The sequence below is a fragment of the Notamacropus eugenii genome, chromosome 4 (assembly GCF_028372415.1).
Source record: "Notamacropus eugenii isolate mMacEug1 chromosome 4, mMacEug1.pri_v2, whole genome shotgun sequence".
NCBI classification, from domain to species: Eukaryota; Metazoa; Chordata; class Mammalia; order Diprotodontia; family Macropodidae; genus Notamacropus; species Notamacropus eugenii.
Genome location: NC_092875.1, coordinates 7,382,548 through 7,526,726, shown reverse-complemented (window position 1 = coordinate 7,526,726; position 144,179 = coordinate 7,382,548). Strand labels below are relative to the sequence as shown.

At 42.3% G+C, this 144,179-nt stretch overlaps 2 long non-coding RNA genes, 2 pseudogenes and 4 gene segments (V, D, J or C); 3 read left to right on the top strand and 5 right to left on the bottom strand.

Annotated features, from left to right (window-relative positions):
- Positions 1–23,222: 23,222 nt before the first annotated feature.
- Positions 23,223–24,152, bottom strand: LOC140498889 (immunoglobulin lambda variable 3-25-like). The segment is given in 2 exon segments: positions 23,223–23,769; positions 23,934–24,152. Coding segments are annotated over 2 exon segments (363 nt in total).
- A 4,499-nt stretch (positions 24,153–28,651) lies between these two features.
- On the top strand, positions 28,652–37,138 carry LOC140498882 (uncharacterized). The gene is made up of 2 exons (XR_011965209.1): positions 28,652–30,074; positions 34,905–37,138. It is a non-coding gene; the product is annotated as an uncharacterized lncRNA (long non-coding RNA).
- An 11,484-nt stretch (positions 37,139–48,622) lies between these two features.
- On the bottom strand, positions 48,623–49,211 carry LOC140498881 (immunoglobulin lambda variable 3-25-like). The segment is given in 2 exon segments: positions 48,623–48,954; positions 49,118–49,211. Coding segments are annotated over 2 exon segments (363 nt in total).
- An 8,239-nt stretch (positions 49,212–57,450) lies between these two features.
- On the bottom strand, positions 57,451–58,287 carry LOC140498045 (histamine N-methyltransferase pseudogene; annotated as a pseudogene).
- Positions 58,288–88,843: 30,556 nt separating this feature from the next.
- Positions 88,844–89,394, bottom strand: LOC140502144 (immunoglobulin lambda variable 3-9-like). The segment is given in 2 exon segments: positions 88,844–89,160; positions 89,325–89,394. Coding segments are annotated over 2 exon segments (363 nt in total).
- A 2,811-nt stretch (positions 89,395–92,205) lies between these two features.
- Positions 92,206–129,688, top strand: LOC140498894 (uncharacterized). Of its 4 annotated transcripts, XR_011965211.1 has the most exons (6): positions 92,206–92,613; positions 121,537–121,961; positions 124,187–124,323; positions 124,703–124,803; positions 127,614–127,709; positions 129,120–129,688. It is a non-coding gene; the product is annotated as an uncharacterized lncRNA (long non-coding RNA). The 4 variants fall into 4 exon arrangements; XR_011965213.1 differs by lacking the exons at positions 92,206–92,613; positions 121,537–121,961 and adding an exon at positions 117,589–118,719; XR_011965212.1 differs by lacking the exons at positions 92,206–92,613; positions 121,537–121,961 and adding an exon at positions 117,589–118,719 and having other exon boundaries at positions 124,184–124,323.
- LOC140498891 (immunoglobulin lambda variable 3-9-like) lies at positions 121,287–121,848 on the bottom strand. The segment is given in 2 exon segments: positions 121,287–121,609; positions 121,762–121,848. Coding segments are annotated over 2 exon segments (363 nt in total).
- Positions 129,689–140,693: 11,005 nt separating the features above from the next.
- LOC140498883 (elongation factor 1-alpha 1-like) lies at positions 140,694–142,319 on the top strand (annotated as a pseudogene).
- Positions 142,320–144,179: the final 1,860 nt, after the last annotated feature.

The following is a 144,179-nucleotide window of genomic DNA, read 5'->3' as shown; positions in this document are numbered from 1 at the left end:
AAAGAATGAAAAAATGGAAGATAATGTGAAATATCTCACTGGAAAAACAACTGACCTGGAAAATAGATCCAGGAAAGACAATTTAAAAATTATGGGACTACCTGAAAGCCATGATCAAAAAAAGAGCCTAGACATCATCTTCCATGAAATTATCAAGGAAACCTGCCCTGATATTCTAGAATCAGAGGACAAAATAATCCACCAATCACCGCTTGAAAGAGATCCAAAAAGAGAAACTCCTAGGAACGTTGTAGCCAAATTCTGGAGTTACCAGATCAAGGAGAAAATATTGTAAGCAGCTAGAAAGAAACAATTCGAGTATTGTGGAAATACAATCAGGATAACACAAGATTTAGCATCTTCTACACCAGGGGATTGAAGGGAGTGGAATACGATATTCCAGAAGTCAAAGGAATTAGGACTAAAACCAAGAATCACCTACTCAAAAAAACTGAGTATTTTCAGGGGAAAAATTGTCTTTCAATGAAACAGAAGACTTTCAAGCATTCTTGATGAAAAGACCAGAGCTGAAAAGAAATTTTGATTTTCAAACACAAGAATCCAGAGAAGCATGAAAAGGTAAACAGGAAAGATAAATCATAAGGGACTTACTAAAGTTGAACTGTTTACATTCCTACATGGAAAGACAATATTTGTAACTCTTGAAACTCTTCTCAGTGTCTGGGTAGTTGGTGGGATTATACACACACACACACACACACACACACACACACACACACATAGACAGAGAGCATAGGGTGAGTTGAATAGGAAGGGATCATATCTAGAAAAATAAAGTTAAGGAGTGAGAGAAGAATATATTGAGAAGAGAAAAGGAGGAATGGAATGGGGCAAATTATCTCTCATAAAAGAGGCAAGAAAAAGACTTTCCAATATCAATTTCAAAGGAAGAAACGGGAAGGTGAGAGGGAAAACGAGAAGCTTACTTTCATTACATTTGGCTCAAGGAAGGAATAAATTGCACACTCACTTTGGTATAAAAACCTATCTTACAATATAAGAAAGTGGGGGAGAAAGGGATAAGCAAGTTGGGGGGGGATGGTGGAAGGGAGGGCAACTGGAGGAAGGAGCAATTAGAAGTTAGCACTGTTAGGGAGGGACAAAGTCAGAAGAGAGAATAGAAGAAATGGGGGGCAAGATAGGGTGGGGGTAAAATAGTTAGTCTTACACAACAAGACTGTTGTGGAAGTCACTTGCAAAACTACACATATATAGCCTATATTGAATTTCTTGCCTTCTCAATGGGGATGGGAGGGGAGGGAAGAAGGTAGAGAAGTTGAAACTCAAAGTTTTAGGAACAGTTGTTGAGTATTGTTCTTGCATGCAAGTGGCAAATATGAAATACAGGTAATGGGGTATAGAAATTTATCTTGCCCTATAGGACAAAACAGCAGATGGGGATAAGGGAAGGGAGGGATGTTAGAAGGGAGGGCAGATTGGTGGTAGGGGTAATTAGAATGCTTGGTGTTTGGGGGTGGGAGGAGTGGAGAGATGGGGAGAAAATTTGGAACCCAGAATTTTATGGAAATGAATGTTGAAAACTTAAAACAAATAAACAAATTAAAAAAAAATTTTCAAAAAAAAATAGTTTACCTGTCAGATCTCTAGAAAAGGGAAGAATTTATGACCAAACAAGAGACAGAAGACATTATGGAATGCAAAATGGATAGTTTTAATTACATGAAATTAGGTTTTGCACAAACAACACCATTGCAACCAAGATTAGAAGGAAAGCAGAAAACTAGGAAACAATTTTTACAGCTAGTGTTTCTGATAAAGGCCTCATTTCTAAAATATATAGAGAATGCATCAAATTTATAAGAATTCAAGTTATTTCCCAACTGATAATTGGTCAAAGGAATTGAACAGGCAATTTTCAGATTAGTAAATTATAGCTATATATAGTCATGAAAAAATGCTCTAAATCACTACCGATTAGTGATATGCAAATTAAAGCAACTCTGAGATAGCATCTCATGCCTATCAAATTGGCTAATATGATACAAAAGGAAAATGAAAAATGTTGGAGAAGCTGTGGGAAATTTGGAACACTAATGCATCGTTAGTGGAGTTGTGAACTGAGGCAACCTTTCTGGAGAATGATTTGGAACTATGCCCAAATGGTTATCAAATTGTGCATACCCTTTGATCAAGCCACTGATTGGATCAATCCAGCAATGCCACTGCTGGGTCTGTATCCCAAAGAGGTCATTAAAAAGGAAAAAGAACCATATGTACAAAGATATCTATAGCAGCTCTTTTTTGGTGGCCAAGATGTGGAAATTGAGGGGAAGCTCATCAGTCGGGTAATGACTGAACATGTTGTGTTATATGAATGTAAGGGAATACTATTGTTTCTAAGAAATGAGAAGCAGGCAGATTTCAGTTAAACCTGGAATGACTTATATGAACTGATGCTGAGTGAAGTGAGTAGAACCTGGGGAATAGTGTACAAAGCAATAGCAACATGTTGCCTTGATGAACTATGAGAGATTTAGCTCTTCTCAGCAATGCAACGATCTAAGACAATTCCAAAAGCTTCACAGGGCAAAATACTGCCGACATACAGAAAAGCAACTATGGATTCTGAATGCCGATGGAAGAATAATCTTTTCACTTTTCTTGTTTCTTTCTGTTGTTTTTTACCTTTTGTTCTGATCCTTTTAAAAAAAAATATTTATTTAATTCTTAATTTATAAAATAAAACAAGTTTTTCCATAGCAGTACATCACAATAAAAAGATGATTGCATAGAAATTGTAAATCTACCATGTAGAGCTCGCTATTCCTTTTAAATATTTAATAAAGTATGTGAACTCTTTTTTCCCTTTTTGCCCTCCTCCCATCTTAGAGATGGCTACCATTAGACACACGTATGCATGCATACATGTATGTATGTATGTATATATATATTATGTAAAACCACTTTATATCTATTTTTATCACTTCTTTTTCTGAATGCAGATAGTATCTTCCTTCTTAGGTCCTTTGTAGTTAATTTGCATGTTTATAGTAGTTAAAAAGTCTTTCTTAAAAAACATTGTTGTTACTGTACACAATATTCTCTTGGTTCTGCTCATTTTAGTCTTCATCATTTTGTGCATGTCTATAAACTTTTTCTTAAGGTTATTGGGCTCATCATTTCTTTTTCATATATATATGCATATATATATATATATACATATGTAATTTATTTATTTTTCAGTTTTCAATAATCACTTCTGCAAGGAGCCCAAGAGGGTGCAAGTCCTGTGACCAAGGCTATAGCAGAGGCAAAGCCTGTTCCCGTGGGACTTGTGCTTACTCAAACCCTGGCAGAAGCTCTGTATGACCCTGGAACCTGATGTTCCTGCAGATACTGATGTTCCATGCAGTAAAGTTATAAGTGGGCCTGGGAACCCAGGAACTAGCTTCAGGAACAAGATAAGCTTCGTTGCTTACTTTGGATGTAAGGACATGGAATAGTCATGAGGTGATAAAGTAATGGTCATGAGATGGTGAAGTAATGGGATGAGCTCAGCCTGTATGTGATTGGTGGTGACAGCCTTTATAAACCCTAACTTTCAGCTGAATAAACAGAGTTGCTTGGAGTTACAAATCATCTTGTCTCCAGTCTCCTTCCTTCAAAGCTCACAGATCGCTCAACCCAGACTGACAGGCACTGCTGGTCAGAGACCTTTTGGTCATGGGGACCCCGGGGGGCTCGGGCCCTGACCTCAAAGTACCCCGAGCACACTTCCACAAGAATTTGAATTCCAAATTTTCTCCCTATCTCTCTGCACCCCCACAGGACAATGTGCACCTCATCCATCCCTCCCTCCAGGCTTTTGTCCCTTCTATTACCCCACTTCTTCCATCTCTTTCCCCTCCATTTTCCTGTAGGCCAAATTAGATTTCTATACTCCATTTTCTGTGCGTCTCATTTCCCAATTGCATGAAAAAAACAATTTTTAACTTTCATTTTTAAAACTTTGAATTCCGTATCCTCTCCCTTCCTTCTGCCTCACCCACCCTCATTGAGAAAGCAAGCAATTCAATATAGGTCATACATGTGTAGCCATGCAAAACATTTCCATAACAGTTACGTTGTGAAAGACTAGCCATATTTCCCTCTATCCTGTCCTGCCCTCCATTTATTCCATCCTCTCCTTTGATCTCTCCCCCCACTATAGTGTTTGCTTTTGATTATCCCTTTCCCAAATTTGCTATCCCTTCTATTATCTTTCTTCTCCTATCCTCTTCCCCCTTTATTTCTTGCAGGGTAAAATAGATTTCCATACCCAATTGAGTGTGTGCTATTCCCTCCTTAAGCCAAATCCCATTAGAGTAAGACTCACATAGTCCCTTTCATCTCTCACCTCGGCCCTCCATTGTAAAATCTTGTTCTTGCCTCTTTTATGTGAGATGTTTTGCTGCATTCTACCTCTCCCTTTCTCTTACTCTTAGTACATTCCTCTCAACATTAAATTTTATTTTTTAGGTATTCTCTCTTCATAACCCAGGTCTTAGCACCAAGTGATTTTCACATGGGCTGAATTGACCTTAACTGGATGTTGAGCTATTTCCCTCAGGCTTAGTGGAGTGTGACATCTCCCCAACACTCTTCTCAAACCTATATCCATCTCCATGGCACTGGGAGGAGGGCTAATGAGAGCACAGGACATGCATTTGTTACAAGCTCTTATGTAGGGTCCTTCAGTCAACTAGTGCACCTTGCTGCTGGTAGAATGATGGGTGGAGGGGAAGGGACAGAGCTCAGGATAAATATCAGTTCAAAGTTTTTCTGTTATTATGTTTTTGATTCTAGATACCTAGACCATGTTGTTTTTTTTCTTTTTATTAATTAATTAATTTTTATTTTTCAATATCCACAAAATTTTGAGTTCTGAATTTTCTTCCTGTCTTTTCCCTCCTTCATCCCAAGATGGCATGGTTACTGATTACCCTTTCACCCAATATGCCTTCCCTTCTATCACTCCCCCAACACACTTCTCTTATTCCCTTTCCATCTATTTTCCTGTAGGGCAAGATAGATTTCTAGACACCATTATCTATATATCTTATTTCATTATGACTTTCCTGTAGACCAATAATTCTTTGATTTTCTCTCCTAGATCTATTTTCCAGGTCATTTGTTTTTCCAGTGATGTATTTTACATTTTCTTTTCTTTTCTTTTTTTTAATTTAACTTTCAACATTTATTTTCACAACATTTTGGGTTACAAATTTTCTCCCCTTTTATCCCCTCCCCCCCCCCAAACCCAAGCATTCTAATTGCCCCTGTGACCAATCTGCTCTCTCTTCTATCCTCCCTCTCTGCCCTTGTCTCCATCTTCTCTTTTGTCCTGTAGGGCCAGATAGCTTTCTTGACCCCTTAACCTGTATTTCTTATTTCCCAGTGGTAAGAACATTACATTTGATCCTAACACTTTGAGTTCCAACTTCTTTAGCTCCCTCCCTCCCCACCCCTTCCCTTTGGAAGGCAAGCAATTCAATATAGGCCAAATCTGTGTAGTTTTGCAAATGATTTCCATACTAGTTGTGCTGAATAGGACTAATTATATTTCCCTCCATCCTATCCTGACCCCCATTACTTCTATTCTCTTATGATCCTTTCCCTCCCCATGAGTGTCGACCTCAGATTGCATTCTCCTCCCCATGCCCTCCCCTCCATCCTCCCCCCCACCCTGCTTGTGCCCCTGTCCCCCACTCTCCTGTGTTATGAGATAGGTTTTCCTATCAAAATGAGTGTGCATTTTATTCTTTCCTTTAGTGGAATGTGATGAGAGTAGACCTCATGTTTTTCTCTTGCCTCCCCTCTTTATCCCTCCACTAATAAGTCTTTTGCTTGCCTCTTTTATGAGAGATAATTTGCCCCATTCAACTTCTCCCTTTCTCCTCCCAATATTTCTCTCTCACTGCTTGATTTCATTTTTTTTTAAAGATATGATCCCATCCTCTTCAATTCACTCTGTGCACTCTGTCTCTATGTATGTGTGCATGTGTGCATGTGTGTGTGTGTGTACTCCCACCCAGTACCCAGATACTGAAATGTTTCAAGAGTTACAAATATTGTCTTTCCATGTAGGAATGTAAACAGTTCAACTTTAGTAAGTCCCTTGTGACTTCTCTTTGCTGTTCACCTTTTCATGGTTCTCTTCATTCTTGTGTTAGAAAGTCAAATTTTCTTTTCAGCTCTGGTCTTTTCATCAAGAAAATTTGAAAATCCTCTATTTCATTGAAAGACCATTTTTTCTCCTGAAGTATTATACTCAGTTTTGCTAGGTAGGTGATTCTTGGTTTTAGTCCTAGTTCCTTTGACTTCTGGAATATCCTATTCCATTCCCTTCGATCCCTTAATGTAGAGGGTGCTAGATCTTGTGTTATCCTGATTGTATTTCCACAATACTTGAATTGTTTCTTTCTAGCTGCTTGCAATATTTTCTCTTTCACCTGGGAGTTCTGGAATTTGGCCACAATGTTCCTAGGAGTTTCTCTTTTTGGATCTCTTTCATGCGGTGTTCTGCGGATTCCTTGAATATTTATTTTGCCCTCTGGTTCTAGAATCTCAGGGCAGTTTTCCTTGATAATTTCATGGAAGATGATGTCTAGGCTCTTCTCTTGATCATGGTTTTCAGGTAGTCCCAGAATTTTTACATTGTCTCTCCTGGATCTATTTTCCAGGTCAGTTGCTTTTCCAATAAGATATTTCACATTATCTTCCATTTTTCGAATCTTCACGCTATGTTCTGAGATATCTGTCTTTCTCATAAAGTCCTTAGCGTCCATCTGTACCATTCCAGTTTTGAAAGATCTATTTTATTCAGTGAGCTTTTGAATCTCCTTTTCCATTTGGCTAATTCTTCTTTTGAAAGCATTCTTCTCCTCACTGGCCTTTTGAACCTCTTTTGCCAATTGAGTTAGGCTAGTTTTCAAGGTGTTAATTTCTTCAACATTTTTTTGGTTCTCCTTTAGCAGGGAGCTGATCTGCCTTTCATGCTTCTCTTTCATCCCTCTCATTTCTCTTCCCAGTTTTTCCTCCACCTCTCCAACTTGACTTTCAAAATTCTTTTTGAGTTCTTCCATGGCCTGAGCCCATTGGGTGGGCTGGGACACAGAATCCTTGATTTCTGTGTCTTTGCCTGATGGTAAGCATTGTTCTTCCTCATCAGAAAGGAAGGGACGAGGTGTCTTTTCTCCGAGAAAGTACCCTTCAATAGTTTTATTTCTTTTCCCTTTTCTGGGCATTCTCCCCAGCCAGTGGCTTGACCTCTGAATATTCTCCTCACACCCACCTCGCCTCCTGGTCCTCCCAGCCAGCGTTTGGGGACTGAGATTCAAATGCTGCTTCCTGCCTTAGGGCTTTTGGGGGGGCAAGGCTGCTATTCAGTGCGAGAATTAAGTTCAGGTGGTCAGGTCGGGGCAGGGCCGCCTCTCAGGCCCAGTTCCCTCAGGGGGTTTATGCACAGACCTTCCACAATGGATCCAGGCTCCCGCTCGTTTGGGGAGCCCCTGTCTGCAGCCGCCTCTCAGCTTCTATCTCCCGGGGGGGCCCAAGCCATGGGGGCACCCCACTCCCCTCTCGACCCGCCAAAGAGACTCTCTCACTGACCCTCGTCACCTGTGGGTGGGGGGCTTGTGCCGCCACTGGAGATCCCATCCCTAAAGCCTGCTCGGATCTGTACCTCTCGGAGCCACGGCCGCTGCAGGTCTGGGCTGGGCTCCGCGTCTGCAGCGCGAGGGACCTTTTGAGAGAGGTTTGCAGGTCCCTCTGTGGGTGGAGGGACCCTCGTGGCCGCAGGATATCTCGTCCCTGTAGCCCGTTCGGATCTTTTCCTCACGGTGTTGTGGCCACTGCAGGGCTGCACTCAGCTCCCAGTCCCGGCACCCAGTCCACAGTGCGAAGGACCCCCCGCGAGAGGTTTGCAGGTCTCTCCGGAACAGAAATCTCCCTCGCTCCAATATTCCGTGGCGTCTGGGTGCAGAATTCACCGTGGGTTGGTCCCCTCTAGCCGTTCTGTGGGTTGTGAGTTCGGAGCTATGTGTATGTGCGTCTTTCTACTCCGCCATCTTGGCTCCGCCCCCCCCTGTATTTTACATTTTCTTCTACATTTTCATTTTTAAGATTTTGTTTGACTGTTCTTGATGCTTTGCAGAGTTATTAACTTCTACTTGCCCAATTCCAATTTTTAGTCAGTTGTTTTCTTCACTTAGCTTTTGTACCTCCTTTTCCCTTTGGCCAATTTAGGTTTTTAAGGTATTATTTTCTCCAGTTAGGTTTTATACCTTTTTTAATTCAAGCTTTGTCCCTTAAGTCCAAAATTTATATTAAATATTATCAGTAACCACTGACTGCTTTTTCTTATCCTCCTCTTTTCTTCTACTCTTACATCTCCAGTTTCTGACCTGGGTTTTCACTTGAGCAAAGTAGAATGACTCAACCTCTTCCAACAAGTTGGGAAGTTCTGCTGATTCAGAATAACCCAAGTGGAGGCTTCTCTTGAGTATGAGATTATCACCCTGATTATTCCTCTGCAGGCATGACATTGGGATAGAAATTGGACCTGTGACTCTGCTCTGCATTCAGGATATGAACCAAAATGTTGCTGTTTGTTGAAACTGCTCCTCTCCTAGTACTTTACATAGAGCCTGAGAGACCCAGAAGGTCACCCATGGGTACACAACTCCTTTCAGTTCAGCTTGGATCTGTTTCCCCAAAGCAGATATGAGGGACAATGCTACTAGAGGACCTGTTCCCATCAAGGAGCTCTGGTATGAATGTAGGATCTCCTCTCGCCCAGGTGTTGGTCTTATATGACATTATCCTAGCCATAACCTTTGTCTGGTGTCTCTTTGGAACCCTGTGTCTAACCGTCCATGGCAACCTGGTCTGGAAGAAATAACTGACTTACTTTGGATTTCTCCATGATAATTTGTTCTGATGCATTTCTAGATTTATTTGAGGAGCTAACATGTACAGCTCTACTGTTTTCTGCTCTTCAGCCATCTTGGTTCTGATAGTAATATATAGTTTCTTAATATATTCAATGCTATCTCCAACACCAGCCCTTTTACTTGTTCTACTTCTTTTGAATGAAGTATACTTACCTGGAAGTCTTTATAGTTGCTTTGCTACCTTGCCTTCACCACTCCAAGATTCCATTTGAACAAGGTCTTTTGACTCCGAAGTCATTGTCTTTTCCTAAGTAACAGACAAACTTACTTCTCTTTTCTCCTTTCTTCTTTAACAAATTTCTTACTGAAAAGGCACAGCAAACTTAGGAAAGATATTCTAATGCTCTTCTAATTACAAGTATAATTTTAACTTTATTAAGTGTGTTCTACGTGACACATACTTATGAATTGAAAGTAACCAGTAGATGCTTTTTTAAAAAAATACATTTTTTCAACATTTACTTCCATAAATATTGAATTTTCTCTACCTCCCTTCCCTTACCCATCCCAAAAATGGCATGCAATGAGATATAGGTTCTATATATACATTCTTATTAAACATTTTCAAATTAATCATATTGTATAGAAGAATCAGAATGAATGAGAGGAACCATGAGAAAGAACAAAGCGAGCAAGAGAGAGAGAAAGAGAGAGAGAGAGAGAGAGAGAGAGAGCAAATAGTACGCTTCTATTTGCATTGATTCCATATTTCTTTCTCTGGATGTGGATGGTCTTTTCCATCATGAGTATGTTGGAGTTGTTTTCGGTCCTTGCGTTGCTGTGAAGAGCCAAGTCTATCAAAGTCAGGCATCACACAATGTGTCTATTGCTGTGTACAATTTTCTACAGGTTCTGCTCACTTCACTCAGCATCAGTTCATAAAAGTCATTCCAGGTTTTTCTGAAGTCCACCTGCTCATCATTTCTCATAGCACAATAGTGTTCCATTACATTCATATACCAGAACTTGTTCAGCCATTCCCTAATTGATGGGTATCCTCTCAATTTCCAGTTCTTGGTCACCACAAAAAGAGCTGTTATAAATACTTTGGTACATATGCATCCTTTTCTCATTTGTATGATCTCTTTGGGATACAGACTTAAAAGATTTGTTGGGTAAAAGGGTATGCACATTTTTATAGCCCTTTGGGCCTCATTTCAAATTGCTCTCCAGAATGTTTGCATCAGTTCACAACTCTACCAACAATGAATAAGTGTTCCAATTTTCCCACATCTTCTTCAATATTTATCATTTTTATATTTTGTCATTTTAGCCAGTTTGATAGGTGGGATGTGGTACCTCAGAGTTGTTTTGATTTACATTTCTCTAATGAATAGTGATTTAGAGCATTTTTATATGACTAGATAGCTTTAACTTCTTTCTCTAAAAACTGCCTGTTTATATTTTTGACTATTTATCAAATGAGAAATGACTTGTATTCTCAAAAATTCAACTCAGTTCTCTTTATATTTTAGAAATAAGGCCTTTATCAGAGAAACTGATTGAAAAAATTCTTTCCCTATTTTCTGCATCCTGCTTAATTTTGATTGCATTGGCTTTGTACAAAAATTTTTCAAATTTGCATTTGATAATGTTTTCTAACTCGTTTTTGGTCATAAATTCTTCCATTTGTCATAAATTTGACAAGTAAACTATTCCTTCCTCTCTTAATTTGCCTATAATACCAGCCTTTATATCTAAATCATGTACCTGTACCCATTTTGGATTATCTTGGTATATAGTGTGAGATGTTGGTCTATGCCTAATTTCTCTTATATTATTTTCCAATTTTCCCAGAAGTTTTTGATAAATAATGAGTTCTAATGCCCAAAACAGAAATCTCTGGATTTATCAAACAGTTGGTTATGACAGTGATTGATTACTGTGTCTTTTGCACCTAATCTATTCCACTGATCCACCATTGCATTTTTTAACCAGTGCCAAATAGTTTTGAAGATTGCTACTTTATAATACAATTTAACATAGGTATGGCTAGGCCTCCTCTCCTAGAATTTATTTATTTCCTTGATATTCTGAACTTTTTTTCTTCTAGATGAATTTTAGCATTTTTTCAGCTCAATAAAGTCATTTTTCATAGTTTGGTATGGCACTGAATAAGTAAATTAATTTAGGTAGAGTTGTCATTTTTATTATATTAGTTCAGCCTACTCATGAGCAACTGAAGTTTTTCCAATTATTTAGATATAACTTTATTTGTGTGAAAAGTGTTTCATAATTGTGTTCATGTAGTTCCTGCATTTGTTCTGGTAGGTAGACTCCCGCATATTTTGCAATGTCTGCTACAACTTTAAATGGAATTTCTCTCCCTATCTCTTGTTGTTAGCTTTCTTAGTAATTTATGGAAATGCTGATGATTTATATGGGTTTATTTTATATCCTGCAGCTTTGCTAAAGTTGTTAATTATTTCAAGTCATTTTTACTTGATTCTCTAAGATTCTCTAAATGTATCATCATATCATCTGCAAAGAGTGATAGCTTAATTTTTTCTTTGCCTATTAAGATTCCTTCAATTTTTTCTTCTCTTATTCTTAAAGCTAATGTTTCTAATACCATATTGAATAACAGGGGTGGTAATAGAATCCTTGTTTCACCCCCAATATGATTGGAAATACTAGTAGCTTATTCTCATTACATATAATCCTTGGTGATGGTTTTGGGTAGATGCTACTTATCATTTTAAGAAAGGCTCTATGTATTCTTGTGCTCACTAGTGTTTTTAATAGCAATTGGGGTTGTATTTTGTTAAAAGTTTTCTTCTGAATCTATTGAGATAATCATATGGTTTCCATCCATTTTGTTGTTCATGTGATCATTTATGCAGACAGCTTTCCTAATATTGAATCATTCGTGGAGTAAATCCTCTCTGATCATAGTGTATTATTCTTGTGATAAGTTGCTGTAATCTTTTTGTCAATATTTTATTTTAAATTTTTGCATCTACATTCATTAGGAAAACTGATCTATCATTTTCTTTCTCTGTTTTGACTCTTCCTGGTTTAGGCATCAGTACCATATTTGTATCATAAAATGAATTTGATCAGACTCCTTCTTTGCCTAATATCTCAAATAGCCTATGCAGTATGGGAATTAATTGTTCTTTAAATGTTTTATAGAATTCTCCCATAAATTCATCATGCCCTGGAGTTCATTAATAGCTTGTTCAATTTCTTTTCCTGAGATGTGGCTATTAAGTATCTTCCTTCCTCTTCTGTTAATTTGGGACATATATATATTATATATGTGTGTGTATGTGTGTGTGTGTATTTGAAAATATGCATTCATTTCACTGATTTTGGAATTTATTAGCACAGAGTTGGGCAAAATAGTTCCTCATTATTGTTTTAACTTCCTCTTCATTGGTTGTGAATTCACCCTTTTCATTTTTGATACTGGTATTTTTTGTCTTTCTTTTTTTAATCAAATTGAACAAAAGTTTATCTATTTTATTATTTCCCCACAAAACCGCTCTTAGTTTTATTTATTAGTTCAATAGTTTTCTTAATTTCAGCTTTATTAATCTCTTCTTTGTTTTTCAGTACTTGTAATGTGGTATTTATTGGAGATTTTTATTTTTTCTTTTTCTAGGTTTTTCAGCTGCATTTCCAATTCATTTGTCTATTGCATTCATGTAAATATTCAGGGATATAAAACTTCCCCTAAAAACCATTTTCTCTTATGTGTCCCATAAGTTTTGGTATATAGTCTCATTAATGTCATTTTCTTGGATGAAGTTATTGATTGTTTTTCTTGTTTTTCTTTTTGATTTGTTGTTTGAGCCAGTGATTCTTTAGGATTAGATTACTTTGTTTCTGATAAAATTTAGCCTATATTTCCATGACCCTTTATGACATATAATTTTATTGCATTATGATCTGAAAAGGAAACATTTAATATTTCTGCCTTTCTACACTGAACTGTGAAATTATTATGCTCTAGTACATACCCAATTTTGTGTAGGTATCATGTACTGCTGAGAAAAAAGCTGTATTCTTTTCTATCTCCATTCAGTTTTCTCCAGAGGTCTACTGTATCTAACTTTTCTAAAATCCTACTACCTCCTTAATTTCTTTCTTGCTTATTTTGAGGTTAGATTTATCTAGTTCAAAGAGGGAGAGTTTGAGATCCCTGACTAGTATAGTTTAGCTCTCTGTTTCTTCCTGTAATTCCCTTAACTTCTCCTCCAAGAATCTGGATGCTATACCATGTGGTGCATATGTATTTAGTAATGATCTTACCGAATTGTCTGTGGTGCCTCTTACGTGATTAGTTTCCTTCCTTATCTCTTTTAATTAGATCTATTTTTGCTTTTGCTTTGTCTGACATTAGAATTGTTACCACTGCCTTTTTTTTAATTCAGCAGAGGCAAAATATATTCTGTGCCTGCCTTTTACCTTTACAGTATATGTATTTCCTTGTTTCAAATGTATTTCTTGTAAACAGCATATTGTAGGATTATGGTTTTTAATTCATTCTGCTATCTGTTTCCATTTTATGGGAGAGTTCATCCCATTTCATTCACAGTTATGATTGCTATTTGTTACTTTCCCTTCATTTTATACTCCCCTCGTTTAAGCTTTCATTTCTTCCTTCTCCCTTTTCCCCTCAAAAGAGTTTTGCTTTTGACCACTGCCTCCCTGAATCTTTCCTCCCTTCTATCAGCCTTCTCATTTTTGTTTACCTTTCCCCTCACTACTGCCTGTAGGACAAGTTAGATAGTTATATCTGAGTATATTATTCCCTCCTTGAACCAAATCCTATGAGAGTAAATTTCAAACAATGCACATCTCCCTCCCTTCTTTCCCTCTACTGTAGTCTGTTTTTGTCCTTCTTCATGTAATATAATTTACCCTTTTCTGCCTCCTCCTTTCCTCTTCTCCCACTACAATCCCCCCCCTTTTTTTTTTTTTTTACAAATTTTACAAATCCTTAATTTATTTTTATTTATCATCACATCAGTTAATTTGTACCCATGCCTTCTGTCTAGTTATATCCATTTTAAAGGTCATAATATAGATAAAATTCTCATGATTTGCAAGTGTCATCTTCCCATGTAGGGATGGAAACAGTTTGCCCTTATGGAATAACATGCTTTCCTATTTATCTTTTTATGCCTCTCTTGAGTTTTATGTTTGAAGATCAAATTTTCCATTAAGCTCTGATCTTTTCATCAGAAAGATCTAGAGATCCCTATGGAATTCATTGTCCCTCACCTTGTCTAAAAGATTATATTCAATTTTGCTACAGAGTAGATCCTTTGATGTAATCCAAGCTCCTTTTGCCTTATGGAACACCATATTTCAAGACCTCTGATCTTTTAATGTGGAAGCTTCAATGTCCTCTATGTTCCTGACTATAGTTCCATCATATTTGTATTGTTTGTTTCTGGTTGCTTGCAGTATTTTTTCCCTAACCTGATAATTCTGGAATTTGGCTGCAATAGTTCCTGGAATTTTGAATTTGGGATCTCTTACAGAAGGTGATCAGTGAATTCTTTCAACAACTATTTTTCCCTCTACTCCTAGTACCTCAGGGCAGTTTTCCTTGATTTCTTGAAAAATATTGCTCAGCTTCTTTTTGCCTCATCGTGGCTTGCAGTTAAACCAATAATTATTAAATTATCTCTACTGGATCTATTTTCCAGATCAGTTATTTTTCCAATGAAGAATTTTACATTTTCTTCTATTTTTTCATGCTTTTGATTTTGTTTGACTGATTTTGGATGTTTCCTAGAGTTATTAGCTTGAGGACAGCCAGGCTTCCTCCCTTCCAGGTATGCCTGTGACTCTGGAGGATTCAGAAACTCCATGGATGGGGCCTTCTCTCCCCCATCACTGTGGGTCTCTTTCAGGGGGTGTCTTCCCCATTAGGTTGTGAGCTCCATCAGCACAGGGACTGTTCATTTTTCTGCATTGGAATCCCCAGCACTGAGGCTAGTGCCTGGCACACAGGAAGGGATTAAAAAATGCTTGTTGCCTTGCCTGGCCTCCAATCCAGAGCTGTGTCAGGACCATCCACAGGAACAATTATATCAGTGAGTGGGCGCAGTGTCTTCCCCAAATCCCTGGAGCTCCTGCTGCTCAGGTCTCCCAAGAGGCTGCAGAGGAAGAAATCCAGGCACATGCTGCCTCTGGACCTCCCTTCTCCATGGGTAAAATGAGGGGAGGGTTGTACCAAGGGTCTCTAACCTCCCTTCCAGCTCTGGTCTCCAATGATGAAGACCAAAGGTCCATTTGCATTTGTGATTCTAAGAAGATTCTCCAAACACTGAGGCCTTTATAGAGTTAAAGTTAGGGGTAAAGTTTAAGAAAATTAAATTTCTTGATTTACTTTTTAGGATTTATTTAAGATTTAAGTAAATTGATATTGGCAGGTGAGAACTTTGTCTGTATTCAGGGTATCCTCTTCAGTTATTTTATTCCCTAGTGTCTGGGAGTGATGCTTCAGGTCATATAGAGAATGGGAGTTCTCTGTAGACCCCCAAAACCCCAGCATCAGAGTGGGGGAGTCCACCTGGATCACAGACTGAGGATACAGTTGAGCAGGACAGGGCCTGGGCAAGTCCTGCCAGCTTCCGCTCTTTCTGGGCTCAGCCCTTCTGATATCATCCTCCCTGGGCTGGACTTCCCTTTTCTTTCAATTTGAATGAGGGAAGCTTTGAAATATATGTGGATGGAGAAGAAACTGCACATGGAGGTCACCACAGGCCTTTGAAGCAAGTGTTAGTTTTTGGCGGTTGGTTCAGAAGGAGAAAGAAAGTTCTGGCTTAGCCTCCTCTCTGAGGTCAGAGTTCATCCTTCCTACCTGAACCCTGATCCTCTCCCTGTTTTAGTCTGTGTTTTTTTTCCTTTCCCTTGTCCTTTGGTTTCCTCCCCAACCTCAGATCATTTTGGGCCTTAGTCCCTCTGACATTATCTCAACCATTCCAGTCCTCACTGAGAACCAAGCAGGGATCTCAGGGCACCTGGGGGTAATGCCATCCATCAATCCCCAAGGGACATGCCCCAATCCCTAATGGACTCAGACAGCACCATTACTGGTGGTGATAGGTCCAGTGCTAGAGTCACAGGTCATTGAAACTGACCCATCTGGGGACACAGACAGTGATGCCTGCTGATCCATCACAGGCTAAGAACTGACCCCTGAAATCAAAAGGAGGACACACACCAGAAACATTGCTCTGAAGGCTTCCTCTTCTGCTCCACAATAAGCCCAGAGGATTTGCCCTGACCCATACCCAGACTGAGCAGCAGAATGAGAGAGGGCACTCAGGTCATGGTGGAGATGTGCCTGTGAGTTCTTCCAAGGACCACACAGCTGGGCTGGTACCCACAGGCTCTCTGATCCTTCATGGTCCACAGGCATGCAAATATTCCCTTTCCTCCATCTGTCTTTGGTGCTTGTGGGTTGTTCTTTGCCTTCTAGCAGGGCAGAGGCTGAAAGGACTCTGGGACATTAGCTCCTTGCTCAGCTGGGAAAGACCCCAGCTTGTCCAACAGGGCTATCTACTGGGAAAAAAACAATAAATGCTACTTCTTCAGAGAAGTACATTCCTGTAATCTTCATCTTCCTATGGGAGTATAACACCAGGTAATATTACTTAAGGAAAAAAAGTAACAGCCAAAAAGAAACCACGAGCCTGGGGTTCAAGGCTGAGACAGCTAAAGGTTCCTGGAGGAGGTCAAATGAGCTTGGATTTCATCTCCTAGAAGACCATGGAGAATCTTAACACAATTTTGACTCAGACCTTGGGAGCCAATGAGCTTGGTGAATGACTCAGAAAGACTTTCATGGCTAAAATAAAAAAATTATTAAAGCTCAATAGTAAGGGTGTAGTTGAATGAGTTTTCAGGAGACCTCACTGGCATGGTTTGTGGTTTCCCTTTAGGCAATTCAAGATTGGAATTAAGAAGAAAGAAAGATCAGAGGAAGGACTACAAAAGCATGTGTATTAGTGGAGTAAGAAGTGGGAAGTTCAAATGTCTTTAGAATCCATGACCTCTAGTCACTTGTTGAAAGACTTAATTTCAGAAGAACCTGTGCTCCAAGAGAGATATGTTATTCAAGAAATCAGAGGAGAACTGAGAACATAGAGTGTAAAGCAAGGCTCTCACAGTAGCTGGAAAGGATTGTTCCTCTCTGCAAGAGAGAGAGGCAGGTTTGTGTGCTGCCAATCACACTGGGAAAGACACACCCCCTCCCCCCATCAATTTCAGGCTGCCAGGCTGATCCAGAGCCTGAGGCTTGGCCCCATCAACAGATATGGAATTAAGAGGGCATCGGTGCCTATATCTGAGGCCTAAGCAAAAGTCCAAACTCCCTCAGATATGGATCTCCGAAAAACTGAACTAAAGTGTGAGGGGTAATGCATCTCAAACTGCCTAATGATAATCGGAAAACAAAAGAAACAATAGTCCCCTCCAGCCTTTGGTGGATCCTTAAATTATTAGAAAATTTGAGAATCTGCTTTGAGCACTCACAATGTAGCCCATACCCTTAACTGTGGATGGGGAAACTCTGGCCTCAAGGCAACATGTGGCCTTTTAGGTCCTTGGGTGAGGACTTTTACCTGAGCCCACATTGTACAAAACATATCCTTTTATGAAAGAGATTTGTTCTGTGAAGTTTGGATGCAGTAAAGGGCCACACTCTGGGACCTAGAAGGCCACATGTGGCCTCGAGGCTGCAGGTTCCCCAACCCTGCTCTGAACCAATCTCCTCCAATTCTCATTTGGTCCTCTTCATTTCCAAGCTTAAGTCTCACCCTGCTGTAAAAGCAAGCACCCTGACATACACCATAGGGACTACTGTCACAGGTTCTTTGATTTGCTTTTCTAAAAGGAAAGCAACTTTTGAGCAGTCAACAACCATTTTAATCAAGAACATGTAGCATTCATTTAGTTCAGGGGACAAAGTCAGCATCCTGAACTTAGAGAATTAACAGAGAAATCAAAATCCACAGTTTGCAACTCTCTGACATAAGCAGTACAGACAGCACAGATAAACAGAGAGATCCAACTGTCTGAACATTAAGTACATAATTACCAGAGGGAGAAGTACTAACATCTGGGTTATCAAAGCTGGTGGTGGGGGTAGGGGGGGCTCTTTAGCAGATGTCTCTTCTGGCAAACAAACACTTCCAGTGAGTAAGGCCCAAAGTACAACCTCACCCCGGGGTATTTATACATTTTTAGAACCAGAGGGCATCGTGACCCTTGAGAAACAATGCTTCATTAACAAAAGGTGTGGGCTTTCCTAAAAATCTTTTTGTTTAATTTTAATTAATTAATTAATTAATCAGTTTATAGTTTTCAACAGACACTTCCACAAGATTTTGAGTTCCAGACTTTCTCCCCATCTCTCCCCACCACCCACTCCGAGAAAACATGTTCTGATTACCATTTCCCTCAATCTGTTCTTCCTTTTATCCCACCCCTCCCTTATCTTATCCTCAACCCCTCTATTTTCTTGTAGGGCAAGATAGATTTTGTTACCCCATTGCCTGTATATCTTGTTTCCCAGTTTCATGTCAAAACAATTTTTGACACATAATGTAGCAGATCATGTTTGTGTATGTGTATCTGTTTGTGTATCATGTTCTGATTTGTTATACGGATTCTTTCATTTATCTTAGTCTGACTACATAGCATGACGATAGTGAAAATATACTCAATAGGAAAGTATATGTAGAATCTATACAGAATTGTATGCAGTCGTGGGGAGGGAGGGAGGTAGTGGGGGGTGGGTGGGGAGGGATAAAATCGCAATTGTATGGCAGTGATTGTTAAACATTAAAAAAAATAAAAAAATTAATAAAAAAAAAAAACAAAAAAAACAATTTTTGACATTCGTTTTTAAAACTTTGAGTTCCAATTACTCTCCCTTCCTCCCTTCCCACCCTTCCCCACTGAGAAGGCAAGCTATTCAATATAGATTATACATGTATAGTTATGCAAAAGACTTCCATAAAAGTCATGTTGTGAAAGACTAACTATATTTCCCTCCATCCTATCCTGCCCCTCACTTACTCTGTTCTCTCTTTTGACCCTGTCCTTTCTCCCATCTGCCTTCCATTCTATCATCCCCCTAACCCTGTTTATCCCCTTTCCACTGTAGTGTAAGGTGGATTTTCATAGCAAATTTATTGTACATGTTATTCTCTCCTTAAGCCAAGTGTAATGAGGATAAAGTTCATGCTTTACTTCTCACCTTCCCCCTCTTCTCCTCCACTGAAAAAGCTTTCTCTTGCCTCTTTTGTGTGAGATAGTTTGCCCCATTCTATTTCTGCCATTCTCCTCCCATTATATTCCTCTATCATCCCTTAATTTTTTCAGATATTAGCCCTACCCTCTGTCTGTATGTATCTAATCCTTCCAACTACCCTAATACTAAGAAAAGTCTCAAGTATTACAAAGATGATCTTTCTATGTAGGAATATAAACAGTTCGACTTTACTAAGTCCCTTATGATTTCTCTCTCCTGTTTCCCTTTTCATGCTTCTTGTGTTTGAAAGTAAAATTTTTTATTCAGCTCTGGTTGTTTCAACAAGAATGATTGAAAGCTTTCTATATCATGGAATGACCATTTTATCCCCTGAAGAATTGTACTCGGTTTTGTTGGGTACGTGATTCTTGGTTCTGATCATACCTGTTTTGACTTCTGGAATATCATATTCTAAGTCCTTCCATTCCTTAATGTAGAAGCTGCTAGATCTTGTGTTATCTTCATTGTATTTCCACAACACTGGAATTGTTTCTTTCTGGCTGCTTGCAATATTTTCTCCTTGACCTGGGAACTCTGGGATTTGGCCACAATGTTCCTAGGAGTTTCTCCTTTTGAAATCTCTTTCAGGAGGCAACTGGTGGATTCTTTATATACCTATTTTGCCCTCTGGTTCTAGAATATCAGGGCAGTTTTCCTTGACAATTTCTTGAAAGATGATGTCGAGGCTCTTTTTTTGATCATGGCTTTCAGGTAGTCCAGTAATTTTAAAACTGTCCCTTCTTGATCTATTTTCCAAGTCAGTTGTTTTTCCAATGACATAGTTCACATTGTCTGCTATTTTTTCATTCCTTTGGCTTTGTTTCATGATATTTTTGATTTTTTCATGAAGTTATTAGCTTCAATCTGCCCCATTGTAATCTTTAAGGAATTATTTTCTTCAATGAGCTTTTGGACCTCCTTTTACATCTGGCCAATTCCCTTTTTAGGGCATTTTTCTCCTCATTGCCTTTTTGGATCTCGTTTGCCATTTGGCTTACTCTTATTTTTTAAAGGGTTATTTTCTTCAGCAATTTTTGGGGGAGTCTCCTTTAGCAGGCAGTTAATTCGTTTTTCATGATTATCTTGCATCACTCTCATTTGTTTTCCCAATTTTTGCTCTTCTGATTTCATTTGATTTTCAAAATCCTTTTTGAGCTCTTCCATGGCCTGACACCAGTTTGTATTTTTCTTGGAGACTTTGGATGGAGAAGCTTTGACTCTGTTTTCTTCTGTTTGCATGCTTTGGTCTTCCTTGTCACCAAAGTAAGATTCTATAGTCTGATCCTTTCTCCAATTTTTGCTAATTTTCCAAGCTATTTACTTGACTATTGAGCTCTTTGTTAAGGTAGTTCTCTGCTTGGGAATGACTGTCCCCTGCAGTGCTAATGTGTATTGGCTTCTTGGTTACTATGATGCATTTGGCTTTCTGGCGTCTGAAAAAATGTTCTTCTTCTGCCTTCTATATGGAGAGTCTATTATACTTTGCAATTCAGACCTGTGCTGGCATATTCAGAGTGACTGTTGGTGCTGTCAATATTGCCTTGTCCATACAGCATATTCCATATTTTGGTGCATCTTATCTCTTCCAGTCAAAGGAAAGGTCCTTTTGAGAAGAGACTGCTTTACTTTTGTTATTGTAGCTTCAGCACCTGGTACTTAGTAGCAGGTCCTTAAGAAATGGTTATTGTTTGGTTGTTGTCCTTATTCTTTAGTATATTTTTAGCTTATATGTTAGGCAATTTGAAGTCATCAAGAGCAGCTTACTCTCTGCTTAATTTTCTAGATTATTAACTCTCTGTGGACTATTTTGTATTCAGATATTTTCAGGCCAATGATCTTTATTCTGGGCAGAGAAAACAGAAGCCAAAGAATCTTTGAGCAGACCAGCCTTCTCTTTGTCTCAGACACCTGCCTCCCACCCCCCTTCAGCAAGCATCTTTTGCCTTCAGTGTTCTCATTCTTTCCCTCAACATCGACAGAAACCTCTGTGGTCTGGAACACTCCTCACCAACCTCAGCTGTGTCTGGGAATTATTCCTGGCCCCACTGAGATTGCCCTCCTAGTGCTGACCCTTCCTTTTATGTTTTTCCTGCAGCCAGGGAATTTTTTAGATTATCAGAGATTCAGGGAATGATGTTGGACTATGTAGCTTAATGAGGGAAGAGGCTGTTTTGAGGATTCTGTAAACTTTTATAGAGAATTTTCATTTTCCTTCATAGGATTCTATTATTCAGGACTTATATTCATTCCCCCTACCATTTAGATTAACTGAAGCATGTCTTCTATTAATGTTAGCCTCATCTGACTAAAATTTGATGCACGAAATCATAATTTTAGGAGATGACTATTTTACATTCCTCAGCTAAGAAACCAAGAAGAATTCTGAGCTTCCCAAAGAGATTTCACTATTTGTGGAAAGGGTCATAATACCTAAAAATATGAATAAAGATTTCCCTAACCCAGCTTTTTGTTTTTCTTTGGGACATAACTTATTTTCCCCCTATTAATCTGTTACAACTTCTTTAAAATGAAAATTCAGTTCTGTGAAAGGAGGATTCTGCAAATACAGTGTTTAAATCTCTAACTTTCCCTAGAAAGTTTATGGAACTCAGGACTGGCTGGCTCTTTAGGAATTCATCAGTTAATCAGTAACCTTGACCAAGCACCTACTATGTTCTAGTTTCTGGGCCAGGTACTGGAGATACTGAGATGAGTCTCTCTTTCAATCCCTGCCTAAAAACACCCCTGTTTCTCCAGCCCCAGTGTCCCTCATTCTACCCTTGGTGACCCCAGATTTCTTTAGTGAGGCTCAAACTAGAGATCACCAAGTTCAGCACAGACCAGAGCTTCATTCACAGAATGTCTTATACAGCAATTAGTCATCATTTATTAAATTCTAATTTTTAAAGATGATTTTCTTCAGCAAGCTTTTGTACTTCCTTTCCCATTTTTCCAGTCCTATTGTTTTTTTTGGGAATTCTTTTGGTCTGCAAATTTTTGTGTATCTTATGCCATGTAATGGACTCTTTTACTCACGATTTTCTTCTACTACTCTCCTTTATTTCCCCAATATTTCTTCTAATTCTCTAATTTGTTAAATCCATTCTAAGCTCTTCTAGGAATTCCTTTTGGACCCGAGACCAAATTAGATTTTTCTTTGAATCCTTGCATATAGCCATTTTGATGCTATTGTCCTCATCCAAGTTGATGCCTTGACCCTTCCTATTACAAGGATCACTTTCTATAGTCAAGCTTTTTTGGTTGTTTGCTCATATTTTCTGCCTGTTTTGGGACATGATGTTTTTAAGGGAGAGTTGGGCTCTGGTTGTGCCCTGCCCTAAGCTTTTAGTGTTGGGGCTTTGGGTCTTGCTGCTGGCTTTCACTGGGGGTGTCTCTGGAGGGCCGATTTCCCTTATGGTTTGGCAGTGGGACCTCCCTGTGGGGCTCATCTGGGTCTGGGCTTAGCTATTTACCTGCAAGAGTTACAGTGGAAACACAGGCTGATTTGGCCAGTCCCACTTCACTGCTGGTGATCAGTGGGGTCAAGGCCTCCCTGGTGGCTTCTGGTAGGGCTAGGCTCATTGGGGTGTGGCCTTGTGAGCTGCACAGATTGCTCCCTTTACTGGGAGACTGCTGAACTGCAGGGGGGTGGAACCTTGTTGGTGGATTGCCTCAGACTTGGAGCCTTGCTGCAGGCCCCCTGCTGTAGCTGCTGCTGCATCTGCTCTTAGATCCTGTTTTTCCACCAGCCCAGTGTGATAAACCTTTTCTGCCTGGCTGCTAAGCTGCTTCCCTGTTCCTAGATCAGACGGAGTCAGTTTTCTATTTCTTTTAGAGGGAATTGGGTGAGGGCTTCAGAAGGGTTCCTCTTATCCATCCTGGCTCCCAAACAGCCTCCAAAGCTTGGGAGAGGCTGAAAGAGCCTTTCAGGGGGGCAGCAGAACTCAAAGGGTGAGAGGGGAGCATGTGGAGGCAGGGAAGGAGGGAGCAGATGGGGGTCTGAGGAAGGAGAGACTTAGAGGGAGAGGGTCATTGGGGGAGGGTCTCCCAGGAAGAAGAGCAGGGAGGGAGAAGGGGAGGAAGGGGCAAGACAGTGAAGTTGTTTCTGTCCTACGCTCATCAGGCACCTCTCTAGAGCCCAGAGGAGAGGGTACAAGGGGAGCAGGCCTGGCAGGGTTTTTGTCTCACTTCCCCCTCAGTCTTTGTCACTGTGTATAGCACCACTACTACTCCACTGCCCACAGTAATAGTCAGCCTCATCCTCAGCCTGCAAACCAGAGATGCTCAGGGTGGCTGTGTTCCCTGACTTGGCACCAGAGAATCTGTCAGGGATTCCCGAGGGCCTGCTGTTATCATAATATATCACCAGCTTAGGGGCCTGACCAGGTTTCTGCTGGTACCAGCTTACATAGTAGGTACTAGTTCCAACCCCAGCACAGGAGATGGAGGCTGTCTGTCCCAGGCTCTTGGACACTGATGGAGGCTGAGTCAGCACATTGGAGGCCCCAGAACCTGCAAGGGAATAAAAGAAGAGATTGGTCACAAGCAGAGGTCTATCTCCCCAGAGGGGATGCTGACCCCTGAAGCAGCTTCAGGATGAGCTCAAGTCAGTAGTATGCCTGACCTCAGACACTGTGGGGCCTGAGCCACAGGGAGGAGTCCTTGGGCAGCCTCACCTGTGTAGACAGTCAGGAGGGAGAACAGCAGAGAAATCCAAGCCATGGTTAAGGTTCCTCCCAGAGCTTCGGTGTCCTAAGGATCCCCAAATGGGGCTGGGCTCCCTCAGGGCTCTCTTAAGACCAGCCCAGGCCCTGCTGGGAGGAGGCCCCCACATGCAAATCTGCTCCTGCTCTGGACACCTGAAAGAGGGGCCTCAGGTGGTGACTGACTGACTCTGTGGGTTCCTGAGGCAGAGGGGGTTGGTCCTTTCTCTGGCAGGGGAGGATAATAAAAGCCCCTGAGGTCATTTCCTCCTCTGAGATTCTGGGATTCTTGGAGTCAAGTTCCTTCCTCCCTGGGGCTATGTATGATGCTGCAGGACCTTGTCACTGTAACTGAACTGCTTTGTCCTCCTAGACCTTCCCTGTGCCCTGGGGCCTTTTCCCCATGGACCCTCCCCCATGCTGCCCCCTCCTCCATTGGTGAGTTCCCCCAGGCCCTGCTTGGGGACAGCCAGACTTCCTCCCCTCCAGCTGTGTCTGGGACTCTGGAGGATTCAGGAGCACAGGGAATGGGGCCCTCTCTCCCCCATCACTATTGGCTCCTTTCAGCAGGTGTTTTCCAATTAGGATGTGAGCTCCATCAAGGGAGGGACTCTATTTATCTGCACTGGAGTCCCCAGCCCTAAGCACAGGGCCTGACACATGAAGGGATTAAGAAATACCTATTGCTTTGCCTGGCATTTAATCCAGAGCTGCCTCATGACCATCCAAAGGAAGAGCTATAACAGTCAGTGGACCCAGCTTCTGGCCCAATATCCTCGGGGTTTCTGCTGCTCAGGCCTCCGAAGAGGAGGAAGGAAGTCAGGCACATCCTCACTCTGGGGCCCACTTCTTCATTGGTAAAATGAGGGGAATTGGACCAAAGGGTCTCTAACTTCCCTAACATCTCTGGTCTTAAATGATCAAGCCCAAAAGTCCTGTTTTCATCTGGAATTCACCACAGACTCCAAATACTAAGGCCCTTGGGGAGTCAAAATAAAGGGCCTAAGGGATTTGGGAAGTGTCCTCTAAAAATGTGGGGCATTGGGAGGGGTAGATATGCATCTGCCCTCAACTCAAGAGGAGAGACTGGGACCGCAGAGCCAGGGGAGCCTCCCCAGGACACAGGGCAGGAGACCAGGAGCGCAGGGGCCAAGAACCCCAGGTGACATTGACAGCCCAACTCACAGCTTCCAAGGACCACACAGCTGGGGCTGGTACCCACAGGCTCTCTTATCCTTCACGGGCCACAGGCATGCAAAATTTCCCCTACCTCAATCTCTCCTGAGTGCCTGTGGGCTGGTCTTTGGCTTCCACCAGAGCACAGGCTGAAGAGACTCTGGGGCACAAGCTCCTGGCTCAGTTGGGAAAAACTCCATATTATCCAACAGTGCCCTCCTCAGGCAAAGGCCAGGAAGTACTGCTTCTTCAGAGAAGTACATTCCTGTAATCTTCAACCTCCTATGGGAGTGTAACACCAGGTAATATTACTTTGGAAAAAAAATATGACAGCATAGAAGAATCCAGCAGCCTGGGGTTTTCAAGGCTTTGACAGCTGGAGGTTCCCGGAGGACTTCAAATGAGCTAGGATTTCACCTCCTAGAAGACTGTGGAGAATCTTTACACCTTTTTGACAAAGATATTGGGAACCAATGAGCCTGGTGAATGACTCAAAAAGACTCTCAGGGCTAAAAAACAACCAACATTGGGGTCCAGTGGTAAGGACGAAGTTGAATGAATTTTCAGGAGATCTCATTGATGTGGTTTGTGGTTTCCAGTTAGACAATACAGATTAGGATTATCAGAGGAGAGAGGACAGAAGCATGTGCGTTAGTGGAGTAACAACAGTGGAAAGTGCAAATGTCTTTAGAATCCAGGGTTCCCAGTCCCTGAGACTATTGTTGTGGTGGAGGAAATGAGGAATTTGTCGACTTGTAAAAATGTGGAAAAGCTAAGACTTATGAAAGAAGATGTTATTCGCCTTCACAGAAACAGAGGGTTAATAAGTACAGTGCAGTCTTACACAGATGCACTTGAATGCAAACATGTATACATGAGTATGATTATTGATATCTGAGTACATGTATGCGTAAGTATATGTATGTGCACAGGTGCCTGTGTTTATGTGTATTTGTATGTCTTTCTGTGTATGTGTCTGTATGTGTATATGTAAGCACATATGTATGTATGTTTATGTATACGTACATATATACTTGTCTGCATTTAATTATGCCTTCTGGGGTGGGAGGGTGAAAAGAACAAATTAAAAAGCTCAAAGCTGAGAAGAAAAGAAAACTTACAAGGGAACAAAGAAAAGATGGACAGCTCTCAGTGCAGTGCATAGCATTTATTATACAGGCTTTCTTGAAATGGAAATTTCTTGCTGCATATTTAGAATCCTCTCCCACATTCTGCTGTGCACATTACAATTTTTTTTCTTTCCTCATTTTTTATTGTTTTCACTTTGGCTTTTAAGTTTGTTTCTTTCTCTTTGCTTAGTTCATATTTAAGAAAATTACAAACGTTAAGTTGCTGCTGCTCTCAATGAAACCTTCTTCAATCAGCTGCTTCCGTGTTTGTTTCTATCTGATATTCTGCCCTTTTTTTCTGAAAGAACTCTTTTTGGGGGATATTTACAAGCATCATGTCATTTTATCTTCATAACTACCATGAGAGGGAAATGTACGTGTTGGGAATAGGATTTGAACCTGGATCTTCCTGGATCCAGGCCAGTTACTTTATTCACTACATCACCTAAGTACAATGTGACATTCACAGAGCCTACCTCAGCCCTGAATATCCTGGCACAGTTCTGAATAGCGCAATACCACAGACGCTCCACATGGAATGCAGAACCAAAGTATTTATTCAAACACCAGAAAGACAAATCCATTGCAGAGACAAAAATCTATACACAATAACAATGCAGAGAACAACACCATTCCCAAACCTCCCCCTGCCAGGGAGAGCTTCCCAAAACTAGGTCCATTGAACAAATCATAAGCAGGGTCTCTTAAACAAAATCACAGTGTCACACTTACACTAGCCAGAAACCTGATCACCTGCATCCTTCCTAGCTCTGACAGCTCTCATGTGTGTAATGGCAATTTAAATGGAAAGATCTTTGTCATTCATTAATGGGCCCATATGACCTGTTTGAATCACCTAGAGGCCTGAGACACATGTGGTGGGAGGAGCTTCCTGAACAAGTGGAACAGAAAAGTTGGAGCAGAACTAGGAAGAAGTGAATGAACAAGGTGAAGGCAGAGAAGAGGGGACGCAGGTAGGCAGGCAGATATGGCAAGACTCTGTCTCTTAAGTGTTTACTGGTAAGAAGGCCCTCGCAGAAGGTTGGTGGAGGCTTGGGAATGGCTTTGCCTCCAGTGGAGATCATGTTCTTCTTGTAACTTCTTGGTCACCATGACAGATTTTGCTTTCTGGTTCTGGAATTTGGCTTCCTAGTGTCTAAATAAATATTTTTCTTCTGCTTTCTGTATGGAGTGTCTTTATACATTATGATTGAGAACTGTGCCAGCATATTCATAGTCACCATCAGCGCTGTGCATATTGCCTTGGTGATATATTTGGTGTCATGAACAGGATCTTAGAGTATAAAATCTCTATTTGGAGGCAGAAAAAAATTAGAGAAAGAAACTAGCATCCCAGGTTGGGATGACTGAAAGTATTTTTCACTCACTAGGGAATGGGTTAAAAGTATTGGACCATGTGAAAACTGGGAAGCAAGGACAGAGCAGAGGGACCCTGGGGACTTGAAAAGGTGTTTGCAAGGAATTCCAAGTAGCCCAGGGAAGGAGTGGTAGGAGGAGAGGATGAATTTTATTAACAGGTTACAGTATTATGTGTAAAAACAGAGAGGAGCTACTGAAGGAAAGCATTCAGATAGAAAAAGAGTTATCCACTTTGCATGGAATTCTCAGTCTCCAGGCTCTCCTTTAAAAAATTAGGCTGGGTAAGGGGGGGGTCTCAAATGGAAGATAAGACTGTTCATTTAGCTCAGAAGAAGCTGAAGGCTGACAAAAGAAGTGCACATTCTGACCTTCCTACAGACGCAGTCTAGTTGCCACTGTGTCATAAGGAAGTCAGAGCAAGGAAGTGAAATAGTGTTAGAAGGAAAAGTTTCTCAGGCAGAAGCATGCCCAATAGTGAGGCAGAAACAGGAGAACCAAGGAGGTAGCACAGTGTTTAGGGAAGTAATTGAGTATTTAACTCAGCAGGAGGTCACAGATATTTTGAGTCAGTTCTCCCAGTGGATGGGAGAATCATTAATATCTTGGATGATGAGTATCAGTGATGAAGGGGCCAGAGGAGTATTTATAGATAGTGTTGATAGCTTGAAATTTATAGCTATGAGAATCCTTTTGTACAGAAAACTTTTACAGATTACAATATGCAAGGAGGTAAAAACACAATTAGTCTGTTAGCTTTGGCTGCAGAACGCTCCAGTAGCCAGTATCCTGCTGACTGCATGTGGCCTAGGGGAGACAGACTCTGGCATTCACTTGGGGACTGTATAAGAAAGTTAAAGGAGAAGTCATTCCCCAATGAATAAATGGTCAAAGGATATGAACAGGGAATTTTCAGAGCAAGAAATTAAAGCTGTCTATAATCACATGAAAATCACTATTGATTAGAGAGATGCAAAGCAAAACAACTCTGAGGTGTCACATCACTCCTATCAGATTGACAAACATGATAAAACAAGAAGATGATAAATGTTGAAGAAGAGGTGGGAGAGTTGGAACACTAATCCATTGTTGGTGGAGCTGTGAGCTGATCCAACCATTCTGGAGAGCAATTTGGAACTATGCCCAAAGAGTTACAAAAATGGACATACCCTTTGACCCAGCAATACATTTCTGGGACTCTATCCCAAGGAGATCATAGAAATGGGAAAGGGTGCCACATGTACAAAAACATTTATAGCAGCTCTCTTTGTGTTGGCCAAAACGTGGAAATCAAGGGGATGCCCATCAAATGGGGAATGGCTGAACAAGTTGTGCTATATGAATGTAATGTAATACTATTGTGCTATGAGAAATGATGGGCAGGAAGACTTCAGAGAAGCCTGGAAAGACTTATATGAACTGATGCTGTGTGAAAGCAGCAGCACCAGGAGAAATTTGTTCACAGCAACAACCACAGTGTTTGAGGAATTTTTCTGGTAGACTTGGTACTTCACTGACATGCATGGACTTCAATAATTTTCAATGGACTCTTGAGGTAAAACACCTTCCACCTTCAGAGAAAGCACTATGGAATTGGATCTCAGACAGAAACAGACCATTTTCTTTTGTATTATTTTATGTTTTGTCTTGTTTTATGGTTTCCCCCATTCAGTTTAATTCTTCTGTGCAACATGCATTTAATAGGAATGTACATGTCAGACCTATATACGATTGTATACTGTAAGGGAATTGCCAACCCTCAGCTCTCTTGGACGGCGTACACCAATCACGGCTCAGGTAATCTGAGGGGAGATTGGTAAGGCATGAACAAGATGGCGCTGGGAGGAAGGGTTCTGGCTCTGGGAGGAAGGGTTCCGCCCCTGTTCACCACCAGATACTTCCTGAAACGTGGCTGGAAAGCAGTAGCAAAACCTGCTTAAACTAGTTTAATCTTGCTTGTGCTGCTTACGTAACTAAGGCGTACATGATACTATCTAAGTGCCTGAGCTAGTTGGAATAAACGGAGTTGCCTTACATCTTTGCCTCCCGCCTCATCCGTTACTCACAGCGAGCTCCTTCAGGGTCGACAGGCCCTGCTGGTCAGGTAAACCTGTCGGCTTGGGGTGAATGGCCCCGATAAATCCTGTTCAAGTGGCGCCCAGACTTGGGGCGGTAGATAAGAATTCTCAGCGACCCTAGGAGGTGGAAAGTAGTTGGTAATGGTCATAGGTTATCAGAGACTCGAAGGGCAGAATACTTGAGGGTCTCAAGATAGCAACAGGACCGGACAGTGCAGGGGCAAAAGCGTGACCTCGTAGCTCGAGAAAAGACATAGCCCGCATTCCTCGGACGGTGCCTCACGATAAGGGTGGGATGTGGGACGACGCGCGCTTCAGCTGTCCGGGAGACAAAGAAAAAAGAATTTGAGACTGTGAGTAACCTGCTTATATATATATACAAATATATATAGGTAGGGAGCTAGGTTTTTAGCATTAATGAGGCTAACAACATCAGCAGAAAAGCTAGATAAGAAAGCTAAGAGCCAGGGAGTTACAGTGCAGTGAAAATTAATTAGAAAATTTTTAAAACAAGTCCAAGACTCAGAACAGTCCCTGGGTGGAGGAGCGACCCTCCTTATCTACACATACTTGGCAGATGGTGGAAAAACAGTTAACTGCTTATGACCAGGAAAGTCCTGGAGTTATATCACCACATACTTTTTATCTGTATAATTTGTAAAATATTCTTTTCAAGTAGAAGAAGGAGGTTGTGATAAACAAGTCAGACAATTTGCCACCTCAACACAGACCACTCCTTCAAGCTCTTCAGAGAGCTCAAGAGAGCATAGCCCAGAAAGAATGTATCCTGATTTGCAGAAGGAGCTATCAGAGCGGAAAGAAAAAGAAAAAATTAATAATTTGGAGACTGAGCTTCTAAAGATAAGTAAAAAATTGAAGCAATTAGAGTTTAGAAAGAATGTGTCATTTAAGGAGGACATTATAGAGTCTCATGCTGAATATATGGAGCCAACGAGTTTAAAATTATGTTTGGAACTAAGTAAAAGAAATCAAGCCATAGGTCTAATTTGTGCAGAGGATTTCTGACAATCTTTTCTCAGTTTTTGAAATTTTTTATTGTCTGTATATGTGTTCAGTCTTTACATGTTCTGTGTGCATGTGTTTGTGAGTTATTACAGCCAGCTCCATTGTAGCTGGAATTCAGAGTGTTATCTCTTTCCCTCCCCCTCATCCCTTCTCTCTGATGGCTGCAGCATCAGGGAGGAGAATGGGAGAGAGAAAGAGAGGAACTAATCTTATATTATTTAGTTTATATGACTGCTAAATGCAGTTTTACATAAGAAATACAAGGAAATAATGTATGTGTAGTTTTAAAGGGGCTTTAATCAAAGCCCACTAGGAGTACAACATGGGTATGAAGTTCAAGGAAAGCATAAAAGTTTTGGAATTTATTGTTAAGTAGTTGGTAAAATTCTCTCTCTCTCTTTACCCTCTGACCCTGGCCAGGTTGTGAAGGTGGAGAGAAAGACAAGAAGAAATTGGGGAAATTTTCCCCTCCTATCACAAAGGCAGATTGAATAGCATTTTAATTATCTCATGCCTCACCTAAGAGAAAAATTTTTATGTATGGGATACAACTAAAAGGTAGTTATTCTGGTCATATTTTAAGTGAAACATGTCACTCCTAATTGGATGTTAAAGACAGGTCAGAATTTATTGTATTATTTGGCATTAAGGCAAATTGAGAATATGCATAAAACTAAAAATGAAAAAAGACACCTCAGAGATGAAGATGTGAACTTCCAAGTGGAGAGGAGGAGGACTGGCGCCACTGGACTTTGTTCCAGAGTCTCCCTCACTTCCACTTGCAGTTTTACAACTTTCTCTTTCAAACACATTTTTAAGGAGTAGACATAGACATGAAATTTTCTTGAGTAAAAATTAGAACCATTGTAATTTTTATTTTACTCTGTAATCCAGAAATGGTGTTAGAGAAAGCAATTTGTAATCTGAATCTTGTTAAAACTAAAAGATGTTGGAAAAATTGTGTGTAGCCATTTATGTTACTTAAAAATTTTATCAGTTCTACTAACCTTATCTTACAATGTTTTGTAATTGCCATTTAGAAAACCAGGTATTTTCACCTTTGCCTGTTAAAGAAATTACAGCTAAAATAATTTGTTTATCATTTATAAACGTTGCAAGATTGTTAACTAAGTTTTTGAAGTTGCTGTTTTAATACTAAACTTAATATTGTTAATTGATTACTGTGTATAGAAAGAAAAGAATGGAGTAAAAAATTTATTTAGACTGGTTCTGCCCATTCAGAACAGTCCAGACAGTATGTTTGGGGTTTGGCAAGCATGGGATTCATGCCAATTCCTTTTATATTTTAAAACTGCCAAGGCCTCTTTCATGTGGACAAGGTCATCAGTCCCAAGAAAGAAATTTGTTTGGCTTATATAATTCATAAACAATGAATGTGACTTGCTCAATTGTTGTAATAGATAGAAAACATTTTTAATAATTGACTTTTATATCAGGACAAGTTTTAAATTTGAGAAGGAAGGATCTTAAAGGAAATCTCTTATGTATGTGAGTCCTGTTAATCTTCACTGCTTATTGCAACTCCATGGGAATACAAATAAGTGTATTTGGCTTTAAGTTGTGATTAGTGAAATTTGCTGTTTAAGGTAAAAGCATTTGGGACCATAAATATTTTTGTTTAAGTGTGAAGTTGGGTATAGTTGTCTGCATTAGATCAGTATCTGAAAGAATACGTCACAAGTTACTCAGAGGGACTGTGATCCTGCATCCTGTACTGTTATCAGGTGAAATTTGTATCTGGAGAGGAAACACTGAGGGGACAATTCTAGACTCAATCTAGGATGGGATCCTCCTGGTCCGTTTCTCCATTGTGTCCTTTTATAAAGGAATATTTTCCACCTGACTATTCCTGAGTCTGGCTATAATACAGATACTGCATGACTGGAAAATTTCACTCCTATCTGAATTCAGATAGAGTCAAAGATGTTTTATCCTATCATGCTTGCTATATCCCATGTCTCTATTTTTTCCTTTTATAGCAAATTTCTATGATCAATTACAAGTAGTCAGTATAACATGTGAGCCCTTTTATGTAATCTTACTGGAAAACTTAATATTATTTTTATCTGAAACTGGAACATGTTCAGAAATTTATGTATACGACTTAAGACTCACCTTAAGATGTCCCTATTGTTTAAAGCAGTAATTTTTTTTATAATCTGTCTCTTACTGTTACCAATGTGAGATTCTATTATGCACTTTTATTAAAACATTTTGTGATATCTAGGAATTCTAAAATACCTAAGAATTTGGTTTGTTATAATACTTTGGGAATTTATATTCCTTAGAACATTTTTATACCAACTAAGTTTTAATAAATTTTAATTTTAAAAGGTTTATTTTTGCTTCAAAGTGAAAAGACAACTATCATTTTAAAAGGTTTCACCTAATCTTCTTTTAAAAAAAAAGTTTAGTAACTCTCTTAACATTATGATAAAATTTCAACTGTTTTAAAAAAAAGAACAAGGAATGTTTTTAGAAGAAATAGTTTTCAAAATAAGGTTAAAGCCTATTAAAATTTTCATTTTCAAGATAATGTATTGCTACTTAATATGTAATGATCTATAAAGCAGAACAGATCTTGTTGTTTTAATAAGCAAAAGTTAATATTAACCTGTGAACTTATTAACAACTTAATTTCTAAAGTTTTTTCTTCCAGAGTGAATATAATCAGAAAAAGATAAACAAGCTGATGAAACAACAATGATCATCTATTTAGTTGTGAGATTCAACTTAAAAATCTCTTTTGTTTAAGATAATACAGCTATGCTAGTTAACAGTAATAACTTATGGACTATCTTGTCTATGGTAGAAATATCAAGGAATATGAAGCAGTCTAAATGATCAGTTCTAGAGATTTGGAAAGCTAAATACAAGCTTGATCAAAATATATAGAAAGCAAATAGGGAGGTTGGAGACAAATGTGAATCATCCAAGCTCCTCCTATCCTAGATAGTTACTAAGTATGTCAAGAGAGTGTGAGGATGTCTGACAGTATTCTCACACCCACCTCACTTCTAGTTATTTTATTCTTACTCCTTTTTGGTTCTTGTTTGTTTAATCTCTGTGCCAGATTTGTGTTTTCTAGGTTTCTTTGTCCAAGACCATCACCTATCACCCTCTGAATCATCAAGTTCCTCATATTGGTTAAAGACACAACCCCTCCAGTGTTGGGACCCTGTGAGGCAGGATCAGCTCTACGTCCAATCTCAGCAGGAAGCAATTTCAGAAGTCGAGACCTTCATCCCTTATCCCAAAATATGTTGGGTCTCATCTGTTTATAGGGGGACAGGGTGTGGTGCTTGAGTGCCTGTACTTGGGCCCCAGTTCTAATATTGAATTTCTTTTTATAAATCATCCATATTTCAGGAATACCATATAACTCTATGAGTCAGGCAACAGTACAAAGGAAGAATAAAACTCTCAACCTGTTCCTTCAAAAACAAAAAGGGTAGGTCCCCTAGGGAACAATTGGCACAGGCCGTATATACAATGAACAACTTAACCTTAGATTATGACAGCCTTACTCCTTCACAAACATTCTTTTCATTTTTGGGCCGTAATGATATCAGAATTATTAGTAAAAAGTAGATTGGACCCAAGCAACAATAGGTGTTGTGGAAGGGTGTCAGTGAGGTGTGGAGAGGCTGTCAAGGATGTCAGAGCACACCTCTTACATTGCTTCACCCGTCATGGTGTGCCAAGAAGTATTAAAACAGACAATGGTCCAGCTTATACTAGCAAAGCCATTCAACAGTTCATGGCGGAATTCTCTATATCACATGTTACTGGAATCCCCCATAATCCTACTGGTCAAGCTATAGTAGAGCGGGCAAATCGCTCGTTGAAAACTTATTTGCAAAAACAAAAAGGGGGAGCTGGACCAGGAGTTGATGACAAATTACAATTGGCTGTTTACACATTAAATTATTTGAAATTTGATGATGATGGCTTATCAGCCACTATGAAATTTTTTACATCTCTTACAAAGACTGAGTCTATTAAGACCAAGTCAGTTACAGCAAATGCATTGAATGCCAAAGCCCGTAAAGTGATGTGGCATGATGAGAATAAACAATGGTTTGGTCCTCATATAGTATTAACTTGGGGAAAAGGATATGTTTATGTTTTAACAGATGACAACAAAGAAGTGTGGCTTCCAGTGAAACATATCCGAGTGTTGGAAGACAGCAATCATGACGAAGAAGTCACAGGGGGCACGACAGAGACAATAAAGAAAGTTACAGAAACTTTGTCAGGTTTTTAGCCATCTACAACATAATGGTGCTCCTGATCTTTCTCACAACACTCCTACTATGCAACCATTCTGCGCCCTCTCTTCAAACACAGGAGAAGGACTCTGGACAGACGGAACAACTGAGATGAGCATTTGTCATGGAACCACCATGGCTGAGAGTGATGTCATGGAGTGAGACAATGCCAAAATTCATTCTTCATGGTAACATTTCCCACATGTATGAAAATGATGGAGTTGACACAGAGACAAAGACTATTAATGAGACTATAATTCAGAGACACTTTAATTTTTCGGGCTTAGTTTCAGGTTTTCCATTCTGTCTACAGAAAGGTATTTCAGGGATCTGGAATGGGTCCAGTTTCAACTATACACAGGTGAAGGGGAAAGAAAGGTATCCTTGGTGTGCCACCATAGTGGATGGAAGAGATGCTTTAGATGAGAAAGATCGGCGACATGCTTATTATTTGTTCACCTGGACAATAAAGGGGACAATGGTAACCTGGTCAAATACAGACTTTACAGGACTTTCTCGGGGTATGGGATATAGACCATTTTGTCATTTGTTTAAAAAGAGAAATGTAACCTTATGGCATCTATATACAGGTTTTTTATCGTTTGAGAATTGTCATACCCATACATGTCAACAAACAGAGTTAACATTTGGGAATTACACAGAAATGTTGTATTCATGTCACAATCTTTCATATGCACCAGATGCAAGATTTGCCCCAGAGTTTCCTAGACAAATGTATATCTACCACAAGGGGTATCCTCTGATAGGAAGACCAGTTCAAGGGATAGACAAAATTATAATGGCTATGGGAGGACAGACTATACAGGCTATGTCTGCAGTTTCAGAAAAGGACAAAAATAATGTTATTGTACTGACGGAGAGTATGTTTAGGGAATAAATAGATAGAGACAATAGATCAACATTGGAGATATATAGAAATTGGACAGGAATTTACAATTTCACTTGTCAGAATTGTTCTGTGCAAGAATGTATAGGGCCAAAGATTGATGGGAGAATATTCATTTTAACAAGGCCACACTATGCATTAACAGCAGTCAAGGCAAAAGAGTGGTAGAAGACACCCATTGATGAAGTAATATATACACTGGACAAACAATTGGATGAATTGATGAATAGAGTTAAAAGGATGTGTTTCATGTGTAGTTTTAGGAATTACTTTATTAGTTGAAGTCATCTTGGCATCTACTTCATTGGCTATGTCAATTTATAATAGCCAGAATGAAATGGTTCAAGCTTCTGAATTACATGCTCTTATGAAAAATGTATTGGCTGGATTTAGACAACAAGCAAAGATAGATGATGAGTTTTATAAAGCCCTTTATTCTTTACAAAAGGCAACTGAGGTAATTGGAGAAGAAGTTGCAATGATACAACTGCAACAAAAATTACAGTGTGATTACAGATATAATACATTTTGTCTAACAAAGAAAAAATATGAGTCTCAACTGCAATGGGAAGAAATTAGGACACAATTACATGGGTTAGTTGCCGACAATATTACATTGGAAATTCAACAATTGATAAAACTAGCACAAGAGATTGATGAAGAAGCAGATACTGATTTTGTACCTGAAAAAACAGCAGCAAAGATAAATGATTTCTTTAAGCATATTGTTTCTTAGGGATCTGTCAAAAATTGGTTGCGCCAAGTATTATAGGCTTCGTAGTATTGTTTTTAGGATGCATTATTATACCCATATGTATTACGTTTTCATTGCATAGTTTGTATAATGCTCTACTTTCCAGTAAGCAAAGTGTTCTTATCCTTAAAGATCAGATGTATCAAAACAAAAAGGGGGAATTGTAAGGGAATTGCCAACCCTCAGCTCTCTTGGACGGCGCACACCAATCACGGCTCAGGTAATCTGAGGGGAGATTGGTAAGGCATGAACAAGATGGCGCTGGGAGGAAGGGTTCCGCCCCTGTTCACCACCAGATACTTCCTGAAACGGGGCTGGAAAGCAGTAGCAAAACCTGCTTAAACTAGTTTAATCTTGCTTGTGCTGCTTACGTAACTAAGGCGTACATGATACTATCTAAGTGCCTGAGCTAGTTGGAATAAACGGAGTTGCCTTACATCTTTGCCTCCCGCCTCATCCGTTACTCACAGCGAGCTCCTTCAGGGTCGACAGGCCCTGCTGGTCAGGTAAACCTGTCGGCTTGGGGTGAACGGCCCCGATAAATCCCGTTCAGTGTACTGTCTCAGGGAGGGAGTGGAGAGAGAGGGAAGACTAAGGGGGAGGGAGTGGCAAAAAATCTAAGGCACATGGAAGTGATTGTGGAGCACTGAAAACAAATAAAATAATTCAATTTAAAAAATAAACAAATAAAAAGAAGGTTAAAGGAGGAGCTAATGATGATTGTCATAACGATCAGAAAAGGAGATGGATACTGTGATACTGCCTTTGCAGTTTACCATAGGAATACAATAGAGAAGACAGGTTCTCCTATTCATAAGCACTTAACTTATAAACACTTAATTATTTTAGTAAGCACTAATAATTAGGAAAATAGGACACCCTCTTCCTGAGGTGCTGGATAAGGTTTCACATTTAAGTGGCTTAGGGGACCGGAGAAAAGACAAAATTCCTAAAGAGAGAGAAATAAATAGTGTTAGAAGTGAGCCCGGCTAACAAGACCCCACAGTGAGAAACATGCTTATCTTGAACAAAGAACAATGCCTATTCTGAAATCAGGAAAGCTTTTATTAATCTTTACATCCATTCCCCCCCGAATGGATGGGTAGCCTCCCCAGCAAGGTTACAGGACAAATACAACACATGCAGAAAGATGGAGTTTTTATACTGTTTTCTGAACTTTGGGTCTCCCACAATACTGTCCCCTGGCTCCATGTGACTCCATGTTCTCATCTCTGATAGGTCCTTCTTCACACAGCAACTTGGGACTGCACGTTAGTTTCTGACTTCTATCCTGTCTATGTTAGATCACAACCTTTGTCACCTAGGAATGTGGAAAATACAACTTTCTTGTCTCCCTCAAAATCCCCCTCTTTTCTTTATTAAAATTTCCATTTTCACATGTAAATCTAATCAATAAACACCACCTCACATTCTTTCCCCTGTGAATTCTTCCCTTCATCTATCTCTCCTTTATATAAATATGGGAAGGGAGCAAAATTGACCGACACTCACAAATTACAAGGGGTCAGTCCCCTTTCATAAGTACGAATACAAAGATTCAAAAGGAACAGGTAAATTACTGAATTGCCCATTTAGAAGTTCCATCTAATATGACAGTCTGGGGAGGAGCGTCATCTAATGCAGTTTTCTGGTCTAGAGGCTCGTTCAAGTCATCTTCAGCACAGCATCTCTGCATCTTCTACCCTTTACCTTTTTGTTGAAATTCAGGTGTCCATGCTCCTACAAAGCTGACCTTGATACAATTTTAAATGACCATCCCTAAGGTTTATACACTTATCATTCTTACGAAATCAAAATAGAAACTTTAGCCAATTGTGGTGTTTAAGAAGTTCACATTAGAACCCAGTCTTTACATTTTACATTAATTCACTGTTCATTTCCCACATCAGGAGGATGATATTTCACCAAGCATTCAATAACAGGCTCCAGTACTTACACAAATACAATAAATAATCATTTTTAACACAGTACATACAACATCATAAAGCAATTCCACCTTCTGGTCACGTGATACTTCTTTTAAAGCATTTACAATATAGACCAGAAAGCATTTTTATTTTAACATTTTCCAGCTGAGACAAAAATAATAATGACTATGCATGCTAATCTCATGAGCCTTTGATGGAATTGTCTCCATACTATCATTAAGAATTAAAGGCCCTAAATTATTTTTGTTAAGTCTGAAATTCTAAAACTAATAACTTAATTTTAGACTCAACCTCAGCTCGTCCCCTACCAACAACCTATTACTTAATATATCTGGTATTAATCTTAGAAAACTTTTGATTATAGGAATTTGCCGATAAGAATAGGGACATTTCAGGGAAACAGTATCCCTTTAACTTCATGTCAGTTCCAGGAAGGAGTAGATTGCCATTTGGCATTCAACCAGGTTTAAAGTCTGCCAGGTATCACTGCGGAAATTGAATCAGGAGAATCTTACTGCAGCCTAGGCTGAACAGCTGTTTTCCTAACTTTCCCATGAGATCACATTTTTTTTTTTTAGGTCTTATTACCTTACTATTTATTTAAATGGATCTTTTCTCCTTTAACCTTGATCACATTGTCATATGGTTGATTGAAAAAAAAAACAGACTTCTTTCTCTGCCCTTTTGCTGAAAAAGCAGCATTGATGGGAAGACTGTCCAATAGAGAACAGTTTTTCCTGGAGTCAGTATTCACAGATGGTGATTTCTCTTCCCTTCCTTCAGCTCATGTTTTTCTTTTTCTTTTTTTTTAAATTAATTAATTAATTTCACTTTTAACAGTCATTTTCACAGAATTTTTGGGCTCCAAATTTTCTCCCCCCTTGCCCCCTCTCCCCACCCCAAAACACCGAGCATTCCAATTGCCCCCAACACCACTCCGCTCTCTCCTCCATCATTCCTCTCTGCCCTTGTCTCCATCCTCTCCTCTGTCCTGTTGGGCCAAATAACTTTCTATACCCCTTTACCTGTATTTCTTATTTCCTAGCGGCAAGAACAGTACTTGACAGTTGTTCTTAAAACTTTGAGTTCCAACTTCTTTTCCTCCCTCCCTCCCCAACCCCTCCCTTTGGAAGGCAAGCAATTCAATATAGGCCAAATCTGTGTAGTTTTGCAAATGACTTCCATAATAGTCGTGTTGTATAAGACTAACTATATTTCCCTCCATCTTATCCTGCTTCCAATTACTTCTATTCTCTCTTTTAATCCTGTCCCTCCCTATGAGTGTCGACCTCAAATTGTACCCTCTTCCTCATGCCCTCCCTTCCATCGTCCCCCCCACCCTGTTTATCCCCTTGTCCCCCACCTTCCTGTATTGTAAGATAGGTTTTCATACCAAAATGAGTGCGCATTTTATTCCTTCCTTTAGTGGAATGTGATGAGAGTAAACTTCATGTATTTCTCTCACCTCCCCTCTTTTTCCCCAAACTAAAAAAATCTTTTGCTTGCCTCTTTTATGAGAGATAATTTGCCCCATTCCATTTCTCCCTTTCTCCTCCCATATATTTCTCTCTCACTGCTTGATTTCATTTTTTTTTTAAGATATGATCCCATCCTATTCAATTCACTCTGCGCACTCTGTTTCTATGAGTGTGTGCATGTGCATGTGTGTGTGTGTAATCCTGCCAAGTACCCAGATACTGAATAGTTTCAAGAGTTACTAATATTGTCTTTCCATGTAGGGATGTAAACAGTTCAACTTTAGTAAGTCCCTTATGACTTCTCTTTGCTGTTTACCTTTTCATGCTTCTCTTCATTCTTGTGTTTGAAAGTCAAATTTTCTTTTCAGCTCTGGTCTTTTCATCAAGAATGCTTGAAAGTCCTCGATTTCATTGAAAGACCAATTTTTCCCCTGAAGTATTATACTCAGTTTTGCTGAGTAGGTGATTCTTGGTTTTAGTCCTAGTTCCTTTGACTTCTGGAATATCCTATTCCATGCCCTTCGATCTCCTAATGTAGAAGCTGCTAGGTCTTGTGTTATCCTGATTGGATTTCCACAGTACTTGAATTGTTTCTTTCTAGCTGCTTGCAATATTTTCTCCTCAACCTGGGAATTCTGGAATTTGGCCACAATATTCCTAGGAGTTTCTCTTTTTGGATCTTTTTCAGGTGGTGATCGCTGGATTCTTTCAATATTTATTTTGCCCTCTAGTTCTAGAATATCAGAGCAGTTTTCCTTGATAATTTCATGAAAGATGATGTCTAGGCTCTTTTTTTGATCATGGCTTTCAGGTAGTCCCATAATTTTTAAATTGTCTCTCCTGGATCTATTTTCCAGGTCAGTTGTTTTTCCAATGAGATATTTCACATGATCTTCCATTTTTTCATTCTTTTGGTTTTGTTTTGTGATTTCTTGGTTTCTCATAAAGTCATTAGCTTCCATCTGTTCCATTCTAATTTTGAAAGAACTATTTTCTTCAGTGAGCTTTTGAATCTCCTTTTCCATTTGGCTAATTCTGCTTTTGAAAGCATTCTTCTCCTCATTGGCTTCTTGACCCTCCTTTGCCAATTGAGTTAGCCTATTTTTCAGGGTGTTATTTTCTTCAGCATTTTTTTGGGTGTCCTTTAGCAGGGAGCTGATCTGTTGTTCATACTTTGCTTGCAAGTCTTTTATTGTTCTTCCCAGTTTTTCCTCCACCTCTCTATCATGATTTAGAAAATTGTTTGGGCTCTTTAAGAACTTTTCCCAGCACAGATCTCATTGAGTGGGCTGGGATGTAGAAGCACTGACTTCTGTGTCTTCCCCTGATGGTGAGCACCGCTCTTCCTCATCAGAAGGGAGGGGAGGAGAAACCTGCTCACCAAGAAAGTAACCCTCTATAGTCTTGGTTTTTTTCCCTTTTCTGGGCATTTTCCCAGCCAGTGACTTGAGCTCTGAATATTCTCCTCACACCCACCTCGCCTCTGGATCCTCCCAGGCAGTGCTTGGGGTCTGAGGCTCAAATGCTGCTTTCCAGCCTCAGGGCTTTGGGCGGGGACAGGGCTGCTATTCAGTGTGAGATTATGTTTAGGTGCTCAGGTGGTGACAGGGCCGTGTCACGGGCTCAGTTCCCTCAGGGGGTTTATGCACAGACCGTCAACAATGGATCCAGGCTCCTGCCTGCTTGGGGAGCCCCAGTCTGCTCCCACCTCTGCTGTTGCCTCCCGAGGGGGCCTGAGTATGCGGGCACCCCACTCCCCTCTCGACCCCCCAAAGAGACCTTCTCACTGACCCCCGTCACCTGTGGGTGGAGGGACCCACACGGCCGCTGGAGATCCCATCCCTGAAGTCCGCTCAGATCTTCTCCTCTCGGTGCTGGGCCGGGGCAGGGCTGGGCTGGGCTCCACGTCCTCAGCACGAGGGACCTTTTGCAAGAGGTTTGCAGGTCCCTCTGGAACAGAAATCTTATCCACTCTCCTGTTATGTGGCTTCTCCTATTCCCAAATTTATTGGCAGCTCTTTACTACAGATATTTCATGGGCTGTGGGTTCGGAGCTAGTGTATTTGTATGTTTCTACTCCGCCATCTTGGCTCAGCCCCCCGAGATCACATTTTTGCAGTTCATACCAGCATCTCACAGGCTTACTGGTATCATGAATCAATGCCTCAGACTGCTTTTCTTCCTATCCATACCTGGAGGTAGACTCAGCAGAACAGTCAGTTAACAGTCCCATAAAATCATAAAATAGCAAGCTCCAATAATCAGTTTCAGACATGACTACAATTTCACATTGGCTAAGGAACTTCTTTTGAAGCAAGTCTTAAGTAACTTACATGCCTTTCTATACATGTTCTAGTTCCTGATTAAATAATAATCACAAAATCAAATTTACCATCAAAACCCTAAGTTATTGCTCTGATAGATTTACACCTGTTTCCCAAACTACTCTATCCCTTTCTTTCTTTTTTTTTTTTATTAAATTTTTAATTTTGGGTTACAAATTTTCTCCCCTTTTTTCTCCCTCCCCCCCCAGACCCAAGTTTTCTAATTGCCCCTGTGACCTATCTGCTCTCTCCTCTATCCTCCCTCCCTGCCCTTGTCTCCGTCTTCTCTTTTGTCTTGTAGGGCCAGATAGCTTTCTTGACCCCTTAACCTGTGTTTCTTGTTACCCAGTGGTAAGAACATTACATTTGGTCCTAACACTTTGAGTTCCAACTTCTTTAGCTCCCTCCCTCTCTACCCCTTCCCCTTGGAAGACAGGCAGTCCAATATAGGCCATATCTGTTTAGTTTTGCAAATGATTTCCATACTAGTTGTGTTGTATAAGACTAACTATATTTCCCTCCATCCTGTCCTGTCCCCCATTACTTCTATTTTCTTATGGTCCTTTCCCTCCCCGTGAGTGTTGACCTCGGATTGCATTCTCCTCTCTATCCTCCCCCCCTTCCTGCTTGTGCCCCTGTCCCACACTCTCCTGTATTATGAGATAGGTTTTACTATCAGAATGAGTGTGCATTATATTCTTTCTTTTAGTGGAATGTGATGAGAGTAGATCTCATGTTTTTCTCTTGCCTCCCCTCTTTATCCCACCCCTAATAAGTCTTTTGCTTGCCTCTTTTATGAGAGATAATTTGCCCCATATAACTTCTCCCTTTCTCCTCCCAATATTTCTCTCTCACTGCTTGATTTCATTTTTTTTTTTTAGTATATGATCCCATCCTCTTCAATTCACTCTGTGCACTCTGTCTCTATGTATGTGTACATGTGTGCATGTGTGTGTGTGTGTGTGTACTCCCACCCAGTGCTCAGATACTGAAAAGTTTCAAGAGTTATAAATATTGTCTTTCCATGTAGGAATGTAAACAGTTCAACTTTAGTAAGTCCCTTATGATTTCTCTCTGCTGTTCACCTTCCTATGGTTCTCTTCATTCTTGTGTTAGAAAGTCAAATTTTCTTTCCAGCTCTGGTCTTTTCATCAGGAAAATTTGAAAGTCTTCTATTTCATTGAAGGACCATTTTTTCTCCTGAAGTATTATACTCAGTTTTGCTGGGTAGGTGATTCTTGGCTTCAGTCCTAGTTCCTTTGACCTCTGGAATATCTTATTCCATTCCCTTCTATCCCTCAATGTAGAAGGTGCCAGATCCTGTACTATCCTGATTGTATTTCCACAATACTTGAATTGTTTCTTTCTAGCTGCTTGCAATATCTTCTCCTTCACCTGGGAACTCTGGAATTTGGCCACAATGCTCCTAGGAGTTTCTCTTTTTGGATCTCTTTCATGCGGTGTTCTGCGGATTCCTTGAATATTTATTTTGCCTTCTGGTTCTAGAATCTCAGGGCAGTTTTCCTTGATAATTTCGTGGAGGATGATGTCTAGGCTCTTCTTTTGATCATGGTTTTCAGGTGAATTTTTACATTGTCTCTCCTGATTCTATTTTCCAGGTCGGTTGTTTTTCCAATAAGATATTTCACATTATCTTCCATTTTTCGAATCTGCGCGGTATGTTCTGAGATATCTGTCTTTCTCGAAAAGTCCAAAGCTTCCATCTGTACCATTCCAGATTTGAATCTCCTTTTCCATTTGGTTAATTCTGCTTTTGAAAGCATTCTTCTCCTCATTGGCCCCTTGCACCTCCCTTGCCAGCTGAGTTAGGCTAGTTCTCAAGGTGCCAATTTCTTCAAGATTTTTTTGGTTCTCCTTTAGCAGGGAGCTGATCTGTTTTTCATGCTTCTCCCTTATCCCTCTCATTTCCCTTCCCAGTCTTTCCTCCACCTCTCTAACTTGATTTTCAAAATTCCTCTTGAGCTCTTCCATGGCCCGAGCCCATTAGGTGGGCTGGGGCACAGAGTCCTCGATTTCTGTGTCTTTGCCTGATGGCAAGCCTTGTTCCTCCCCATCAGAAAGGAAGGGAGGAAATGATTTTTCTCCTATAAAGTACCCTTCAATAATTTTATTTCTTTTCCCTTTTCTTGGCATTGTCTCCCCCTAGTGGCCTGACCTCTGAATGTTCTCCTCACATCCACCTCGCCTCCTGGTCCTCCCAGCCAGCGTTTGGGGACTGAGATTCAAATGCTGCTTCCCGCCTTAGGATTTTTGGCGGGGGCAGGGCTGCTATTCAGTGTTAAATTAGGCTCAGGTGCTGAGGTCAGGGGCAGGGCCGCCTCTCTGGCTCAATTCCCTCAGGGTGTTTATACACAGACCTTCCACAATGGATCCAGGCTCCCGCTCGTTTGGGGAGCCCCCCGTCCGCAGCCGCCTCTCAGCCCCCACCTCCCGGGAGGGGGCCCGAGCTATGGGGGCACCACGCTCCCCTCTCAAGCCGCCAAAGAGACTGTCTCACCTACCCCCGTCAGTCACCTGTTGGTGGGGGGCCCGCGCAGCTGCTGAAGATCCCGCCTCTGGATCCCTCTCAGAACTTTGTCTCTCGGAGCCGCGGCCGCCGTTGCCGCCGCAGGTCCGGGCTGGGCACCGTGTCTGCAGCGCAACGGACCTTTTGCGAGAGGTTTGCAGGTTCCTCTGTGGGTCGGGGGGACCCGCGTGGCCGCTGGATATCTTTCCCACGGTGTCGCTGCTGCGGCAGGGCTGCTCTCCTCTTCCCGCCCCGGCGCCCAGTCTCCGGCGCGAAGGTCCCCCCATGAGAGGTTTGCAGGTCTCTCCGGAACAGAAATCTCCCTCGCTCCAATATTCCGTGGTCTCTGGGTGCAGAATTCGCCCTGGGTTAGTCCCCTCTGCCGTTCTGTGGTTTGTGTGTTCGGAGCTATGTGTATGTACGTCTTTCTACTTTGCCATCTTGGCTCCGCCCCCCTACTCTATCCCTTTCTAACCCTGCTTAATCTGAAAGAAGAGCTGCACATATAAGTTCAAACACTAATTTCACCTTATGTTCATGAAATGAATTCAAATCAAAACAAATATCTAACTTCTCCATTAATGCAAAATATTACCAGAGGTTACCTGCCTCTAAGAAATTTAGACTGAAATTATTTCCTCAAACTAAAAGTGTCTCTGATTTAGTCTCAGTAACTTGATTCAGTCAATTGTATTTACCCAATTGCTCTTTGTAACATGTAAAGACTTTATTCCAAGTTGGGACTTTTGTCCCTTAATCCAAAGGAGTTTTAGTCCCATTTGTCTAAAAGGTCCCTGGAAAATCTCATCCTAAAAAATTCTTGGTTTTCTCCACGTGAACTGGCTCTCCTGATGCCCATGAGATTTTCTATTACTATGCCCAAATCTGTGTTCTACTTCCCACTCTTAACCCTATCAATCTGAATCCCAGGTTACTGGCCACTCTCATCAAGACCATTCCTGGAACCTCCAGACTGCCTGGGACCATGCAGCTTCCTTCCCCAGAGTCCATCTGTAAGAAAGATCCATCTTGTTTTAGCATTACAAATGCTCAGATCCCCTAAAAATCCACCTAATATTGAGAAATCTCAAGAAGGTATTAGCTTCTTTGGTTGAAAGAAGGCTTGGGGTGAATTCATTTGAGTAGGACTCAGCATGTTATTTTGGGTTCCCAAGTACCCCTAACCTCAACAATTCCATACAATTACAGTTAACTCTAACTCCCAATCTTGTTCTATGGAATAATGATTCAACCTCACATTTATACCTTGGTTTTCTTTCCTTACCTAATCATTTCCATTACATTCAGAAAGAAAGTTCTGTTTCAGGGATTTTGTCTTTCACAAGATGATACCAGAATACTCATTTACCCAGTTAATTGAAAACAACAAGATTCCACTACTTGCATTGTGCTTGCACCTTACACTATCTGCTTGGATTATAGAAACATGCCATGTAGATGAAAAGCAAGAACCTAATTAGATATCATCTCCACCTTATAATCAGACTCAGAAATGCCCAAAGGGAAAACATCCCTTTTCAGAGGAAATAATAAACAATTTTAGCAAAGTTCCAGGATGCAAAATGAACCTACATAAATCATCTGCATTTCTACATATGATTAACAAAACCCAACAGAAAGACATAGAATGAGAAATGCCATTTAAAGTTATGGTAGACACTATAAAATATCTGGCAGTCTACCTGCCAAAGCAAACCTGAAGAATATATGAGCACAACTACAAAACATTTTCCCCACAAATAAAGTCAGATCTCAATAGCTGTAAAAACATCAGTTGCTTATGGGTATGCCAAGCTAATAAAATAAAAATGAAAATTCTACCTAAATTGATTTACTTATTCAGTCCAATGACAATCAAAAACACAAAAAATTATTTTCATGAGCTGGAAAATATAATATCAAAATTCATCTGGAAGAATTAATGGTCCTGAATATTGAGGGAATTTATGAAAACAAGTACTAGGGAAGGTAGTCTAGTCACACTAGATTTCAAATTGTATTATAACGTAGCAATCATCAAAACCATTTGGTACCAGCTAAGAAACAGAGGGGTAGATCAGTGGAATAAGTTAGGTACACAAGACACAGAAGTCAGTGACAAGAGCAGTCTACTATTTGAGAAACCCGAGGACCCCAGTGTCTGAGATGAGAACTCACTGTTTGTCAAAAGCTCCTGAGAAAACTAGAAAACAGGATGGCAGAAACAGGGCATAGAACAATGTCTGACACTGTATACCTGCATAAAGTCCAAATAGGTACACAAACTGGGTGTAAATGCTGATACTATATACAAATGGGGATGCAAGGAATAGTTTATTTGTCAAAATATGGAAAATGGAGGAATTTATAACCAATCAAGAGACAGCAAACATTGTGAAATGCAAAATGGATAACTTTGATTACCTTAAACTGAAAAATTTTTGCACCAATAAAGCCATTGCATCCAAAATGAGGAGGCAAGCAGAAACCTGGGAAAGGATTTTTACTAGTGTCTCTGATAAAGGTCTCATATCTTAGATATGTAGAGCACTGAATCAGATTTACAAGAATAGAAGTCATTTCTGAATTGATACATGGTTAAAGGATATGAACAGGCAGTTTTCAGAGGAAAAAAAAATTAATGCTGTGTATAACCACATGAAAAAATGCTCTAAATCACTACTGATTAGAGAGATGCAAACCAAAACAATTCTGAGGTACCACATCCTATCTATCAGATTTGCTAAAGTGACACAACCAGGAGATGATAAATGTTGGAGAAGATGTGGGAGAGTTGGAACACCAATTCATTGTTGGTGTAGCTGTGAGCTGATCCAGTTGGATGTGGAGAGCAGTTTGGAGCTATGCCCAAAGGGCTATAAAGTGATCCAGCAATATTTCTAGGACAGTATCCCAAAGAGATCATAAAAATGGGAAAAGGACCTCCATTTACAAAAATATTTAAAGCAGCTCTTTCTGTGGTGGCCAAGAATTAGAAATCTAGGGCATGCCCAACAACTGGGGAATGGGTGAGTAAGTTGTGGTATATGTATGTAATAGAATACTATTGTGCTGTAAGAAATAATGAACAGGAAGACTTCAGAGAAGCCTGAAAAGACTTATATGAACTGATGCTGAGTGAAAGGAGAAGAAGTAGGGGAACACTGTAACGTTGTAACAGTGTAACAATAAGAGCCACAGTGTGAGAGGACTGTTTCTGATTAACTTGGCTCTTCACAGAAAACATTCCCAAAGGACTCTTGAAGCAAAATACCGTCCACATCCAGAAAAAGAACTCTGGAATCAAAATGCAAAAAGAAGCAGACAATCTTTTCTGCTGTAATGCTTTGTGTTGTTTTGTTCTCCTCATGGTTTCTCCCGTTGGTTTTAATTCTTCTGTGTAACATGAGTAATGTAAAATTGTGTTCAATAAGAATGTTTTTGTAGAGCCCATAAAAAATTGCATGCCTTCTTGGGAAGAGATGGGGGAGGGAAGAGGAATGCTCCACCCCCAGACAGAAAAGCAGGGAGGGAGAAGAGGAGGAAGGGATCTGAGGGACCAGTTGGTTCTGTCTGGTGTTCACCAGCCATCGCTCTGGATCCCAGAAGGGAAGGCATAGGGGGAGGAGCCCTGGCAGGGTTTTTGTCTCACTTCCCCCTCAGTCTGTGTCACTGTGAGCACCACTACCTCTATCCCCCACCTGACAGTAATAATCAGCCTCGTCCTCAGCCTGGAGCCCAGAGATGCTCAGGGTGGCTGTGTTTCCAGACTTGGAGCCAGAGAATCTGTCAGGGATCCCCGAGGGTCTGCTGTTATTGTCATAAATCACCAGTTTAGGGGCCTGGCCAGGTTTCTGCTGGTACCACTGTACATAGTAGCCACTAATTCCATCCCCAGCACAGGAGATGGAGGCTGTCTCTCTCAGGCTCTTGGACACTGACGGTGGCTGAGTCAGGACAATGGAGAACCCAGAACCTGTAAGAGAAGCAAAGAAGAGATTGGTCAGAGGCAGGGGCCTCTCTCCCCAAAGGAATGATGATCCCTTCCACAACCTCAGTATGACCTCAGGCCAGGCATAGACCTGGTATGAAACACTGTGGGGCCTGAGTCAAAGGGAGGAGTCCCGGGGTAACCTCACCTGTGTAGACAGTCAGGAGTGAGAACAGCAGAGAGATCCAAGCCATGGTAAAGGTTTCTCCCAGAGCTCTGTGTCCTGAGACTCCCCAGCTGGAACTGGGCCCCCCCAGGGCTCTCTTAAGACCAGCCCAGGTCCTGCAGGGAGGAGGCCCCCACATGCAAATCTGCTCCTGTTCTGGACACCTGAAGGAGGGGCCTCAGGACTTGGAGAGAACACCCAGACCCTAGACTCCAAACCTAGGACATATGTTGAGCCTCAGAGGGCGTTAGGAAGTCCTCCTGATGGGATACAGGCTCTGGAAGTGTGGCAGACAGTTGAGTCAATTGTTTGGGATCCAAGAATTGCTGGGTGAAGTACTCATGATACCCCAGCAGGTATTTCCCACCAAGAACTTAAATGTTCCAACATAGCCATTTATATACAATTAAGCCAGAGACCTAGGATGGATAACAACCATTAATTGCTTTTCAAGGCCCTGAGTCACTCCCCATAGAGTGGGGCCCCAACCAGGCTAAAACTTTTGAAACTGAAAACCAAATTGACCACCCCTCCAGCATTAGCTCTACCCCATTTAGAAAAACCTTTTCACTCTGTATATTGATGAAAGAAGAGGACAGGTTTTGGGAGTCTTAACTCAGGCCTGAGGACCTGGCCCCTGCAGTTTGCTTACTTCTTATATCAGTTAGACTCTGTGGCTGCTGGGTGGCTTTCATGTGTCCACATGCAGGGTAAGTGTTAAACAGTTACTTGGACTGTTTGCACATTTTTAGTACTTGAGGAGGTTGTTCAGACGCAGGGGTCTAAGGGAACTCTGAAGTGTCCCTTAAAATGTTGGGGCATTGGTAGGGGCAGCTCTGCATGTGCCCCCAGCTCAGGGGAAGGGACTGGGAAGGCACCATCAGCTGAGCCTCCCCCAGGCCACAGGGTAGGAGACCAGGAGTTCAGGGGCTAAGAGCCCCAGGGGGCCATTTCCAGCCCAGCTCAGCCCCAGACATATTCCAATGTCTCCCTCTGCTGGCCTCAGGACCAATGGCAGCCCCAGGGAAGGTCGGGTGGAAGGTCTTTGGCTTTACTACCTTCCCCCTTTGAGTAAAAGGTTCTTAAAACAAGAGACAATCCTTCATTTCTCTTAAATTTATGTTTCCAACTGTTAGTACAGTGGAAGAAGGAAAATGACCTTTATGTACATTGTTTAGAGAAACTCTTCATGGTGGTCAAAAATGTGATTAGAATCTCATTTTCCAGATACGAGGCATAGATTCCAAGTTATTAGAATATGAAACATTACTTAATAGAAAAAAATTGTCCTAATATACAAATACACAGTTGTCAGAGGAAGAAATCCAAATTATCAACAGTCATATCAATGTAAGCCTGCTTTAAGTAAAAAAAAAAAATTAGCAAAATGCTGTAGCTCTCTAGGAATATGGTGGGATAGGACAGAAATGTCCAGCCTCTCCAGATTTCCTCCACAAACAAGATGATAACAGTACCTTTGGGAGAACATAGAGTAGTAAAAAGAAACCATCGTAGGGATAGAAGTGTGATCTTCCTGGGACACCCACAGAAAATCTCAACAAATGTCCCTGTGAAGAGTAAACACCTGAAATCTAGGTCTGCTTAAACGACAAGCAGCAAGCCCTGGGGTTAGCTGGGTTGAAAGGCTGCTTCAGCCTCCATCCCAGGAACTTTTACTTCTGGGACAGTGAGGAGAGTTGGGTGTCTGTGCCAGAGCAGATCCAGGGAACCTCTATTGAGAACGAATGCCAGACCCCGCTTTTCTGTGAAGACATGGTTGTATATAAGAAGGAACAAGCATAAACCAGGTGAATGCAGAAGCCCTGGTGCTGGGACTCTCCTACCTGCTGGCACTGTAACAGAAGGATGGAGTCCTTGGTTTCCATTCCAAGCTAGAGGGGAGAACTGAAGGAGGATGTCAGTCCAGAAGCACCATCTTTCATGCTCCAGGACTAGAGGTGATTACAAAACCGAAGATGCTACAAATAAAAAAATAATCAACAGGCGAAGGAGAAAGAGCTCAACCACAAAAGAATTACTATTCGAATAGAGAAGATCAGGGTTTGCTTTCAAAGAGGATACTAAAGAAATAATCTTCTACCCTAAAGAGTAATGAAAAATGGTCAGCTGCCCTAAAAGAATTCATAGAAGAACCTTAAAATGACTTTAAAAACCAAATGAGAGAGATTGAGGAAAAAAATATAAAAACTAAACAATAAGACCAATAAAAAACCAAGATTATGAAAAGAAAGTCAACCAATTAGAAAAAAGACATCCAGAATCTTAAGGAAGAAAACCAACTCTTTGAAAATTAGAATTAGGCAAGGAGAAGCTAATAAAGTTATAAGAGATCAAGAAATAATAAAACAAAATATAAAGAAGGAAAAAATAGAAGATAAGGTGAAACATCTCATAAGAAAAACACCTGATCTGGAGAGCAGATCAAGAAGAGAAAACATAAAAATAATCAGACTACCTGAAAGTAATGATAAAAAAAATCCTAACACAATAAAACAAGAAATAAAGAAAATTTTCCTGAAGCATTAGAACAAGAGAGAAAAGTAGAAATAGAAAAAATCCATTTATCATCACTTAAAAGAGATCTTATGTGGACAACTTACAGGAATAATATAGGGAAATTCTGCAGCCCTCACCTCAAGGATAAATCATTACCACCAACAAGAAAAGAACCATTTTAAAATGGTTAAGCATCCACTTAACTTCTATACTGAAAGTCAAGAGCAAAGCAAGAGACTTGACAATTGATTTCCAGAAATTGTCTAGGACTACTGGCACATATGCTGAACCCACAACTCCACCCTGCCTCAAGGTACTTTGTTTCTTCCCTCTCCCTTCTCCCCCAAACTGAACATATAGCAATGGGGTGTCCTTGAAACACCACCTGAAAAATGTGTTCCAAAAGAAAGGAAAACATGAAACATGGTTTTGTTTGCTGGCAAAACCAAAAAAACAAAAAAAACCCAAACAAACAGAAGAAGTGAATCCATTGAAAGAACAAACCAGATAATTTTGTTCATTTAAACTCAGAAACGCTCCAAAAAGACCTTAGACCGAAAACATTTCCCCTTCTGGCTTGCAGTAAACATCTGTCGTGAATAGGGAGAGAGCCTACCTTCATCCAAAGAGTTCCTATGGGAAACACAGCTTTTGTGGCCAACAACTGCACTTGGATCCAATTGAATGGGGAGAGATTCTGAGAAGCGTAGGGAGGGCACCCTCTTTCCCTATCCTACTGCCACCCCCACTGCTTTTGAACCACATTGGCCAGGAGAATCAACAGAGACAATTATCTGAGCCCAGCCTCGCTTATGAACAGGGGCATGGCACCTGCTAAGAAAGGATCGGTCAAGCAGCTGGCCTGTGGACCAAAGATTCCAAATCCAAGGAGCAGTTCCTTTTCTCAACCTGGGTCCAAGAGTGGCCCCAAACCCACCTAGGACTGGTCAGCATCAGAAGGTGTCCTTTCCTTACTAGGAACTTCTGAGGACTTGGGCAGAACCCTCAGCAGCCATGAAAGCACCACCTCTCTCTAGTTTTGAGGAATGCTTTTGTTAATTGATGAATGCATCAATTCATGTTAGCTCTTAAATTCCCAGGCTTGGTAGGCTGACTGCAAATTAGGAGATTAGGTGTTCCAGTCACCTTAACTGGTACAGATGGGATAAAGTCCTCCCAACCCCCAGAGTGGGGTGGCTGAACCAGAATACACACAAGCTTCTTTCCTCAGAGAATGACAAGAGGAACATAGTTACACAAGAAAGGTCCAGAATTCAGTCCTGGATAAATGACAACACCTCTAAGTAATTTCCTCAGCTTCACTCTCTTGGCCTGATCTTCTCTAGTGGTCTTGGCCAATGGGAGCCCTGTGCTGGGAACATCCACCTCTTGGTTCACAGCTCTATATGCAGCTTCCATGCAATGGTTTGCAGTGTGAGTAAAAGTTTTTGTTTGGACAACATACCTCTGAAATGGGAGCCAGCTGAAGGACCAAACCTTCAATGGCTATGGAAGGAAATTGACTTGGAGAAGCTCTGAAAGTTTCTTTTTTATTTTTGAGTAGAAGAAAAATTGTACTGAAATGTGTTTATTAAAAGGTTCACAAAAATAAGTTTCTGGACCCCAGGTTACAAATACTGGAAGTACAGTCTAGAGGATCATTCATCAGGTGTACTGTAGAAAGTGCTCCTCCATTGGATGGGGGCAAGGAGGAGGTAAGACTAGATCCACTTCTCTCCAACAGACTCTAAATTCTCAACTGTAATGTTTCCTAATAATAGGAAAAGACTAATTGGTATTAACTTTGAAGATGGAGAGGATTTAGGGTTAAAACTGGAGGGTTAGGGTTAGGGTTCCAATTATATCTTTTGGAGGGAGGGAAGAGGAGGGAAAGATGGGAGATGAAAGGAATCATTTGGGCTGGGGAAGTGAGAGACTAAGGTATTTTTTGCACTGGGCAACCAAGTCAATATGTGTCTGAGGGAGGTCTTCCTGAATCTAAGCCTTTCCCTCTTAACTATCCTACTCTGCCTTATTGTCTGATATATGCTAGGAAATCATAAAGACAAATTTCAAAAATATACGTTAGCTTCATTTTTGCTTTTAAAAGAAAGTACTGCCTGGCCTCCATAATATCTTTATTTATATTATATCATAATGATAATGTCATTCAGGATAAAGTCATTTCAAGTCATCATTGGTCATATTTGTCAGTTAAATGTGCTTGTGTCATCTTTTTTGTTTTTTTAGGGAAGAAGTTCCTTCTTTTATTGAATGGAAAAACTAGCATTTAAATGTTATGTAAACATAACCTACATAAGTAACCATTATCTGTAATTATGATCAAGTCCCACTAATTCATTTACTTAATTGTTTGTAAAGTTCACTCTTCAGATTGATTCAGCAGAATATTCTATTCCATGCAGCAAGGGTAGAAAACACTGATTTTCATATCCATCTATCTGAAAGAGGATTTTAATGTCAGTAATAGTTGCAGTCATTTTCTTCTGTTCTTCAAACGTAAGTATGTGGTATTTTGACATTGAGAAATGAATCAAGTCTTAGGAAATTCAAACTGATTATCTGATATGTAAAATGTGCCTAATTCAGTTTTAAATTCAACTCTCTACCTTTATACAGGCCCTGGCTTTCACCAACCATCTTTGTGCTGGAATTTTCCATCAGTTCAGTGTTGTCCCAAGCACAAAATCAATAAGTGATGGCATATCAGGTTATGAAGTAACATGGCAGGACAGGAGAAACCTTCCTCTGAATGTTCACGAGGGCAGAGATTTATACTTAGCTGAAGAGTCATCATTTTTGCCTGTGACAGCATTATAAATTTTGTCAGGTGTTTTGGAACAGGTAGGTGTAGTCTGTGGTGTCACAGTGTGTGCAAATCCTTGGTAGTAACCCAAGTGAAGATGGCAGAGAAGCAGCAACAGAAATCTGGTCTTGAGATGATAATAATAAACTTGTATTTTCTCTTTGTTCTTCCTCATTAGGAAAAAACTTTTTACTATGATGATCCAGGACTGTCCTTCCAACATTTCTTACTTGTTTAGGTATATCATCTCTAATATCTGAAATGTCCCACGTTGCAAGAAAAGAATCAAAGCATGAGCCTTCTTCTGCCTCCTGCACATAGGGTTTGTAGGAAAAACTGTAGTGATGAGCGTTAGCAGCCAAGAACATCTCAACACAGATGAAGAAATCTTGGAGACCTGGAGCCGCAGCTTCTACTGTCTGCCATTCCCAGGTATGCTTTTCAGAAATCACTCCAGCTTTTTCCAGAAGGCAACGATTGCTGCTTGGCAGAAGGAAACAAAAACAACCATCTTTACCAATAGGCTGAACTGGATTCAGCTCTTCCCTCAGTACTTTATAAAACAGCACAAGGCAATACATAGCAAGCAGTTGTGACGCGTTGTTGAATGTAACCAATTGAGTCCAAGCATTTTTAAAGCTAAAGTTCCCTTCCTCATATACAGATTAGAGCAATAATAGTTGTGAATGGTCTGACAACAGTATACTGCAGGACACCTAGTTTGCACCTGAACAGTAATACTTCTCCCACTGCCCATGATGGACAGCAGCAGAAAGGAGGCAAATGTTTCTGCTGACCTTTGGCTTCAAGGATTAACACCAGATTTGGATACTGGATAGTCAGATAATTGGAAATGAATCCCATGAAACTGTATATGACATAAGCTTCACAGCCTTCTCGGCAAGTATCCCCATACATCGCAATGGCAGGATACTTCAGAGCTATCCAACTATCCAAGCTGTATATAGGCACCATCCAAAGCATCCTTACTATTCGCTTCCGTAGCTCAGGTACAGTGTAATGCAGTAAATGTTGCGAAATCCCCCAGACAGACCTTGGCACAGTCATCAGTAAAAGGATTCCAGCAACAAACCACGCTTTTGTGTGTATCCCAGCCTCTAACTTCTGCAGCTCCCACACGCCCGGGGACAGAGAGACGACCAAGGGCACCAGGCAGAGGAACCCCACGAAGGACCGGATCCATCGCCTCCAGTTCCAGGAGGTGCCAACGCCGCGGCTTCCAGGGTGAGAGCTCCTCTGTCTGCTGCGCCCTCCGCGGCTGGCGCTGCTCGGCCCGCTCGCTCGGGTATCGCCCCAGCTCGGACGGACACAGCCGCGGAGCCAACCCTGCCGGGCCAAGTCATGGCCGTCACCCCCCTCCCCTCTGCCCCCCTCACCCGGCAGCCACCCCACGCTCTGCCTCAAGGAGCTGCCTCCATACGGCCGAGACCCGCGGCCCCCTCCTGCCCCTGCCCCCCAAAACCTCCAAAGAAGAAACGCACAGTCCCCCTCTCCCACACAAACCTGTGTTGTCTTTGGTAATCTCCAAGATTAATGGTTTAATGTTCTCATTCAATGATATGATTGGACAAACTACAATTTGTTCAAAATAACCTATTTAGAGAAGTATTTAAGAAGATATTTAGAGAAGAGAAACCAAAACTTGTTCATCCCTAGAATAAACAAGAGACTACGAAACTTCATGAGCTCTTTCAGGTGAGTGTAGCCATGTGGCTGCCTGTAACTATGTAGCAAGTTGAGAGAGAGAGAGAGAGAGAGAGAGAGAGAGAGAGAGAGAGAGAGAGAGAGAGAGAGAGAGAGAGACAGAGACAGAGAGACAGAGAGAGACAGAGACAGAGAGAGACAGAGAGAGAGAGACACAGAGAGAGAGACACAGAGAGAGAGACAGAGAGAGAGAATGGTGAATTGCAAATTATGAAGCGCTTTTAAATTTCATTGACACTACTACAATTTTCTTCTTCTCTTTCTTAAGTCTTATCATCAAAAATACTCAAGCCCTGATTTACAGAATTTGTTGATATCCAAGGTATAAAACATTTAAACAAAAGTTTAGCAGGCTCTCCCGAGCCTACACAAACTGTACAAACCATAGCACATCACTCTACAGAGTGCACTGCAGTTTGGGCAGCTGGATTTAGCTGGATCTCTTATGTAAACTTTAGAAATGAGCTTTATGTGGGAGAGGGGTTGATGAGGTCCTGCTGCATCAGGTGACATTAAAAGATGCCACTTCTATGTGTAAATGGATGATGGAAGGTAACGGACCTTCCAAATTGTCACAGGTATGGGCTATACTCAGTTTCAACCTATATGAGAAGGTAATTTATTAAGAATGTTATACGTTGTACTTTAAAGCAAGAGTAAATCACTGCTAATTCTGTACCTTGTAAATTCCAGATGAAATGACTTAGTTTGCATATATTTCTATGCACCTTGTCTTCTCCTATAGAATACACACTCCTTCAGGGCAAGGACATAGTTTTTTGGCTTTTGAAAACCTCTTCACCTCCTTACCAGGAACAGTACCCTGCACACAGTAGGTGCTTCATAAGTGCTTGTTGATTGACAGATGAACAACAGTGTTACACTTCAACTACTATGAAACTCAGGTGATTGTGAAAAAGAATCTTTCCCCTTTCTTTTATACTGTATCCCTGGGGCAGCAAGATGGTGCAGTGGATAAAACATCAGTGCAGAAGTCAGGAGGACCTGAGTTCAAGTTTCACCACAGACACTTGACACTCACTAGTTGTGTGATGTTGGGCAAGTCATTTAACCCCAGTTGCCTCATCCTGAGTCATCTCCAGTCATTCTCCAGTCATTCTAATGAATATCTGGTCAATGGATTCAGGCGGCTCTGGAGCAGAATTGAGGCTGCTGACCTGCACAGCCCTCCCTCACTCGAAACAAAGTCAAGTGCAAGTCATGTCATCATTTCTCTGATGGCATAGTCTTCTTTGGCAACGAAGGATGGACACAAGCACACCGAATCCTGGCCTTTGAAGGTCTTCAATAATCTCAGCTTTCAGATCAGGTGGAGCAATTTTGCTGAAGTGACAGGTTTCTGTTAAAAAGTCCAGAAGTAACTCTCCATTTTCATTACTTTCAAAAAATCAATCTGATATATTCATTGCGAACAGAAGGTCAAACATTGATATTGAATTTCCAAAGTTTCCAGACTTTCAGTGATATTGGAGGATGACACATAGAGGCAGGGATCATGTGAGGGTAAGTGGGATCCATACTTTTCCCACAGTTTGTCCCAACCACTGGTTCTTGACACAAGAATAATAACTATCTTGCCCTTGGTATCCAGGAGACTGTGGAAAAATTTCGGAGTAGCTGGGATATTTTTTATATAATACAGCATCTGAATCATGTGAATAAAGTTCCATTTCCAAAGCTCTTTTTTCTCTGTTATTCTATATAGATATTCAAATGATGTCTTCTGATGCCAAGCAAACTTTATGTTCTTGAGGTCTGATGCTGTGGCTACATGCTCTTTGTATTTGTTCAGCATTTGCTTCATCTACTTCATTATTGATGTGACTTCCTGCATAGTGAGCTTGAACTTGAGAATTTGAAGGTCAATTTCCCCTGCTCCACCACCTATGCTTAGAATGGTAATTTCTGGTTTTGCTACTCCAGTCCTTACTATAATACCTGGATGTTTCTCCTCAGTGAAGTTCTGCATGCCCTGGTGCTCCATGGAATTAGCCAGAAACTGGCAAAAAGCCTCAATGGGTCTGCCATGATCAGAAAAGAAGTTCCTCATGGAAGATACCATGTTTGGTTTTCTGAGAAAGGCAGAAGGGAAAGGGAAGTTTCTCAAAGCTCTGAAAGTTTCAGGGGACACTGGAGCACAAGACAACTGAAGTGCAGTGGGAGAAAAGAGAGATAAGGGAAAATATTTTCATGTCTGTCCCCTCACTGAGCCAGGAATAGAAGAGACAATGAGAGTATGGGCTCAGAAGGGATTTTTTTCCCCCTCATTTTCTCATGTTTTTCTTTCTCTTTTGTCCTTGTGCATATAATTATCACTGTTCCACACCCAGAATAATAATCAACTTCATCCTCAGCAGGGAGTTCCAGTCACTCAATCCCTTCCTGTTTCCATAGTTGGAGTTAGAGAATTAGGCAGAGATCTCCAAGGACCAGTCTCTAGAATCCTAAGTCACCAGGAGGGAACTGGCAAGGTTTCTGCTGTACCAAGATACACTTTAGTTCTCAGTACTGTCCTCAATACCATCGAGATCCAGAGGGTGGCTGAGTGAGCACATAGAAAGAGACAGAACCTAGAAGAAACGGAAAGAAGTGGTAGAGGGGTCTGTTTCCCAAGAAAATCCTGACCTTCCAGATGCAGCAGGGTAAACTTGGGGTCCCTGAAGGGAGCTGAGCTGGTGCTGGAGAACACTCAGAGCCTGGTAAAATAGCAAAGATACCTAAGTCATCCACTGCATCCCATGACATGGCCAGTACTCCTGACTTTTGTCCTAACACTGGAAAAGAGAGTGAGACAACTCTGCCTCAATTAAATCCTATTCTCCTGCAAATCACAAGATTGCCCATGATGTCCCTGATCCTGTTAAAACCTAGGACAGCATCTTCCATATCCCAGTGCATCTTATCTCTTCCAATGGAAGGGAAGGTCCCTGAGGGAAGAGATTGCTTTACTTTTGTGCTGTAGCTTCACCACCTGGAACTTAAGAGCAGGTCCTTAAGAAATGGTTATTTTTTTATTGTTTTCCTTATTTTTTAGAATATTTTTTAGCTTATGAGTCAGGTACTTTGAATTTATCAAGAACAGCTTACTCTTTGCTTAGTTTTCTTGTGTGTGTGTGTATGTGTGTGTGTGTGTGTGTGTGTGTGTGTGTGTGACATGGTTGTGTGTCAGGGTATGGAAACTTGTTGGAAAAAGGGCACAGAATTTCAGTGTGAAAGAATATATGCCACTGAAGTGGTCATTTGTGTGATCAAGAAGAAGACATTTCATTAGACTTTTCACACATAGCTAGCCTATCCCTCACCCTCATCATACATTTTCCCTTAGAGTGCCTTTGTTCTGCTTTTTATGTACAAGTCAGCATCACTAATGTACTGAAACTGATTTTCAGGTCTGCATTTCCTCATTGTTCCTTCGATCCCATGAAATTTTATGTTATTTATTTATTTATTTACTTTTAGTTTTGAACAGACACTTCCACAAGATTTTGAGTTCCACATTTTCTCCCTATCTCTCCCCTCTACCCGTCCCAAGACAGCATGCATTAGCCCTTCTCCCAATCTGCCCTCCCTTCTATCACAGCCCTCCCTTCTCGTATTCCCATCCCCTCTATTTTCTTAGAGAGCAAGATAGATTTCTGGACCTTATTGCCTGTATATCTTATTTCCAAGTTGCATGTAGAAACATCTTTTAACACTAGTTTTTAAAACTTTGAGTTCCAACTCCTCTCCCTTCCTCCCTTGCCACCCATCCCCATTGAGAAGACAAGCAATTCAATTTACATTATACATGTGTAGTTATGCAAAACACTTCTACACCAGCCATATGGTGAAAGACTAACTATATTTCCCTCCATCCTATCCTGTCCACCATTTTTATATTCTCTCTTTGTCCCTATCACTCCTCAAAAGTGTTTACTTGTAATTACTTCCTCTTCCCATTGGCCTTCCCTTCTATCATTCACCCAACCTCCCATTTATGTCCTTCCTTCCTACTTTCCTGTAGTGTAAGATAGATTTTCATATCAAATTGAGTGTGTGTGTTATTCCCTCCTTGATCCAAATGCGCCGAAAGTAAGGTTCACCCTTTCACTCTCACCTCCCTCTTTCTCCCCTCCATTGAAAAAGTTTTTTCTTGCCTCTTTTATGTGAGAATATTTGCCCCATTCTGTTTCTCCTTTTCTTCTCCCAATGTATTCCTCTTTCCTGCCTTAATTTAATTTTTGGATATCATCCCTACCTATTCAACTCACCCTGTGCCCTCTGTATGTATGTTTACAATCCCTCCCATTACAGTAATACTAAAAAAAAGTCCCATGAGTTACAAATATGATCTTTCTATGTAGGAATGTAAACAGTTTAACTTTAGTAAGTCCTTTCTGATTTCTCTTTCCTGTTCACCTTTTCATGCTTCTCTTGATTCTTGTGTTTAAAAGTCAAATTTTCTCCTCAGCTCTGGTCATTTCCACAAGAATCCTTGAAAGTTCTCTATTTCCTTGAAAGACGATTTCCCCCCCTGATACTCAGTTTTGCTGGGTACGTAATTCATGGTTTTAATCCTATTTTCTTTAACCTCTGAAATATCATATTTCAAGCTCTTTGATCCCTTAATGTAGAAGCAGCTAGATGTTGTGTTATCCTGAGTGTGATTCCACAATACTTGAATTGTTTCTTCCTTGCTTCTTGCAATATTTTCTCCTTGAACTGGGAGCCCTGGAATTTGGCTACAATATTCTTAGGAGTTTTCCTTTGGGGACCTGCTTCAGGAGGCAATTGGTGAATTCTTTCAATATCTATTTTACCCTCTGGTTCTAGAATATCAGACCAGTTTTCCTTGATAATACCTTAAAACTTGATGTCTAGGCCCTTTTTTTATCATGGCTTTCAGGAAGTCCACTAATTTTTAAATTATATCTCCTGAGTCTACTCTCCAGGTCAGTTGTTTTTCCAATGAGATATTTCACTTTGTCTGCTAGTTTTTTCAGTCCATTGACTTTCTTTTTTAACTTCTTGAATTTTCAAAAAGTCATTGGCTTCCATCTGCTCCATTCTAATCTGTAAGGACCTATTTTCTTTTTTTTTTTTATTATTATTTTTTTATTTTTTAATGTTTAACAATCACTGTCATACAATTGTGATTTTATCCCCCCCACCTACCGCCCACTACCCCCCTCCCTCCCCACAACTGCATACAATTCTGTATAGATTCTACATGTACTTTCCTATTGAGTATATTTTCACTATAGTCATGCTATGTAGTCAGACTAAGATAAATGAAAGAAATCGTATAACAAATCAGAACATGATACACAGACACATACACATACACAAACATGATCTGTTACATTATGTGAGTGACTTCCATATTTCTCTCTCTGAGTGTGGAAGGCATTTTGCCTTGAGAACCACCATTGGGATTTTTTTTTTTTTTGTAAGAAGTTCTTGTGTTATTACAAAAATCTAAGTCTACCAGAAAAAACTCTCACACACTGTGGTCGTTGCTGTGCATAAAGTTCTCCTGGTTCTGCTCCTTTCACTCAGCATCAGGTCATATAAGTCCTTCCAGGCCTCTCTGAAGTCTTCTTGTTCATCATTTCTTATGGCACAATAGTACTCCATTACATTCATATACCATAATTTATTCAGCCATTCCCCAATTGATGGACATCACCTTGACTTCCAGTTTTTGGCAACTACATAGAGTGCTGCTATAAATATTTTTGTACATGTTTGACCCTTTCCCATTTTTTTGATCTCTTGGGGATATAGTCCTAGTAGCGATATTGCTGGGTCAAAGGGTAGGCACATTTTTGTAGCCCTTTGGGCATAGTTCCAAATTGCTCTCCAGAATGGTTGGATGCATTCGCAGCTCCACCAACAATGAATTAGTGTTCCAACTTTCCCACATCCTCTCCAGCATTTATCATTTTCTTGTTCTGTCATGTTTGCCAATCTTATAGGTGTGATGTGGTACCTCAGAGTTGTTTTGATTTGCATCTCTCTAACCAATAGTGATTTAGAGCATTTTTTCATATGATTATAGATATCTTTAATTTCTTCCTCTGAAAATTGCCTGTTCATATCCTTTGACCATTTATCAATTGGGGAATGACTTGTATGATTATACATTTGGGTCAGTTCTCTATATATTCTAGAAATGAGGCCTTTATCCCCGAGCTTAGCTGTAAAAATTCTTTCCCAATTTACTACATCCCTCCGGATTTTGGTTGCATTGGGTTTGGTTGTGCAAAAACTTCTCAGTTTAATGTAATCAAAGTTATCCATTTTGCATTTCATAATGCTTTCTATCTCTCCTTTAGTAAAGAATTCTTCCCTTCTCCATAGATCTGATAAATACACTATTCCTTGCTTCTCCAGTTTATTCATGGTATCAATCTTTATACCTAAATCATGTACCCATTTGGACTTTATTCTTGTGTACGGTGTCAGGTATGGGTCTATGCCTAATTTCTGCCACACTGTTATCCAGTTTTCCCAGCAATTTTTGTCAAACAATGAGTTCTTATCCCAGAAGCTGGGGTCCTTGGGTTTATCAAACAGAAGGTTGCTATATTGCTTGCCTACTGCATCTTGAGTGCCAAGTCTATTCCACTTGTCTACCTCTCTGTTTCTTAGCCAATACCAAGTGGTTTTGATAATTGCTGTTTTATAGTAGAGTTTGAGGTCTGGTAGCGCTAAGCCACCTTCCCAAGCATTTCTTTTCATTAAGGACCTATTTTCTTCAGTGAACTTTTGGACCTCCTTTTCCCTCTGGCCAGTTCTGCCTTTCACGGCCTTTTTCTCCTCATTGGATTTTTGGATCTCTTTTGCCATTTGGGTTGATCTGTTTTTTGAAGTATAATTTTCTTCAGCATTTTTTGGGTCTCCTTTAGAAAGCGATCAACTCATTTTTCATGGTTTTCTTGCAGTACTGTCAGTTCTCTTCCCAATTTTTGCTCTACTTCTCTTACTTGATTTTCGAAATCCTTTTTGAGCTCTTCCATGTCCTGAGGACAATCACAATTTTTCTTGGAGTCTTTGCATGTAGGAGCTTGGAATTTGTTGTCTTCTGCTTGTATACTTTGGTCTTCCTTGTCACCAAAGGAAGATTCCATAGTCTGAGTGTATTTCTGGCTTTTGTTCATTATCCAAGCTATTTACTTGACTTTCGTGCTCTTTGTCAAGGTCGTTCTCTGCTTCTGGTGGGGAAGGGGAGTGTCCTGTAAGCCACTCGATCTCCCCCCAGTCTGTGGGCCAAGAGTTCCAGAAAGTTACTGCCTTTGCCATTGCCCCTGCCTCTGCTGTCACTGTGGGCTCCTCCTCAGAGTGCTCCTCCACTCCCTCCTCCACCCTGGGGCTGGGGTCAGACCACTCTACACTCTCCTCTCTCCCACAAGTCCCACAGGTTTTTTCCACTGACGTTCCAATTTGTCCTTAGGGTTTTGACCCATTACTCCTACGGTTTAGATTAACTGAAGCATATCTTCTATTAATATTAGCCTCATCTGACTAAAATCTAATGCATGAAATCATGGTTTTAGGAGAGGACTATTTGATGTTCCTCAGCTAAGAAGCCAAGAAGGATTTTGAGATTCCCAAAGAGGTTTCACTGTTTGTGGAAAAGGTTCTAATACCTAACAATATGAGTAAGGATTTCCCTAACCTACCTCTTTGGTTCTCTTTGGGACATTTAACATATTTTCCCCATTAACCCTTTACAACTTCTTTGAAATGAAAACTTTCAGTTCTGTGAAGGGAGGATTCTTCAAACGCAATGTTTAAATGTGTAACTTCCCTCAGAGAATTTATGGAACTCGGGAGTGGCTGGTTCATTAGGTATTCCTTAGTTAATCAGTTATACACACCTACTGTATGCTGGGTTATGGACCAGGCACTGGAAATGTTCACATGTAACTCTCTTTCAGGCCCTGCCTAACACCACCCCCATTTCTCCAGCCTCAGTATCTCTCCTTGTACCCTTGGTGATCCCAGAATTCTTTAGTAAGGCTCAAACTGGAGACCATCCAGTTCAGCTTAGACCAAAGATTCATTCACAGAGTGTCTCACAGAGTAATTAGGTATCACTTGCTAAATTCTCATTTTTAAGGAATTATTTTCCTAAGCAAGCTTTTGTACTTCCTTTTTCATTTGCCCCATTACATTTTTTTTTGGGAGTTACTTTCCTGCACAAATTATTGTACATGCTATTCTGTGCTATTGACTCTTTTACTCATTTTTTCTTCTACTACTCTCATTTCTTTTCCCAGCATTTCTTCTATATCTCTAATTTGTAAAATCCATTCTAAACTCTTCTAGGAACTTCTTGTTGGCCTGAGACCAAATTCGATTTTTCTTGGAGGATTTGCATGTACCTATTTTGATACAATTGTCCTCATCTAAGTTTAGGCTTTGATCTTCCCTATTATCACAATAACATTTTAGAGTCAAGCTTTTTTTTTTTCTTTTTTCTTTTTTTGCTCATATTTTTGGAGTATTTTGGGACTTGGTGTTTTTAAGTGGGAGCTGGCCTCTGCTCCTGCACAGTCTTAAGCTTTTAGTTGTGGGGCTTTGGGTCTTACTGCTGGCATTCACTGGACATCTGGGCTAAGCTGCCTGCTTTCTCTGGAGGGTAGACTTCCCCTCTAGATGGTACCTGGAGTGGGACCTCCCTGTGGGTCTCACCAAGGCCTGGGCTTAACTGTTGACCTGCAGGGGTTGCAACAGAGACATAGATTGTTTTTGGCCAATCCCAGGGTGGGACTTCATTACTGGGGATCAGTGGGGTCATGGCCTCCCTGGTGCCTTGTGCTATGGGTAGGCTCACTGGGGAGTGGCCTTATGGGCTGCTCAAACTGCTCCCCTTACCGGGGGCAGCTGGATTGCCGGAGGGTGGGCCTTGCTGGGGGGATTGCCCCAGACTTGGAGCCTTGTTGCAGGTCCCCTGCTGTGAGCATGGCTGTTATTTCTGCTGCTTCTTCTCTTGGACTCTGCTCTCCCCACAGTGCAATTTTACAAACCTTTCCAGCCTGGCTGCTAAGCTGCTTCCCTGCTCTTAGATCAACCTGAGTCAGTTTTCTATTTCTTTTGGCAGGAATTTGGGGAGGACGTCAGAGGCTGGGAGATGTCAAAACGGACTTTGGTTGCGAAGCAGAACTAAAGGAATGAGAAGGAAGCACATGGAAGGAGGGAGCAGATGAAGACGTGGGGAGGGAGAAAAAGCCTCAGCCAGGGAGGACCTGGGAGGGGTAGGTCCCCCCAGGCAGAGAGCAGGGAGGGATCAGGGGAAGTACGGATATGAGAGAGAAGCTCTTCCTGTCCTGTGCTCACCAGGCACCTCTCTGGAGCCCAGCGGGGAGGCCTCAGGGGGAGCAGGCCTGGGAGGGGTTTTTGTCCCACTTCCCCTAAGTCTGTGTCACTGTGTGGAGCAATACTACTACCCCTGGCTAGACAGTAATAATCAGCCTCATCCTCAGCCTGGAGCCCAGAGATGCTCAGGGTGGCCGTGTTCCCTGAGTTAGAGCCAGAGAATCTCTCAGGGATCCCCGATGGCCTCTTGTTATCTTTATAAATCAGCAGCTTAGGAGCCTGGCCAGGTTTCTGCTGGTACCAGTCTACATAGTTATCACCAATTCCATCCCCAGCACAGGAGATGGAGGCCGTCTCTCTCAGGCTCTTGGACACTGAAGGTGGCTGAGTCACCACATAGGAGGCCCCAGAACCTGCAAGGAAGGAAAGAAGAGATTGATCAGATGCAGGGAACTCTCCCCCTCCAAGGAGATGCTGACCCCTCAAGAACCTCAGGGTAGGACTAGGCCTGACCTGAGACACTGTGGGTTCTGAACCACAGAGAGGAAACACTGGGCAACTTCACCTGTGTAGACAGTCAGGAGTGAGAAGAGCAGAGAGATCCAAGCCATGGTAGAGCTTCCTCCCAGAGCTCTGTGTCCTCAGGCTCCCCGATGGGGTTTGGCTCTCCTGGGGCTCCCTTAAGACCAGTCCAGGCCCTGCAGGGAGGAGGCCCCCATATGCAAATCTGCTCCTGCTCTGAACACCTGAAGGAGTGGCCACAGGTGATGACTGACTGACCATGTGGGCTCCTGGGGCAGAGGGGGCAGGTCATTTCTCTGCCAGGGGAGGAGGTCATCATGAGCCCTGAAATAATTTCCTCCTCTGAGATTCCAGGATTCTGGAAGTCAAATTCCTTTTTCTCTAGGTCTGTGTCTGACACTCCAAATTCTTGTCACTTTAACTGAACTGCTTTCTGGTCCAGGGCCTTTCCTGTACCCTGTGGTCTTCTCCCCATGGACCTTCTCTCACCCATGCCACCAACTTCTCCCTATTGGTGAATTCCCCCATGCCTTGCTTGGAGACAGCCAGGTTACATTCCCTCCAGCTGTGCCTCTGACTCTGGAGGATTCAGACACACCATGGAATGAGGACTTCTCTCCTCCACCACTGTGGGCCCCTTTCAGGGGGTGTTGTCCCCATTAGGATGTGAACTCCATCAGGGCAGAGACTGTCTATTTATCTGCTTTGCAATCCCCAGCATTTAGCACAGGGCCTGGCACGCAGGAAGGGAATAAATAAGAAATGCTCGTTGCCTTGCCTGGCCTCCAATTCAGAGCTACCTCTTCACCATCCAAAGGAAGAATTATAACAGTAATTGGAGCAGCTTTTCCCCCCACATCCTCAGGGCTCCTGCTGCTCAGGCCTCCCAAGAAGCTAAAGAAGAAGAAAGCCAGGCACATCCTCTCTCTGGGCCTCACTTTCCCATTGGTAAAACAAGCGATTGAAAAAGCGGGTCTCTAACCTCCCATCCAGTTGTGGCCTCCAGTCATCAAGCCTCAAGGCCCTGTTTTCATGCAGATTTTCCAAACCTTGAGGCCCTTAGGGAACCAAAGTTGGGGGCAAAGTTTCAGAAAATTTAATTTTTTCATTTACATTTCAAAATTCATTTTCTGTTTAAGATAACAGGAGATTGACTGGTGAGCTCTTTCTCAGTATTTACTGTGTTTTCTTGAACTGCCCCATCCCCTGGTTTCTTGAAATGATTCTTCATGCCAGAAGGGGAATGGGAGATCTTTCTGGACAGCCAAAGCTCCATCTTTGGATTGGGGAGGTCACCCAGACCCCAATCTTGTGACACATGTTAAGCCACAGAAGGCCTGGGGACATACTTTCAGCCTCAGCTCATCCTGGGGTTCAACAGTCCTGAGAGTCCTCTCTGGGCTGGATTTCCCTTTTCTTTCCATCCTGGAGCAGGGAAGGATTGAGATGTGTGTGGATGGAGAAGGAATTCCTCAGGGAGGTCATCACTGATCTTTGAAGCAATGGTGGATTTTGAACAACTTTGGTCTTTGACTGAGAAGGAAAAAAAGAAAGAGAGAAAGAAAGAACCAGCTTTTCCTCTTCTTTGATGTCAACTCATCCTCCCCTCCAGCCTGAACCCTGATCCTCTCTCTCCTTTGGTCTCTGTCTTTCCTCCTTTCCTTTATCCTGTGATTTCCTCCCCACTGGGGCCAGATGACTCTGGAGGAGAGAGTGAGGCTGGTAACTTTACACAACCCTGCCTCACTTAAAGCCCATTCACTTGCAATTCAAGGCATCACCTTCCTGATGTCATTAGTTCTCTTCTAGAACCACAAACAAACAAAAACAAATCCCAGCCTTAGCTCCTGCTGGGCCTTAGACCCCTGGATATTGTCCCCCCTGCGCCAGGCCAGAGTTCTCTGCCCATCCTGCAGCTTTGTGGTGTAGTGGTTAGGATGGGGTACAAGCCCAAGCCAAGACCTATTCCCCTTGGATCAGGAGGGCCTTTGTCCCATTGGTCTGAAGGGCCCTAGAAAGTCTGGTCTTGGGGGAGCTCCTTGGATTCCCCTTCCATTTCTCCCACCCCCAAAACTCCCTATCTTATCACCATTTAGCATTGATCCTAACATAATTTTGATATTCCCCACTCCTTAGCATTCTCCTGAAGTCCAAGTTGCCCAGCCTGGATTGTGGATTGTCTAGACTACCAGCCAGTCCCATCAGGATTCTCCCTGGGTTTGATCTATCAAGACCATCCCTGGGACCCCGGACTAATTGGTGATACCTGGATTCTTCCCTCAGTCTTTTCTGTATTTAAGTTCCATCTCACCTCCAAGAAGAGGCTCAGGTTTAATCCATCACAGACTCTGTCTAGCTGAGATTCTATCTGACCAGCTTGTCAATGTGAGTGTTAAGAGAAGCTTATTCTTCTTAAGAGTCAACCCAGTATAGCAAGTCTTTAATAAATTTTGTTTTTCTTTGGCTTTAAGAAGGCTTGTGACAAATTCATTCAAGCAGGACCAGACGAGTCAGTATTTTGTGATCCCCCAGAATCCGGAACTTCAACAATTGGAACTTGGGATTTGAAGTCAAGAAGACTTACTTTCAGTTCCTGTGTCTGAAGCTTATGAGCTGTGTGACCCTGGGCAAGTCACCTAACCTTTGTGGGGCTCTGCTCTCATGTGTGTGTAAAACAGGAGCATAATTGCCCCTATCTCCCAGGGCATGTAGTGAGACCTCAATGACCTAATACATGTCATTGTGTTACCAACTCCAAAGTTCCCAGTAAATACTCCCTACTGGCCATCCCTCTGGGCCTGAGCCCACTCCCATGCTCAGTCAGATCACAAAGATCTGGGAATGGAGGGAGACATGGGGAGGGGAAGTGGAGAGACATTTCCTAGGTCTTCTTACTCCATCCACCTCTTCTTCCTGATACTTTTCCTCATCCCCCGAACCCCCAGCTGAGAGGGACCCTCCTCCTAACCTCCCTGGCATTTCTCTGTATTGTTCTTCCCCATTCAGGGGCATCTGGGGTCCTCCTACAGAAGGGAAGAGGCATGAGAACAGAGACTGCTGTTGTTTTTGGTTGTGACCCCTGCACCTGCCACAGTGCCTGGCACAGGGTAAGTGCTGAACAGTGGCTCGTCATTGGACTGGTTGGCACATTTTTAGTACCTGAGGATGTTGTTCAAACTCTGGGGCCTAAGGAAATTCTGGTGTCCCCTAAAATAGTGGGTCATTGGGAGGGGATGCTCTGCATCTGCCCCAGCTCAGGGTCAGGGGCTGGGGAGGGAGGATCAGCTGAGTCTCCCCCAGGTCACAGGGCAGGAGGCCAGGAGCTCCAGGAGGCATTTCCAGCCTAACTCAGCCACAAATTCATACCAAAGTCTCCCTCTCGTGGCCACAGGTTGGATGGCAGCCCCAGGGAAGGTCAGAAAGTAAGGTCCTTCATTACTCCCTTCCCATTTTGGAAGAGAAGGTCCTTGAGAACAGGGATTGTCCTTCTTTTTCCACGAATCTTTATTTCCAGATCTTAATCCAGTGGAAAGATGAAAAGGACCCTTATGTTCATCAATGTTTAACCCAATGGTAACCAAAAATGGGATTAGATACTGTAGATCTCTTCCCAAACCATTTTGAATCCCCAGAACCTGAGAAAGTCATAAAATTTGGGTTGGCCAATCAAGGGACAGACATTTTAACTCAAGCTGAGTTGACGGGCAACCACAAGCTCTCTTATCCTTCACAGTCCACAGGCATGCAAATCTTTCCTTTCCTCAGTCTCTTCAGTTCCTGTGGGCTGGTCTTTGGCTTCCACCAGAGCACTGGCTGAAGGGACTCTGGGGCATTAGTTCCTTGCTCAGTTGTGAAAGACCTCAGCTTGTCCAACTGTGCCCTCCAGTGACCAAGGCTAGTAAGTGCTGCTTCTTCAGAGAAGTATGTTCCTGTAACACTCATCTTCCTGTGGGAGTGTAACACCAGGTAATGTTACTTTGGGAAAAAAAATAATAGCTCAGAAGAATCCATCAGCCTGGGCTTTTTGAACCTGAAACAGCTAGAGGTTCCTGGAGGGGGTCAAATGAGCTGGGTTCTCATCTGCTAGAAGACCGGAGAATTTTAAAACCTGTTTGACTCAGACCTGGGGAATCAATGAGTTTGGTGAAAGGCTGAGAAAGATTTTCAGAGTTAAAATAATAAAAAAGCATTGAGATCCAGTGGTAAAGGTGGAGCTGAATGAATTTTGAAGAGATCTCATTGGCCTGGTTTGTGATTTGCCTTTACACAATTCAAATTTGGATTAAGAAGGAAGAAAAGATCAGACAAGGAAGGAAAAAAGCATGTGAATTAGTGGAGTAAGAACAGTGGAGAGTTCAAATGTCTTTAGAATCCAGGATCCCCAGTTCCCTGTGGAAAGATTTAATTTCAGTAGGATCTGTGCTCCAAGAGAGACATGTTCTTCAAGATAATGAAGGACACTAAGAACATACAGTGTAAAGGAGGCTCAAAGTGACTGGAAAGGATTGTTCCTCTCTGCAAGAAAGAAGGGAAGGTCTGCGTGCTACCAATTACACTGGGGGAGAGGCAGCCCCCCATGCATTCTGGACTGCCAGGCTGATCCAGAGCCTGAGACTTGGCCCCACCAGAAGGCACGGAATTAGGAGGGCATCTCTGTCTACATGGAGGCATGAACAAAGGGTCCAACCTCCCCCAGATATGGATCCCTGAAAAGCTGAAACACAGTGTGAGAGAAATACATTTCAAAGTGCCTAATGACAGTTTGAAATTAAAAGAAAAAATACTACCCTCCAGCCCTTGGTGAATCCTTACAACTGTAGAAAATTTGTGAATCCCTTTTGAACATTCACAGTGCATACATACTCTCTGAAATAAGGATGGGGAGCCTGTGGCCTCATAGTGACATGTGACCCTCTAGGTCCTTGGGTGAGGACTTTTAACTGAATTTTATAGAACTAATCCTTTTATTAAGGGGATTTATTCGTGAAGTTTGGATGCAGTCAAAGGACCGCACTTGAGAACCTAGAGGGCCACATGTGAACTTGACTCCACAGCTTCACCATCCCTGCTCTGCACTAACCCTCCTCCTCCTCCTCCATCTCCCTTGGCCCCCTTCACGTCCTAGATTAAATCCCACCCAGGACAGGAAGGATTTCCTGATCTTTCTTAACTCTAATGCCTTCCATCTCTTGGTTATTTCCCTTGTTTCCTGTCTATAATATATTTGTACATAGTTGTTGGTACTTTGTCTCCTCATTAGACTGTGATCTCCTGAAGAGCAGACACTGTTTTTTGACTTTCTTTATATTCCCAGGGAATAGCAACCAGTAGGCTTTTAATGACTGTTTATTGACTGACTGATTGAAACTTTTTCTCTTAGGAGGCAATCTCCTAAGGTTCCAAGTTCTCTGTTGAACTACACTCCTAGATCCACAGATCATGGGATCTTACTGGGGCATTTTCTTAAGCAGTAGTAGGAAAATAATAGTTGAAGGCTAAGGCGTTGACTGAGAAGTCCTCAAGTCCTGTAGCAATATAACGTCTCCCACAAAAACCCAGGGCTCACTTTGCCACAAACTCCTTCAGCTTGGTGAGAAGAGTCCACTTCCCAGTCATGTCACAATGAAGTAGGAGGACTAGACATTTCGTCTAACACCTATGACCTGTCATGTTTCTCCAAAACAGAAATTCTTTGACAAAATAAAGCAACTTTAGCTATCTCCATGGTTTAGAAATCTAAAACCAAAAGAAAAGTAAAAGAAAAACAATGAACTGTCATTTATTCTGAACTCACTTCTTTCTTCTCCACCTACCATGCTACCAGCAACCAGGCTGCATGAGCTGGCACAATGACCCAGTGTAGGAGCTTGTAACAAATGCTAGCCCTTGGCTCTGATTTCTCCTCCTTTTTCAGCCCAGTGAGAAAGACCATTCCTGCCAGGCTGGTTAACTGCTTCCCTGCTCTGACATCAGTTCTGAGGATTCTTTCTGGTGATTGGAGGGGAGTCTGGGAGCAGGATTCCTTCTTGACTCCACCGTATTGACACAGGAACAACGTTCAACGCTGGGAAGAGGTCAGAATAGACTTTGGGGAGTGGGGGGGGGGGGAGAAGAACTGAAGTAATGAAAGAGGAGTGGGCCTGGGTAGGGTGAAGGAGAATTAGAGGAAGAGGGTCAGAGAAGGGGAGGGGGCCCCAGGCAGAAAAGCAAGGTGGGAAGAGGGGAGGAAGGGGCCTATGGGAGAAGCTGTTTCTGTCCTGTGCTCACCAGGCACTGCTTGAGAGCCCAAAGGGGAAGGCAAAGGGGGAGCAGGCCTGGGAGGGCTTTTTGTCTCTCTTCCCCCTCAGTCTGTGTTATGGTGCGCCACTATCACACACCTGAATAATCAGCCTCATCCTCACCTTGGAGCCAGGATATGTTCAGGGTGGCCGTGTTCCCTGAGCTGGAGCCAGAGAATCTGTCAGGGATCAGCTTCCTGTTAGTGTGATAAATAAGCAGCTTAGGGCCTTGCCAGGTTTCTCTTGATACCACTGAACAAGTTTACCACTCATTCCATCCCCATCACAGGAGATAGAGGCCATCTCTCCCAGGCTTTTGGACACTGAAGGTGGCTGAGTCAGCACAGAGGAGCCTCCTGAATCTGCAAGGGAAGGAAAGAAGAGATTGGGCAGAGGCAGGGTCTTCTCTCCCCCAGGGGGATGCTGACCTCTCAAGCAGTTTCAAGATGAGCGAGGGGCAGGACTAGACCTGTGCTCACTGAGACACTGTGTGACCTGATCCACAAGGAGGAGACCCAGGGTAGCCTCACCTGTGCAGACAGTCAGGAGGGAGAACAGCAGAGTGATCCAAGCCATGGTAGAAGTTGAGCCCAGTGCTCTGTGTGCTGAGGCTCCCCAGATGGGGCTGGGCTCCCCCAGGGCTGTCTTCAGATCAGCCCAGGCCCTGCAGGGAAGAGGTCTTCACATGCAAATCTGCTCCTGCTCTGGACACCTGAAGGAGGGGCCTTAGGTGATGACTGACTGACCCTGTGGGCTGCTGAGACAGAGGGGAGAGGTCCTTCTTCTATCAGGGGAGCGGCATCATGGGCCCTGAGGTCATTTCTTCCTCTAAGATTCTGGGATTCTAAGAGTCAGGTTCATTCCTCCCCAGGCCTGTGTCTGATGCTCCAAGACCTTGTCACTTTAACTGAACTGCTCCTGGACCTTCCCTATACTCTGAAGTCTTCTGCCCATGGATCCTCTCTCCCCCATTGTTGAGTTCCCCCAGGCCCTGCTTGGAATCAGCCAGACCTCATCACTTCCAACTGTGCCTGGGACTCTGGAGGATTCAGACACATAGGGAATGGGGCCTTCTCTACCCCATCACTGGGGGCCCCTTTCAGTGATGTCTTCCCCATTAGCATGTGAGCTCCATCAGGGCAGGGACTGTCTGTTTATCTCCCATGGAATCTCCAGCACTTAGCACAGGGCCTGGTGCACAGGAAGGTAACGAAAATTGCTTGTTGCCTTGCCTGGCCTCCAATCCAGAACTGCCTCAGGACCATACAAAGGATCAATTGTAACAGTGAGTGAACCCACCTTCTGCCCCTACTTACCCATGACTCTTGCTTCTCAGGCCTCCCAAGAGGCTGCAGAGGAAGGAAGCCAGGCACATGCTCGCTCTGGGCCTCAGTTCTCCCTTATTAAAATGAGAGTGACCTTTTTCACAACAGGTTTGCAGCCAGAACACAGGTGTTGTGAAAACCATCACTAAACTTCCACAAAAATGGGCAAGGCAAAGATTCACATTAACATTGTCGTCATTGGACATGTAGACTCTGGCAAGTCCACCACTACTGGTCACCTCATCTACAAATATGGTGGAATTGATAAGAGAACTATTGAGAAGTTCTAGAAGGAGGCTGCTGAGATGGGAAAGGGCTCCTTTAAATATGCCTGGGTCTTGGATAAACTGAAGGCTGAACATGAGCGTGATATCACTACTGATATATCCTTGTGGAAATTTGAGACCAGCAAATAGTATGTGACCATTAGTGATGCTCCAGGACACAGAGATTCCATCAAGAACATGATTACAGGCACATCTCAGGCAGACTGTGCTGTCCTGATTGTGGGTGCTGGTGTTGGTGAATTTGAGGCTGGCATTTCTAAGAATGGGCAGACCTGTGACCATGCCTTTCTGGAATAACTGATTGTTGGTGCAAACAAAAAGGATTCCCCTGACCCCCCTACAGCCAGAAGAGATACGAGGAAATTGTCAAGGAAGTCAGTACCTACATTAAGAAAATTGGCTACAACCCTGATCCAGTAGCTTTTGTGCCAGTTTCAGGTTGGAACGGTGACAACATGCTGGAGCCTAGCTCTAATATGCCCTGGTTCAAGGGATGGAAAGTCACTCGCAAGGATGGCAATGTTAATAGAACTACATTGCTTGAAGCCTTGGTTTGCATTCTGCCAACTGACAAGTCCCTTCTTCTACCTCTCCAAGATGTCTACAAGATTGGCTCTATTGGTACTGTACCTGTTGGCTGAGTGGAAACTGGGTGCTCTAAAACCAGGCATGGTGGTCACCTTCGCCCCAGTCATTGTTACAACTGAACTCAAGTCTGCCGAAATGCACCATGAATCTTTGAGTGAGGCTCTGCCAGGGGATAATGTTGGTTTCAATGTCAAGAACGTGTCTGTCAAAGATGTCCCTTGTGGTAATGTGGGTGGTGATAACAAGAATGACCCTCCTATGGAAGCAGTTGGTTTCACTGCACAGGTTATTATCCTGAACCATCCAGGCCAAATCAGTGCTGGCTATGCCCCTGATCTGGATTGTCACACTGCTCACATTGCTTGCAAGTTTGTTGAACTGAAGGAGAAGACTGATCAGCGTTCTGGCAAGAAGCTGGAAGATGGCCCTAAATTCCTGTAATCTGGACATGCTGACTTCATTGACATGGTTCCAGGCAAGCCCATGTGTGTGGAGAGTCTCTCTGATTCTCCTCCACTGGGTCGTTTTGCTGTTCATGATATGAGGCAGCCTGTTGCAGTTGGTGTCATCAAGGCAGTTGACAAGAAGGCTGCTGGAGCTGGCAAGGTCACAAAATCTGCCCAGAAGGCCCAGAAGGATAAATGCATATTCTGTACAACACCTGCCACCCCAGTCTTAATCAGGGGTGGAAGAATGGTCTCAGAACTGTTTGTCCCAATTGGCCATTTCAGTTTAATAGTAAAAGACTAGTTAATGATTAGAGTGCATGGTAAAAGCTTCAGGAGGAAAGGAATGCTTTTGTGGACCATTTGTTTCGTGGCAGTTTTAAGTTATTAGTTTTCAAAATCAGTAATTTTTAAATGGAAACAACTTGGCCAAAAATCTGTCAAAGAGTTTTGAGAGCATTAAAGCAGTTTAATGCGAAAAAAAATTAAAAAAATAAAATAAAATGGGAGTGAAACCTCTTCCAGCTTTTTCACTTACCTAACAAAGAGGGTCTCAAGATTTGGAGCAAATTCCCCAGAGAATGAGAACCTCAGGAAGTCAGAGGTGGGTGAGGTTTGAGAAAATATATTTTATTTATTAGTTTGTTTATTCAAATTTAGTGATTAAATAGTCAAGAGCATCGGAGATCTGCAGGTGAGCACTTTCTCAGTGTTCTGGGTTTCCTCTCACTCTGTCTTATCCCCAGGCTTCTGGGAATGATGCTTCAGGCCAGATGGGGAATAGGAGTTCTCTCTGTGCCCCAAGAGACTCATCATCTGAAGCAGGGAGACCACCTAGACTGCAAACCTATGAAATATGTTGAGCCTCAGAAGGTCTGGGGATGGCCTTCCAGCCACAATTTGTTCTGGGGCTCAGTCCCCCTGAGATCCTCCTCCTTGAGCCAATCTCCCTTTTCCGTCCTGAAGCAGGGACGGATGGATATGTATGTGAATGGAGAAGGAACTCCACGCATAGGTTATACTTGATCTTGTAAGCAAGTATGGATTTTGGACACTGTTCTTTGACTGAGAAGGTAAAAAGAAGGGAACTGTGATCCTCTCCCTGATTTGTTCTCTGTTGCCCTTTTCCTTTGTCCTTTTTTTGCCTTCCCAACCACATCTCATTCTGGAACTCAGCCCTCCTGACATTATCCCCACTGTGCTAGGCCTCACTTTTCTACCCATCCTGCACCTTGGTGGTGCAGTGGTAAGAGCTTGGAACTTGGGACAAGAAGACCTGCTTTCAGTATTTTTCTCTGAAGTTTGTGATCTCTGTGACCCTGAGCAAGTCAACCTAACCTGTCTGAGTCTCTGTTTTCATGTATGTGTAAAATGGGAACATAATAGCCCCTACTTCCCAGGGCAGGTAGTGAGGTCTAAATGACCTACCACCTGTCATTGTGTTGCAGACCACATAGTGCCCATTAAATACTCCATGCTGGCTGTCCCTCTGGGCCTGGGCCCACTCCCACACTCAGGCAGATCAACAGATCTAGTAATAGAGGGAGATATGAAGAGGGGAGTGGTGGGGACATGGAAGGGGCATTTTCTAGGGGTTCTTTCTCCAACCTCCTTTTCTGCCTGAGGCCTTTCTTCATCCCCCCAACCCCAGCTGAGAAGGCTCCTCCTCCCCCAACACTCTAGCATTTCTCTGTGTTGTCCTTCTCCATGCAGGAGCATCTGAGTTCCTCCCATGAAAGGGAGGGGCATGAGAACAGAGACTGCTGCTGTTTGTTCCTGTGCCCCCTGCACCTGGCACAGTGCCTGGCACAGGGTAATGCTGAACAGTGGCTTGTCATTGGACTTTTCTGAACATTTTTAGTAGCTGAGGATGTTGTTCACACTCTGGGGCTTAAGGGAATTCTGAAGTGTCCCTTAAAAAGGTAAGGCATTGCGAGGGGCAGTTCTGCATCTGCCCCCAGCTCAGGGGAGGTGCTGGGAAGGCAGCACCAGCTGAGCCTCCCTCAGGGCACAGGGCAGGAGTCTAGGAGCCACAGCGGACATTTCCAGCCCATCTCAGACCCAAACTCATCCCATTGTCTCCCTCTGGTGGTCCCAGGGACAATAGCCTTCCAAGAGAAGGTCAGGAGGAAGGTCCTGTTTTTATTTACTTTCTCCTTTGGAATGGGGGCTCCATGGAAACAGGAACTGTCATTTTTTTGGCTTGAATTTATGTTCCCAGATGTTAGCCCAGTGCCTGAGGCAGAGTCTGCACCTCATAAATGCTTGGCACCTTGTCATTTTAAAGGAATAGTGCCCCTGGGACCTCAGCACACCAGCCCATGTGTGAACATGCCCAGTGCACTGGGCACCCAGGGACTTTGTTGCGGTGGGCCTGCTGGGGAATGACAGTGGCACCTTGGGTTAAGCAGGGAGGAAATTCACAGAAGGAGGAAAGATCAGTGTAAAGAAAACCATAGAAGAGGAATCATCTTCGGGAAGTACACTGGCTGAGCTGTCCAGTTGAAGTTCAGGAGAATGGAAGGAGCAGAGAACAAACATGGTGGTGAACCACAGGAACTTGAAGTACCAAAGAAATAGACCAAAACAAGAAGAAAATGGCCCACAGAAACAAATGTTTAGAGAAGCTCTTTTTGTCACGGCTAAGAATTGGAAATCAAAGGATGCCCATCAGTGGGGGAATGGCTACAGAAGATGTGGCCTGTGATTGTGATGGAATATTATTGTGCTCTAAGAAATGAAAAGCGGGATGATTTCTAAAAAACCTGGAAAGATATGAACTGATGTAAAGTGAAGGGTAAAAGCTTTTGAGACTTGAGAAATGTAGGTACTGAGTCTGTGTCTTTTCTTTCATGATGGCATATAAAACATGTTTGCTACTTCTGCCCTTTTACCTTCTCACCCTGAAAGTTTGGTTAAAAGAGGTAAACAGACTAGGTGGTATATCAGTTCACGTTCTTTATTCTGTTAAAGCTGGCAAAGCCAGTGCACATGCATGTGCATGGAGTGAGATTTTAATTCTGTCTGATTAAAAGAATGAGAACCTTTTCCTAACTCAGGATGTCTGTCACTGAAATTCATGCTCTCCACATATGTTTAACCATAGCATGAGAAAGGAGATTTCTCAGTTGAATAAATTGTAAATACAATAAAATAAGAAGGGTGACAAAGTGTCCATTGAAATCACAACCTTCACCATTAAGATGACATAACATAGTACATGTCCATAAAATATTATGATAAGAAAAGTTCCATTATTCCAGACAATGTCTTGGGTTAAGGCTTCTTATTGTTAATGGACACAAACAGAGGAATGCTTTTTGCTTCTTCTGGCTTTGTAGTTGTTGACACAGGAAGAGGCATTCTATGGATTTGCAAAGAGACCAAAGAAGGGCATGTCGACCAGGCCAAGGTTCATCTTCTAGTTGACTATTTCAGGCTTTGAACCCTATTGGGGTTCAAATAATCTTAATTGATCATCAACATTTATTTGCAATAGTTCTGAGTCCTGTTAATACTGTTGATTTTTATAAGTTTATAAACGATGTTGAAAAAACATATATTCTTTAGGAGTCCAACTGAGAAAATGTTATCAAATTTTAGTTCTCATTTACAAGACATTTTTTCCATTTTCTGTTTTTCATTTCTTCATCTTTCTCTTGGTGTTATCTAATTCTGAGAAAGGGATCTTAAAGTCTCCTACTTTTATTGTCACTAGTTTTGAAATTCTATTAAGTTTTGCTTTACAGATTTCCATATTTAGACTTTTGGATTGTACAAAGTTAATGCTGACATTTGATTGTAGCCTCTGATTCCTTTTAGCCAAATTTAATTTGTTTTTCTCTGATTATATTGTGATTATCTTTCTTTCATCTGATAGCATGATTGAATCTTCTGCTTTCTAGACTCACTGCATACATGGTAAAGCATATCCTAGCTTTTTATAGTGTATTCATTTCTTTTTTAGTCATGCTTAGCTTTATTTATAGATGCTCAGTGTGCTTAGCATAATGCCTGGTACATAGGAGGCACTTCTTAAGTGTTTATTGATTAATTACTGATTGATTGATATGCTTTTTTAAATCAGTGTCTTGGAGCTTTTTCTTTTGTTAATCAAGCATCACTCCATATCATATCACTGAATATTTTAATTCATTGAAATTTAAAATTGTAAGAATTGATTGTATATTTTCCATTATTATTGTATTTAATATTTTTCTGAATTATGGAGTTTTTTTGTTCTCCTTAAGCTTTTGAAACAATACTTTGCCTCACAATCATTATTCCATTATCTACATTCAGGAGACATTAGTCTCCAGACACTCTTCTCACTCTCCATGGTTTTCCTTCTACCATTACATGTTCCCCAAGTTTTAGAGTTTTCCCGCATGATTGCTTATTCTTTCTTCCTTGTAGTAAGTTATCCAATTTTTCCAATCCTTTTTTTCCTCTTTCTTTGTTCCCTCTCAGTTATGTACTTAATTCAAAATACCCCTGATCACTTTCCATCCTCCTTTTGTTCAGCTGCATATTCTTGGTTAGCTGTGCCCAGCTCCATGTTTCTCTCACTATTTTCAGTTCTTCTGTCTATCAAGAAGTGACTGACACATCTAACCTTCGTTCTTTGTGACTCCTAGTTTTATCATTATCTCGGTCTGAATTCTGAAATCTTTCAAAGTTGCTTTTTTCTACAATATTTTAATTACTCTATAGATTGTTCTCTATCTGTTCTTCACTTTGCTGCCCTTCAGTGCATAAATGTGTTCACGCTTTCCTCCAATTGTCGATCCCCTCATTCTTAGAGCATAATGAGACTTCATTCCATTCACCTGCCAACATATATCTAGAGATTTTCCAATGAAAGGACAATTGTCATATGTTTTCTCATACTCAGTAGACAGTCAGGTACACAGGCAGCACCTTCTGAATAGTCAGGTTCAATTAATTGCCAAGATGTCTGTGAACAGGGATTACCTGATTAAACCTCTCAAGGGTGTGATTTAACTGCCTGAATTATTGTGTCGTTCTTGTGTTTGTCCTTCATTTTTGAAGAGGACTTTGACATCAGAGAAATGATGACATGACTTGCCCTTGACTTTGTTTTGAGTGAAGGAGAGCTGTGTAAGGGCAACAGCCTCACTTTCTTCTACTGAGTCATCTGGATCCAGTGACCAGATATTCATCAAGATGACTAGAGGTGACCCAGGATGTAATGGGAGACCTTGGATTCTTTGGCCTTGGGTCTATTCAGGTACTCAGGGTGAGATTAAGCCCATATAGTCAATGGACCTGTTTAAGAAATAGTCAGGGAGTGGCACCTTTAAAAAAAAACAATAAGGAAATCAAACAAGAAGGGAAGGGAAACAGTTACAACTAATAATCACGAGTTAGCCTAGAGGGGTCGAGGAAATAGCACTTAAGTGGAGTTTGGGCAAGAAGCCAGTCTATGGGCTTCAGAGTGCAGTAGTATTAAGGTTTAAGATCATCAGAGGAAAGGACAGCAGAGGAGAGGACAGGATAGGGCAGGACAGGAGAGTCTAGATTATCCACATTACCAATAGTAATTGATGATGCTTTTAGATAAATACTTTCTATCAACTTAAGGAAAAAATCTATTTTATGAGTATCCTTTTTTTTTAATAGAAATGAGTGTTGTATTTTATCAAAAGCTTTTCCCACACATATGGATACAATCTCATGATTATAAGAAGAACCATAGGCCACAACACACAAAGCCTCAAGTTTTAGGCACAAGAACTGTGGTACAGAGTTCCCTGTGCCACAGAAGCAGAGATCTACTTTAAAATCCGGGAAAAGGGTTATTATCATGAGTAAGAAGAAAAGAAGAAAAGAAAAGACCTAGAATCTTTTTATGGGCACAAGGACCAAAACACAAATACCAAAAATGTCAGCATTGGACTGTACTGCCATCTGTAACTTCAGAAGGGAATAGGAACTGATCGGAAGCACAAAGAACTTTCTTGGAAAAGATCTGGAAGCATTTTGAAACCCAAATGAGAAAAATAGAAGAAAAACTGGCCAATGATTTTAAAAATATGAAAAAAGAATTTACTGAAGAGAACAACTTCTTAAAAAGGAAAATTGAACAAATGAAAAAAGAAGTATAAAACCTAACTACTGAAAATAACTCCTTTAAAGGAACAATTGGACAGAAGGAAAACGAGATGGAAAAGTTAATTGAAGAAAATAATCTCATAAAAAGTATAATGGGGCAAGTAGAAGCAGAGGAATCTCTGAGACATCAAGAATTAGTCAAATATAATCTGAAGAGTGAAAAGATAGAAGAAAATGTCAAATATGTAATTGGAAAAACAACTGACCTGGAAAAAATCCAGGACAGAAAAATCTAAGGATTATTGGTCTACCAGAAAACCATGATGAAAAAAAGAGCCTGGGCAATATTATCCAAGAAATCAGCAAGGAAAATTGCCCAGAAGTGCTAGACCCAGAGAGCAAAATGGGCACAGAAAGAATCCAGCATTCACCTCCTGAAAGGGACCCGAAACTTAAAAACAACAAGGAATATCGTTGTCAGCCAGAACTACCACATAAAGGAGAAAATACTGCAGGCAGCCAGAAAGAAACAATTCAAATACTGAGGAACTACAGTCAGGATCACACAGGACCTTGTAGTTTCTATATCAAAAGGTCAAAGGAATTAGAAAGTAATATATTGTAAGGCAAAGGAGCTGGGACCACAACCAAGAATCAAGTACCCAGCAAAGTTGAGCATAATATTTCAGTCAAGGAGATGGACATTCAGTGAAGTAAGAGATTTCCATACCTTCCTGATGAAAAGGCCAGAACTCAATAGAAAATGAGATCTTCAAACGCAGTTCTCAAGAGAGGCATAAAAAGGTATATGGGGGGAAAAAAAGCTTGTTATTCAGTATGGGCAAACTGTTTACATTCCTACAAGGGAAGATGATACTTGTCAATCTTGAGAATTGTACGTTTATTATGAAATGTAAAAGGGATAAATACAGACAGCGGGAGCGGGTTTAAACTCAATGATGTGATGACAACAAATGTGATTCAAGGGTGTGAAAAGACTGTAATGGGACATGTGAAAAGGAGGAGGCAGAAAAAAATAAATTTCATCACAGGAAGAGGCACAAGAATATATTACATTAGAGGGAAAGAGGGGAGGGAGATGAGTATTTTTTGAGATATACTCTCACTGATTGCATTCAAGGAGGGTAAAACAAAGTACAAAGACAAAGATCTGGGAATGGAGTGAGAGGTGGGGAGGGGGAGTGTAGGGGGCCTTTTCTAGGGGTTCTGGTTTCAACCTTCTTTTCTGTTCAGAGACCTTTCCTCATCCTCTCAACACCTTCCTCCACCTCTACCTACCTAGAATGTCTCTGTGTTGTCTTTTTTCACTCAGGGGCATCTGGGTTCCTCTAATAGAAGGGAAGGAGCCCTGAGAACAGATTGCTGCTGTTTGTTGCTGTGTCCCCTGCACCTGGCATAGTGCCTGGCACACGGTGAGTTCTGAGCAATGGCTCATAGTTGGATTTGTCTGAACAGCTGAGGATGTTGTTTTAGCAGCTGAGGATGTTGTTCACACTCTGGCGACTAAGAGAGTTCTGAAATGCCCCCTAATATGGTGGAACACTGGGAGGGGCAGCTCTGCATCTGCCCTGTGCTCAGGGGGAGGGGCTGGGAAGGTAGCATCAGCTGAGCCCTCCCCTCCCTACCAAGCCATAGGGCAGGAGACCAAGAGCTCAGGGGCCAAGAGCCCCAGGGGTTATTTCCAACCTAATTCAATCCCAAACTCATTACAATGTCTCCCTCGGGTGGCCAAAGGGAAATGGCAGCCCCAAGGATTGTCAGGAGGAAGGTCCTTTATTTTGTTGGCTTTCCTTTTGGAATGGAAAATCCTTGAAAACAAGAATAGTCTTTCCTTTTGCTTGAATTTATATTATTAATCATTAGCATAGTTGAGGGAGGAAAAGAACTCTCATGTTCACCATTGTTTAGAGACACTGTTCATACAGTAAAAATGGGATCAGAATCTCATTTTCCAGATTCATGGAATAGATTCACATCAGAATATGAAGTGTTCCCTAGTTCAAAAAATTGTCATAATATTTGAATACCCATTTTTCAGAGGAAGAAACCCAAATGATCATTAATCATATAAATGTAAGCTTCAGTTGTATAAAACAAAAAATTTTAAACAAAGCTACTGCTCCCTGGGAAGATGGCAGAATAGGTCAGAAAATCCCAGGCTCTCTAGATGTACTCCAGAAGTGAGATAATAATTGTAGGCTCAGAGGGAACATAGAGAACCAAAAATAAATAAAAATAGGCTAAGAAATGTGGTCCTCCTGGGACAATCAGGGAAGACATGAAGAAATATCCCAGAAGAAATTTCATCCCTGTGCTGATGTCTGGTTAAACAACCACCAGCAAGCCCTGGCATTAGCTGGGTTGGGAGACTGCCTCAGCCCCAGCCACAGGAACTTTTTTCCCTGGAACACTTAGGGGAGTAGAGTGTCTGCTTCAGAGAAGAAGGAGAGAACATCTGCTCACAAGGAATGCCAGACCATGCTGTGAATGGAGACATGTCTGGTTATAAGGAATCAACAGATGCTGTGAGTGCAAAAGCAGTGGGGCAGGGACTCAATTACCTCTGGGCACTTACAGGAGTCAGCAGGTCTTGGTTTTGGCTCCAGCACAGAGGGGAAAACTGAAGGAGGAGCTGAGACCATAGGCACCATCCCCAATCCCCCAGGACTAGAGCTGATTACAAAAACATAGCTGGTACAGAGTAAAAAACAAAGGAGAACATTCAGCTATGGAGAATTACTATGGGGAAAGAAAAGACTGTGGTTCATCTATTGAAGGAAATAAAAATCTTTCTACCCCCATGTCAAATGTCCACCTGCCCAAATAGAATTCAAAGCAGAACTTTAAAAAAACTTCAAAATTCAAAAGAGAGAGACTGAGATAAACTGAAAGAAAACAAACAAATCAAGAATGCTCTAAGAAAAACAAGATTATGTAAAGAAAGCCAACCAATTAGAAAAGGAGATGCAGAATATTAAAGAACAAAATGAGCCTTTGAAAATTAGAAGTGAATCAGGAGAAGCTAATAAAATTATGATACATATATAATGAAATAAAATATAAAGAATGAAAAAATGGAAGAGAATGAGAAACATTTCACAAGAAAAACAATGCATCTGGAGAGCAGACCAAGGAGAGAAAACATAAGAATAACTGGACTGCATGAAAGCTATGACATCAAGATGAATCTTGATACTAATATAAAAATAATAAAGGAAAATTTCCCTGAGTCATTGGAACAAGAGGGGAAAGTAGAAATAGAAAAAAAAGTCTACCAATCACCACCCAAACGGTGGTGATTGGAAAAATGTGGAAAACCCATAAGAATATTATAGTAAAATTCTGAAACCACAGCTCAAGTATGAAATATTATGAGCAACAATTAAATGAAAATTTCAATAATTTTGCCACAATTATAATCACATGAGACCTAGTGGTGGTGTCACTAAAAGACCACAGGACTTGGAGCCCAATATATATTGAAGAGAAAATGAACTGAGATTGTAGCTGAAAATATCATACCATCAATGCTGAGTACAATCCTGAGTGAAAGAAAAAATGGACATTTAATTAAATGTCAGACTTTCCAGACTTTGTTAAAAAAGAAAAGAGACCTGAACTTAAGAGAAGATTTGACATACAAGAGCCAAGAGAGATACAAGATACATAGCAAACACTAATTACAAGGGACTTAATAAGGACAGACAGCTCATCTTTTATGTACTTAAAGTGTATGTCTAAGATTGTCATTAGTAATTGGGTAGATAGATGGAAAGACTGGTGGTAGATGTGAGCATGATATGAGTTCAAAAAGTAAACCCTTGAGGAACACCTAAAAAGAATAATTATCTTATACAAAAGAAGTTCAAAAGGAAGATCCAACACAGAGGCATTAGATGGGGGAGGAAAGCTGGTAGTCCTGGAAACCTAGTTTCATTGGGAATGGGTTCAAGAGGGAACAATACATATAAAATTTATCTGAAAGTGTATAAAAGTCTTCTAAATCCAGAAAGAAATGAAATGCTAAAGGGATGGAGGGATCCCTTTCTCATATTTTTCTTTTTCTTTTGTCATTGTGAACATAGTTATCACTCTTCCATGGCCAAGAGTAATAATCAGCCTCATCCTCAGTCATGAGCCTGAGTCCCTGAGCCCCTCCCTCTTTCCACAGATGGAATTCGAGAATCGGGCAGGGATCCCCAAGGACTAGTCTCTAGAATCCTAAGTCAACAGGAGAGACCTTCAAAATTGCTGCTGATACCAGGATACAAAGCAGTTCTCAGTACTATCCTAAATAGAGTATATACTGGCTGAATTCTAAGACCCAGAGGTGGGTAAGGGAATACATAGAAAGCCATAGAACCTGGAAGGAAGGAAAAGAGGAGGCAGAGTGGTCTATTTCCCAAGAAGATCCCGACCCTCTAAATGCAGCAACATCCACTTGGGGTCCCTGAAGGGGGCTGAACTGGTGCTGTGGAACACTCAGAGCCTGGTGAAATAGCAGACATCTAGGTCACCCACTGCATCTCATGACATTGACAATCATCCTGACTTTTGTCCTTTCACTGGAAAAGAGTGAGACAACTCTGCGCACCTGTGCCGAACTTAAATCCTGTTTTCCTGCAAGTCAAGACATCACCCATGATAGCACTGAGCCTCTAAGAAATGAGGACAGCATCTGTAGTGGTAATTCAAATGGGAAGATCTTTCCTATTCATTAATAGGCTCATGTATCCTGCATAAATCACATGGAAGTTTAAGTCACAAATGGTGGGAAGAGCTTCCTGAACTGGTAGAACAGGAAGGGTGGAGCAGAGCTGGGAGCAAGTTGGTGAGAGCAGTTAGAGAAGAAGAGAGAGGACACAGGCAGGTACAGATAGTCTTCTGAGCATTTTCTTGAGGGAAGGCTGTGGTGGAGGGTGTGTGTGTGTCAGGGCTTGGGAATGACTTTGTTCTCTGCAGTGCCAATGTGTACTGACTTCTTGGTTCCTGTGATGAATTTGGCTTCCTGGTATTGGAATAAATGTTTTTCTTTTTTCTTCTGTGTGGAGAGTCTGTTATACTTTGTGATTCAGAACTTCACCATCATGTTCATAGTCACCACCAGTGCTGTGAATATTGCCTTGGCGATAAAGAATTTCCCAAGGGCATCGTATCCCTTCCAATCAAAAGGAAGAGATTGGTTTACTTTTGTTACTGTAGGTTCACCATCTGGCACTTAGGAGAAGTCCTTAAAAATGGTTATTATTTGTTGTCCTTATTCTTTAGAACATTTTTGTAGCTTAAGAGTCAGGCAATTTGTATTCATCAAGAGCAGCTTACTCTCTGCTCAGTTTTCTAGATTCTTAACTCTCAATGGACTATTTTGTGTTCCAATATTTTCAGGCCAAAGGTGTTTGATGGGGACAGAGAAAACAGAAGCCAAAGAATCTTTGAGGAGATCAGCCTTCTATTTTTCTGAGGGACCTCACTCCCACCCCACCCATCCCCCATCAGGATACATCCTCTGCCTTCAGTATTCTCATTCTTTCGGCCAAAAGTGACAGAAACCATGCCCTCTCCATTGTCTGGAACATTCCTCATTAGTCTCAGCTGTGTCTGGGATTCCTGTGTCAGTAAAATTGTTCTGTAGAACTGACCCTTCCTTCTATGTCTTTCCTGTGGCCAGGGAATTTCCCAGACCCTCTTGTAGAGATTCAGGGAATGATCTTGAACTACATAGCTTCATGATGGAAGGGGTTGTTTTGAGGATTCTCTAACCTTTTGGGGGGAATTATTATTTTCTTTCACTGAATTCTACTATTGAGGACCTACATTCTTTCCTCCTAACATTTAGATTAACTGAAACGTCTTCCATTAATATAAGCCTCGTCTGACTAAAATATGATGCATGGAATCATAGTTTTAAGAGAGGACTATTTGACCTCCCTCAGCTAGGAGGCCAAGAAAGATTTTCAGCTTCCCAAAGACATTTTACTATTTGTGGAAAAGATTCCACTACCTAACCATATGAATAAGGATTTCCTTAACCTAGATTCTTGGTTGTCTTTGGGTTACATCACCTGTTTTTCCCCTATTAATCTAATGCAACGTCTTTAAAATGAAAGCTTTCAGTTCTGTGAAGGTAGGATTCTGCAAATTCAGTGTTTAAATCTGTAATTTTCTCCCGGGAGTTTGTGGAACTCGGGACAGGCTGACTCTTTGGGAATCCATCTGTTAATTAGTAACCTTGACCAAGCACCTACTACGTTCTAGTATCTGGGCCAGGGACTGGAGATACTCAGATGGGTCTCTCTTTCAATCCCTGCCTAAGAGCACCCCTGTTTCTCCAGCCCCAGTGTCCCTCATTCTACCCTTGGTAATCCCAGATTTCTTTAGTGAGGCTCAAACTTGAGATCACCAAGTTCAGTACAGACCAGAGCTTCATTCACAGAATGTCTCATACAGTAATTAGTCATCATTTATTAAATTCTAATTTTTAAGGAATTATTTTCTTCAGCAAGCTTTTGTACTTCCTTTCCCATTTTGTCAGTCCTATGTTTTTTTTTGGAATTCTTTTGCTCTGCACATTTTTGTGTATCTTATGCCATGAAATGGACTCTTTTACTAACAACTTTCTGCTACTACTCTAATTTTTTCCTCAATATTTCTTCTAATTCTCTAACTTATTACATGCATTCTAAGCTCTTCTAGGAATTCCTGTTGGACCTGAGATCAAATTAGATTTTTCCTTGAAGCCTTGCACATTGCCAATTTGATGTTATTGTCCTCACCTAAGTTGATGCCTTGACCCTTCATATTACAAGGATCTCTTTCTGTACTCAAGGTTTTTTGGTTGTTTGCTCATATTTTCTGTCTTTTTTGGGACATGGTGTTTTAACGTGAGAGTTGGGCTCTGGTTGTGCACTGCCCTAAGCTTTTAGTGTTGGGGCTTTGGGTCTTGCTGCTGTCCTTCCCTGGCAATCTGGGCTAAGCTGCCTGCTGTCTCTGGAGGGCAGATTTCCCTGGTGGTTTGGCAGTGGGATGTCCCTGTGGGTCTGACCTGGGACTGGGCTTAGCTATTTACCTGCAAGGGTTGCTCTGGAAACACAGGCTTATTTGGCCAGTCCCACTTCACTCCTGGTGATCACTGGGGTCAAGGCCTCCCTGGTGGCTTTTGGTAAGGGTAGGCTCATTGGGGTGTGGCCTTGTGAGCTGCACAGATTGCTGCCTTTACTGGGAGACTGCTGAATTGCAGGAGGGTGGATTGCCCCAGACTTGCAGCCTTACTGCAGGCCTCCTGCTGTGGACTCTGCTGGTTCTGCTCTTAGACCCTATTCTCCTACCAGCCCAGTGTGATAAACTTTTTCTGCCTGTCTGCTAAGCTGCTTCCCTGCTCCCAGATCAGACTGAGTCAGTTTTTTTACTTCTTTTGGAGGGAACTTGGGGAGGACTTCAGAGGGTTCATCTTCTCCATCCTGGCACCAAAACAGCCTCCAAATCTTGGAAGAGACGGAAAGAGCCCTTCGGGGGGCAGCACAACTCAAAGCATGAGAGGGGATCATGTGGAGGCAGGGAAAGAGGGAGCAGGTGAGGGTGTGAGGAAGGGGAGACTTAGAGGGAGAGGGTCATTGGGGGAGGGTTTCCCAGGGAGAAGAGCAGGGAGGGAGAAGGGGAGGAAGGGGCCAGAAAGTGAAGTTGTTTCTGTCCTGTGCTCACCAAGCACCTCTCTGGAGCCTAGAGGGGAGGGCACAGGGGGAGAAGGCCTGGCAGGGTTTTTGTCTCACTTTCCCCTCAGTCTGTGTCACTGTGTACATCAGGACCACTATCCCACACCTGACAGTAATAATCAGCCTCATCCTCAGCCTGGAGCCCAGAGATGCTCAGGGTGGCCGTGTTCCTTGACTTGGAGCCAGAGAATCTGTCAGGGATTCCCGAGGGCCTGCTGTTATCATAATATATCACCAGCTTAGGGACCTGACCAGGTTTCTGCTGGTACCAGTATACACTGTAGCTACGAAGTCCGTTCCCAGCACAGGAGATGGAGGCTGTCCCTCCCAGGGTTTTGGACACTGAAGGAGGCTGAGTCAGCACATAGGAGGCCCCAGAACCTGCAAGGGAAGGAAAGAAGAGATTGGTCACAGGCAGGGGTCTATCTCCCCAGAGGGGACACTGTCCCCTGAAGCAGCTTCAGGATGAGCTCAAGTCAGTAGTATGCCTGACCTCAGACTCTGTGGGGCCTGAGCCACAGGGAGGAGTCCCTGGGCATCCTCACCTGTGTAGACAGTCAGGAGGGAGAACAGCAGAGAAATCCAAGCCATGGTTAAGAGCCTCTGTGTCCTAAGGATCCCCAGATGGGGCTGGGCTTCCCCAGGGCTCACTTAAGACCAGCCCAGGCCCTGCTGGGAGGAGGCCCCCACATGCAAATCTGCTCCTGCTCTGGACACCTGAAAGAGAGGCCTCAGGTGGTGACTGACTGACTCTGTGGGTTCCTTAGGCACAGGGGGCAGGTCCTTTCTCTGGCAGGGGAGGGTAATAAAAGCCCCTGAGGTAATTTCCTCCTCTGAGATTCTGGGATTCTTGGAGTCAGGTTCCTTCCTACTCAGGACTATGTATGATGCTGCAGGACCTTGTCACTGTAACTGAACTATTTTGTCCTCCTACACCTTCCCTGTACCCTGGAGCCTTCTCCCCATGGACCTGCCCCCATGCTGCCCCTTCCCCCATTGGTGAGTTCCCCCAGGCACTGCTTGGGGACAGCCAGACTTCCTCCCCTCCAGATGTGGTTGGGACTCTGGAGGATTCAGGAGCATAGGGAGTGGGGCCTTCTCTCCCCCATCACTGTTGGCTCCTTTCAGCAGGTGTTTTCCAATTAGGATGTGAGCTCCATCAAGGCAGGGACTCTATTTATCTGCACTGGAGTCCCCAGTCCTAAGCACAGGGCCTGACACATGAAGGAATTAAGAAATACCTGTTGCCTTGCCTGGCCTCTAATCCAGAGCTTCCTCATGACCATCCAAAGAAGAGCCATAACAGTGAGTGGACCCAGCTTCTGCCCCCACATCCCGGGGTCTTCTGCTACTCAGGCCTCCCAAGAGGAGGAAGGAAGTCAGGCACATCCTCACTCTGGGGTCCACTTCTCCATTGATAAAAGGACAGGGATTGGACTGAAGTGTCTCTAACTTCCCTAACAGCTCTGGCCTTAAATGATCAAGCCCAAAAGTCCTGTTTTCATCTGGAATTCACCACAGACTCCAAACACTGAGGCCCTTGGGGAGCCAAAATTAAGGGCCTAAGGGATTTGGGAAGTGTCTCCTAAAAAGGTGGGGCATTGGGAAGGGTAGCTCTGCATCTTCCCCCAACTCAAGAGGAGAGACTGGGACCGCAGAGGCAGGTGCACCTCCCCAGGACACAGGGCAGGAGACCAGGAGCTCAGGGGCCAAGAACCCCAGGGGGCATTGACAGCCTAACTCAGAACTTCCAAGGACCACACAGCTGGGGCTGGTACCCACAAGCTCTCTTATCCTTCACAGGCCACAGGCATGCAAAACTTCCCCTACCTCAATCTCTCCTGAGTGCCTGTGGGCTGGTCTTTGGCTTCCACCAGAGCAGAGGCTGAAGGGACTCTGGGGCATAAGCTCCTGGCTCAGTTGGGAAAAACTGCATCTTATCCAACAGTGCCCTCTACAGGCAGAGGCCGGTAAGTACAGCTTCTTCAGGGAAGTACATTCCTGTTATTTTCAACGTCCTATGGGAGTGTAACACCAGGTAATATTACCCTGGAAAAAAAAAATAACGGCATAGGAGAATCCAGCAGCCTGGGTTTTCAAGGCTGAGACAGCTGGAGATTCCTGGAGGACTTCCAATGAGCTAGGATTTCACCTCCTAGAACACTGTGAAGAATCTTAACACCTTTTTGACAAAGATATTGGGAACCAATGAGCCTGGTGAATGACTCAAAAAGACTCTCGGGGCTAAAAAACAACCAACACTGGAGTCCAGTGGTAAGGACAAAGTTGAATGAGTTTTCAGGAGATCTCATTGATGTGGTTTGTGGTTTCCAGTTAGACAATACAGATTAGGATTATCAGAGGAGAGGGGACAGAAGCTTGTGTGTTAGTGGAGTAACAACAGTGGAAAGTGCAAATGTCTTTAGAATCCAGAGTTCCCAGTCCCAGAGAACACTGTTGTGGTGGAGGAAATGATGAATTTGTAGACTTGGAAAAATACGGACAAACTAAGATTTATGAAAGAAGATGTTATTCATCCTCAGAGAAACAGAGGGTAGATAAGTACAGTATAGTCTTACATAGATGCACTTGAATGCAAACATTTATACATGAGTATGATTATTGATATCTGAGTACATGTATGTGTAAGTATATGTCTGTGCAGAGGTGCCTGTGTTTATGTGTATTTGTGTGTCTTCCTGTGTATGTGGTAGTATGTGTATATATAAGCATATATGTATGTATGTTTATGTATATGTACATATATACTTGTCTGCATTTAATTATGCCTTCTGGGGTGGGAGGGTGAAAAGAACAAATTAAAAAGCTCACAGCTGAGAACACAAGAAAAATTCCAAGGGAACAAAGAAAAGATGGACAGCTCTCAGTGCAGTGCATAGCATTTATTATACAGGCTTTCCTGAAATGGAAATTTCTTGCTGCATATTTAGAATCCTCCCCCACATTATGCTGTGCACATTACAATTATTTTTACTTTCCTCATTTTTTATTGTTTTCACTTTGGCTTTTAAATTTGTTTCTTTTTCTTTGCTTTGTTTGTATTTAAAAAAATTAGAAACATTAAGTTCCTATTCTCTCATTGAGACCTTCTTCAATCAGCTGCTTCCGTGTCAGTTTCTATCTGATATTTTGCCCTTTTTGTCTGAAAGAGCTCTTTTTGAGAGATATTTACAAGCATCATGTCATTTTATCTTCACAACTACCATGAGAGGTAAATGTACGTGTAGGGGACAGGATTTGAACCTGGATCTTCCTGGATCCAGGCCCATTACTTTATCCACTACATCACCTAAGTACAATGTGACATTCACAGAGCCCACCTCAGCCCTGAATACCCTGGCACAATACTGAATGGCACAATACCACAGACTCTTCACATGGAAGGCAGAACCAAAGTATTTATTCAGACACCAGAAAGACAAATCCATCACAGTGACAAAAATCTATACACAATAACAATGCAGAGAACAACACCATTCCCAAGCCTCCCCCTGCTAGGCTTCCCAACACCAGGTCCATTGAACAAATCACAAGCAGGCTCTCTTAAACACAATCACAATCTCTCACTTACACTAGCCAGAAACCTGATCACCTGCATCCTTCCTAGCTCTGACTGCTCTCATGACTGTAATGGCAATTTAAATGGAAAGGTCTTTGTCATTCATTAATGGGCCCATATGACCTGTTTGAATCACCTGGAGGCATGAGACACATGTGGTGGGAGGAGCTTGCTGAACAAGTGGAACAGGAAAGTTGGAGCAGAACCGGGAAGAAGTGAGTGAACAAGGTGAAGGCAGAGAAGAGGGGACACAGGTAGGCAGGCAGACATGGCAAGACTCTGTCTTTTGAGTGTTTACTGGTGAGAAGGTCTTGGCACAGGGTTGGTGGAGGCTTGGGAATGGCTTTGCTTACAGTGGTGATTATGTTCTTCTTGTAAATTCTTGGTCATCATTACAGATTTTGCTTTCTGGTTCTGGAATTTGGCTTCCTAGTGTCTAAATAAATATTTTTCTTCTGCTTTGTATATGGAGTATCTTTATACATTATGATTGACAACTGTGCCAGCATATTCCTAGTCACCACCAGCGCTGTGAATATTGCCTTGGTGATATATTTGTTGTCATGAACAGGATCTCAGAGTATAAAATCTCTATTTGGAGGCAGAAAAGAATTAGAGGAAGAAACTAGTATCCCAGGTTGGGATGACTGAATGTATTTTTTCACTCACTAGAGCATGGGTTAAAAGCATTGGACCCTGTGATAACCGGGAAGCAAGGATACAGGAGGGGGAACCAGGAGACTTGGAAAGGTGTTTGCAAGGAATTCCAAGTAGCCTAGAGAAGGAGTGGAAGGGGTAAGTAGGAGAGGATGAATTTTATTAACAGGTTATAATATTATGTGTAAAAACAGAGAGGAGCTACTGAAGGAAAGCATTCAGATGGAAAAAGAGTTATCCACTTTGCATGGAATTCTCAGCTTTCAGGCTCTCCTTTAAAAGATCAGGCTGGGGTAAGGGGCCTGTCAAATGGAAGAAAAGACTGTTCATTTAGCTCAGAAGAAGCTGAAGGTTGACAAAAGAAATGCGCATTCTGACCTTTGTACGGGATCAGTCTAGTTGCCACTGTGTCATAAGGAAGTCAGAGCAAGGAAGTGAAATAATGTTAGAAGGAAAAGTTTCTCAGGCAGAAGCATGCCCAATAAGGAGGCAGAAACAGCAGAACCAAGGAGGTGGCACAGTGTTTAGGGAAGTGATTGAGGATTTAACTCCGCAGGAGGTCACAGATATTTGGAGTCAGTTTTCCCAGTGAATGGGAGAAGCATTAATATCTTGGAGAATGAGTATCAGTGATGAAGGGGCCAGAGGAGCATTTCTAGATAGTGCGGACAGATTGAAATTTATAGCTACGAGAATCCTTTTGTACAGAAAACTTTTACAGATTGCAATACAGAAGGAGGTAAAAATACAACTGATCTGTTACCTTTGGCTGCAGTAGCCAGTATCCTACTGACTGCGTGTGGCCTAGGGGAGACAGACCCTGGCATTCAATTGGGGATTGTATAAGAAAGTTAAAGGAGAAGTCATTCCCCAATTGATAAATGGTCAAAGGATATGAACAGGGAATTTTCAGAGCAAAAAATTAAAACTCTCTATAATCATCTGAAAAAATGCTCTAAATCACTATTGATTAGAGAGATCCAAATCAAAACAACTCTGAGGTGTCACATCACTTCTATCAGATTGAAAAACATGATAAAACAGGAAGATGATAAGTGGTGAAGAAGAAGTGGGAGAGTTGGAATACCGGTGCATTGTTGGTGGAGCTGTGAGCTGATCCAACCATTCTGGAGAGCGATTTGTAACTACATCCAAAGGGTTACAAAAAATGGACATACCCTTTGACCCAGCAGTACATTTCTGGGACTCTATCCCAAAGAGATCATAGAAATGGGAAAGGGTGCCACATGTACAAAAACATTTATAGCAACTATCTTTGTGGTGTCCAAAAGCTGGAAGTCAAGGGGATGCCCATCCATTGGGGAACGCCTGAACAAGTTGTGGTACGTGAATGGAATGCAATACTATTGTGCTATGAGAAATGATGAGCAGGAAGACTTCAGAGAAGCCTGGAAAGACTTATATGAACTGATGCTGTGTGAAAGCAGCAGCACCAGGAGAAATTTGTTCACAGCAACAACCACAGTGTTTGAGGAATTTTTCTGGTGGACTTGGTACTTCGTTGACATGCATGGACTTCGATAATTTTCAATGGACTCTTGAGGTAAAACACCTTCCACCTTCAGAGAAAGAACTATGGAATTGGATCTCAGGCAGAAACAGACCATTTTCTTTTGTATTATGTTATGTTTTGTCTTGTTTTATGGTTTCCCCCATTCAGTTTAATTCTTCTATGCAACATGCATTTAATAGGAAGGTACATGTCAGACCTATATAAGATTGTAGACTGTCTCAGGGAAGGAGTGGAGAGAGGGGGAAGAGTAAGGGGGAGGGAGTGGCAAAAAATCTAAGGTACATGGAAGTGATTGTGGAACACTGAAAACAAATAAAATAATTCAATTTAAAAAATAAATAAAGAAAAAGAAAGTTAAAGGAGGAGTTAATGATGATTGCTATAACGATCAGAAAAGGAGATGGGTACTGTGATACTGCCTTTGCAGTTTGCCCTAGGAATATAATACAGAAGACAGGTTCTCCTATTTGTAAGCATTAATTTATAAACACTTAATGATTTTTAATAAGCACTAAAAATTCGGGAAGTAGAGCACCCTCTCTCTGAGGTGCTGGACAAGATTTCACAGTTAAGTGACTTAAGGGACTGAGGAAAAGAGAAAATTCCTGAAGAGTGGAATAAATAGTGTTAGAAGTGAGCCCCTTTAACAAGCCCCCACAGTGAGAAACATGCTCACCTTGAATAAAGATCAATGCCTGTTCTGAAATCAGGAAAACTTTAATTAATCTTTACATCCATTCCCCCCAAATGGACGGGTAGCCTCCCCAGCAAGGTTACAGGACAAATACAACACATGCAGAAAGATGGAGTTTTTATACTGTTTTCTGAACTTTGGGTCTCCCACAATACCGTCCCCTGGCTCCATGTGACTCCATGTTCTCATCTCTGATAGGCCATTCTTCACACAGCAACTTGGGACTGCACATTAGTTTCTGACTTCTATCCTGTCTATGTTAGGTCACAACCTTTGTCACCTAGGAATGTGGAAAATACAACTTTCTTGTCTCCCTCGAAATCCCCCTCCTTTTTTAATTAAAATTCCTATTTCCACACCTAAATCCAATCAATAGATACTTCCTCACATTCTTTCCCCTGTGAATTCTTCCCTTCATTTTTCTCTCCTTTATATAAGTACGGGAAGGGAGCAAAGTTGATCGACATTCACAAAGCACAAGGGGTCAGTCCCCTATCATCAGTACAGATACACAGACTCAAAAGGAACAGGTAAATTAATGAATTGTCCATTTAGAAGTTCCATCTAATACAACAGTCTGGGGAGGAGCATCATCTGATGCAGTTTTCTGGTCTGGATGCTCCTTCAAGTCGTCTTCAGCAAAGCATCTCTGCATCTTCTTTCCTTTATCTTTTTGCTGAAATTCAGGTGTCCACGCTCCTAGCAAACTGACCTTGATAAAATTTTAAATGACCATCCCTAAGTTTTATACACGTGTCACTCTTACAAAATCAAAATTGAAACTTTAGCCAATTGTGCTGTTTAAGAAATTCACATTAGAACCCAGTTTTTACACTTTACATTAATTCACTGTTCATTTCCAACATCAGGAGGATGATATTTCAGCAAACATTCAATAACAGGCTCCAGTACTTACATAAATACAATAAATAATCATTTATAACACAGTACATACAACATCATAAAGCAATTCCACCTTCTGGTCACATGATGCTTCTTTTAAAGCATTTACAATATAGACCACAAAGCATTTTTATTTTAACATTTTCCAGCTGAGATAAAAATAATAATGACTATTCATGCTAATCTCATGAGCCCTTGACTGAATTGTCTCCATACTATCATTAAGAATTAAAGGCCCTAATTTATTTTTGTTAAGTCTGAAATTCTAAAACTAATAACTTAATTTTAGACTCAACATCAGATGTTCCGCTACCAACAATCTATTATTTAATCAATCTGGTATTAATTTTACAAAACTTTTGATTTTAGGAATTTACCACTGAGTAGGGACATTTCAGGGAAACAGTGTCCCCTTAACTTCATGTCAATTCCAGGAAGGAGTAGATTGTCATTTTGCATTCAGCCAGGCTTAAAGTCTTCCAGGTATCAGTGGGGAAATTAGGTCAGGAGAATCCTACTGCAGCCTAGGCTGAACAGATGTTTTCCTAACTTTCCCATGAGATCACATTTTTGCAGTTCATATCAGCATCTCACAGGATTACTGGCATCATGAATCAATGCCTCAGACTGCTTTTCTTTCTATCCATACCTGGGGGTAGACTCAGTAGAACAATCAGTTAACAGTCCCATAAAATCATAAAATAGCAAGCTCCAGCAACCAGTTTCAGACATGACTACAATTTCACATTGGCTAAGGAACTTCTTTTGAAGCAAGTCTTCAGTAGCTTACATGCCTTTCTATCCATGTTCTAGTTCCTGATTAAATAACAATCACAAAATCAAATTTACCATAAAAACCCTAAGTTATTGCTCTAATAGATATACACCTGTTTCCCAAACTACTCTACCCCTTTCTAATCCTGCTCAGTCTGAAAGAAGAGCTGCACATATAAGTTTAAACACCAATTTCAGCTTATGTTCATGAAATGAATTCAAATCAAAACAAACATCTAACTTCTCCATTAATGCAAAATATTACCAGAGTTTACCTGCCTCTAAGAAATTTAGACTGAAATTTTTTCCCCAAACTAAAAGCGTCTCTGATTTAGTGTCAGTAACTTGATTCAGTCAATTGTATTTACCCTATTTCTCTCTGTAACATGTAAAGACTTTATTCCAAGTTAGGACCTTTGTCCCTTAATCCAGTGGAGTTTTGGTCCCATTTGTCTAAAAGGTCCCTGGAAAATCTCATCCTAAAAAATTCTTGGTTTTCCCCACGTGAACTGGCTCTCCTGATGCCCATGAGATTTTCTATTACTATGCCCAAATCTGTGTTCTACTTCCCACTCTTAATCCTATCAATCCGAATCCCAGGTTACTGGCAACTCTCATCAAGACCATTCCTGGAACCTCCAGACTGCCTGGGACCACCCAGCCTCCTTCCCCAGAGTCCATCTGTAAGAAAGTTACATCTTGCTTTAGCATTACAAATGCTCAGATCCCCTAAAAATCCACCTAATATTGAGAAATCTCAACAAGGTTTTAGCTTCTTTGGTTGGAAGAAGGCTTGGGGTGAATTCATTTGAGCAGGACTCAGCATGTTATTTTGGGTTCCCAAGTACCCCTAACCTCAACAATTCCATACAATTACAGCTAACTCTAACTCCCAATCTTGTTCTAATGAACAATGATTCAACCTAACATTTATACCTTGGTTTTCTTTCCTTACCTAATCATTCCCATTACAATCAGAAAGAAAGTTCTGTTTCAGGGATTTTGTCTTTCACGAGATGATACCACAATACTCATTTGCCCAATTAATTGAATACAACAAGATTCCACTACTTGCATTTGTGCTTGCATCTTACACTATCTGCTTGGATTATAGAAACATGCCATGTAGATGAAAAGCAAGGACCTAATCAGATATCATCTCCACCTTATAATCAGACTCAGAAATAGCCAAGGGGAAAACATCCCTTTTCAGAGGAAATAAACAACTTTAGCAAAGTTCCAGGATGCAAAATGAACCCACATAAATCATCTGCATTTCTACATATGATTAAGAAAACCCAACAGAAAGACATAGAAAGAGAAATGCCATTTAAAATTATAGTAGACACTATAAAATATCTGGTAGTCTACCTGCGAAAGGAAACCCAAAGATCATAGGAGCACAACTACAAAACACTTTCCCCACAAATAAAGTCAGATCTAAATAGCTGGAAAAACATCAGTTGCTTATGGGTATGCCAAGCTAATAAAATAAAAATGAAAATTCTACCTAAATTGATTTACTTATTCAGTCCTATGGCAATAAAAAACACAAAAAATTATTTCCATGAGCTGAAAATATAATATCAAAATTCATCTAAAAGAATTAATGGTCCAGAATATGGAGGGAATTAATGAAAAGAAATGCTAGAGAAGGTGGTCTAGTCACACTAGACTGCAAATTGTATTATAAAGTAGCAATCATCAAAACCATTTGATATCAGCTAAGCGAAGGAGGGGTAGATCAGTGGAATAGGTTAGGTACACAAGACACAGAAGTCAATGACAAGAGAAGTCTACTGTTTGATAAACCCGAGTACCCCAGTGTCTGAGATGAGAACTCACTGTTTGTCAAAAGCTCCTGGGAAAACTAGAAAATAGGATGGCAGAAACAGGGCATAGAACAATGTCTGACACCGTATACCTGAATAAAGTCCAAATAGGTACACAAAGTGGGTGTAAATGCTGATACTATATGCAAATAGGGAAGCAAGGAATAGTTTATTGGTCAAATTAATGGAAAATGGAGGAATTTATAACCAATCAAGAGACAGAAAACATTCTGAAATGAAAAATGGATAACTTAAATTACATTAAATTGAAAAGTTTTTGCACAAATAAAGCCAATGCATCCAAAATTAGGAGGGAAGCAGAAACCTGGGAAAGAATTTTTACTAGTATCTCTGATAAAGGTCTCATATCTCAGATCTGTAGAGCACCGAGTCAAATTTACAAGAATCGGAGTCATTCCTGAAATGATAACTGGTTAAAGAATATGAACAGGGAGTTTTCAGAGGAAAAAAATGAATGCTATCTATAGTCACATGAAAAAATGCTCTAAATCACTATTGATTAGAGAGATGCAAATCAAAACAATTCTGAGGCACCACATCATACCTATCAGATTTGCTAAAATGACACAACCAGGAGATGATAAATGTTGGAGAAGATGTGGGAGAGTTGGAACACTAATCCATTGTTGCTGTAGCTGTGAGCTGATCCACCTGGATGTGGAAAGCAGTTTGGAGCTATGTCCAAGGGGCTATAAAGTGACCCAGCTATATGTCTAGGACTGTATCCCAAAGAGATCATAAAAATGGGAAAAGGATCTCCATGTACAAAAATATTTAAAGCAGCTCTTTCTGTGGTGGCCAAGAATTGGAAATCTAGGGCATGCCCAACAATTGGGGAGGGGCTGAACAAGTTGTGGTATATGAATGTAGTAGAATACTATTGTGCTATAAGAAATAATGAGCAGGAAGACTTCAGAGAGGCCTGAAAGGACTTATATGAACTGATACCGAGTGAAATGAGCAGAAGCAGGGAAACATTGTAACATTATAACATTGTAACATTGTAACAGTAACAGCCACAGTGTGAGAGGACTGTTTGTGATTAACTTGGCTCTTCACAGAAAACATGCCCAGAGGACTCTTGAAGCAAAATACCATCCACATCCAGAAAAAGAACTCTGGTATCAAAATGCAAAATGAAGCAGACCATCTTTTCTGCTGTAATGCTTTGTGTTGTTTTGTTCTCCTCAAGGTTTCTCCCATTGGTTTTAATTCTTCTATGCCACATGACTAATGTGAAAATGTGTTCAATAAGAATGTTTTTGTAGAGCCCATAAAAAATTGCATGCCTTGTTGGGGCGTGATGGGGGAGGGAAGAGGAATGCCCCACCCCCAGACAGAAAAGCAGGGAGGGAGAAGAGGGGGGAAGGGATCTGAGGGACCAGTTCGTTCTGTCTGGTGTTCACCAGCCATCACTCTGGAGCCTAGGAGGTAAGGCACAGGGGGAGCGGCCTTGGCAGGGTTTCTGTCTCACTTCCCCATCAGTCTAAGTCAGTGTGAGAATCAGTATCATCATCCCCCACATGACAATAATAATCAGCCTCGTCCTCAGCCTGGAGCCCAGAGATACTCAGGGTGGCTGTGTTTCCTGACTTGGAGCCAGAGAATCTGTCAGGGATCCCTGAGGGTCTGCTGTTATCATAATATATCACCAGCTTTGAAGCCTGGCTAGGTTTCTGCTGGTACCATTGTATACAGTAGCTACTAATTCCATCCCCATTGCAGGAGATGGAGGCCGTCTCTCCCAGGCTTTTGGAGAAGGAAGGTGGCTGAGTTAGCACATAAGAGGCCCCAGAACCTGCAAGGGAAGGAAAAGAGAGATTGGGCAGAGGCAAGGGCCTCTCTCCACCAAGGGGATGCTGACCCCTCAAGAAGCTTCAAAATGAGATCAGGGCAGGACTAGGTCTGGCCTGAGACACTGTGTGTCCTGAGCAACAGGGAGGAGTCCCTGAGCAGCCTCACCTGTACAGACAGTCAGGAGGGAGAATAGTAGAAAGATCCAAGCCATGGTAAAAGTTCCTTCCAGAGTTCTGTGTCCTGAGGCTCCCCAGCTGGGGCTGGGCTCCCAGGGCTCCCTTAAGACCAGCCCAGGTCCTGCTGGGAGGAGGCCCCCACATGAGAATCTGCCCCTGCTCTGGACATCTAAAGGAGGGGCCTCAGGTGATGACTGACTGACCCTGTGGGCTCTTGGGGCAGAGAATGCAGGTCATTCTTCTGGCAAGAGAGGGTCATGAGGACCCCTGAGGTCATTTCCTCCTCTGACATTCTGGGAGTCATGTTCATTCATCCCTAGGCCTGTGTCTGACAAGCCATTACCTTGTCACTGTAACTGAACTGTTTTCTCCTTCTGGACCTTCCCTATGCCCTGGGGCCTTCTCCCCATGGGCCATCCCTCCCCAACCATGCTGTCCCTTCCCCACATTGGTGAGTTCCCCCAGGTCCTGCCAGTAACTTCTGCTGGCTTAAGCTGAATAAGTTCTGTCTTCTTGGGTTTTTCTGAAAGCCTCTAACTGTGTTCTGATTGGTAAGGGCCACCTGCAGTTTTTATTCAGTAACCTTAGGGACTAAGGACCTTTGTGAACATGTAAGCTGTCTTGTACGAGTTTCTGACCTTCTTTTTCTGACTGCTAGGTCACAACTGATCAGCTATCATCACTGATAGTTTTGACTCCGTGGAAACAGAACTCCTTTCTCTATTTCTCACACTCTGTATAATGACATCATTTGCAAACTTGACTTTGTTTTGAGTGAGGGTGGGCTGTGCAGGCTAAGTGGTGCAGGAGTCAGGAGGAACTGAGTTCAAATCTCACCTCAGACACTTGACACACACTAAGTGTGTGACCTTGGGGAAATCACTTAACCCCAATTGCCTCATCCTGGGTCATCTTCAGCCATTCTGATGAATGTCTGGTCACTGAATTCAGAGGGCTGTGGAGAAGTGAGGCTGCTGACCTTCAGAGCCCTCTCTCATTCAAAACAAGGTCAAGTGCAAGTCATGTCATTATTTCTCTGATGGCATGGTCTTCTTCAGCAATGAAGGATGAGCACACACACTCTGTATGTTGGTGAAAGGAGAGGACAGGCTTTGGGAATCCTAACCCAGTCCTCAGGACCTGGCCCTAACAGATTGCCTCCTTCTCATATTAGTTAGACTCTGTGGCTGCTGGATGGTCATCATGTCTCCAGGCGCAGAGTAAATGCTCAACAATGGCTTCGACTATTCTGCACATTGTTAGTGTCTGAAAATGTTGTTCAAACAGGGTTCTAAGGGAATTCTGAAGTGTCCCCTACAAAGGTGGGCATTGGGTGGGGCAGCTCTGCATCTGCCCCCACCTCAGGTGGAGGGACTGGGAAGGCAGCATCAGTTGAGCTTTCCACAGGCCACATAGTGGGAGAACAGAGTACAGGGACCAAGATCTCCAAGGGGCATTTCCTGCACAAGTCAGCCCTAAATTCATTCCAATGTCTCCCTCTGGTGGCCTCAGGGCCAATGGCATCCCTAGGGAAGGCCAGGAGAAAAGTCCTTTTTTTTATTGCCTTCCCCCTTTGCATGCAATGTCCTTGAAACTGGGGACAATTCTTTTCTTCCTCTTAAATTTATCTTTCCAACAACAGTTGGAAAAGTATGGTGGAAGGAAGAAAAGGACCCTTAAGTACATTAATGTTTAGAGACTTTTCATGGTTGCCAAAAATGGAACTAGAATATTAATTTCCAACGTGGAATAGACCCTAATTTATTAGAATATGAACCATTATTTAATTGAAAAAATTGTCCTCCTATACAAATAGCCAGTTTTCAGAAGAAAAAATTGAAATCATCAATAGTCAGAGCAATGTCGGCTTGTGTTAAGTAAAATAACAATTAGGACAATGCTATTGTTCTCGGGAAAGATGGTGGAAGAGGTCAGAAATTTCCAGACTCTCCAGATTTCCTCCCCAAACAAGATGATAATAGCACCTTGGGCTGGACACAGAGCGGTAAAAATACAAAATATGCAAGGTAAAAGTGTGATCCTCCTGGGACACTCAGAGAACTGAAGAAAAATCCTCACATGAGGTTTGGTTCCTGTGAAGAATAAATATCTTCGGGCTAGGTCTGTTTAAACCACAAGCAGCAAGCCTTGGGTTGAGAGGCTGCCTCAGCCCCAGCCCCAGGAACTTTTATCCCTGGTACAGTGAGGGGAGTCCAAGCTAGAGAAGAGTGAGGGAACCTCTGCTGAGAGGGAATGCCAGATGCAGCTGGGCTGTGGAGATGTGGCAGGGCATGAGAAGGGACCAGTACATGCTGTGAGTATGGAAGTAGTGGGGCAAGGACTCTGCTAGCTGTGGCCACTTACAGGGGCCTGGAGGTCTTGGTTTCTGTTCCAAGGTAGAGGAAAGAACTGAAGGAGGACCTGAATACAGAAGCACCTTCCTACATGCCCCAGGGCTGGAGGTAATTACAGAAACTTTGCTACTACAAACAAAAAAAATGAGCAGGGAACAGATAAAGAATCCAACCACAGAGAATTACCATGGGGACAAAGAAAATTAGGGTTCTTCTTCAGAGACGGAAGCTAAAGCAAAGAAATGCTCCCCTCCTCCAAAGGGTAGAAAAAAAGGTCACCTGCCCACAAAGAGTCCATAGAGAAATTTTAGGAAGACTTTAAAAATCGCATGAGATTGAGGAAAATACTAAAAACCAAAAAAATAAGAGCAAATTAAAAAAAGCAAGATTATGAAAAGAAAGTCAAACAATTAGAAAAGGAGATCCAGAATCTTAAGAAAGAAAACATCTTTGATAATTAGAACATGGCAAGGGGAAAGTATTGAAGTTATAAAAGATAAAGAAATGATAACAAAATACATAGAATTAAAAACAGAAGAAAATTGAAATATCTCGTAAGAAAAACAACTGATCTGGAGAACAGATCAAGAAGAGAAAATATAAAAATAATTGGACTACTTGAATGCTGTGATCAAAAAAAGAATCTTGACACAATAAAACAAGAAACAAAGAAAATTATCCTGAAACATTAGGACAAGAGAGAACAGTAGCAACAGAAAAAATCCACCTATCACTACCTGAAAGAGATCCCATAAGGAAAACCCGCAGGAATATTACAGTGAAATTCTGAAACTCTCTCATCAAGGATAAATCATTACCAGCAACAAGAAAAGAAAAATTTCAGTATGGTTAAGCACCCACTCAACTCCTGCACTGAAAGCCAAGAGCAAAGTAAGAGGTTTGAAAACTGATTTCCAGAAATTGTCCAGGACTACTGCCCCCTATCCTGAACCTAGAACTCCATCATTCCTCAAGGTAATTTTTTTCTTCCCTCTCTTCCCTCCTCTCAGCCCCCAAACTGAACACATAGCAATGGGGGGTTGAGGTCCTTGAAACACCACTTGGAAATGTTGTCCCATTTGATTGACCACACAAAGCACTGCTTTTTTGCTGGAAAGAAATAGAAGAAATGAATCCATTGAAAGACCAAACTATATAATTTTTTATTTGAAACTCAGAAACACTCCAAAGAGACCTGAGAGGGAAAGCACTGCCCCTTCTGGCCTGCAGTAGACAGCTGTGTTGACTAGGGAGAGAGCCTATCCAGAGTCAGAGAGTCTCCATCGGAAACATGGCCTTTGTGACCATTTGCTGCACTTGGACCTAATCAAATGGGGAGAAATTCTGCGAATAGTAGGGAGGGTGCCCTCTTTCCCTATCCTACAACTTTCTCCACCTCTTTCAAACCACAGTGGCCAGGGGATCAACAGAAGCAAATCTCTGAGACCAACTTCACTTATGAACAGAGGCAAGCAGCCTGCTAAGAAAGGATGGGTTGAACTACCCAACTTTGGCAAAAAGATTCCCTACCCAAGAGGCAGCTTCTTTTCCTCAACCTGGGTCCAAGAGCAGTCCCAATCCCACCTAGAACTGGCCAGCATCAGAAACATGAATTTTGCTCATTGGAGATTTCTGAGGACTTGTGCTAAACCCTCAGCGTCCAAGAAAGCACCACCTCTCTCCAGTTCTGAGGAACACCATTGTTAATTGATGAACATATCAGTTGGTGCTAGCTCTTAAATTCCCTGTCTTGGTAGGCTAACTGGCAAGATAACTTGGTAGGCTAACTTAGTAGGCAGATCAGGAGATTAACACCTTAACTGATACAATTGGGATATAGTCCTCCCAACCCCCAGGATGGGGCAGCTGAACCAGAATGTGCAGAAGTTCTTTTTCTCAAAGAAATGACAAGAGTACCATGGTTACACAAGAAAGTCTCAGAGTTTAGTCCTGGATAAATTGCCTCATGTCTCATTAATTTCCTCTTGGCCTGATCTGCCATAGTGGTCTTGACCAATGGGAGACCTGTGCTGGGAGCATTCATCTCTTGGTTCATAGCTCTATATGCAACTTCCATGACCTGGTTCACAGTTCTGAGAAAGTTTGGACAGCTTTTGTTTGGACAGCATAGCTCTGAAATGGAAGCCAGCTGAAGAACTGAGACAAAAAAAAAATGGCAGGGGAAGGAAATTCAGATGGAGAAGCTCTGAAAAGTTCAGGAGGTAGCAAAGCACAAGAGAAGTGAAGTGCAACCAGACAAAAGGGGGATAAGGGAAAGCATTTCTGTATATGTCATCTCACTGGGCAAAGGAGGGAGGAGACAAGAGACAATGTAAGCTCGGACCCAGGAGTGAGCTTTTTTCTCACTTTCCCATATTTTTCTTTTTTTCTTGTGCACAGTACCTAGTTATCACTATTCCATACCCAGAATAATAATCAGCCTCCTCTTCAGCCGTGCACCCAAGTCCCTCAACTCCTCCCTATTTCTAGGGCTTGTTAGAGAATTGAGCAGGGACCCCACAGATCAGGGACTAGAATCCTAAGGCAACAGGAGTAGCCTGGCAAAGTTTCTGTTGTATCAGGATGCAAAAGAATTCTCAATACTCTCCTTAGTACAGTATAGGCTGGATGACCATTGCAGTCTTAGACCTAGAGATTGGCTGAGTGAACACATAGAAAGTCATGGAACCTGGAAGAAAGAGAAAGAAGAGAAAGAGTGGACAATTTTCCAAGAAGACCCTGACCCTCCAGAAGCAACAGGGCAAACTTCGGGTCCCTGAAGGTGACTAAATTGGTGCTCTAGAACACTTGGTGCCTAGTGAAACTGCAAAGACACCTAGGCCATCCACAGCATCCCATGACATGACCATTCCTCCTGACTTTTGTCCTGCCATTGGAAGAGAGAGTGAGACAACTCTGCCTCACGTTAATTCTAAGCTCCTGCGAGTCAAGATATTCACTTTGATGTCCCTGGTCCTCTTAAAGTCTAGGACAGCATCTCTCATATTCAGGGGCATCTTATCTCTTCCAATGTAAGAGAAGGTCCTTGAGGAAAGAGAGTGCATGCTTTGGTTACAGCAGCCTCAGTACCTGGCACTTAGTAGTGCATCCTTAAGAAAAGGTTATTGCTTGGTTGTTCTATCTATCATTTTTTTGTTTTTTGAAAAATTGATTAAGTTACTTTTAGTTTTCAACAGATACTTCCAGAAGACCTTGAGTTTCAAATTTTCTCCCCATCTTTCCCCTTTGTCCACCTCAAGACATGATGCATTCTGATTACCCCTTCCCCCAATCTGCCATCCCTTCTATCACCACCTTGTCTTATCTTCTTCCCTTCTATTTTCTTGGAGGGCAAGATAGATTTCTACACCATACTGCCTGCTTATTTTATTATCCAGTTGTATGGAAAACAATCTTTTAAAAAAATACTCTTCCATCTCATTTAGGTGGTCGAATTTGTGGGCATTAAGTTGGCCATAGTAATTTCTAATTATTTCTTTAATTTCTTCCTCATTGGAGGTGAGTTCACCCCTTTCACTTTTGATATTAGTAATTTGATTTTCTTCTTTCTTTTTTTCATCAAATTGACCAAAGGTTTATCAATTTTATTAGCGTTTTCAAAAAGCTAACTATTGGTTTTATTTATTAATTCAATAGTTTTCTTAATTTCAATTTTATTAGTCTCTCCATTGGTTTTCAGTATTTCTAATTTGGCCTTTATTTGTGGATTTTCAATTTGTTCTTTTTCTGGCTTTTTCAGCTGCATGTCCAAGTCATTGATCTCCTCTTTGTCTATTTTATTTATGTAGGGATTCAAAGATATAAAACTTCCCCTAAGAACTGCTTTTGCAGTATCTCATAAGATTTAGTATGTTGTCTCAGGAGCTGCTGCGGCTGATATCTGGGGTTAAGTGGCTGTCACTCGCTCGGCTCTGTTGGTCTCTCACCCTGGACTGCCACTCCACTGGTTCCACCTGCTGCTGTTTCAGGTTTCCCAGGGGCCTTCTAGCTCCACTGCACTGGACGTGCTGTGCTGTGGGCTGTGGGCTCATCCCCATGGAATAGATCCTTCCCGTGGACCTTCCAGTCTGTCCTGGGCTGTGAATCTGCCACAGTCTGTCTCCTACTGGATTCTACACCTCTGAAATTTTGCCATATTCTCTTTTTAGAGGTATCTGAAGGAGTTTGTCTAAGAGCTTAGGTGAGTAGTTGTTCACATTCCACCATCTTAGCTCTGCCCCCCAAAACAATTTTTAACATTTATTTTTAAATCTTTGAGTTCCAACTTTTCTCTCTCCCTATCTTCCTACTCATCCCTACTGAGAAGGCAAGCAATTCAATATTGGTTATACATGTGTAGTCATGTAAAACACTTCCATAATAGTCATGTTGTGAAAGACTAACCATATTTTCCTCCATCCTCTCCTGCCCCCTATTTATTCCATTCCCTCTTTTGACTTTATCCCTACTCAAAAGTGTTTACTTCTAATTACCTCCTCCTCCCATTTGCCCTCCCTTCTATCATCCTCCCATCCTTCCACTTATCCCCTTCCTCCCACCTTCCTGTAGTGTAAAATAGAGTCTCAAAACAAATTAAGCATGTTATTCCCTCCTTCAGCCAAATCTGAACAGAATAAAGTTCATTAATTCTCTCTCACGTTGCCCATCTTCCTTTCTGTTGTAAAAGCTTTCTATTACCTCCTTTATATGAGAGATTATTTACCCAATCCTATTCCTTCCTTTCTCCTTCTTCCAATATATTCCTCTCACCCCTTAATTTTATTTTTTTGGATATCATCCCTTCATACTCAACTCACCCCATGTCCTCTGTCTATAACATAATACCTCCAACTACCCTAATATTGAGAAAAGTCTTAAGTGTTACAAATATGACCTTTTCATGTGGGAATGTAAACAGTTCAACTTTAGTAAGTCCCTTATAATTTGTCTTTCTTGTTTACCTTTTCATGCTTCTCTTGATTTTTGTGTTTGAAAGTCAAATTTCCTATTCATCTCTGGTCTTTTCATCAAGATTGCTTGAAAGTTACGTATTTCACTGAATGACTATTTTTCCCTTAAAGTATTATACTTAGTTTTGCTGGGTAGGTGATTCTTGTTTTTCATCTTAGCTTCTTTGACCTCTGGAATGTCATATTCCAAGTCCTTAGATCCCTTAGTGTAGAAGCTGATAAATTCTGTGTTATCTTGATTCTATTTCCATGAGACTTGAATTGTTCCTTTCTGGCTGCTTGCAATATTTTCTTCTTGACCTGAGAATTCTAGAATTTGGCTGCAATATTCTTAAGAGTTTTTCTTTTCAGATCTCTTTCAGGTGGTGATCAGTGGATTCTTTCAATATTTATTTTGGTTCTAGAATCCTGGTTCTAGAATATCAGGGCAGTTTTCCTTGATGATTTCTTGAAAGATGATGTCTAGGCTCTTTTTATCATGACTTCAGGTAGTCCCATAATTTTTAAATTGTCTCTCTTGAATCAATTTTCCAGGTCAGTTGCTTTTCCAATGACATATTTCATATTGTCTCTATTTTTTTGGTTTTGTTTTATAATTCCTTGATTTCTCATAGAGTCGTTAGCTTCCATCCACTCCATTCTAATTTTTAAAGAAATATTTTCTTCAGTTAGCTTTGTGCCTCCTTTTCCATTTGTTCTATTCTGCTTTTTAAGGAATTTTTCTCCTCATTTACTTTTTGGATCTCTTTCTTCCATTTGAGTTAATCTATTTTTAAAGTTGTTATTATCTTCAGCATTTCTTAGGTCTCCTTTAGCAAGCTGTTAACTCATTTTTCATGATTTTCTTGCATCATTCTCATTTCTCTTCCCAAATTTTCCTTCACCTCTCTTCCTTGATTTTCAGAATTTTTTTGAACTCTGCCATGGCTTGAGTCCAATTCACATTTTCTTGGAGGCTTTGGATGTAGGACCTTTGACCTTGCTGTCTTCCTCCATTTGTATGCTTTGATCTTCCTCATCTGATAGGAAAGAAGAAAATACATTTTGATCAAAAAAGCAACCTTCTATAGCCTCATTTCCCCCCTTTTGAGGCCTTCCCCTAGCCAATTACTTGACTTTTGAATCCTTTGTCAAACAGAAAGTATACTACCTCAGGCTTGAGAGTTTTTGTGCAACTGTTCTCTGAGATACCTCTAGGGACCTGTAAGTTTTCAGTTCCTGACAGTGGCATAGTCAAGGGAGAGGTGTTTAGTCCTCTTTTGGCTTATGCTCTGGTCTGTGAGCAACAACAAGCACTCTTTTCCACCCTGAAACTGTGAGTAGGATTCCCTGTCTACAGCCACCACCAGCTCTGCCATACCAGCTCTTTTCCTCACCCGAGGCCGCCATTCAGGACTGAGACCCAGATCAGCAGCTTGATTCCCCTAGGATCTGTAGGCTGAGAGCTCCAGAAGCAGCTGTTGATTGAGGAGTGCCTGCTGCTGCTCTGGGGCTGAGCTAGCATCCACCATATTCTCCTCTCACCCAGTTGAAAGAGCGTTCTCACTGACCTTTGAAGTTGTCTTTGACATTTGTGGGTTGAGAAATACGGAAATTGCAGCAGTTGCCTGCGATTCAGTGCCCTGAAGCTTACTCCACTCCTGTCTGTGCCAGGCAGTTCACACTGGACTCTGCTGTGCTCCAACCCTGGTGCAACTGACCTTTCCTGTCTGCCTTCCAGGCTCTTTTGGGATGGAAATCTGTTTCATTCTATCATTCTGTCATGACTTCTGATGCTCTAGAATTTGTTTAGAGCTATTATTTATAGATATTTTAAGGGCTTTGTGGGGAGAGCTTGAGCAGATCTGTGTTTCTACACTGCCATCTTAATTCCACCTCAAGGAATTATTTTCTTTTTAAAAATTAATTAATTTATTTTTAGTTTTCATCAGACACTTCCACAAAATTTTAATTTCCAACTTTTCTCCCTTCCTCCCTTCTCACCTATCTACACTGAGAAGACATGCCATTCAATATAGGTTATACATATGTAGTTAGACAAAACACTTCCATAATAGTCATATTATGAAAGACTAACTAAATTTTCCTCCGTCTCTTCTTCCTCCCATTTATTCTATTCTCTCTTTTGACCCTATACCTCTTCAAAACTGTTTACTTGCAATTACTCCCTCCTCCCATTTGCCCTCCATTCTATCATACCCTCAGCCTCCTGCTTATCCCCTTCCCACCCACTTTTCTGTGGTGGAAGTCAGATTTTCATAACAATTTGAGTGTGCATGTTATTCCCTCCTTAAGTCAAATGTGATGAGTAAGTTACACTCTTTACCTCTCACCTCCTCCTTCTTTCCCTCCACTGAAAAAGCTTTTTTGTTGGGGTGTAAGCTCAGTTTTCATGTGAACGGTTTTGGGCAGGTAAAAGTGAGGGCTTCTAAACCTCAGAGCTCTCACGAGGCCCCCGAGGGAACAGCTGGGAACTGAGGCGTGAAACACCAGCTTTCCACCTCTTCTCAGTGGGAAACTTGCTGGGGAGAGCATTTCACCCTTGATATGGTTCCATGGTCTGAGCACACCTGTTTTTAATTGGCTAGGGGCTGCAAGCACCCGTGGTGTTCACGTGCAAACTATGAGGCTGGGAGAGTTTAAGTAGGGACAGGAAAGCCTGAGGGCCTTCTCCTTGCTGCAGGGTCCCCTCTGGGGGGTCCCTCCCCTCTTCCGCTCCCGTCCTCTTGCTGTATGATCCTTGCCCCCTGGAAGGAGGAGGATTCCTTTCTCCTGGGGAAGAATTTGCCCTGCATATGGATACATAACTAAAACCCTGAATAAATCCTAACCCTTGTCTGACTCTGGAAAGTCTCTTGTCTCGATACATTTATCCAGCTGGCCCCCAAAGACCTGCGAAAGGTAAGAAGACTCGGGTAGCCCATTGGCCTCTAGGCGGAACAATTTTTCTTCCCTCTTTTGCATGAGATAATTTGCCCCATTCTATTTCTCCTTTTCTCCTCCCAATATATTCATTTCTCATCCCTTAATTTTTTGTTTTTCGATATCATCCCCACCTGTTCAATTCCCCCTGTGCCCTCTTTCTATATGTAGATAACCACTCCACCTACCCTAATACTGAGAAAAGTTTCAAGAGTTACAAATATGATCATTCCATGTGGGAATGTAAACAGTTCAACTTTACTATGCCTCTCATGATTTCTATTTCTTGTTTACTTTTTCATAATTCTCTTCAATCTCGTGTTTGAAAGTCATACTTTCTATTTAGCTCTGATAGGTTCAACAAGAATGCTTGAAAGTCCTCTATTTCACTGAATGAAATTTTTACCCTGAAGTATTATACTCAGTTTTTCTGGGTAGGTGATTCTTGGTTCTAATCCTTGCTCCTTTGACCTCTGGAATATTATATATCAAACCCTTAGACCCTTTACTGTAGAATCCACTACATCTTGTGTTATCCTGATTGTATTTTCACAATACTTAAATTGTTTTTTTCTGGCTGCTTACAATATTTTTTTCTTGACCTGGGAACTCTTGAATTTAGCTATAATATTCTTAGGAGTTTTCCTTTTGGGATCTCTTTCAGGAGGCAATGGGTAGACTCTTTCAATATCTATGTAACCCTCTGGTTCTACAATATCAGGACAGTTTTCCTTGATAACTTTTTGAAAGATGACATCTAGGCTGTTTTTTGATCATGGCTTTCAGAGAGTTCAGTAATTTTTAAATGGCCTGTCTTGGATCTATTTTCCAGGTCACTTGTTTTTCCAATGAGATATTTCACGTTGTCTATTTTTCATTCCTGTGGTTATGTTTTATAATTTCTTGAATTTTCATAAAGCCATTAGCTTCCATGTGCTCCATTCTAATCTTTAAGGAATTATTTACTTCAGTGAGCTTTTGGAGCTCTTTTTCCATCTGGCCAATTCTGCTTCTTAGGGAATTCCTCTCCTCTTGGGCCCTTTTAATCTCTTTTGCCATTTGGGCTAGTCTATATTTTAAAGTGCTATTTTTTTCAGCATTTATTCGAGTCTCCTTTAGCAAGCAGTTGACATGATTTTCATGATTTTTTTGCATCACTCTCATTTCTCTTCCCAATTTTCCCTCTCCTTCTCTTACTTGATTTTCAAAATTGTTTTTGAACTCTTCCATGGCCTGGGACCAATTCACATTTTTCTTGATGTCTTTAGATGTAGGAGCTTTGACTTTGTTGTCTTCTGTTTGTATACTTTGGTCTTCTTTGTCACCAAAGTAAGATTCTATAGTCTGATTCTTTTTTCCAGTTTTTGCTCATTTTCCCAGCTATTTATTTGACTTTTGAGCTCTTTGTGAAGGTAGTTCCCTGCTTATAGTTAAGGTGTGGGGCTTTCCTGTCAGCTGCTCAATCCGCACCACTATCTATGGGCCCAGAGTTCCAGAAACAATCTTTTCCCCTACCGCTGTTGCTGCTGCCATAGTGTCCTCTTACTCAGGCTCCTCCTCCCCCTCTGCCACCCTGGGGTTGGTGCCCAACCATTCTACTTTCTCACACAGGTCCCACAGCATTTTTCCCCCACTTACCTTCCAATTTGTCTTTGGTGTTTTGGAGTCGCGAAGTCTTGAAAACACCACTTGTGCCTGAGATTGAGTTCCCTCAAGGCCTTCTCAGGTCCTGTCTGTGCCAGCATGGCCCACAGTAGACTATGCTCTGCTCCCAGTGCAGGGGAATAGGTACTTCCCAGCAACCTTCCAAGCTATCTTGGGCTGGTTATTTGCTTCACTCCATCATTCTGTGAATTTGGCAGCTCCAGAATTTGTTTAGATTCATATTTACAGGAATTTGGCTGGGTTTGGGGGTAGAATGCTTGAAAGTCCATTCTGCTACTCCACCATCTTCAAAGAATTATTTTCTTCAGTGAGTTTTTGGACCTCCTTTTTTCATCTGTCCAATTCTGCTTTTTAAGGCACTCTTCTACTAATTGGCTTTTTGTATCTTTTTTGCCATTTAGGCTACTCTATTTATTAAGGTGATATTTTCTTCAGCAATTTTTTGAGTGTTTTTTAGTAAGCAGTTGACTTGTTTTTCATGATTTTCTTCATCACTCTGATTTCTCTTTCCAATTTTCCCTCTACTTCCTTAACTGATTTTCAAATTATTTTTGAGTTCTTCTATTTTCAGAGATGAATTCCTATTTTTCTTGGAGGCTTTGGATGTAGGAACTTTGACTATATTGTTTTCTTCTCTTTGTTTATTTTCTTCTTCCTTCTCAACAAAGTAAGATTCTAATGTCTGATTACTTTTTCTGGTTTTTGCTCATTTACCCATTTACTTGACTTTTGAACTCCTTGTCAAAGTAGTTCTCTGCTTCCCATGGGTGTGGAGGGATGCACAGTCAGGAGCTCAATACCCCCACAGTCTGTGGGCCTAGAGCTCCAGAAGAGTTGCTGCCTTTTCCCCTGCTGCTGCTGCTGTGAGCTCCTCCATCCCTCTGGGTCCAAACCACTCTGCTCTCTCACATGAGTCCAACAGTTTTGTTTCACTGACCTTCCAATTTGCTCTCGGTGATTTGAACTTCTGAAGTCCTGAAACAGCCACAGTTGCCAGAAATTCATTTCCTCCAAGGCATGCTCATGTCCTGTCCATTCTGGCACAGTCCATGCTGGATTATGCTCTGCTCCCAGTCTGGAGTGACTGGCCCTTCCCTTCTACCTTTCATGCTGTCCTGGGCTGGAAATTTTCTTCACCCAGTTATTTGCTGAGTTCTGTAGCCCCAGAACTCGATCTTTGTCATTTCCTACAAGCATTTGGCTGGTCTTGGGGGAGAGCTCTGGAAGTCCCTGCTTCTACTCCACCATCTTGGCTCTACCACTTACTGTTTGTTTTATTTTGTCCTTATTCTTCAACACATTTTTTAGTTTATAGGTCTGGCCATTTGAATTAATTGAGAGTTTACTCTCTGTTTAGTTTTCTTGATTTTTACTTTCCAGGGACTATTTTATGTTCCAAGTTTTTTAGGCCAAAGGTGGTTGTTTGGGCAGAGAAAACAGAAGCCAAAGAATCTTTGAGCAGACCAGCCTTCTCTTTGTCTCAGGCACCTTTCTCTCACACCCCATTAGTACACATCTTCTGCCTTCAGTGTCCTCATTCTCCCAACATTGACTGAAGCTACACCATTTCTGTGATTTTGAACATTACTCACCATGCTCAGCTGTGGGTGGGAATTCTTCCTCATCCCAGTGAGATTGCCCCCCTAGAGCTGACCCTTCCTTTTATCTAGTTCCTGCAGCCATGGAATATCCTAGACCCAGATGCAAAGATTCTGGGAATGATCTTGGACTATGTAGCTTCATGAAGGAAAGGGTTGTTTTCAGGATTCTACAGACCTTTATGGGTAATTTTTAAAATTTCCTTTATTAGATTGTATTATTCAGGACTTATATGCATTCCTTCTACCATATAGATTAACTGAAGCATACCTTCTAATAATATCAACCTCACCCGATAAAAATCTGATGCATGGAATCAGAATTTTAATAGAGGATTATTTCATATTCCTCAGCTATGAAGTCAAGAAGGATTTTTGAGCTTCCCAAAGAGATTTCACTATTTGTGGAAAGGATTCCACTACCTAAACTTATGAGTAAAAATTTCCCTAACCTAACTTCTTGGTTCTCTTTGAGACACTTAACTTATTTTCCCCTTATTAATCCATTGCAACATCTTTGACATGAAAACTTTCAGTTCCATGACAGGAGGATTTTGCAAACTCATTTTTGAAATATGCAACTTTCCTTAGGGAGTTTATGGAACCCAGGACTGGCTCACTCTTTAGGAATCCATCAGTCCAAAAATCACCTCGACCATGTGCTAAATTCTAGATCATACGCTGAAGATGCTCAGATGTGTTTCACTTGCAATCCCTGCCTAACACCACCCCTGTTTCTACAGCTGTAGTGTCCCTCCTTGTACCCTTGGTGACCTCAGGTTTCTTTGGTGAGGCTCAAACTTGAGATCACCAAGATCAGCACAAACCAAAGCTGTGCCACATGTCTCATGGAGTAATTAGTCATCACTAATTATAGTAATTAAAGCAGTTTACAGTCATACGAAAAAATAATCTGATTCATTACTGATTAGAGGAATGCCAATTATAAAAATTCTCAATTATTACCTCATACCGATTACATTAGATAATAGGACGGAAAAAGTAAGTTGGAAGAAATGTGGGAAAAATGAGGTATTAATGGACTGTTGCCAGGTTTGTGAATTGATAAAATCATTTTATGGAGCAATTTGAAACTGTCCTTAAAGGGCTATAAAGCCATGCATACCCTGTGACATAGCAATGCCACTACCAGGTCTCTATCCAAAAAGAGATAAAAAAAGAAAAGAAAAAGAACTTATATGTGTAAAAATATTTATAGCAACTCTTTTCTGGGGATAAAGAATTAGAAATTTATAGGATACACATCAATTAGAGAGTAGATGAATAAATTTTGGTATGTGATTATGATTGACCACTGTTGTACTATAAGAAATGATGAGCAGGGTGCTCTCAGAAAAACCTAGAAAGACTTAGATGGGTGACGCTAAGCAAAATGTAGTGGGTACAAAGTCACTGCAATATGGCAAAGTGATTAGCAGTGAATTCCTTAACTATTCTCAGCAACACAAAGATCCGTGAAAACTCTGATGGACTTAGGATGAATAACCCTGTGTATCCTCAGAGAAAGAACTGATGGTGTCTGTACGTATGTTGAAGCAATTTTTTTTTCACTTCATTTATTTTTCTTGGTTTTGTTTCTGCCTATGTTTTCCTTCACAACATGATTATTATGGATAATCTTTGAATGACTCCACAAATATGACCTATGTGGTATTTCTTGAGTTCTCAGTGAGGGGAAGTAGGAAGGGATAAAGGGGGAGAACTAAAAGTTTTAAAAGCAAATGCTAAAATCATAAAAAGGAAAAGAAAGAAATGGAAGCTGTGAACAGTCTTTTAAAGAAAGGCACTAAATCAGCAGTGATTAGAGAAATGCAAATTGAGACAGCTTTGAGGCACCAACTCATACCCACCAGTTTCGGTCAGAGGACAAAACATATGATCAACGTGTGAAGGGCTATGGGAAAACAGGTATATAAAGTCATTGTTGATGTAGCTGTGAAACTGGTTTAATCATTCTGGAAAACAATTTAAAAGTATGCTCCCAAAGCTGCTGAATTGTCCTTTCACCCTGTAATACCACTTTAAAAGCTAGACCTCCAAGAGATTTCTTTTAAAAAAGAGTAAAAGGATTCAAATTTATAAAATTATTAATAGTAGCTCCTTTTTTTGGTGGCAAAGATTTAGACACTGAGGGGTTGCCCATCAACTGAGAAATGACTGAATAAGTTAACAAATATTAAAATAATGGAATTGAACTGTGTTATAAGAAATGAGAGAAGGGACAGTTTCTGTTTCCAGGAGCCGAGATGGTGAAGTGATCAGTAATTGCTATCTACCTCTCCTTGTTGACCATGAAGAGCCCAAAGAATATCTCCCTGGGAAAACCTTGGAACACTGGGAGCAGCAGAAGGGGTAAACAGACTCTTAGCTCATGAGGCTAGAAAGATCGCCAGGGAGGGTTCCTCTGGCTGTGGTTGAAGGTGACCAGTGCAGGATCAGAGCTGTCCCAGACAGCCCCACCTCAACAAACCAGGAGAAGATCCTGAGCTCCAAGGGCGTGAAGACAGCAACTGCCAACACCAGGACCCCAGATGTGACTCAGCAACCCAGGGGAATTGGGAAGACACTGACACAGGCAGCTGAGATTGGCTATGCTCTAACTAAACAGAGGAGACCTCTGGTGTCCAGACCACCCCTCCCCCACACTTAACCAGCTAGCTACAGGGTAATTGCAGGGAAACTCAAAAAGACTTCACCTTGCCTCTGTTTTCCAATACCCGTCAGCTCAGCACCATGTAAGCTTCAGCATTGTAGCTTCCAGCTGAAAAAACCAGAGGCCACAGCACACAAAACCTCAAGTTTTAGGCACTAGAACTGTGTGACAGAGCTCCCTGTGCCACAGAAGAAGAAATCTACTTTAAAAGCCAGGAGAAGGGTTATTATCATGAGTAAGAAGCAAAGCAGAAAAGAAAAGACCATAGACTCTTTCTATGGGCAAAAGGACCAAAACACAAACACCAAAGAGGTCAGCATTGGGACTGTACTCCCATATGAAACTTCAGAAGGCAACATGAACTGATCTGAAGCACAAAGAGCCTTCTTGGAAGAGCTCAGGAAACATTTTAAAACCTAAATTAGAGAAATAGAAGAAAAACTGACCCATGACTTTAAAAATATGAAAAAAGAAATCACAGAAGAATTAAAAAAGACAATTGGATAAATGGAAAAGGAAGTACAATACCTAACTGGTGAAAATAACTCCTTAAAGGAACAATTGGACTGATGGAAAAGGAGATGCAAAAGTTAACTGAAGAAAACGATTTGATAAAAAATAGAATGGGGTAAGTAGAAGCTAATGAATCTATGAGACATCAAGAACTGGTCAAACAGAGTCTAAAGAACAAGAAGATAGAAGGCAATGTAAAATATTTAATTGGAGAAAAGACTGACCTGGAAAATAGATCCAGGAGAGAAAAGCTAAGGATTATTGGCCTATCAGAAAGCCATGATGAGAAAACAAGCCTGGACTATATCATCCAAAAAATCATCAAGGGAAGTTTCCCAGAAGTCCTAGACCCAGAGGTCAAAGGAGTCATTGAAAGAATCCACTGTTCACTTCCTGAAAGGGACCCCTAACTAAAAACATCAAGAAATGTCATTGTCAAATTCCAGAACTATTAAGTGAAGGAGAAAATACTGTAGAAAGCCAGAGAGAAACAACTCAAATATCAAGGAACTACAGTTAAGATCACACAGGACCAGAAGGTATCTGCTCACCAAGAAAGTAACCTTCTATAGTCTTATTTTTTTCCCTTTTTTGGACGTTTTCCCAACCAGTTACTTGACTTTTGAGTCCTTTGTCAAGGGTAGGGTATACTCTGGGAATCTGAAAGTCCCCAGTTCCTCCAAGGTGGCACAATCAAGCGTGTACACTGATCTGGGAGCAGGAGAGATTTTTGTGCCCAGAATCTTAGCAGTTTCCTCTCCACAGACACCTGGCTTCCAGTTCCACGAAGCCAGCACTGGAGGCTGATTTTTAGATAAGCTGCATGGGCATGGCTGCCATTCAATGTGAGATAAAGATCAGCTCCCTCAAGGCCTCTACACAAGGTTGAGGTAAGAATAGGCTGCTCAATGCCCCCAGGAGTTTGATGATCCAACAATGGATGTGGGCTGCTGTAGGGGCTGCATTGGGAACTGCTGCTGCTTGCTTGATGTGGCCTTTGAGGCCACTGTCTGAGGCTGGAGCTATGAGAAGGCCCTTCTCCCTTCCAGGCCAACTGAAAAAACCCTGTCACTAAACTTTGCACCTGTGGGTTGATGGATGTGCGAATCCCCTGCTTCAGCAACTGGGGATTCGCTGCTGCTGTGACTGGAGATTCTGCTCCCAAGGTGTCCTCCACTGAGAGCCACACTGCATGGCCAAGGCTGGCCTGGGCTCTGCTCTGCATCTAGTGCAACAGACGTTTCATGTGGGCCTTTCAGAGAGTCCCTCTCTACAGGTATTTTACAGGCTGTGTGGGGAGAGCCTGCGTATGTGTGTCTTTCTACTCCACCATCTTGTCTCCACTTAGTATATTTTTTGTTTTAGCTTTTGAGTAGGCAGTTTGAAATTCTCAAGAGTACCTTACTCTGTGCTTCATTTTCTTGATTATTAACTCTCCAAGGACTATTTTCTGTCTCAGTATTTTCAGGTCAAACTTCTTTGTTCTGGGGAGAGAAAACAGAAGCCAAAGCAGACCAGCCTCCTCTTTGTCTTAGGCACTGTCCTCTCACCCCACCCCCACCCCATTAATATACAACCTCTGTCATCAGTGCTCTCATTCCATCCCCCAACAATGACAGAAACTACTTTACCTCTGTTGTCTGGAACATTCCAAACCAGCTTCAGCTGTGCCAGAAAATGATTCCTGGCCCCAGTGAGATTACCCACTCAACAGCTGACCCTTCCTGATGTCTTTCCTGCAACGAGGGAATTCCCCAGACCCTCTCCCAGAGATTCAGGGAATGATCTTGAACAGTTTACCTTAATGAGGGAAGGGGCTGTTTGAGGATTCTATAAACTTTTATGGGAAATTCTTATTTTTCTTCATTGGATTCTATTATTCAGCACTTAGACCCATTCCTCCTACCATTTAGATTAACTGAAGCATATCTTCTATTAATATTAGCCTCATCTGACTAAAATCTAATGCACGAAATCATGGTTTTAGGGAAAGACTATTTGATGTTCCTCAGCTAAGAAGCCAAGAAGTGTTTTGAGATTACCAAAGAGGTTTCACTACTTGTGGAAAAGATTCTAATACCTAACAACATGAGTACGGATTTCCCTAACCTACCTTTTTGATTCTCTTTAGGACATTTAACGTATTTTCCCCATTAATCCATTACAACTTCTTTAAAACGAAAACTTTCACTTCTGTGAAGGGAGGGTTCTGCAAACACAGTGTTTAAATGTGCAACTTCCCCCAGAGAGTTTATGGGACTCAGGAGTGGCTGAATCATTAGGTATTCATCAGTTAATCAGTTAAACATACCTACTATGTGCTGGGTTATGGACCAGGCACTGGAAATGCTCAGATGTAACTCTCTTTCAGTCCCTGCCTAACACCACCCCCATTTCTCCAGCCTCAGTATCTCTCCTTGTACCCTTGGTGATTCCAGAATTCTTTAGTACAGCTCAAACTGGAGACCATCCAGTTCAGCTTAGACCAAAGATTCATTCACAGAGTGTCTCACAGAGTAATTAGGTATCACTTGCTAAATTCTCATTTTTAAGGAATTATTTTCCTAAGCAAGCTTTTGTACTTCCTTTTTCATTTGCCCCAGTACATTTTTTTAGGAAGTTATTTTCCTCCACAAATTTTTGTACATGCTATTCTGTGCTATTGACTCTTTTACTCATTTTTTTCTTCTACTACTCTCCTTTCTTTTCCCAGCATTTCTTCTATATCTCTAACTTGTAAAATCCATTCTAAAGTCTTCCAGGAACTCCTTGTTGGCCTGAGACCAAATTCGATTTTTCTTTGAGGATTTGCATGTAACTATTCTGATACAATTGTCCTCATCTAAGTTTAGGCATTGATCCTCCGTATTACCACAGTAACATTTTAGAGTCAAGTTTTTTTTCTTTTCTTTTCTTTTTTTGCTCATATTTTTGGAGTCTTTTGGGACTTGGTGTTTTTAAGTGGGAGCTGGCCTCTGGTCCTGCACAGCTTTTAGTGTTGGGGTTTTCGGTCTTACTGCAGGCGTTCACTGGGCATCTGGACTAAGCTGCCTGCTTTCTCTGGAGGGTAGACTTCCCTTCTAGATTGTACCTGGAGTGGGACCTCCCTGTGGGTCTCACCAGGGCCTGGGCTTAACTGTTGACCTGCAGGGATTGCAACAGAGACATAGATTGTTTTTGGCCAGTCCTGGGGTGGGACTTCATTACTGTTGATCAGGGGGGTCAAGGCCTCCCTGGTGGCTTGTGCTATGGGCAGGCTCACTGGGGAGTGGCTTTATGGGCTGCTCAAACTGCTCTCTTTACTGGGGGCTGCTGGATTTCCGGACGGTGGGGCCTTGCTGGGGGAGTGCCCCAGACTTGGGCCCTTTTTTTTTTGTAGGTCCCCTGCTGTGAGCATGGCTGCTATTTCTGCTGCTTCTTCTCTTGGACTCTTCTCTCCCCATAGTACAACGCTACAAACCTTTCCAGCCTGGCTGCTAAGAGGCTTCCCTGCTCTTAGATCAATCTGAGTCAGTTTTCTATTTTTTTTTTTGCAGGAATTTTGGGAGGGCTTCAGGGGTTGGGATATGCCAAAATTGACTTTGGGGGCAAAGCAGAACTAAAGTACTGAGAAGGGAGCAAATGGAGGGAGGGAGCAGATGACGGCATGGGGAGGGAGAAGGAGCCTCAGCCAGGGAGGGCCAGGGAGGGGTAGGGGCTCCCCAGGCAGAAGAGCAGGGAGGGATCAGGGGAGGGAGGGACATGAGAGTAAAGCTGTTCCTGTCCTGTGCTAACCAGGAAACTCTCTGGAGCCCAGACGGGAGGGCTCAGGGAGAACAGGCCTGGCAGGGTTTTTGTCTCACTTCCCCCTCAGTCTGTGTCACTGTGTACATCAGCACTACTATCCCACACCTGACAGTAATAATCAGCCTCATCCTCAGCCTGCAGCCCAGAGATGCTCAGGGTGGCCTTGTTCCCTGAGTTAGAGCCAGAGAATCTCTCAGGGATCCCCGAGGGCCTGCTGTTATCACTATAAATCACCAGCTTAGGGGCCTGGCCAGGTTTCTGCTGGTACCAGTCTACAGATTTTCTACCAATTCTATCCCCAACACAGGTGATGGAGGCCGTCTCTCTCAGGCTCTTGGACACTGAAGGTGGCTGAGTCAGCACATAGGAGGCCCCAGAACCTGCAAGGAAGGAAAGAAGAGATTGGTCAGATGCAGGGAACTCTTCCCCTCCAAGGAGATGCTGACTCCTCAAGCAGCTCAGGGCAGGACTAGGCCTGGCCTGAGACACTGTGGAGTCTGAACCACAGAGAGGAAACACTGGGCAACTCCACCTGTATAGACAGTCAGGAGTGAGAGGAGCAGAGAGATCCAAGCCATCGTAGAGCTTCCTCCCAGAACTCTGTGTCCTCAGGCTCCCCTGCTGGGGCTTGGCTCTCCCAGGGCTCCCTTAAGACCAGCCCAGGCCCTGCAAGGAGGAGGCCCCCACATGCAAATCTGCTACTGCTCTGAACACCTGAAGGAGTGGCCTCAGGTGATGAATGACTGACCCTGTGGGCCCTGGGGCAGAAGGGGCAGGTCATTTCTCTGGTAGGGGAGGGGTCATCATGAGGCCTGAGATAATTTCCTCCTCTGAGATTCCAGGATTCTGGAAGTCAAATTCATTTTTCCCCAGGCCGGTGTCTGGAGCTCCAAGATCTTGTCACTCTAAATGAACTGCTTTCTGCTGCTGGGCCTTCCCTCTACCCTGTGGTCTTCTCCCCATGGATCTTCTCTCACCCATGCCACCACCTTCTCCCTATTGGTGAATTCCCCCATGCCCTGCTTGGAGAAAGCCAGGCTACATTCCCTCCAGCTGTGCCTCTGACTCTGGAGGATTCAGACACACCATGGAATGAGGACTTCTCTCCTCCAGCACTGTGGGTCCGTTTCAGGGGACGTTGTCCCCATTAGGATCTGAACTCCATCAGGGCAGAGACTGTCTGTTTATCTGCTTTGGAATACTCAGCATTTAGCACAGGGCCTGGCACAGAGGAAGGGAATAAGTAAGAAATGCTTCTTGCCTTGCCTGACCTCCAATTCAGAGCCACCTCTTCACCGTTATTGGAGCAGCTTTTCCCCCCACATCCTCAGGGCTCCTGCTGCTCTGGCCTCCCAAGAAGCTAAAGAAGAAGAAAGCCAGGCACATCCTCACTCTGGGCCTCACTTTCCCATTGGTAAAACGAGGTCCACTGAAAAAGGGGGTCTTTAACCTCCCATCCAGTTGTGGCCTCCAGCCATCAAGACTCAAGGCCCTGTTTTCATGCAGATATTCCAAACCTTGAGGCCCTTAGAGAACCAAAGTTGGGGGCAAAATTTCAGAAAATTTAATTTTTTCATTTACATTTCAAAATTTATTTTCTATTTAAGAAAACAGGAGATTGGCTGGCAAGCTCTTTCTCAGTTTCAGGTTATTTTCTTGAACTGCCCCATCCCCTGGTTTCTTAGAATGATGCTTCATGCCAGAAGGGGAATGGGAGATCTTTCTGGACAGCCAAAGCCCCATCTTTGGATTGGGGAGGCCACCCAGACCCCAGTCCTGTGACACATGTTGAGCCTCAGAGGGCCTGGGGACATCCTCTGAGCCTCAGCTCATCCTGGGGTTCAGCCCTCCTGAGAGTCCTCTCTGGGTTGGATTTCCCTTCTCTTTCCATCCTGAAGCAGGGAAGGATTGAGATGTGTGTGCATGGAGAAGGAATTCCTCAGGGAGGTTATCACTGATCTTGGAAGCAAGGGTGGATCTTGAACAACTTTGGGCTTTGTCTGAGAAGGAAAAAAAGAAAGAGAGAAAGAGAGAACCAGTCTTGCCTCTTCTTTGATGTCAGCTCATCCTCCCCTCCAGCCTGAACCCTGATCCTCTCTCTCCTTTGGTCTCTGTCTTTCCTCCTTTCCCTTGTCCTATGATTTCCTCCCCACTGGGCCCAGATGACTCTGGAGGAGAGAGTGAGGCTGGCAACTTCACACAGCCCTGCCTCACTTAAAGCCCATTCACTTGCAATTCAAGGCATCACCTTCCTGATGTCATTCTTTCTCTTCTAGAACCAAAAACAAACAACAACAATTCCCAGCCTTAGCTCCTTCTGGGCCTTAGACCCCTGGACATTGTCCCCCCTGTGCCAGGCCACAGTTCTCTACCCATCCTGCCACTTGGTGGTGTAGTGGTTAGGATGGGGTACAAGCCCAAGCCAAGACCTTTTCCCCTTCTATCAGGAGGGCATTTGACCCATTGGTCTGAAGGGCCCTAGAAAGTCTGGTCTTGGAGGAGCTCCTTGGATTCCCCTTCCATTTCTCCCAGCCCAGATACTCCCTATTTAGGAGTTTTTTAAATTTACTCCCAATTTAGAATTGATCCTAACATCCTTTTGATATTCCCGACTACTTAGCATTCTCCTGAAGTCCAAGGTGCCCAGCCTGGATTGTGGATTGTCTAGACTACCAGCCAGTCCCATCAAGATTCTCCCTGGGTTTGATCTATCAAGACCATCCCTGGGTCCCCAGACTACTTGGCAATACCTGGATTCTTCCCCCAGTCTTTTCTGTATTTAGGTTGCATCTAACCTCCAAGAAGAGGCTTAGGTTAAATACAGCACAGACTCTGTCTAGCTGAGATTCTATCTGACCAACTTATCAATATGAACGTTACAAAAGCTTATTCTTCTTAAGAGTCAACCCAGTTTGCCAAGTCTTTAATAAATTTTGTTTTCCTTTGGCTTTAAGAAGGCTTGTGACAAATTCATTCAAGCAGAACCTGGCATGTCCCAGAATCCCGAACCGCAATAGGTGGAAATTATGATTTGAAGTCAAGAAGACTTATTTTCAGTTCCTGTGTCTGAAGCTTATGACCTGTGTGACACTGGGTAAGTCACCTAACCTTTGTGGGCCTCTGCTCTCATGTGTGTGTAAAACAGGAGCATAATTGCCCCTATCTCCCAGGGCATGTAGTGAGACCTAAATGACCTAACACATGTCGTTGTGTTACCAGTCCCAAAGTTCCCAGTAAATACTCCATACTGGCCATCCCTCTGGGCCTGAGCCCACTCCCACACACAGGCAGATCACAAAGATCTGGGAATTGAGGGAGACGTGGGGAGGAGAAGTGGAGAGACCTTTCCTAGGGCTTCTTACTCCAGCCACCTCTTCTTTCTGAGGCCTTTCCTCATCCCCCCAACCCCCAGCTGAGAGGGCCCCTCCTTCCTAACCTCCCTGGCATTTCTCTGTATTGTTATTCCCTTTCAGGGGCATCTGGGATCCTCCCATAGAAGGGAAGAGGCTTGAGAACAGAGACTGCTGCTGTTTTTGATTGTGGCCCCTGCACCTGGCACTGTGTCTGGCACAGGGTAAGTGCTGAACAGTGGCTCATCATTGGATTGATTGGCACCTTTTTAGTACCTGAGGAAGTTGTTCATACTCTGGGGCCTAAGGAAATTCTGAAGTGTCCCCAAAAAAGTGGAACATTGGGAAGGGCAGCTCTGCATATGCCCCAGCTCAGGGGGTGGGCCTGGGAAGGCAGCATTAGCTCAGCTTCCCCCAGGTCACAGGGCAGGAGACTAGGAGCCCCAGGGGGCATTTCCAGCCCAACTCAGCCCGAAACTCATTCCAAAGTCTCCCTCTGGTGGCCACAAGGTGAATGGCAGCCCCAGGGAAGGTCAGGGAAAAGGTCCTTCATTGTTGCCTTCCCATTTTGGAAGGGAAGGTCCTTCAGAACAGGGACTGTCCTTCCTCTTGCATGAATCTTTATTCGCAGCTCTTAATCCATTGGAAAGATGAAAAGGACCTTTATGTTCATTAGTGTTCAACCAAAAGATAACCAAAAATGGGATTAGATACTGTAGATCACTTCCCAAACCATTTTGAATCCCCAGAACCTGAGAAAAAACAAAAACCTGCATTGGCCAATCAAGAGACAGACATTTTGACCCAAGCTGAGCTGACGGGCAACCACAAGCTCTCTTATCCTTCACGGTCCACGGGCATGCAAATCTTTCCTTTCCTCAGTCTCCTCAGTCCCTGTGGGCTGGTCTTTGGCTCCTACTAGAGCACAGACTGAAGGGACACTGGGGCATTAGCTCCTTGCTCAGTTGGGGAAGACCCCAGCTTGTCCAACAGTGACCTCCAGTGACCAAGGCTAGTAAATGCTACTTCTTCAGAGAAGTATGTTCCTGTAATACTCGTCTTCCTGTGGGAGTGTAACACCAGGTAAAGTTACTTAGGAAAAAACAATAATAGCCCAGAAGAATCCATCACCTTGGGCTTTTCGAGCCTGAAACAGCTAGAGGTTCCTGGAGGAGGTCAAATGAGCTGGGATCTCATCTCCTAGAAGATTGGAGAATTTTAGCCCTTTTTTGACTCACACCTTGGGAATCAATGAGTTTGGTGAAAGGCTGACAAAGATTTTCAGGGTTAAAATAATAAAAAAGCATTGAGATCCAGTGGTAAAGGTGGAGTTGAATGAATTTTCAAGAGATCTCATTGGCCTGGTTTGTGGTTTGCCTTTAGACAGTTCAAGATGTGGATTAAGAAGGAAGAAAAGATCAGAGGAGGGAGGACAAAAGCATGTGAATAGGTGGAGTAAGAATAGTGGAGAGTTCAAATGTCTTTAGAATCCAGGATCCCCAGTTCCCTGTTGAAAGATTTAATTTCAGTAGGATCTGTGCTCCAAGAGAGACGTGTTCTTCAAGATAATGAAGGACACTGAGAACATACAGTGTAAAGGAGCCTCTCAGGGACTGGAAAGGATTGTTCCTCTCTGCAAGAAAGAAGGGAAGGTCTGTGTGCTGCCAATTACACTGGGGAAGAGGCAGCCCCCCATGCATTCTGGACTGCCAGGCTGATCCAGAGCCTGAGACTTGGCCCCACCAGATGGCACGGAATTAGGAGGGCATCTCTGTCTACATGGAAGCAAAAGCAAATGGTCCAACCTCCCCCAGATACGGATCTCTGAAAAACTGAAACACAGTGTGAGGGAAATACATTTCAAACTGCCTAATGACAGCCTGAAATTAAAAGAAAAAATACTACAATCCAGCCCTTGGTGAATCCCTACAATTGTAGAAAATTTGAGAATCCCTTTTGAACATTCACAGTGCATACAAATACTCTGAAATAAGGATTGGGAACCTGTGGCCTCATAGTGACATGTGACCCTCTAGGTCCTTGGGTGAAGACTTTTAAGTAAATTTTACAGAACTAATCCTTTTATTAAGGGGATCTATTCAAGAAGTTTGGATGAAGTCAAGGGACCATACCTGAGAACCTAGAGGGCCATATGTGAACTTGACTCCACAGCTTCACCATCCCTGCTCTGCACTAACCCTCCCCTTTCTCCTCCATCTCCCTTGACGCCCTTCACGTCCCAGTTTAAATCCCACCCAGGACAGGAAGGATTTCCTGATCTTTCTTAACTCTAATGCCTTCCATCTCTTGGTTATTTCCCTTGTTTCCTGTCTATAATATATTTGTACATAGTTGTTGGTACTTTGTCTCCTCATTAGACTGTGATCTCCTGCGCAGCAGACTCTGTTTTTTGACTTTCTTTATATTCCCAGGGAATAGCCACCAGTAGGCTTTTAATGACAGTTTATTGACTGACTGATTGAAACTTTTTCTCTTAGGAGGCAATCCCCTAAGGTTCCAAGTTCTCTGTTGAACTGCACTCCTAGACCCACAGAACATGGGATCTTACTGGGGCATTTTCTTAAGTAGTAGTAGGAAAATAATAGTTGAAGGCTAAGGCACTGACTGAGAAGACCTCAAGTCCTGTAGCAGTATAACATCTCCCACAAAAACCTGGGGCTCACTTTGCCACAAATTCCTTCAGCTTGGTGAGAAGAGTCCACTTCCCAGTCATGTAACCATGAAGCAGAAGGACTAGACATTTCCTCTAACTCCTATGACCTCTCAAGTTTCTCCAAAAGAGAAATGATTTGACAAAATAAAGCAACTTCAGCTATCTCCATGGTTTAGAAATCTACAACCAAAAGAGAAGTAAAAGAAAAACAATGAATTGACATTTATTCTGAACTCACTTCTTTCTTCTCCACCTACCATGTTACCAGCAGCCAGGCTGCATGAGCTGGCACAAGGACCCAGTATAGGAGCTTGTAACAAATGCTAGCTCTTTGCTCTGATTTCTCCTCTTTCTTTTCAGTGCCATGGAGATGGCTATAGGCTGAAGAAGTGTGTTGAGGCCATGTCACACTCCACTATGCCTGAGGGAAATAGCTCAGCCTCCACTTCAGGTCAGGTGAGCCTACTTGAAAATCACTTGGGGCAGAGACCTGAGTTACCAAACTCTGAATTCCCCAACATGGGAAAAGGTTGAAATGCTTTGATATGAATCCCCTAGGAAAACCACCTTCCAATGGAAGGGATTCAGAAAGTGAGCAAGAGGGAATATAAGGGAAAAAAAGATAGAAATCTATAAAGAGAACATCCAAACATGATGAACATGAGTAGAAATCTTGATAGGTAAAGCATTAATAAGAGGATTAAATATAACCTCCAGAACTACCAAATGAGTTCAGATATCTATGAGTAAATCCTGTAAAACAGAGAAAAAAATCAACTTACAGAAAAACAAAAGCAAAAATGCATCTAATTAAAAGACGTAAGGAACCAAAATTATATCTTGCTAAAACGTTCCATAGACAATGAAGTAATATCACCACTAAACATCCATGCACAGAGAAGTATACCATCCCAGATTTTTTGAGGAGAAGTTAAGTGAGTTGTAGGAAGAAATAGATGGCAAATATGTACGAGTGGGGTTAAGTAAAAAAGACCCAGTCGTCAATGACTATAACTACTGTTTGATAAACCGAAGACTCCAGTTTCTGGATAAGAAAATACTATTTGAGAAAAATGACTGGGAAAATGGAAAATAGCTTGGTAGAAACTAGGCAGAGACGAACATCTCACACCTACAACAACATAGGGCTCAAATGGATACATGATTCAGACGTAAGGGCTGATACCATAAGCAAATTAGGAGACCAAGGAATAGTTTAACTGTCAGATCTTCAGAGAAGTCGTGAATTCACAACCAAATAACAGACAGAAGACATTATGGAATGCAAAATGGATAATTTTGATTACATTAAGTTATAGTTTCTGCACGATCAGCATCATTGTCATCAATATTAGAAGGAAAACAGAAAACTGTGAATAAATTTTACAACCAGTGTATCTGTTACAGGTCTGATTCCTAAACTAAATAGAGAAGTGAGTGAAACTTATAAGAATTCAAGTCATTTCCCAGTTGATAAAGGATTAGAGGATACGAACAGGCAGTTTTTAGATAAAAAAATTAAATCTCCCTATAGTCATATGAAAAATTGCTATTAATAACTGTTGTTTGAAGGAATGCAAATTAAAACATCTTTAGGTACCATGTCACGCCTACCAGATTGGATAATATGACAGAAAAGGAAAATCATAAATGTCGGGAATGATGTTGAAAATTTGAACACTAAGGCATTGTTACTGGAGTTATGAACTGATGCAACCGGTCTGGAGAGTACTTTGAAATGATGTCCAAAGGGCTATCCAGTCTTTCAATCCAGAAACACCACGGTTATGTCTGTATCCCAAAGAGATCTTAAAAAATAAAAAGCACCACATGTACAGAATTATTGATAGCTGTTCTTTTTTGTAGTGGCAAAGAATTGGAAATTGAGTATAAACACATCTGCTGAGGAATGACTGATTGTGGTATATGAATATGATGAAATACTACTGTTCTACAAGAAATGAGGAGGAGGCAGATTTCAGAAAAGCCTGGAACAACTTATATGAACTGATTCTGAGTGAAGAGAGCAGAACCAGGTAGATGCTGCACCCAGCAACAGCAACACTGAGCCATGATGAACTGTGACAGACTTAGCTCCTCTCAGCAATCCAGTGATCTAGGACAGTTCCAAAGGACCCACAATGGAAAATTCCAACTCCATCGAGAAACAGAGCTATGGAGTCTGAATACAGATGGAAGCGCAATCTTTCAACTTCTCCCCTTGTTTTTTGTTTTATCTTTCCTGTCTTTTCTTGCTTCTGTTCAGATTCTTCAATGTTGAAATATGTTTAACATGATTGCACATGTAAGACCTACATCAGAATGTATGCCATCTCAGAGCGGGGGAAATTTAGAACTTAAAATCTTATAAAGTTGAATGTTTAAACATAAAGTTAATTTTTATAAAGAGAAAAAAAGAAAACAAAAAATTTTTGAAAGATGTCATCCACTCTTCTTTTTTTCCCATCTTGGCTTTCAATGTACTCCAGCAGTTCTAATGTTTTCTCTCTTGTATCTATTTCCTAGGACTGTTTATTTTTTTCCCAAATGAGGAACTTCATATTTTCCCTTTTTTCTTTTTTTTAATTTAGTGTTTTTTTATCTTATCCTGATATCTCACAGAGTCATTCTTCTCTGCTTGTTCAGTTCAGACTTTAAGGAATTCTTTTCTTCAGTGAGCTTTTGTCCTTCCTTTTCCATTTGGTCCATGCTATTTTGTAGGGAGTTATTGTCCTTGGGAAATTTTTGTATATCTTTTTTCCAGGGAATTGAATCTTCTTTTTTTCATGTTTCTTTTGTATTCCTCTCATTCCTTTCCCTAGTTTCTTTTTACTTTGTTAATTAATATTTAAAAATACTTTTTAAGGTTTTCCAGTAATTTCTTTCAGTTCTAAGACCAAATTTTGTGTTTCTCTGAGGCTTCATTTGTAGCCATTTTGGCACTACTGTCCTCTTCTAAGTTTCTGCCTTGATCCTCCTTATCATCGCAGTGACTTTCCATAGTCAAGCTCCGTTTGTCATTCTCTCATTTTTTCTGCCTTTTTTTTGTGACTTGGTGTTTTTATGTGAGAGTTTGACTCTGGTCTTGCACTGTCCCAAATTGTTAGTGCTGGGGTTCTTACTGTTGGCTTTCACTGGGCTTCAGGGAAGGTAGATTTTCCATCTGACTTGTACTTGGGGATTGGGTCTCCCTCCTGGTCTCCTTGGGTGTGGGGTTTAGCTTTTGGCCTGAACCAGGGTTGGGTCTAACTCCTGGGTTACTATGGAAACAGAGCCTCTCTGCTGGTAGGACACAGGATTGATGTCTGTTTGGCAGCCAAGGGGTGGGGTATCACTACTGGTCAACAGTAGGATCACAGACTCCCTGATGACTTGTCCTGGGGCTGTGGTCATTGGGGGTTTAGTGCTTGCTGACCTGCACAAACTGCTCCCTTGGCTTGGGGGCTGCTGGCTTGCAGGACAGTCTGTCCTCACTGATGCCTTGTCCCAGGCTTGGAGCCTTGCTGCAGGCCCCCTGCTGTGATGCTGGTGCTTCTGCCCTTGGTCCTCATTCCTCTTCCAGCCCAGTGAGAAAGACCATTCCTGCCAGGCTGGTTAACTACTTCCCTGCTCTGACATCAATTCTGAGGATGCTTTCTGGTGATTGAAGGGGAGTCTGGGAGCAGGATTCCTTCCTGACTCCACCATATTGACACAGGAACAACGTTCAAAACTGGGAAGAGGTCAGAATATACTTTTGAGGGGGGCAGAAGAACTGAAGTAATGAAAGGGGAGTGGGCCTGGGCAGGGTGAAGAAGCATTAGAGGAATAGGGTCAGAGAGGGGGAGAGGGCCTCCAGGCAGAAGAGCAAGGTGGGAAGAGGGGAGGAAGGGGCCTATGGGAGAAGCTGTTTCTGTCCTGTGCTCACCAGGCACTGCTTGAGAGCCCAAAGGGGAGGGCAAAGGGGGAGCAGGCCTGGGAGGGCTTTTTGTCTCACTTCCCCCTCAGTCTGTGTTATGGTGTGCCACTATCCCACACCTGAATAATCAGCCTCATCCTCCCCTTGGACCCAAGAGATGTTCAGGGTGGCTGTGTTCCCTGAGCTGGAGCCAGAGAATCTGTCAGGGATCAGTTTCCTGTGAGTGTGATAAATAAACAGCTTAGGAGCCTTGCCAGGTTTCTCTTGATACCACTGAACAAGTTTACCACTCATTCCATCCCCATCACAGGAGATAGAGGCCATCTCTCCCAGGCTCTTGGACCCTGAAGGTGACTGAATCAGCACAAAGGAGTCCCCAGAACCGGCAACCTATATTAAATTGATTGGCTTCTCAGTGGGAGCAGATGTGGGTGGAGGAAGGGAGAGAAGTTGGAACTCAAAGTTTTCAAAGTGTGTGTAAAAATTGTTTTTACACGCAACTGGGAAATAAGACATAGAGGTAATGAGGTATAGAAATCTATCTTATCCTGCCAGAAAATAATGGGGAAGGAGATAAGAGAAGAGGGGTGATGCGATAGAAGGGAGGGCAGATTAGGGGACAGGGTGATCAGAATGTACACTGTCTTAGAGTGGGAGGAGGGAAGAGAAGGGAAGAAAATTGAGAACTCAAAATGTTATGCAACTGAATATTGAAAACTAAAAATAAAAAATTCATTAAAAAATTTCAAACCTCAAAGCAAACCATGACAGTTCCAAGAGCTTTTATCTCAAATGGGAAGTTTCACCAACCACAACTTAGGATTTTTTTAATGTATAAATGATTTATTTTTAGGTCTTAACATTCACTTTCACAAAAATTTGAATTCAAAGTTTCATCCACTCCTTCCTCCAGTCTGTCCTCCCTTCTATTACCCACCCTTCTTCCATTCCCTTTCTTTTGTCTTTTTTTGTAAGGCAGATTATATTTCTGTTCTCCATTGCCTGTATAGATTAATTTCCAGTTGCATGCTCAAACAATTTTTAAACATCATTTTTAAAGTTTTGAGTGCTATATTCTCTCCCTCCCTCCCCATTCATCCTCATGGGGAAAACAAGGAATTCAGTATAGGTTATACATATGTAACAATGCAAAGTACTTCCTTAATGGTTATGTTGTAAAAGACTAACCACATTTCCCTCTGTCCTATCCAGCCCTTCATTTATTCCATTCTCTCCTTTCACCTGTCCTCCCTCAGTAGTGTTTGCTTCTGATTATTCTTTTCCCCAATTTACTGTCCCTTCTATTATCTTCCATCTCCTATCCTCTTCCCCCTTGCCTTCCTGCAGGGTAAAATAGGGCAAAATAGATTCCCATATCCAATGGAGTGTGTGTTATTCCCTACTTAAACCAAATCCCATGAGAGTAAGGCTAAATTATTTCCTTTCTTCTCCCCCTTCCTCCCCTCCATTGTAAAAGCTCTTTCTTCCCTCTTTTATGTGAGGTGATTTGCTACACTCTGCCTCTCTCTTTCTCTTCCTCCTAGTACATTCCATCCAACAGTAAATTTTTCTTTTAGTTATTCTCCCTTCATATTCAGGTCACTCTGTGCCCTCTGTCTATGTATGTATATAAGTATGTATGTTCGTATGTATACACCAACACAGTCATGTACATATACATACTTACACACATATAAAAAACACATGCACACATACCCATACCCACATACACCCCCCCCACATATATATATATATATATATATATGTATGTATGTATGTGGAGCATGGAAGTGCTGTGGTGCCGGTGGGATAAACTCCTGTATATATAACTACGGGTGCATGAGAGGGGTTCTGTAATATCAGGGATTCCTCCTGTGTGGGGTCTCTCAGGGGGATCATGGCAAACTGATGAGCTGCAAGCTGGCACTTCTCTAAGCTGTAAAGGTGTTGCATTCCTTCCTCTGGCCCCATAATCTCCTGTATTCTCCCTCCAAGGGGCCGTCCCAATTCTCTGCCAAAGGGTACACTTTCGGGGCCCTCGAGGGGCCCCTCACCCTGTTTCCCGACTTCCTACATTGTTTAGCTAAGTGACCTGGCTTTCCACATGAAAAACAAGGGTCCTGGCCCCTACCTGTACTTATTTCTTTCCTACACTCTTTCTTAAGGTGTCCCGGTTTTCCGCAGTTAAAACATTTTTTCTCCAAAGAGATATTACTTAAGGCGGTGGCCAGGTACTTCCCTTGCACCTGTGCCAGGTAGACCTGACTTCCTACCCTTTCACATCTCTGTATCATTTCTTCAACAGATGCATTCTTTGGCAGTCCCAGCATTGCCTTTTTGCAGTCATGATTACAATTCTGCCGCAGCAATGTCCTCAACACTATCTCTGTCCCTTGGTTTTCCTCTCCCATATCTCGACCTACTGCCTCCTGCAGCCTGGCCACAAAATTCGTAAATGGCTCATTGTTTCCTTGCATAATCCTAGTCATGGGAAACTCTCTCTCTTTCTTAGAGGCTATAACCTTCCAGGCAGCAATAGCCATTCCGGCAATCAAAACATAATCGGAGGCTGAGTACTGTAATTGATTTCCTGTAGCCTCAAACTGCCCTGTTCCTGTAAATTGCTGATAAGCCTGGGGGGCCTGAGCCCCTAGCCCACCGGTAGTGCTCTTTACCCTCTGAGAAAATTCTGATACCCAAATCACATTCTGCCCAGGGGTAAGGCAGGCTCTAGCTAAGCTCTTCCAGTCATTAGGAGTCAGAACGAACTGACCACTGAGAGTTTCAAGCATGGCTATAACAAAGGGTGAATTAGGGCCATGCTTGGTACAAGCCTCTTTAAGAGTCGCCACTCTCTTCCACTCTATAGGTATGTGGCTCCTCCGAACACCACCGGGGACACTGGGGTCCACTATTTCTAACACAGGAAATGTCCCTACATCTTCTCCATTCTCTATAGCCTTTCTTATTCCTTTTTCCAAACTGGACTGTGGCCCTGAACTGTCTGACCAATGGAGCAGGTTATAAGGAGGCGCGGAGGGAAGGCACGGCGTATTCTCCCCTGCCTCGCCTTTTCCATCCACTAGATGGAGCTCCAAGTCTATTTTTTCTTTACGCTCCTTAACTTTCCGCTTAACTTTCTGCTTGCCTGGACTCTCTGTCCCTCCCGTGTTCTCCCCTCCCCTCTCTCCGCTTCCACTCTCATTCCAATCCCGCCCTGGCCTCTCTGGCCCTTCCAGCAGGCTTTTAATTACACCGAATATCAGGAAATCTAAATCCTCCAGCTCCCCAGGGTATTGTTGCTCGTAAGCAGTCATTTGCTCTCCGACCGCTCCCCATTTTTCTCTTGATATTCCTGCCTGCTTGAGCCAAGGAGAAACTTTCCAAATCCTTTTACAAAATTCTCGGAGGTCATCTAACTCTATTGTGACCCCCGCCTTCCTGCATTCCCTGTGAAGTTTCTCAGCCCAGACCTCCTGTTCCTCTGGCTTTATTACTGGCAATAGATTCCCCATCTCCGCCCTTTTCCCAGGGGTTTGGGAAGCTTCTCTCCCCTTTCTCTCCTTCCGAATCTAGGATTCGGGACTCGCTTCTTTCACAGCCCCTTCCGGGTGTACCCCAAAAGCACCCAGGATTATCTACGCTCCCAATCCCTGTTGGGGCGCCAACTGCCAAGCCTAGAGGCCTGTATTGGGCTACCCGAGTCTTTCCTTACCTGTCCCAGGTCTTCGGTTGGCCAAACTGGATAAACGTATGAGAGAAAGGACGTTCCAGAGTCAAACAGGGGTTGAGCTTTATTTCAGGGTCCGGGTTACAAATGCAGGGGGGTCTTCCTTAGGAGGAAGAGGGGGAGATTTCCTAAGGAGGCTAAGCTTAAGGGATTGGAAGTAGAAGTACAAGCGGGGAGAGAGGGGGAGGGGAGAGAGGAAAGAAAAGAAGCGGAGCCCTACTTTTCTCTTTGGCTCCACACGTGCTAAGAGAGAGATTTCTGGCTTCCTCAATCCTACTTAATCTTCAGCCACACAGTTTGCATCTCAATACCATGCTGTTAGGTAACTAGGTGTGCTCCAATCCGGGACAATCTCGAGGGCAGGGAGACTCCACCCATCACGTATCTCCCGGGGAGAGGCGGAAATACCCGAGCTAGCCGAGCTAGCTCAGTCTGACCTTCTCGAACCCCCGCTGTTCATGGAGGGCCTCGTAAGACTCTAAGATTTAGAAGTCCCACTTTTACCTGCCTGAGACGGTCCACACGGAATTGAGCTTCCAGTCCCAACATGTATGTATGTATGTATTCCCTCTAACTACCCTAATACTGAAAAATGTCTCATGAGTTACAAATAACATCTTTCCATGTAGGAATGCAAGCAGTTCAATGTTAATTAATTCCTGAAGACTTCTCTTTCCTCTTTACCTTTTCATGTTTCTCTTGATTCTTTTATTTGAAAATCAGGTTTTCTATTCAGCTCTGGTCTTTTCAAGAATCCTTTGAAGTCCTCTATTTCAAGGAAATTCCATTTTCTCCCCTGAAGAATTATGCTCACTTTTGCTAGGTCGGTGATTCTTGGTTTTAATCTTATCTCCTTTGACCTCTGGAATATCATAATCCAAGCCCTTTGATCCCTTAGTGTAGTGTCAGGCCTAGAGGCCTGAGGGCTACCCGAGTCTTACCTTACCTATCGCAGGTCTTCGGCTGGCCAAACCGGATAAACGTATGAGAGAAGAGACTTTCCAGAGTCGAACAAGGGTTAGGCTTTATTCAGGGTCTTGGTTACATGTGCAGGGGGAACTCTTCCTTAGGAGAGAGAGAAATCTCCCAAGGAGGCAAAGATCTTACAGTAAGAGAATAGAAGTGGAAGTGGAAGTGGGGAGAGAGGGGAGAGGGAAGCGAGAAGAGAGAAGAGAAGAGAGAAGGAAGAGGGGCCTTCTGTCCTCTAAGGGCCCCTCAGCGCTAAGAGCGCCTTCAGGCTTTCCTGACCCTACTTAAGCTCTCAGGCCGCATAGTTTGCACCTGAATACCGTGTCTGTTAGACAACAGTAGGTGTGCTCAGACCCGGGCCAATCTCGAGGGCGGGGATGCTCTCTCCCATCACTTTTCCCACGGGAGGAGGTGGAAATGCACGAAATAGCCCAGTCTCACACCTCAATTCCCTGCTGTTCCCTGGGGGGCCTCATGAGAACTCTAAGGTTTAGAAGTCCTCACCTTTACTCGCCCGAGACTGTCCACATGGAACTGAGCTTACACCCCCAACAGTGTAGAAGCTGTTAATTCTGTGTTATTCTGATTGTATTTACACAGTACTTGAATTGTTTCTTTCTGGCTGCTTATAATATTTTCTCCTTGTCCTGGGAACTCTGGAATTTCACTATAATATTCTTAGGAACTTACTTTTGGGATCTCTTTCAGGAGTCATAAGTGAATTCTTTCTATTTCAATTTTACCTTTTGGTTCCAGCGTATCAGGGTAATTTTCCTTGGTAATTTCTTGGAAGATGATGTCTAGGCTGTTTGTTCCATCATGGTTTTGAGGTAGACCAATAATTTTATAATTATCTTTTCTGGATCTAGTTTCTAGGTCATTCTTTTTCCATTGAGGTATTTCACATTGCCTTCCATTTTTTTCATCCTTTTGGTTTTGTTTTGTAGTTCCTTGATTTCCCATAAAGTCATTGTTTCCATCTGCTCCATTCTAATTTTTACAGAACTATTTTCTTCAGTGAGCTTTTGAACCTCCTTTTCCATTTGATCCATTCGGCTTTTTAAAGCATTCTTCTCATTCCCTTTTTGGGGTTTTTTTGCCATTTGGGTTACTCTGTTTTTAAAGTTGTTATTTTCTTCATCGTTTCCTTGGATCTCCCTTAGCAAGTTGTTGACTTGCTTTTAATGTTTTTCCTGCATTACTCTCATTTCTCTTCCCAATTTTTCCTTCACCTCTCTTACTTAATTGTCAAAATCCTTTTTGAACTCTTCCATGGCATAAGACGATTGCATATTTTTGTTTGGAGGTTTTGAATGTAGAAGCCTTGACTTTGATGTCTTCGCCTGCTGGTATGCATTCTTTCCTCACCAAAAATAATGGAAGAAAATGCCTTTCAACCAAGAAAGCAATCTTCTATATTCTTATTTTTTTCCCTTTTTGGGTCATTTTCTCAGCCAGTTATTTGACTTTTGAATCCCTTTTCATGTGAAGGGTATACCCTAGAGATCTGTAAATTCTCAGTTCCTCCATGGTGGCACAATCAAGTAGGGGAGTTTACTCCTCTCTTGGTCTGCACTCTTGTCTGTGAGCAACAGCAAGCACTCTGTTCTGCCGAGTATCTGAGAGTAAGTTTCCCTCTCCACTTTCACCACCAGCTCAGGTGAAGAAGGGAAGAATTTATGACCAAATGAAAGAGAACATTATGATATGAAAAATGGATATTTTGATTACATTAAACTAAAAAGGTTTTGCTCAAATAAAATCATTGCCACCGATATTTTAAGGAAAGCAGAAAGCTGGGAAACAATTTTTACCTCCATTGTTTCTGATAAAGGCCACATTTGTCAAATGAACAGAGAACTGTGATAAATTTATAAGAATTCAAGTCTTTTCCCCAATTGATAAATTGTCAAAGAATATGTACACACAGTTTTGTGATCAAGAAATTTGAACTATCTATAATCATATGTAAAAGAAATGCAAAAATCACTATTGATTAAAGAAATTCAAATTAAAACAACTCTGAGGTAATAATATCTCTCACCTGAGAAATTGATTAATATGGTCAAAATGGAAAATTCTAAGTGTTGGAGAAGATGTGGGAAATTTGGAACACTAATTCATTCTTGGTAGAGATGTGAACTGATGCAACCTTTCTGGAGACCAATTTGGAATGATACACAAGAGGCTCGAAAACTGCGTACATATGATCCAGCAATAACTCTTCTGGGTCTGTATCCCAAGAAAATCATAGAAATGGAAAAGGGACCCACATGTACACAAATATTTATGGCATCTCTTTTTGTGCTAGCTACTGATGCACCTCTTGGCCCTCACTCCCCTTTCAGCTCAGTGAGACAAACTTTTCCTGCCTGGACAGCTGCTTCCTTGTTCATAGGTCAATTCTGAGGTTGTTTTGTAGTGTGTTTTATTTTTTTCTTTGGGAGTGCTTCAGGGGTTTCCTTCCTTACTCTACCCTCCTTGTACTTGAACAATATTTAAAGTTGGGGAGAGGCCAGAATAGGTTTTAAGGAGGTCAGCAGAACTTACAAAATTAGAGGGGAGCAGGTGGAGGGAAGGAGCAGATAAGGTGGGGAGGGAGAAATAACCTTAGAGGTGGATGATCAGTGGGAGAAGGTTCCTCCCTCCCCCATCCCCAGACAGAAGAGCAGGAAAGCAGGAGGGGAGAAAGGGGCCTGAGGAAGAATCTGTTTCTGTCCTGAGCTCACCAGGAACTTCTCTGGAGCACAGAGGGAAGGGCAAGAGAGAGCAAGCCTAGGAGGGCTTTTTGTCTCATTTCCCCCTCTGGGTCTGTGTCTCTGTGCACTGCACCACTATCCCACACCTGAAAATAATAATCATCTTCATCCTCAGCCTGGAGCCCAGAGACTGTCAAGGTGGTTGCCTTCCCTGACTGGGAGCCAGAGAATCTGTCAGGGATCCCTGAGGGCCTGCTACTAGTGCCATAAATCACCAGCTTAGGTGCTTGTCCAGATATCTGCTGGTACAAGTTGATAATCCTTTAACATAAATTTTAGATTTTGTGAAGGCCAGAGTTTGAATTAAGAAGAGCCTGGATCTAATAATCTCCCTTATTATCTTAACTAAACTCATAGAATGCCTTTTGTCAGCAAAGAAAATAGGGTTGACTTAATAACTTCCTTAGGAGACCCTATTCCTGGCCTCTTAGTGATAAGGAAAAACACAGATATCCTGATTTGTAATTTCAATTGCAACTTTGCTAAAGGTACCCTTTCCTGGGTCAGCAATTTCAAGGACCTTTTTAGGACATCATGCCTGTCATCAGAGTGGTGGGATTTTTTCCTTATCATGTATCACAGAGACATATACTACAGAGAGGAAATTCACACAGCTTATAATCATGAATCCCAACTGACACTACTTTGTTAATTGTCCTTTATTACTAAATTTATGATTTGTTCAAGTAAGACAGTTCCTTTCTCAAGGCAAAATGTATTTAAGACAGACTTTTTCTGTACCAGGTAGTCAGATTAACCTCTGACACCGTAGCACTATGACTGCTACCTTTAAGAGGGAATTAATTAATAAGTAACACATGCCTTTAGTCTATTGTCTTTTCTTTAACCAAGTTTTCAGGTTAACATGGTATATATTTCCCAGCACAGGAGATGGAGGCCATCTCTCCCAGGCTCTTGGACACTGAGGGAGGCTGAGTCAGCACATAGAAGGCTCCAGAATCTGCAAGGGAAGGAAAGAAGAGATTGGGCAGAGGCAGGGTCTTCGCTCCCCCAAGGGGATGCTGACCCCTCAAGCACTTTCAAGATGAGCACAGGGCAGGACTAGACCTGTGCTCACTGAGGCACTGTGGGACCTGATCCACAGGGAGGAGACCCAGGGCAGCCTCACCTGTGCAGAGAGTCAGGAGGGAGAACAGCAGAGTAATCCAAGCCATGTAAAAGTTGAGCCCAGTGCTCTGTGTGCTGAGGCTCCCCAGATGGGGCTGGGCTCCCCCAGGGCTGTCTTCAGATCAGCCCAGGCCCTGCAGGGAGGAGGTCTCCACATGCAAATCTGCTCCTGCTCTGGACACCAGAAGGAGGGGCCTCAGGTGATGACTGACTGACCCTGTGGGCTGCTGAGACAGAGGGGGCAGGTCCTTCTTCTATCGGGCGAGAGTCATCATGGGCCCTGAGGTCATTTCTTCCTCTAAGATTCTGGGATTCTAAGAGTCAGGTTCATTCCTCCCCAGGCCTGTGTCTGATGCTCCAATACCTTGTCACTTTAACTGAACTGCTCCTGGACCTTCCCTATACTCTGAAGTCTTCTGCCCATGGATCCTCTCTCCCCCATTGGTGAGTTCCCCCAGGCCCTGCTTGGAATCAGCCAGACCTCATCACTTCCAACTGTGCCTGGGACTCTGGAGGATTCAGACACACAGGGAATGGGGCCTTCTCTACCCCATGACTGGGGGCCCCTTTCAGTGATGTCTTCTCCATTAGGACTTGAGCTCCATCAGGGCAGGGACTGTCTGTTTATCTCCCATGGAATCTCCAGCACTTAGCACAGGGCCTGGCCCACAGGAAGGTATTGAAAATTGCTTGTTGCCTTGCCTGGCCTCCAATCCAGAACTGCCTCAGGACCATCCAAAGGATCAATTATAACAGTGTGTAAACCCACCTTCTGCCCCCACTTACCCATGACTCTTGCTACTCAGGCCTCCCAAGAGGCTGCAGAGGAAGGAAGCCAGGCACATGCTCTCTCTGGGCCTCAGTTCTCTCTTATTAAAATGAGAGTGACTTTTCTCTCAGAGGGTTTGCAGCCAGAACACAGGTGTTGGGAAAACCATTGCTAAGCTTCCACGAAAATGGGCAAGGAAATGACTCATGTTAACACTGTCGTCATTGGACATATAGACTCTGGCAAGTCCACCACTACTGGTCACCTCATCTACAAATGTCATGGAATTGATAAGAGAACTATTGAGAAGGTCCAGAAGGAGGCTGCTGAGATGGGAAAGGGCTCCTTTAAATAGGCCTGGGTCTTGGATAAACTGAAGGCTGAGCATGAGTGTGGTATCACTACTGATATCTCCTTGTGGAAATCTGAGACCAGCAAATACTACGGGACCATTATTGATGCTCCAGGACACAGAGACTCCATCAAGAACATGATTACAGGCACATCTCAGGCGGACTGAGCTGTCCTGATTGTGGCTGCTGGTGTTGGTGAATTTGAGGCTGGCATTTCTAAGAGTGGGCAGACCTATGACCATGCCTTTCTGGAATAACTGATTGTTGGTGCAAACAAAAAGGATTCCCCAGACCCTCCTACAGCCAGAAGATATACGAGGAAATTGTCAAGGAAGTCAGTACCTATATTAAGAAAATTGACTACAACCCCTATACAGTAGCTTTTGTGCCAATTTCGGGTTGGAATGGCGACAACATGCTGGAGCCTAGCTCTAATATGCCCTGGTTCAAGGGATGGAAAGTCACTCGCAAGGATGGCGATGCTAATGGAACTACCCTGCTTGAAGCTTTGGTTTGCATTCTGCCACCTGACAAGCACCTTCGTCTACCTCTCCAAGATGCCTACAAGATTGGCAATATTGGTACTGTACCTGTTGGCCGAGTGGAAACTGGTGCGCTAAAACCAGGCATGGTGGTCACCTTCGCTCCAGTTATTGTTACAACTGAAGTAAAGTCTGTCGAAATGCACCATGAAGCTCTGCCAGGGGATAATGTTGGTTTCAATGTCAAGAACGTGTCTGTCAAAGATGTCTGTTGTGGTAATGTGGCTGGTGATAGCAAGAATGACCCTCCTATGGAAGCAGCTGGTTTCACTGCACAGGTTGTTATCCTGAACCATCCAGGCCAAATCAGTGCTGGCTATGCACCTGTTAAGGATTCTCACACTGCTCACATTGCTCGCTAGTTTGCTGAACTGAAGGAGAAGACTGATCAGCGTTCTGGTAAGAAGCTGGAAGATGGCCCTAAATTCCTGTAATCTGGACATGCTGACTTCATTGACATGGTTCCAGGCAAGCCCATGTGTGTGGAGAGTTTCTCTGATTCTCCTCCTCTGGGTCGTTTTGCTGTTCATGATATGAGGCAGACTGTTGCAGCTGGTGTCATCAAGGCAGTTGACAAGAAGGCTGCTGGAGCTGGCAAGGTCACAAAATCTGCCCAGAACGTCCAGAAGGCAAAATGAATATTCTGTACAGCACCTGCCCCCCAGTCTTAATGAGTGGTGGAAGAACGGTCTCAGAACTGTTTGTCTCAATTGACCATTTCAGTTTAACAGTAAAAGATGGGTTAATGATTACAATGCATGGTAAAAGCTTCAGGAGGAAAGGAATGCTTTTGTGGACCATTTGTTTCGTGGCAGTTTTAAGTTATTAGTTTTTAAAATCAGTAATTTTTAAATCGAAACAACTTGACCAAAAATCTGTCACAGAATATTGAGACCATTAAAGCAGTTTAATGTGAAAAAAAATAAAATAAAATGAGAGTGAAACCTCTTCCAGCTTTTTCACTTACCTAACAAAGAGGGTCTCAAGATGTTGACCAAATTCCCCAGAGAATGAGAGCCTCAGGAAGTCAGAAGTGGGTGAGGTTTAAGAAAATATATTTTATCTATGTTTGTTTATTCAAATTTAGTAATTAAATAGTCAAGAGCATCGGAGATCTGCAGGTGAGCACTTGCTCAGTGTTCTGGGTTTCCTCTCACTCGGTCTTATCCCCGGGCTTCTGGGAATGATGCTTTAGGTCAGGTGGGGAATAGGAGTTCTCTCTGTGCCCTTAGAGACTCGTCATCTGACGCAGGGAGACCACCTAGACTGCAAACCTATCAAATATATTGAGCCTCAGAAGGTGTGGGGATGGCCTTCCAGCCACAATTTGTTCTGGGGCTCAGTCCTCCTGAGATCCTCCTCCCTGAGCCAATCTCCCTTTTCTGTCCTGAAAGAGGGAAGGATGGATATGTATGTGAATGGAGACGGAACTCCACGCATAGGTTATACTTGATCTTGTAAGCAAGTGTGGATTTTGGACACCGTTCTTTGACTGAGAAGGAAAAAAGAAGGGAACTGTGATCCTCTCCCTGCTTTGTTCTCTGTTGCCCTTTTCCTTTGTCCTTTTTTTCCCTTCCCAGCCACATCTCATTCTGGGATTCAGTCCTCCTGACATTATCCCCACTGTACTATGCTTCACTTTTCTACCCATCCTGCAGCTTCGTGGTGCAGTGGTAAGAGCTTGGAACTTGGGACCAGAAGCCCTGCTTTCAGTTCTTGTCTCTGAAGTTTGTGATCTCTGTGACCCTGAGCAAGTCAACCTAACCTGTCTGGGTCTCTGTTTTCATGTATGTGTAAAATGGGAACATAATAGCCCCTACTTCCCAGGGCAGTTAGTGAGGTCTAAATGACCTACCACCTGTCATTGTGTTGCAGACCACATAGTGCCCATTAAATACTCCATGCTTGCTGTCCCTCTGGGCCTGGGCCCACTCCCACACTCAGGCAGATCAAAAGATCTAGTAATGGAGGGAGATATGGAGAGGGAGAGGAGGGGGTGGGGAGGGGTCATTTTCTAGGGGTTCTTTCTCCAATTTCCTCTTCGGCCTGAGGTGTTTCTTCATCCCCCCAACCCCCAGCTGAGAGGGCTCCTCTTCCCCCAACACCCTAGCATTTCTCTGTGTTGTCCTTCCCCATGCAGGGGCATCTTAGTTCCTCCCATGGAAGGGAGGAGCATGAGAACAGAGACTGCTGCTATTTGTTACTGTGCCCCCTGCACCTGGCACAGTGCCTGGCACAGGGTAATGCTGAACAATGGCTAGTTGTTGGACTAGTCTGCACAGTTTTAGTAGCTGAGGATGTTGTTCACACTCTGGGGCCTAAGGGAATTCTGAAGTGTCCCTTAAAAAGGTGAGGCATTGGGAGGGGCAGTTCTGCATGTGCCCCCAGCTCAGGGGAGGGGCTGGGAAGGCAGCACCAGCTGAGTCTCCCTCAAGGCACAGGGCAGGAGACTAGGAGCCCCAGGGGGCATTTGCAGCCCATCTCAGACCCAAACTCATCCCATTGTTTCCCTCTGGTGGTCACAGGGACAATAGCCATCCAAGAGAAGGTCAGGAGGAAGGTCCTGTTTTTATTTACCTTCTCCTTTGGAATGGGGGCTCCATGGAAACAGGAAGTGGTTTTTTTTTGGCTGGAATTTATGTTCCCAGATGTTAGCCAGTACCTGAGGCAGAGTCTGCACCTCATGAATGCTTGGCACCTTGTCATTTTAAAGGAATAGTGCCCCTGGGACCTGAACACACCAGCCCATGTGTGAACATGCCCAGTGCACTGGGCACC